The 144,179-nt window shown below is 44.6% G+C and overlaps 1 protein-coding gene across 1 annotated transcript; it reads right to left on the reverse strand.

Moving 5' to 3' along the window:
* Positions 1-23,635: 23,635 nt before the first annotated feature.
* Slc22a15 (solute carrier family 22, member 15) lies at positions 23,636-83,614 on the reverse strand. The gene is given in 12 exon segments (NM_001107707.2): positions 23,636-25,192; positions 25,493-25,681; positions 27,118-27,190; positions 28,673-28,793; positions 40,335-40,420; positions 42,869-43,009; positions 44,417-44,632; positions 48,084-48,213; positions 55,730-55,894; positions 56,576-56,708; positions 72,381-72,593; positions 83,216-83,614. Coding segments are annotated over 12 exon segments (1,647 nt in total). The 5' UTR covers positions 83,303-83,614; the 3' UTR covers positions 23,636-25,099.
* Between the last annotated feature and the right edge of the window lie 60,565 nt (positions 83,615-144,179).

The following is a 144,179-nucleotide window of genomic DNA, read 5'->3' on the forward strand; positions in this document are numbered from 1 at the left end:
ACGAACCATGACGAATCTGTCTGATTGCTTACCTACAGAGACCAACATGAGGATATAATGGGGATAAAAGTTTCCCGTCACAGATTTATGCAAATTTGGCCATTTGATCCTTGGCAAACAATAAACAAAACAAAACCCACTGAAGAAAAGACATTTCAACAGGTGGTATGATCAACAGAAGGGGTGAGCGATGGGCGGCGTGAGCAATGGATCCACCACAGGACAGGAAGTCAGTCTTTTTTGAAAGACAGATTGGACATGGCTCACAGACCTCAGTGAAAAACATAAACCCGAAAGCCTGTGGAAGGAAAGGCAGGGTAAGCCTTGTGACTTTAGCTAAACAAAGATTTCTCATATGACAATCCAATAGTGCTGGCATCATTCATTGTCAAAGGGACACGATGCCCAACAGGTGTGTGTATACGGGGAAAAAAATCTCAGGAGAATTACTTCTATTGTTTAACCAGCCCAGCCTGTGGTGTTCTACAGCAGCCCAGGAAGAGTGGAGCTCTCTGTGGAAGAACTCACTTGTGTTTGACAGAGCTAGCCAAAAGTATCTTAGGGGCTCCACCCACCAACCCATCAATCATCAGCTGCCCCAAACACAGACTCCAATCTTTCAGTCAGCATCTCTGGATACTTTGTGTCTGACTCTTCCCTCCTTGACCCTAGGTTGGCCTCACCTGCACTAGGGAAGCATTCTGCCACTGAGCTCTGCCCTGCCCGCCGCCGGGGTATCTTACTTTTTTGAAACAGGTTTCTGCTACTTTCCACAAGCATCAGAGGGCAGCTTTGTCTTCTCTCTTTGATCGTAGGAAACTGGCTGTTACCACCGGACTCCCAGAGGGCCTCTTGCCCTCTATCATCCCTCTTCAGAAGACTTAGTAAGTACTCTGTAAATAAGACTCCTGAAGTCCGGTGCTCGGAGTTCCTGAATGGAGGGATCAGCGATGGTACAGGAAGGGGCAAGTGCATCTCCAGGACTTGCATATTGAAGCTCATCCATCAGCTGCATGCTCTCCAGTATCCTGATGCTGAGGAAGTATGGAACCCTGAAGAGCTGGACACTACTAGGAGGTCATTGTCTTGGGGAACGCTGACTGTCCTTGGCTGGATTTATGACATTCTCATACATCTTGGGTTGGTGTCCATGAGTGAGTTTTTTACAGAAGAGCAAGTCTGGCTTTTCTCCATACTTTGGCTTTGTGCCCCACCTTGCAACTGTCATGATGTTATCTGTCATAGAGTCCCCAATCAAAAGATAAGGCCAAAAATAAGGGACCAATATGTTCTGGAACCTCCAGAACCAGAATTTAACAACTATTCTTAAAAATTATCCAGCATTGAGAATTTTGTTTCAGCAGCTTAAAAATGGACTATTCTAGTATCCTAATTAAGAACGTACTAAAATGAAACTTTCTTCCACGTTTCCCTTGGGACTTCGGGAAACTAAGGCGGTCTACAATAGGTACCCAGGAATATGCTGGGTTCTTCCCAGGAGAGATAACAACCTCTTAAAGTAGGGTTGGGGGCCTCCCTTTCTGCTCTCACCTCCACCACTCAGAGAGCACTGTGCTTGTCATTAGCATGTGAGTGAAAAGGTCAAGGGCCAAGGAAAGTGTGGCTCTCCCAACAGGCTTATCAGAGTATGTGCTGTACAGCAATGCTAAGAAAATAAGACTTGACCTTTGGGCAGGGGCTCCTTTAATAAACATGGTCAAGGTCAGCCCATCTACACAAAGAACAATGGCGGGACGGATGAAGAGAGATGATGGATGATCTCCAGCCTTGATGATTAAGCTACTCATAAAAGATAACCAGGACTGGGTCTAACGGCAGGTGCTAATTGGGATAGCTGCTTCCCAAGTGGCTCTACTTCCTGAACTTCCTGTAAAATAATCTGCAAGGTTTCTTGGCCCAGGTCTGGTCTCAGTGCCTATACTTCTTAGGGGTCATAGGTGAATCAAGGAGAGACTGGGACAAGCTGGTCCCCAGAAGTGTGGGATTCTTGTACTGTCCTCATAGAACTCTCACATCACGAAAGGAGGCATGACACTCATGCCCTAGTCAGTGAAAGGCTATCAACAAAGTCCTACTAACAAATGATGTGTAGGCTGTTTTCATCTTCTCTAATGCAGCATCCATCATAGTCACTTCCCGGTGCATTTCCCCTATCGCCATGGCAACCTTCATCCATCATAGGCAACTAGTACAACAGTATCCATCAGAAGGAAAGCGGAGGCCCCTTATCTTCAGCTCACGTGGTTATTTCAAATAATGACCTTGTCTCTCGGTGAATTCTGATCATATTATAACCCCGCATAGCCAGCTGCGAACACTTGGTAAGGCTACAAGGACATCTGGGCTTTTGGCATGAAGGACTGATCAGATTTTAGTTTCCTTTTTAATGACCAATTAAGGGCAAGATTATATAAAGTCTCAACTTCTGTAGTCAGTCTCCACCATAGTCATTAAATGATACTACAGTAGTCAAAGACAGAGACAATGCTGACTGACACAGGGCAGCCAAAGGCCCCTCCAAATGGAAAGTATGGGAATGGTATACAGCTCAGCCTCGCCTGCAGCTCTGTGCCCAGGCCAGCACATATAACTCCTATGGATTAACTACTTCAAGAAACTTCCACAACCAAATTATCTATTATAACTTCTTCAGGTTAATGGAGATGACCCAGTTAGAGATGCACCCACTGAGGCATGGTTGAAATTACTATGGAGTTATAATAGATTTCCACCATGAGCTGGGGACATAGTAATTCTTCATATAGCTTATAACTCCAAGTTAGGGAAGAGCCCAGATCTCACAGAAACATTATAGTCAAGGCAGACAGAAGAATACATAAATAACACTACTGTCTGTCCTCATGGGTCTACTGACTTGCTTTTATTGTCCTGGTAAGTAGGTTTCACATTTGCCCCTTTAAAACCTTAAGTGAAGTCTCTCAGGGCAGCAGAGGGCATCTGTATTCAGATGTAGGACATTGCTGACACTCTACACTGAACTTGGTGCTTCACAGCACAGCTGTCAACGTGTGAGACAGCGTCTAGTCAAGGCCGAGGCACTCACCTGCAAGGCAGGATGGCGGTGAAATAGAAGTCAAATACACACGTGCTAGACTGTTACTAGCTAGGAACTCACAGAAGAGGCATTTGCATCGAATCATGAGTGGTAGGTGAAACAGTTTAGAAAGAAAAGATGTTCCAGATAAAAGCAGGTTGAAAAAACAAAAGCCAGTGAAGTCAGGGCATCACCCTGGGATGATGAACGAAGACCATCGCGGCCTCACGACTCCCAGACTCAGACAGACATCAGCTGATTCCTCTCATTTCTGTTTCCTAGGTTTTATGTCACAGGGATACATCAAATTAGACGCAGACACATGGCGTGGCATGAATGTAAAGCTCTCTAGGAGAGCAAAAAGGACTGACGAGGGATGGTGTGGGTATGGGGGAGACTATGCTCAAATTACAGCATATACCTGTAGAGAAATGTCTTTATCTGGGCTGCAGAGATGGCTCAAGGTTGAGAGCACTGACTGCTCTTCCAGAGGTCCTGAGTTCAGTTCCCAGCAACCACATGGTGGCTCACAACCATCTGTAATGAGATCTGATGTCCTCTTCTGGTGTGTCTGAAGACAGTAACGGTGTGCTCATACACAAAATAAATAAACTAAAAAGCAACAAAAATAAGAATTGTCCTTACCCAACCTACCACCATGTACAATGAGCATCAATAGGAATCAAAAGGAATTACAAAGATAAAAGGAAAACTACACTAAAAATATAGTGAGAAAGCAGGTAGACCTCGGCAGAATGGATTTTTTAAATAGAAGATTAAAGATGTTTTTCTTTTTATTAATTTATTTTTATTTTATTACTTTTAGTGCCGGGGCTAGAACTCAGGACCTCACACATGTTAGGCAAGTGCTCTTCCACTGGGCTACTTCCCTAGCCCTAAGATATGAAAGACTTTTGACAGTCTGGGGGATTGTTTCCTGAGTAAGGAAAATGAGCTGTGTGTGCTCTGATGTTTACTCGTTGTTTCTTGTTTATTCACTAATTCCATTCGTATTTCAGTATTCAACTCTGCTGTAGCATTGCAACTTAATAATGAAGACTCTTAGTGAAAAGCAGTGTTGTGGCAGGGCCCAGGGGAGTCAAACGGGACTCCAGGTCCTTCGAGGCGTTGTCTGCCAGAACCTTACCTGCTGCGACATCCCCACACTTCCAGGACCAGAACCTCATCTGCTACACCATTTTCATTTTCCCAGACCTGGTTCCTGCCCCTCAGCTCCTGTACTAGTCTTGCCTGGTGAGTTCTTCCAGAGCCACGCCTGCCTAGTCCTGGGCCTAGGCCTGGATGTGCAGCACATGCACTGGCCTTGCCTAATGTAGTTTATAGCCTGTTTTCTCAGTAGATGGACACCAGCACAGAAACCCACAACTACTCAAAAAAATGCAGAGAACAGTTGCCTGCTATGCCTACGGCACAGGGAACTTGGCAGAAGCGGGTGTAGAAAACTTGTAAGAACAGGAAGACCTGAATGACCGCTGTGAGACAAGAATCTTCTGGACATGACAGAGAGGCTGCAATCACGAAATCTCAACACTACGGTCATCTAAAGACAAGCATGACAACACCAACTGGGACATCAATGTGCATGGGGAAATCTCACAAGGCCCTACCCCTATCTGAAGAGCTGCAGGCAACCAAGGCCTGCTTAAAGAAGACTCAGTCTGCTCTATGGTCAAGTCCTCTGATCCATTACACTATCCTTGGTGGTCAGCCTTAAACACATGCGTATGAATAACACCAAACAGACTCAGCAGGCTGTATGTACACACACACACACACACACACACACACACACACATGTACACACACACACTCACACACACGTACACACACTCACACACATGTACACACACATGTACACACACTCACACACATGTACACACACTCACACACATGTACACACACGCTCACACACACGTACACACACACTCACACACATGTACACACACACATGTACACACACATGTACACACACACTCACACACATTTACACACACTCACACACATGTACATACACTCACACACATGTACACACACATGTACACACACACTCACACACATGTACACACACACTCACACACACACGTACACACACTCACACACACGTACACACACACTCACACACACGTACACACACACACTCACACACATGTACACACACATGTACACACACACTCACACACATGTACACACACACACTCACACACACGTACACACACACACAAACACAATTAAAGATGAGTGAGGTCATGAGCTGGAGATGGTTTGGGGAAAGCATGGAAGAGGTATGGGAAGGGGAGAAGGGTATTCTGAGTGAAATTCTTAAAAAGTATTAAAACAAAACAAAACAAAAAAGTGTCATAGACTTGCAGCTGTTTGGTGTCCTCTAACACCTTTTCCTTGAGGGAATTTTTCTAAACAGTTACAAGAAATCGTTTAGTTTCATAGCTGTCCAAATAAATGGGCACTAAGACAAATGACACATTAGCAAAGAGCTTAAAAAGAAAGGTTAGGGGATGGGATATCCACAGAGTCTTTCGTAAGCACCTATCTATTTCTGAACCTAAAAGTCCATGCCCATATGAGTCGAAACTATACCCAAGGCTGAAGAGAGCCAAGGAGGCCCCACATTCTCAATTCTGCTGACCAAAGGCTCTGCACAAGTGGAGTCAGAACTGTCCACAGCCTGGATTCTCTTAAAGACACAGGCCAAACCACCGCGGAATTTCTTGGCAACAACTGGGAACCTTACTATGATTCCTGCTGTCCAATTATTAGTTGGTGAACAATAAAGCTGAGTGACCAGACACTTCCGCGGTCATTCACAGTAAAGGATGATTACAGAAGTCATTCAGAAAAGTCACTAAACAAGCAAGAATAGCCCTCCTAGCAAACAGTAGCAGAAGCAAACATTTTGATAATGGAGACTATAAAACACAAAACTGATGTAATTAGTGGGGCAGACTCAATAAGGAAAAAGGCCTGACTAAGGCATGAAGAAGTCATGTGCCATACTCCATAAGCAGGGAGATGTGGGGATGTCCAGGAAACTCTGTGAGAAACAAAGAATCCACAAGGAGATAAAAGTATAATATGACGGCTGAAGCTTTCTCTGTGACAACACGTGGTAACAATCAAGACCATGGATAAAAGGTGGGAGGGAAGAGCTTTCACACAAACAGGAAGTCAGCGAGACTACTCTCAGGTGCAGCATCGGACTTCAGAAGGCACCCAGGTGTACACCTCTCTGGAAACTGCACTCCAGTTCACACTGGGGAAATCGAGACGACCTATTTATAGATGAATGCTGTCTGATCCCTACCTCACAACATATGCGAAACTTCAAGTAGATGAAAGACCAAACGCTGCGACCACAAAACTCAGAAAATGGGAGGCAAGGCTCATGGCTTTGGATTTAACAATGGCTGTGATAGTGAAAACACGGCAGCAAAACAGAACAAAACAAAACAGAACAGAACAGAACAGATAAATAAAACCTAAATCCTCACATCAACAGTGCTGTCAAGAAAGTGAATTGACAGCAAGATGAAAGATGATATCTGAATGTCTGATCCGAAACTGAATTATGCAGTAAACACAGGATCCTGCATCCATCAAGGACAGCCAGCCCCAATTTCAAATGGCCAAAGGGTTTCAAGAGTTATTTCTCCCAAAAAAGACCTAAGAATGGCCAATAAACACATGGAAAGAGGAAGACCATCACTGCTCATAAAGAAATGCAAATCAAAGCCATAGGAAGATGTCACCTCCATCATGATGGCTGGGATTAAAACAGGTTATCAGCTGTCTGTAATTATGATGGCTAGGATTAAAAAATTAGAGGTTATCAGCCATCCTTAAGGACATGGACAGATTAGAACATTTGTGTGTTATTGGTGGGTGGGTGGAATGGTAAAACCCCTGTGGAAACACATAGGTCGACCCTTCCCCTAAATTAAACACAACTACCAGCTAATGTAGCATTTCATTTCTGGGGACACAGTTGAAATCAAAGTAGCGGCTTGAAGGGGTATCCATTTGACCACCTTCACCGCAGCATCGCTGACAGTGGCTAAAAGGTGGGAGCAATCGTGTCTATCAACAGTTGAGTGAATAAATGAAATGTGGTCTATGCCCAAGATGTAATTCTACCAAGCCTAGAAAGGAAACGGGATTCTGACATAGGCTACGGTCTTGAAGAGAGTATGCTAAGGGGAGTTAACCAGTCAGCAAAGGACAAGTACTGTGTGGCTTCTTGTATGTGAGGGCCACAGAGTAGACCTGCAGCTGCCAAGGGCTGTGGGGAGTGAGGACAAGAATTCTGTGATAATGAGTACACGTGTCCAGTTCTGCAACGTGAGGTTTCTGGAGACAGACGGCAATGACTGTTGCGCAAAGGCAGGAATGTGTTTCACGTCACAGAACTGTTGACTTAAAATGGCTGAGATGGTAGATGCCATCTCATCTTTAAAACCAGGATAGGACAAGAGAGATGATGACTGTATTGAGGAAAGGCACAGCCAAGAGGCAAGAGGACCACTGGGGGTGTTCAGACAGGGTGAGTTTCAAGCTAGCCCAGATTATAAACTGAGACCCCATCTCACACAACCAGATCCAAATCCTCGATGAAAACAGCAGAGCGCAAAGGTCAGAGCCTCAAACACCTATAAAGACGCTAAATCTCAGAGCTCTTCATGACTCCTTCAGTTGCTGAGATCTACTGTCCGTAGGGACTACGAAAATGTAAGATTCAAACAAGAGTGTATATGAGACATTACTAACGTGGTGTATCATCACACAGGGGCACATTATTAGAAGCTCAAAGGGTGATGGCAGAAATGCAGTGGAACCAGGAGGCTCACACAGTACCTCTCAGTCCTTAACAGAACAGGAGACAGAAACACCATCAAAATAAAGACAGGGACATTCTTATCAAGTGCCCACCATGATGACAAAGACAACCTTAAAACCTTTAAAAAGTTACACTTGCATGTTAATAAAAAAAAGTAAGAAATAAATGTGTGCTAAATAATCCTGGTAAGGAGAATTAAAAAAGAATAATAAAAAGTCACAGAGACACTCACAGATGTGTTCACTGATCTAAATAAGAATAAAGGAAAAAACAACTGTATACACTCAGGGACCACCACCCCCCCCCACACACACACAGAGTTACGGAGGGTTACTCTGTAAAACCTTGTGGCAATTGACTTAAAACCGGAGTTAAATAGGCGATGTTCCAGAAGGCAATTAAGGAAGGCAGCTCGAAAGCTGCAAGAGCCTCTGTAAGGAAACCATTATAAACTGCACAGCTGTTAGTTTTGTTGCTGCAGAAAATGCTGAGCTTGCTCTTTTTATTCATGGTTCTTTTAAACTTCCAGGAAGTGTATAATTCATGTAAACATGTATGTATTCTGTAACAAAACACCAGAGAAACACAGTAAATATGCCCAAGCTATATCTAAACTCTTTACATGGAGGATCTGTGTTTTTACTGATTTTTTTTTCTCCAGAAAGTATGACAGACAAAATGGTCCCCAAAGGGTTGAAGTAAGTCTCCTGTGTCCTCTCACCCTTATCCTTCTGCCCAAGCTGCTAGAAGCATCCAAAACTTCTGGATCCCTAAGGTCTGAAGGTTAGGATGCTCTTTCTTTTTTGAGATTAAGCACAAGGCCAACCTTTAGGTGAGCTGTCCCGCTGAGCTCTCAGCTCTAGCCCAGGATGGCTCATCTTATTTACTGTGTCACTCTGCTTCATGCCTCAGAATGAATTCCCATGAAACCAAGAAGTAAAACATGGTAATGGAACTAGGGGAAAGAGAGGAGCTCATATATGCACCAGGGACTTCTGTGGTCAGTGCCTCAAACTTCTGATAAAAACTGAAAACTTCAACAGTCGTCCAGCAGTGGCACTCGCCTTTAATCTCAGCATTCAGGAGGCCAAGGCAAGCAGATCTCTGTGAGTTCAAGGCCAGCCTGGTCTACAGAGTGAGTGAGCCCAGGACAGCCAGGGCTATATAGAGACCCTGTATCAAAAAACCAAACGCAAAACCAAACAAACAAAAGCATAAAACTTCAAAATTAGGAACCATACATTTGAAGAAATAATCTTCAAAAGAAAAAATAGAAATGTTTAATAAACGTTTAAAGAGCCATATTTCTAGGCGTCAATAATGTGCAAAGTACATCCTAACAATAAGGCAGTCCCTTAAGGTAGCCCCTTATCCACCCGACAGACACCTCCACCACAACTGATAATTTGACAGACTGGGGAAAATTTCCCAGTGTTCAAGAGATCGTGAAAATTCCGACTTCATATAGCCTTTCACAAATAGTTTAGAAAAAGACAATTTACTACTAAAAAGTTTTCACAAGAAATGTCACAAAGGCGTTGGAGTGACTATCTCTAGCTAGTAAGGTTTTACTGAATTTTTCTTTGTTTTGCTGGGACAGGATCTCTCCTTTAGCTGAGAGATGGATGGTTTTAAACCACAGTGGGTCACACAACCCCACAGGGGTCATGTGTCAGATGTCCTACATAGCAAATGTTTGCCTTGTGCTTCCTAACAGCAGCAAAATTGGTTATGAAGGAGCAATGAAAATAATTTTATGGCTGGGGTCACCACAACGCGAAGAACTCTTCTAAAGAGCTGCAGCATTAGGAAGGTTGAAAACAACTGCTTCGAACTCTCCAAGTATCCCAGGCTGGCCTTGAACTGGCCACCTGCCTGCCTCAGCCTCTCCAGAGGTAGGATTAGGTATTTATACCACCACGCCTCACTCGCGCTTTCAATGTTAGCTTTTCTTGTATCACCCAACATTATAACCAACAATTAATCATTTTAAGAAAAAAAAAGATTATAAATGACAGAACCCAGTACTCCAAGCCTTGAGTGTGCTCAGAGACCACAGAAAGCAGAAAGGGAAAAAGCACATAGGAGAGCTAGAAGGAGAGAGTGCGTATGCGAACTAGCTGTGGCAGCCTGCCAAAAAAACCCTCAACATGGCCGGCCTGCTCATCAACTCTAAAACTGTACACATGGCATGCAAGAGAATTTGTCTGCTGCTCACCTAGGGCTACTCCCTTGGGCTACTGCAACTTGAGCAAGGGCAACAGCCCTCTTCCCAGGCACACTTGAAAGCCAGGAGAACCTTTACCTTCTTCCCCTCTGCAGAGCAGGCCTCAGCCAGGACGCCTGATCTCCTTCCACTGGACATGTACTCATGCGCACGCGCGCGCGCGCGCGCGCGCGCGCGCACACACACACACACACACAGAGGGGGAGAGAGAGAGAGAGAGAGAGAGAGAGAGAGAGAGAGAGAGAGAGAGAGAGAGAGAGAGAGAACACATGCGAGCCCTCAGTATGAGCTCATCCCTCACTGGCCACCAGTACCTTCACGGGTCAGTAGTCCTTTGCAGGAGGAAGTGTGTTTTGTGTAACTCTCCACCCTTCCCATCAGAGGCAGCAGCAGGCAGGCCCAAGATTCCTCAGAAAAGTGGAAGGGGCAGTCAGCTCGCCCCAGGGGGCAGGTGGTTTTGCAGACATTCCTTCCCAGAAAATAACAGGTCTTCCAGGACCACGAGGAAAAGGGAAATGACCTCATAAATGTCACATGTGCTCAGTCGCATTATCAGCTGGCAAATGAATAGCTCTAATCAAAGTAGGAGGCCAATGTAGATGAAAAACAAAAAACACCAAAGCTTCCTTTTAAGACTGCTGGGGCTTCTTGACCCCCGGACTGTCATCCAGACACACCCTATCTTATTTTATTGAAGATAACCAGCAGCTGCTAGATTCATCTCAGCATCCTCACCAACTGCCACTGGAGGCATGAAACGAAAGAGATATTAAAAAACCATCGCTTTAAAAACTATGTGTCATGGCTGGGCAGTGGTGGTGCCCATCTTTAGTCCCAGCACTTGGGAGACAGAGGCAGGCAGATCTCTGAGTTCAAATCCTTAAAAAGAATCCTTGACAGATCCTGAGTGCCACACCTTATGGTAGGCCCTACTATGTGAGATATTTAAAATCATCAGAGCAGATTCACAACTTAAAGGCAATTAATGTTTCCTGTTGCAGGTGAGGAAAAGGCTGATACCACCCCAGTCTAAAGCCATTATGTTTCCAAGTTCGGTTACTAACACTAAAGCATCTTTAGAGAGTATTTTTGAACTATTCCAAGGCCAAACAGATACTGACCACAAAATATATGGATGCCCTGTGCAATGAGAGAAAAACGTTGATGGCATCTGGCAGGCCTGATTGTCTTCCCTGGACAATCTATGTGGGCTACTATATGTGCTGATGAGAGGAGAGACATTTCTAAGAGGAAATGGTCCCACCACACTCCGTACTCACGTTTCTTCTCCATAGCTGGGGGTTTAGTCAGGATTAAAGTGCTGGGGAAGGGGTCATTAGAAGTTATAGATTTCTTCACAATTCTAGCCAAAATTTCTAACACCTCATTTCTCAATCTATTCACCCTCCTCAGGAAGCAAATGTTGCTATTATTAGTTCATTGTTCAGACTGGGGGATCTGAGGTCTTCCTTTCCTGCAGCTCCTTTTGAAGTCTTCCCATTTCCTAACCACACAAATCCCAGTCAGGACGAGGACTGGGAAGGGTCACAGCTTGGGATGCCTGTCTCATCGTGTTTTGACTGTCTCAAGGCCACTACAGAATCTTAGTCCTCACATTTCTTGAGTGGACCCAAGCGCACTGCAGGTTAGCAGTGTTCCCAGAGTGATTAATAAGAGTAACCCCTAGAGACACCCCAAAAGTCAGCCATGGTGGTAACAATGTCTTGCTCTCCACGGCCTGTTAATGAAGGCTCAGACTCCTGACTGGTCATGTAAGTGAATATATAAATGTCTTCCTCCACTGAGTTAGTACCGGAGAGAAAAAAAGCCTTCAGGCTTCCCGAGAACATGAGAATCCTTAACCGATCTGAATCCTACATGCTAGCTCGGTTCAGCAGCCTCCTGTTCTAAGCTCGAGGAATGAGGTGAAGATGTTGCTAACAGTCTCTCAAACAGCATTGTTCCTGCTTGGAATCTCTCACTTCCTCGGGAGGTGGAAGGGGCAAGTACTGTGTGAACCTTGTCATCCCCCAAGTAGGTCTAGACTCAGCACTGCCACCCATAGCTGTGACCCTCGGAAGGTCACTGTCCCTGGTCTCCAGTTTTCACCCACCTGACAGTTTTAGGAACCCCGAATCGTCTTAACCTGGCAGCGTGATGTTGGAACCCTTTGGACAGTAGTGTGTTGACGGGTCTCTTCACTAAACAAGCCCAAAGAAAGGTGAGTTCAGGGGAAAAACAAGTACATATTATCGGCCAGTCCGCACCCGTTCCAATGAGACCTGGGATACAGCGGATGATTGAGAAGTCACTGATTAATACGATTCTTCCTCAGGTACTAGAAATACTTGGATCTTCTCGTCATTTATACAAGTCCATACATGAGTAAGCTTCCAGCTTCGCAAGGCAGGCTGGAACGCTTTGAAAGGAGACAAGGTGTACGATCCCTGAACCCCTTACTGCTCACATGACAGCATCATGCGATGCCAGCCAGCTGCGTATACTGACCATTCCCTTCTCTGGGTTACGGGTTCTACTTATCCCTCGTGATCTAAACCGTGCCCTTTGCCCTCCCTCCCTCCCTCCCACTAGTTTTCCCTTCCAGCTCGCCCTAGGGCTGCTGCTGCACCAGGCCCCACCTTACCAGCCAGGTCAGCTGACTTTGGATCCAGCCCTTCCCTGCCCTGCAGACAGTACTGGGAGCATAAATTCCTTCCCCGTGAAAGTGAGTCTATGAAACTGGCTCTTCGAAAATCTTGCAGAGTCAGCAGTGTAGAGTTCCACAGCATAGCACAGGGGAATCTGGACGCAACTGTTGTCTCAAGGATGTTCTGGGACCCATTTACTAAGGGGCCTTTTTTTTCTTGAGGCGTGTCTAGATGAGAAATAAACACAAGGGCTTGTCAAGTGTCCCCTCAGGTCACATTTCCAGCTGTTTTCATTCTTCTGACTAAAGTTATTTGTATTTAAGTTAACCCATGAAAGCCAGTTTTTGAGTCCTAACAAAGAAATCTAAACACCGATTTAACAGGGGTGGTTTTTAAAAATGTATTTGTCTTCAAATGCCTGGAAAATCTATCACAATTTTTACAAATATTTTGCAAAAAGTAAATTGACCAAACGGACAGCATTCCTGAACTTCTACTGTGTTATTTTTATTAGAAATACAAGCATTACAACATTGATGACTAGATCCAAAATTCCTCCAAAGAACACCTTCACAGTGCAGCGATGGCCTCTGAGAACAGGGAGAAGGTCAGTTAAACACACACTTGGACACATGCACATCTATCACATGCACCATGCATACAACCACACATACAACATTCCCACTTCCCAAACATCACATGTACACCACATAGACCACATACACATATACACATATATTATACACACACATTCACACACACACCACACATATACAAAACACATTTACAGACACATATCCACTATACATGTCCCATATACATATCATGCACACCATACACATACACAACATACCCCCCCACACACCACACACACCATACACACCACGCATACAGATACTGTAGGCAAACACATATACACATACTTCATCTCCACAGAGCCTATGGGCTAGTAATGACATCGTTCTTTTAAGTTACACAGTAGCACTAGCATAGAAAAGTCTATGCTGCCTTAAGAGAACCTAAGAATCAGGGAACAACAAAACTGATCTTCCTAAGACAACCGCTGAGCGTTAGGGAGACAAGGGGAGAGGGCAAGGGCTAGTATGGGGCTAGTTCAGTGGTAGAGTGGGTTCAAGCCCCAGCACCACACAACAAAAAAAGTACAGCAAATGAAACTCAGAAATCAAGACTTGTTAGCTACAAAGGTGTCTGTGGGCAGCTCAGCTTATTCTTTCAAACAAGAGCCACACTGGCTCTCAGTGGGGACCATGACTTACCCACATAGGTGAGACGATCAATACACAGAGATTATGGCTGTCATCCATGGTCTCTGTCTGCCTTCTCTGGCCAATTAATCATCCCATTGATTTGCAATATGTTGAGCTACTAGATCAATAATAGTTGATATGCAGATTCTGTCTGCTTGATATCTTAATGACACATACTTCAAATGGTGGTAGGCTGAAGTCATTCACATTCCAGTCCCCAGAAGCTGCCTGTTCTTTTATTGTAAGAGATACTTTTGTGCTGTGTTTAGGGTTAAGGCCTTTAGATGGGAAGATTAGATTGAATTCTTGGGCCGGATCATTACACGGGAGCCAGTTTTTGAGGGAGGGAGGAGATCAGAGGGAGAAACGGTCTCTGCAGTGATTGGGAGTGATGTCATCAGAGCCAAGGAATAGGGAAGGAAGCAACTTTTCAACAGAGAATCTGGAAACAGTCCTGCGGACAGACATCTTCATTTTGAAGGCTCATTTTGTATTTTGACCTGCCAAACCATCATGTCTGAACACAGTGCTAATTAGCTCCAGTATTAACAGGAAATGGATGCCACCCCCACCCTCTGCCCACATACACCTCCACATCAAGCCTGAAAACTACTCAGCCCTTGGAAGTCAACTTTATGGGCAAGTGACTTGAATTTATCTACTGGGTCTTTTCTGCAACACCCTCTACACAAGCAAACAACTTTCCCTCCTCTCCTCCTTGACTACAGTATCTACTTCCGGTGACTATAATCGTAGCACTGATTTCCGGAATAATGAGAACAGTATTTGAAGAAACACTGCTGCTGCTCTGCCATTTCTCCTCCTGGGGAACTTCAAAGTTGGTATTCTGTTCTAAGTGTTGCAACAGAAGAAGCATGTTATGGACATACCAATCTATTTGGGGTCACTGTTTTGATAGTTTGTATTCTCAAGAAAGTGGGGGTAGTATGTGAGGCTTTAAAGCATATTTTTACTGTATTAGTCAGGGTTCTCTAGAGTCACAGAACTTATGGGTAGTTTCTATATCTAAGGGAATTTGCTGATGACTTACAGTCTGTAGTCCAACTTCCCGACAATGGTCTGCAGCAGCTGTGAATTGAGGTCCAAGGATCTAGCAGTGGCTCAGTCCCACAAGGCAGGCAGGCGAAAAAGAGAGACGGCTTCCTTTTTCCAATGTCCTTATGCAGGTCTCCAACAGAAGGTGTAGCCCATATTAAAGGTGTGGACCATCATGCCTAGATCTGGGACTTGCTTTGTCCCAGATGATCTTGAACGCCGAGATCTCCTTGCCTTAGTCTCCTGGGATTCATAGATCTCCATGTCAAGATCCAGGTCAGAAACTTGTACCTCCCAGCCTCGAGATCAGGAAAATAGGTAAGCCTTCCAATTCTGGATTGTGGTTCATTCCAGATACAGTCAAGTTGGCAAACAGGAATAGCCACTACAATCCATCCCTTGTCAACTTGACCAAATATCTCATGTCCACATGAAATAATAACAAGGCCTAAGATGATATAACTATTCCCCATACAATCGAAAACACATTTGTAAATTTACAATGGTGCAATGTCCCTTGGGAACATTCTTTTAGTATGGAAACTTAAATGTCAATTGATGTTAAAGAAATTGGAAGAAAGGCAAATGTGTACTCTTTGGATGGTGGTTTATCCCTGGGAGCTCTGGTTGGTTGGCATTGTTGATCTTATGGGGTTGCAAACCCCTTCAGCTCCTTCAATCCTTTCTCTAACTCCTCCAATGGGGACCCTGTTCACAGTTCAATGGTTGGCTGCTAGCATCTGCCTCTGTATTTGTCAGACTCTGGCAGAACCTCTCAGGAGACACCTATATCAGGCTCCTGTCAGCATGCACTTTTTGGCATCTATAATATTGTTTGGGTTTGGTGTCTGTATATGGGATGAATCCCCAGGTAGGGCAGTCTCTCGATGACCTTTCCTTCAGTCTCTGCTCCACACTTTGTCTCTGTATTTCCTTTAGACAGGTGTCATTTTGGGTTAAAAATTTGGAGATGAGTGGGTTGTCCCATCCCCCAACTGGGGGCCTTGCCTAACCTCTGGATATTTCCTCCCGTGATTATTTTGTTCCCCATTTTAAGATGGAATGAAGCATCCCCATTTGTTCTTCCTTCTTCTTGAGCTTCACGTGGTCTGTGGATTGTATCCTGTGTATTCAGAGTTTTGGGCTAATATCCACTTATCAGTGAGTGCATATAATGTGTGTTCTTTTGTGATTGAGTAACCTCACTCAGGATGATATTTCCTAGTTCCATCCATTTGCCTAAGAATATCATGAAATCATTGTTTTTGTTGGCTGAGTAGTACTCCATTGTGTAGATGTACCACATTTTCTGTATCCATTCCTCTGTTGGAGGCATCTGGGTTCTTTCCAGCTTTTGGTTATTATAAATAAGGCTGCTATGAACACAGTGGAACATGTGTCCCTGTTATATGTTGTAGCATCTTTTGGGTATATGTCCAGGAGTGGTGTAGCTGGGTCCTCAGGCAGTTCAATGTCCAATTTTCTGAGGAATCGCCAGACTGATTTCCACAGTAGTTGTACCAGTTTGCAATCCCACCAACAATGGAGGAGTGTTCCTCTTTCTCCGCATCCTCATCAGCATCTGCTGTTACCTGAGTTTCTGATCTTAGCTATTCTCACTGGTGTGAGGTGGAATCTCAGGGTTGTTTTGATATGCATTTCCCTGATGACTAAGGATGTTGAACATTTCTTTAGGTGCTTCATGGCTGTTCAATATTCCTCAGCTGAGAATTCTTTGTTTAGCTCTGTATCCCATTTTTAATAAGGTTACTTGATTCTCTGGAGTCTAACTTCTTGAGTTCTTTGTATATATTGGATATTAGCCCTCTATTGGATATAGAAGAAGATCTCAAAGGATGGAAAGACCTCCCATGCTCATGGATTGGCAAGATTAATACAGTAAAAATGGCCATTTTACCAAAAGCAATCTATGGATTCAATGCAATCCCCATTAAAAATTCCAACTCAATTCTTCATTGAATTAGAAAGCAATTTGCAAATTCATTTGGAATAACAAAAAACCCAGGATAGCCAAAACTATCCTCAACAATAAAAGAACTTCTGTGGGAATCACCATCTCTTTTGCACCCTTCATCCATCACCCAGGATGATAATGCCAGGCCTCTGGGAGCTGACATGTGTTGTGTCGCTCCTAATAACTCTTGAGGTGTTTCTGAAATTGGAAGTAAATTTCCTCCAAATCCTGATAACTGGCTAAAATAAGGTGAGAGTAAATCCCTGCCACAAGGTCATTTGGTGTGGTACAGCCATGAGACAAGAAGCCTGCATCTTTGATTTTCAAGGCTGTGGTGACATGGGTCAAACACTTAGCAGGGACCTTTTCTACAAGTGCCCTGTGGCTTCTGCTTCTGAATTTGCAAGCCCTGAGCACGCAGAACAACTATCTGTTGTAGTCAGACAGGAGGCTTCAGAACTGGGACGGGTACAACATGAAAAGTTCCAGGCCGTTCTCATCAGCCTGAGCCTTACTTACAGCACACCAGGAAAACAGCTAAAAACATACACACGCGCATTAGCTACGAATCCTCAAAAGAGCGAACCTGTTTGCATTTTAAAGGGAATCTGAGATGAGATGTAACTGGATAATGTTGCAACTAGAAAAATCAAGCTGTATTACAGAGCAATAGTCATAAAAACTGTATGGTATTGGTACAGAGACAGGCAGGTCAATTAATGGAATAGAATTAAAGACCAAGAAATTAACCCACACATCTATGATCACTTGATCTTTGACAATGGGGCTAAAACCATTCAGTGGAAAAAATACAGCATTTTCAACAAATGGTGCTGGTTCAACTGGCGGTCAGCATGTAGGAGAATGCAAATCAATCCATTCTTATCGCCTTGTACAAAGCTCAAGTTCAAGTTGATCAAAGATCTCCACATAAAACCAGATACACTGAAACTAATAGAAGAGAAAGTGAGGAAGAGCCTCGAACACATGGGCACAGGGAAAAATGTCCTAAACAGAACACCCATGGCTTATGCTCTAAGCTCAACAATGGACAAACGGGACTTCATAAAATTGCAAAACCTCTGTAAGGCAAAGGACACTGTCAATAGGACAAAATGGCAACCAATAGATTGGGAAAAAAATCTTTACTATTTCTAATACCTACACTTTTCTATGGATTATAAGTACTCAAATCATCCACATTTTTCTATGGATGTTAGGCTCTATTTTTAGGAGAAATTTAGGTACCATGTAGCCACACCTGCAGACTTCTTTACGGTGGAAATTAGCATAGGACTTTTGTATTTGTATAATATAATAGTAATTGTTCTGATTGGAAAATATGGCACAAAAAAGAGAGAACTTCATTTAGTAAGTATTCCACTTGCTCTTTTAAAAAGAAATAACTTTATTCTTTGAGAAATTTATATGCCTCCCAGATCTTTATCTCCCCAACTTCATATCCCTCCCACCCCCACACCCACCTTTAAAAAGTTAGTAATGGGCTGGAGAGATGGCTCAGCTGTTAAGAGCACTGACTGCTCTTCCAGAGGTCCTGAGTTCAATTCCCAGCAACCACACGGTGGCTCACAACCATCTGTAATGAGATCTGATGCCCTCTTCTCGTGTGTCTGAAGACAACTATAGTGTACTTATATGTAATAAGTAAATATTTTTTTAAAAGTTAGTAACCCGTGCACTCCAATTTGTGCTATTTGTATAGCACTTCTGAAGAGGTGGTAGGTGGTAGGACATCACTGGAACACGGTTGATCTACCAGGAACCACAGCCTTAAAGAAAACAACTCCCCTCCTCCAGAGTCACTCACTCTTGAGATCTTACCACCTCAATATTTGAAATTTTTTATTCCATCCTGTGCACATGAAATGGAGTATATGCATTCTCTGATTTGTCCATGTACATATATATGTAAATATAAAAACTCATTCTACAACTAATAGTAGCACAACGGGACTTCTTTGAACATGTCTCCATGCATGTATGTGCATTAGGCTGGAAGTATGATAGAAGGGACAGCACATCTTTCTATAGCTGCATGCTCTGACTTACTGAATTGTGAATCATCTCAGAATCCTCACCAGTAATCTTTTCTCTTTAGTGAGGCAGTATGGTGTGGATATGGGTTATTATAGAAGTGTACACACAAATATGTTGTTTGTCACTGTGCAAAACTAGGCCTTACAATGTTACACTAAAACCTGAAGGAAAAATTATTCCATGATTACAGAATATGCATATTTTCCATCCGACTTGCCAAAAATCCAATTGAACAATTTTATGCTTCTATCATGATGTCAGTAATATTTTTCTCCAGTTTCAATATTTGGTAGTCTGACTAATTTTTCTGGAATCTACTTATCTTTTTTGATCAAGATTACAATTCATAATTTTGATATCTTGGAAGTCTGGTTATTTACTGGGTTTTTGTTTTTTATTTTTAAAGAATATCTTAACTAATTTTTTAAAAAAATCTTTACTTTCCCATGTGAATTCCAACATTATTTCATGCCTATGTAAAATGTTACTTTAATTATCATTGGCACTGACTATCAACATCTCTGGTAATACTGCCTGAAAGAAATAAAATGGCTCCACCACTACGAAGCACAGCCATAAAAAGCAGACCTCTACCTAACTTCCATATTTTAAGTTCTGCATTTGATAGGCTGAAGCTAAATTGCTTCAAGAAGCATAGCTGCAAGGGAGTCCAGGCAGTGCACACTTTTAGTTTAAAGCTTTGGCAATACAAGGGAAATGGTGTAATTTCAAGTGGGGTTACAACTTAACAGTTCATAACATTTATTTATGTCACAAATGACAAGAATGAAACAAAATTGTTGAATTATATTTTATGAGAGTTATATACACATTTATTTCATATTTTATGCATATTTATATATCTTTAAGGAGAGAGAATATATGAAAGCATTTCTTAGGCTGAGGAACTGACTCAATGTATAAAGTGCCTACTATGCAAATATGAGGTTCTGTACTAGGGCCCCAAGCAGGATGCAGCAACATGCCTCCGTAGCCCAGTGCTCAGGGGTGGAAGTGGGTGGGTCCTGGAGCCTCACTGGCCAGCTGGTCCAACCAGAATGGTGAACTTTAGATTCAGTGAGAGACTCTGTCTCAAAAAATTATGTGGAGAGAAATAGAGGAAAATTCTCAACATCAACCTCTGGTCTACACTCACAGGAGCCCACAGGCACACATGAATATATACATTTTTAGAAATATTGTGTACCTGGTGTGTGTGTGTGTGTGTGTGTGTGTGTGTGTGTGTGTGTGTGTGTGTGTAAAATGTATGTGTGTGGGCATGTGCATATCACAATGCATGTGTGGAGACCAAAAAGCAAACAAAATTGTTGTGGAGTCTGTTCCTTCCTCCCACTTTTATGTGGGTTCTGGGGACCAAACTAAGGCACCAGGATTGCACTGCAAGTGCCTTTACCCATTGAGCAGTCCTGTTGGTTCCATAACAGTTTTGTTGTCTTTTTTGTTGTTGGTTATTTTTGGTTTTGCCTTTCTTTCTTCCTTCCGTCCTTCCTTCCTTCCTTCCTTCCTTCCTTCCTTTCTTTCATCTTCCTCCTCCTCCTCTTCCTCCTCCTCCTTCTCTTCTTCTTCTTCTTCTTCTTCCTCTTCTTCTTCTTTTTCTTTCTTCTTCTTCTTCCTCTTCTTCTTTTTCTTTCTTCTTCTTCTTCTTCTTCTTCTTCTTCTTCTTCTTCTTCTTCTTCTTCTTCCTCTTCTTCTTCTTTCCTTCTTCTTCTTCTTCTTCTTCTTCTTCTTCTTCTTCTTCTTCTTCCTCTTCTTCTCCTCCTCCTCCTCCTCCTCCTCCTCCTCCTCCTCCTCCTCCTCCTCCTCCTCCTCTTCTTCTTCTTCTTCTTCTTCTTCTTCTTCTTCTTCTTCTTCTTCTTCTTCTTCTTCTTCTTCTTCTTCTTCTTCTTCTTTGAGACAGATTTCTCTGTGTAACAACCCTGGCTGTGCTGAATGGACCTCACTTTGTAGACCAGGCCCCATAAATTTTAATTGTAGATCAGGATCAAGAAAGTCTGAAGACTGCCGTTCCAGGAGATGCAGATACTCTCTGCCACTCACCATATCTACTACATCATCTCTTATTTCACTAAGTAAGTTTTTGTGGAAGTCCTAGGACACATACAGGAATCAATTCTCCACTTCCATTATACGAGTCCCAGGCATTGAACAGAGCTTAAGGCCGGGCCATTTTGCTAGTGTTTCCTGTATTCTTAGTCTGTTGATAGCTTTAATTTGGAATGAGTATTGAATGCTGTGCCCGCTAAAGTGTCATGAATCTTTCTCCTCTGATGTACACCATGCATGGATTTTCCAAAATGTGTCATCTTTGCATTCTTCAACACTGTTCTCCTAGGATTCTCCTGTAAGCCTCTGACTTTTTACAATCCATCTCATACAGAACTCGTGACTTCTAGGTTCTGTATATATCAACGTTGTTACTGTACTCCTAGTGCACTCTATATGAACAAAAGGCCTGTGTTCTGCGATCCTTTATTAAATTCATAAAAGGCAGGCACTAATTCCTGGTTTTATTTAGTTAATAAAATACCCTGATCTTTGTTACCTTTGCAACCTAAGGACCAATCATAAACTATCTGTAGGAAGAAGTCCTACTGAAAAGTGGGATTTCAGTCTCAAACTCTTACCTGACAGTTACTTGAATATGTGTGCAATAAGAGCCTAAAGTGCACTAAACTGGACAGTGCCTGTTCCAGTCACAGCCACGCCAGTAGTGCTCCAGAAACTTTATTCTTCTTGTATTTTGTGTTTATGCTGAGAAATGAAGACTATCTCCCTTGCTACAGAGCAGCCAGGAGACAAGCTGCCATGCTTCAAGGGACGAAGTTTAAACCCAGCATCTGAAACTGAAGCACAGTATCTTTGAACAGATCATGCAGCATGAAGACTACATTAGACCTCTGGGACTGAAACCATGAGTTTTCCTATTGTCTACATTTTTCTTGTCACTTTTAATTTTAATTAAATTAAATTTAATTAATAATTAATTAATTTCTAATTAATTAATTAATAATTAATTAATTTTTAATTAATTTTAATTTTAATTTTATTGTTACATATGTCTATCTATCATACACACACACACACACACACTCACACACACACAATCAACAGGGTCTTACCCTCCATTTCTGGAGGGCACCACGGGCAATGGCAATAGCCTATGATGTTTTGTGGGTCTCTTGGACAACCCTATCTGACAACTCAAGAAAGGTGTTTTCAGCCTCGTGTTGGACTTCCTGTTAGTTATGACTGTTGTCAGCTCAGAGGGGCAGGCAATTCTTATTTAAACTCCACGTGTTTGTTTATATGGTGATTTCCATGTGTTATAGGTATTTTTAGGTAGATACTGTTTCTTTAAAGACACTTTTAATAGACTATCTATACAAGCCAAATATGCTACCTACGAAGTAAGATTTCGGTGGCTTTGTGCCATCAATATTCACTAACAGCCATAGGGAAGAAAATCCATCTTTACAAAGGCAGAGAAATAATTATTAAACCGTGCTTAGAGAACTACCCAGGGAGAAGAAAAATGTAATAATTTATCCAACAAGAGCAGCTGACAGCCAGCCCGGCCTTATTACATGGCACATAATTCACACTGGGTCTCTCCTTCCACCTCTCAGCTGGGAGTTCCCTGGACCTTCACTTACTTAGCCAGCAGCAGCAGGAACTGCAACAGTGGCAGGGAATGATACACGGGAAGACAAGCCACAACTCTGCTTTTTCTGTGCCTAGGCTGATGGATACATTTTCTAACTTCTAATATCAAATTCTCTCTAACGGGTTATTGTAGCTCTTTGTATTCTGATGATAATTGTATCCCTCAAAATGGTTTGCATGAGAGGGTCCACATGTAGCTTCTGGGAGCCTGCCCCCAGTTAATTCTGATTGGTTAAAAAAAGATGCCAGCAGCTAATAGTTGGGAAGAAGGGAAAGAGGGGTTTTAGGTTTCCAGGGCTAGGAGCCTCGAGGAGGAAGAAGAGGAGAGAAGCCAGGCTTGAGAATGCAGGACAGAGAGGCAGAGCCACCATGTAAAGGGGCTGGGAGAGAGCGGCCCAGAGGGCTCTCAATTGGGTCAGGAGCAGCCAAGATGGAGCATAGAAATAAGTAAGTAGTAATTCGGAATCATCAGTGGGAAGTAGACTCTAACAGCAGTTGCCCAGCTATTGTGCTACACAAGGCAATTAAATTATAAAGGCTGTGTGTGTGCGTGCGTGTGTGTGTGTGTATGTGTGTGTGCGTGTATGTGTATGTCTGTGTGTGTGTCTGTGTGTGTGTCTGTGTGTGTGTGCATGTGTGTGTGTGTGTGTGTGTGCATGTCTTTCATTTGGGAACACAAACCATTGAGGCAGGAAGCAATCTTGCATCAGAATATATTGAAAATAATAATCCTACAGGTTATAACACAAAAAGAGAGATCAAACCAATAAAAATTATATAAATTTACTGGTTTATTTTAGACACTTTATTGGACGAGAACCAAGAGTTTCTGGAAGCCCTTTTCTTCCTCTCCTGAGGAGAGCTGACCTCCCTTTCCCGGAGAGGAAAGCAGCAGGACTTCGTACTTCGGAGTGTGGGACAAGATGCTGCCGGGAGTTCCATCATCTTCCTGACAGACACAGGGTCACTATCGGGTCTTCACCACATCCTGGCCGGCCAGGGTTCTCCACAGTGGTAGAAACAGCTCCCCCATGAGCCAGGGCATAAAGGAAAGATGACCTAACAGAGGAGCAGATGGATACAGTAGAAGCCGAGACAACATGGAGGAGTCCAGGAGCATAACTGGAGGCAAGGAATGCAGGCTTGCACAATTTCCAGGAGCATCTACAGAGCACCTTTCCCTCAACATTTGTGTGCTTTCTACTCCCCAGAGATTAGCATACACAGAAATCCTAAACACACAGCCGCTTCCCTGGTCGGGAAGTGACCGATTGACCACACGTGGACTCTGGCTTATATGCCTATTTGAGAGTGTTCAAGTTCTGTGAGAAATAGGTATTAGGTGTGATTTTGATTCATTTGGAAATCCATGGAAGCACTTAATGAAAACTCACCATTTTCTTAAAAGAAAAAAATAACCCACTAGTAGAGGCTGATGTAGTGCAGAGTTCAAACCCTGGTGTGCTGTGCAAATCCCTCATTGCACACTGTTGAGAATCTTCACTCTTAGGTCATTTCACAGGTGCTTAGTGCATCGCGCGCTGACCACCCTCAGTCTGTAGAGTTTCGTTGTTGGCTGGGCATGATTTTCAAATTATTGCTGATGGCTAGAATCTCACAAAGAAAAAACAATTCCCCAACTGCTTCCAAGTGGGAACTGGGAAAATTGCACAACGCAAGTGCCAACGGGAGCTACCATGCCACAGCCAGTCCTCTGATGACGGATAACTGCTCCGCAGATTCTGGAATTCACCAGTGAATGAACTCAGACTAAAGGCACAAGCAGCCCCGGCAACCAATGAGCTGGGAACCAGCCGATGAGCCCAGGGGAAGCTGGGAGCTCTGTACACATCAGCCTGCACCAGAAGATTCCTGGTGGGGAGAAGCAAGTGACAGGGATCCCGTGAAGCTTACTAGGAAGGTGAAATCCCGGGAAGGTCTGGCTAACCCTAGTAAAAGTGTGAGCAGTTTCGCACACCAGCTCTTAGGTCCCGAGGAAGGGAAGCAGCATGAGACACAAGGTGGATCTGAGCTGTGCAGCCAGAGGCACGGTGCTGGGCTCAGCCTCAGTCCTGACAACGACTCTCCATGCAGCAAGTTCTCCCTTGTGGAATCTGTCCTCCAACCGCCTCTCCTGTCTGGAAAGCATCAGTGTGGGCTGAGCAGTCTCTGGTGCTGAAGCTGAACGAGGCACTAAGAATGATGGGGCTTTGCTTCTGGGCAGGAATTCGGGCTCTTCACTTGATCATCTGTGTCTCCTCATTTGCATCATAGAACTCTTCCTCCTCTTCCTCACTCTCGCTCCCCAAGCTGCTGGCCTTGCCCAGGGGCTGCAATGGCAAAGGAGATCTTGTAGAAGCCGTAAAATGTGCAAAATGACATCACGACAGGTCCAAATGAGAATTACCACCCAGGCACTCAAAGAGTGATTTCACTGTTGTTTTGAGACAGGGGCCCAGGCAGACCAAGTCAGCCTTCAATCTGCTAAGGAGCTGAGATCAACCTCAGAACTTCCTGCCTCCACCTCCCAAGTGCTGGATTTACAGGGGTGCACCACAACTCCCAGTCTTAGATCGTTCTGAGGATCAAAGCCCAGGGCACCTAGATGGTTACAGCATATGTCTGTTTACCTGTGGAGGATCCAAGGTCTGTAGAGACAGCGCTTCCTCCCCTAACCGCCGATATGAGTACATTTGAAGATCAGAGAATGTCTCCAGCAAAGGACTGTTCAGAGTCTCTGGCAAGAGCAGGCTCAGGAGGCCTGAGGTCAGGCCTGTGGCTCCAAACACGATGAAGGGCAGGGACCACTGCACGTCCTTCTGTGGAGACAAAAGCCAAACAAATCTATCAGCCCCTCAGCAGGTGACATCAACAGTCCTGTGACCAAGAACTGCCAGGTTTGCTGTATGGTCAGCCCCTTCTCACAAGAACACCACACACTGCGTTTTCTTTGCTCTGAGACAACCATCCAGGAAACGGGTATACAGAGTGAGCCAAAGCCTTGGACCAACCGTGTGAGGCAAGGCATGGCCATGGTCACCTGTGAGCCTGACAGGCTCACATCAGCAGAGCTCCTAGGAACTCTCAAGTCCGGCTTCCACCTGAGGGCAGAGTCTGCTCCACACTGGTCTTCACATTCTCTTCATATGAACTATGGACTATCTACTGCTAATAAACTTTGCAGTGGTCAGATGTGTTGTCATGACATCATTGAGAGTCCTAAGATCAAAAGAACAGAAATCCAAAGAAAAAGGTCTGTGGCACACAGAGTTTGTTAACTATTTGAGTTGAATGTGGTGCTACCAGGAATTGCTTCAGAGATTCACAGGGAATTCTCAGAGAAAGTCGATGATTTCTTTCAATGCACAGGCTCCCGACCACAGTGAGCTGGCTCTAGCGTTTAGAATATTTCTTTTCAAGATCCTCTAGAAAAGTCCTTAAAGGCAGTGTTGAAACCATAGTAGAAGTAATAACATAATGATATTTTATTATATAATAAGATACCTCATGACATAATACTCTAAAGACTATTTCAGGATTTTTAACTGTGTACATGTGTGTGCACGGATGTGCTGGTGCCCACGGCAGTGATGGAGGCCCTGAAGTTATAGGAGGTCAAGGGCTGCCTGACACAGTTCCAGGGATCAAACTTGGTTTCTTTGAAACAACAGGTGTGTTCTAAACCATCGAGCCTTCTCTTCAGTCTCCTTTATAAACGTTCTAGGATTTGGTGTTTTTGTTGGTGTACATGTGGAAATGTCCCGGACCCTTCCAGAGGACAATGAATAATGAAGGGCCATACTGACCCTCAGAATACAATATCATGGCTGCCACACGTCATGACAGCTCAAGGTCTCATGCCTGATTTTATAATTGTCTACCAGTTAAGACATCTATGGTCCCTTACAGCGACTATGGAGGGTTACATGCAGTAATATGTGCAAAGTACTTAGCATAGAACCCAGTACTCCATAGATCATACACATTAGTTGACTTCTGAGTGTTGATGGGAGGGGGAATGCTGGCATCACCAAACCCTCCAATGAGTCCAGGTGAACAAAACGTCAGATGCACCAGGGGTGAATGCCCCAGTCCATCCACCCTGACAGAGTACGGCGCTCTGTGTCAGAAAGGCACAAGCTTGGCATTTGTGTAGCCACTCTTGGCCGAAATCACTCATTATCTCTTTCTACACAAAGCACAAATGGTCGCCAAAGCAGAGGACCAAGAACAGAGACAGGAGGTACAAACCAACCAGAGAGGGGACGAAGGGAGCAATGATCCCACCGACTCGGGAGAACATGGAGCACGTTCCGAGGCCAACGTTTCTAGAAGGCAGGAGAGAAACCAAGTTAATTAAATAAATACAATCATTAAGTCTCAGGGGGACAACTTTAATACTGGGTAGGAAGACTATTCCGAATCCAACATAGTAAATTCCTAAGGAGAAGGTACAGTGCCCCATTAGACCTTTCTATGAGGCCAAGGAGTTCTGAAATGACATCACCCTGTGCCACAGCACTGGACACATGAGGCTTTTCATCACTTGAATGTGACTCATGAGGATAAGGAAAGGAACTTTTATTTTAAGAACAAGGTCTTGCTATGCTGGCCCTGGCTGGTCTTGAACTGTGCCAATCCTCTTGTCTTCCCCCCAAGTTCTTCAAACTGAAGATATGGGCCATCATACTCAGCAGTGACAGACTTTTAAAAAATGTATTTATTTTTATGTATATGAATGCTTTGACTATATGTATGTGCATCATGGCCATGCCTGGGACTGCTGCAGTTAGAAAGGTGTTGGATCCCCTGGGGCTGAATTTTCAGGTAGTTGTGAGCTGCTATGTGGGTGATGGGGATTGAGTCTGGGTCATCTTCAAGAGCAGTCAGTGCTCTTAACCATCTCCAGTGTCTGTAATTTTAATTAATTTAAGTCTCATGAGGATAGCAATAGCCGTATGGGTCAGAAGATGAACAGATTGAGCATCTGAGTGTGTCTCATGGAAGGAGTGAGCTTTAGTTCTTCTGTCAGTTAAGAGAGCTACAACCAAGGTTTTGTGAGCCAAAATCTTTGACTTTTTTAAAAACTCAGCTAAGTGTTAAAAGCCAGGCATGTTAATAGAAATGATGTGTGCACACTGTCAGGTAACCCAGAACAACAAGCCAGGGAACAGAGAATGGCGCCGTTTCCAGATAGGCTAGCCCTCCACTTCTGCCTCAGCCTTTCTGTTGGCATGGGAAGGCGTTCCTGTGTGTGTGGATGGACGGTGTGGCACCCATGTTGCAGAAACAAGGATGAGGAGACACCAGCAGAGCAAGCTGTTTCTGGGAAAAGACTTCAACAGGTGGAAAGCACTCGGAGGCCTCCTGCTTGAAGAAACAGAGGTTTTCCAAATGCTCTTTAGGGAGACTGGCATAGGACTGGCACAGGGAGGACCAGCCCAGGGCACAGGAAGCAGAGCTGAGGCTGCAGCCCCATCCTGAATCTGGGTTTGCCCTTGTCCTCATGAAGGGCTATTAGGATTGAAGATGTTCTTTCTTATATAAGTCTCCACTCACTTCCCCTCTAAAACAACTGACTCTCAGAAACTGTAAGCAAGCCTCCACGTAAATGCTTTCTTTCATAAGAGTTGTCTTGGTTGTGGTATCGCTCACAGCAATAGAACAGTGCCTAAGACAATGGGAGATTGAATGCTCTCATGAGCGACACATGCCCACGCAAAGGCAGGGAAGGCCATCTCCGTCCACAGCAGCACCGTTAACAAAGCTGGACGGCATGAATGGGGTACGGCAGCAGGAGAGAGCCTTACCGGATGACAGTGGGGTACAGCTCAGAGGTGTAGATGTAAACAATGTTGAAGGCAGCGCTGATGGTCAGCTTTCCCAGCAGGGACAAGGAATGGCTGTTGACCACGGCAAACACACCTGTGTCTGAGGAGCAGAGACAACACGAGTGAAGTCTACGGGCTTTGTGGACCATTCAAAACCAAATGCTCAAAATACCAAAGTGTTCCACTGTGGTGAGAGATAGGCCCATGACATTTTTGAAAGAAGATATGACGATGTTCTGAAGAGAACAAAAGGTGAAAGAAATTTGGAAAAAAACTTGTTTTTTCTCCATTTCTTGCTTGGGTTATTAACTGATAATTAGATTTGAATTTCTTATTCTGTTTAAATAAAATATAAATGCATTCTAGTTTCACATTCTTAGTAAAATAGTATCCGGTGGTTCTTTCTTTTATTTTCTGGGTCTCTATAGTTGTTATCTGTCTCCAGTGAATCTCTTCCTTCAAAAATCCACACACCTCTGCCTTCTAAATAGCAACTTTCTCCTTGTGAGGAGAAAACAGGTCTCAAGCTTTCTGTGCCTCCTACAGTTACCATCAGCCTTGCCACTGATCTTCCTCTCCAACTCCCAGCACCCAGCTGACTCCCTGCCTCTCCTCAAAGTCCCCAAGGGCCAGCAGCACTGTCCCAATCTCAGATGTAATTGCCTCTCTTAGTGACACTTATGCCAAGCAGAAGACCTTGTCCCCTCCTTGGGACCACACAGCTCATGAGCCCCTCTTCCCTTAATATCTCAGTGATGCTGCTCCTCCCGCTGCTCCTCCGTATAACTGCTGCCTCTTCCTCCCAGCCCACCGACCAGCATGCCTCGGGCGCTCTCTTGTTACCCACTTTCCGTCTTGTTTGCAAGAGTGTATTTCAAGGTATTCTATGCTAAGGTTGGTGTCCTATTTATTCCTGTCTGACCCAGAATTCCCTGTGGGATAGGGCACACCGCTGATTACTAAGTATCTACTGAACTAAGAGGCACTGGGACTCTAGCTGGCATGAACGTGGTGGGAAGAGTCTGTGTTCATGCTACCTCAATTGCCAGTGAGGAGGGCATATCCCATCCCCAGTCCAAAACCATGTTCGTCTACTTTAACATGGTGTCAGGAGACCATGAACAGGCATCTTAAACATCTAGGATGACATTCAGTGCTGCCAAGATATTTGGGGATGACCATGGCTGCTGGTTTAAGTGATATATATATATTTAAGCTACAAGGTCTCTCTAGAAAGAGTCCATGCCTCCCAGCATTTGCTCCAAGGCATGTTTCTAGGACCCTGATCTCACTTCCTCTACTAACAATTTAACTAGATTATTCACTTCACCATTTCAACCAATAATTAGGATATGTGAGCCTCTCCACTATTTTCTAGAAAACTGAATCAGGAAAAAGTATTGAGTAGCAGGGATGAAAACAAAACTATTTGTGTAAACTGAAGTTTCCTCAAAACCAAACGATCGAGACACCTACGCTGAAGACTCTAGGCATTCCTGAAGAGTTAGAATGATGTGGATCATAGTTCTGCCATCAGGCTTTCTTAGCGCCCCCTGCCCCGCCCCTGTGCTTGATCTATCAAAGTGTCTACTATAAAACAAAGCCCTTGGAAATGTGCCACGTCTTCCACCAACTCCAAGGACAGGACTACAACCAGAGAGCATCTGAAGCCCACAACACAACTGTTGTTTGGATAAGTTTGTTCCAACCCATCCGCCTGCAGCACCCCACAAACGCAATTGGTGGGGACATGTTTATGACGTCTCTCATTCTGTGGCTAGCAGATGCTTCCTTATCAGAACATGTTATCCCGGGCACCCTGGATCTATATAGGGTCCTTCACACAATCGGTACTATTTGGCTCAAGAATAAAATATCTCTTCTTTCTCTTGAGGCGTGTTGCCTTTTAACTACAAATGGCTTTTGGTAGCGGTGGATTTCCCTCACGCCCTGCCCTGTGCACAGTGGCATCTTTCAAAACCACAGGAAGGCACCCTACATCTTTACTAACAGGAGAGACGATTGCCATCTGGAAATTTAAATTCACGTGGAGGACACAGAGACAATCATCTAACCTCCAGCCGAGTCTAAAGCTGCAAGAGGATTCCCCCGTGAGGAGGAGGACACCTCCAGCAGTAGCTCATTTGGGGAGGCTGGCTCTGGCCACAGGCCAAAGCTAGTCCATCTGCTGCTTGAACCTTCTCTCCTCTGCTCCTGCCAACACACCTGCAGTCACTTCTTCAGGGGGAACCCACTTCTCCATCCCCTAAGATGGCTTATGTCAATAGCAGACAGCTTTCTTTGTTAAGGTTCCTGCTTGTGCAGCTGCTGGGCTGCGGGCTGTGTTCCAGAAGACTCTGCCGCCACTGAGCCAGTCCCCTGCCTTCCTGACCTACATTCCTAAGTCATTCCCAATGAACGGTCAAAGCGTTGTTTGGGGAAGAAGGCAAAGTGATTTAGAGGGGAAGTTAAAATGGAATTACAGTTTTTAAGATGTGGGTTTGCACACTTGTTTCTTTCCATGTACTAGACTCCACGAGGTCATAACTTAGCTCCCACAATGCGGCTTTGGAGGACAGAGTTTCCAGGACTTTCAGGAACCCTTTGGAGCCATCAGAACAAACGTCTCTTTTGTCCATTTATTACTGAGTTGTAAAACTCCATTCTTTATTTCGAATCAATCTTTCGCCATGCATATATATTTTACAGATATTTTCTCCTAGTCTGTTCTTTACTTCTTTCTGTTAAGGGTGTTTTGTTTTAAGGGACTTGTGTTTCCTCTGCTGCTCACGTTGGCCCTGAACTCCTAGCTCAAGCAATAAACTGTTGGTTCCAAATAGCAAACTTCAGTCACTGTTCTTTTACAGAATGATAATCATAAGCCAATCTGTTTTATTTTGCTGTTTGTAAGACAGACATGGTTACAGGTAGCCCAGGCTGTCCTTGAACTTGCTGTGTACCCAAGGATGACCTTGAACTCTTGTGGTGGTCTCTCCTCCTCCTGAGTGCTTTTCTAAAATTCAATCCCTTCCCCTGATCTATCCTATCAAATATCGCACTATCTGGATTCCTATAACTGCGGTAAGTTAAACATGATAAATTCTACAACTTTGTTTTTCTTGATAGAAATTATCTTGGCTAGTCTAGAATCCTTTGAATAGTCATATTTGCACAAATTTATTCTATCAGTAAACGAATACTCCTGGGCATTTGATAGCTAAATCGGTTTGGTAAGAGACGAAGGCTTAAAGGGCTTGGTGATCTCCTTATTTGTGAATATTACTATTGCTAATTCAATTATTTAGCCCTCTCTAGTTCCTCCTTTCATGGTTTTATGTCATGCTTTATACATGCTATGGAAATTTTACCTCTAAAACTTTAAAAATTTTTATTACTAGTGCCATTGTTAATTGCATAGTAGATTATTTGCTAATGATATATAGAAATAAAATTGTGCATCCATGATTCTGGCAGGCTTACTTAATTCTATTATTTAGTGTTTAAATGTGTGTGTGTGTGTAGTGGTGTGTGTGTGTGTGTGTGTAGTGGTGTGTGTGTGTGTGTGTGTGTGGAGTGGTGTGTGTGAGTATGTGTGAGTGTGTGTGTAGAGTGGTGTGTGTGTAGTATGTGTGAGTGTGTGTGGAGTGGTGTGTGTGTATGTGTGTGAGTCTGTGTGTGAGTGTGTGAGTGTGTGTGTGTATGTGTGGAGTGGTGTATGTGTGTGAGTGTGTGTGTGTGCGTGTGGAGTGGTGTGTGAGTGTGTGTGAGTGTGTGTGTGGAGTGGTGTGTGTGTGTGTAAGTGTGTGTGTGGAGTGGTGTGTGTGTATGTGTGTGTATGTGTTGTGTGTGTGTATGGAGTGGAATGTGTGCTGTAGTTAGAGCAGATCTCTGTGGGTTTGGTTCTCTCCTTTCACCATGTGTGTCCAGGGCTGAACTCAGGTCAACAGGCTTATTTCCCTCTGTCTCGGCTTCAGTCCCTTCCCTTTCTTTTCATGGTTACACTGCATTCACTGGTTTGTTTCTGACCATGTTCCATAGAGAATGGCATCCTGATGACAGCGATTATTCACCCTTTCAGTGGTAAATGCAGCATTTGCTAGAGGTTTTCCCTTGATCCAATCTGTCAGGTTAAGGAAATTCTCTTGTGCTTCCAGCTGCTAATATTCTTTCTTTTATTGGATATTTTATGCATTTACATTTCAAATGTTATCCCCTTTCCCAGTTTCCCCTCCATAACCCCCTATCCCATCCCCCTCCCACTGCTTCCATGAAGATGCTCCCACTCCCACCCACCCACTCCTACCTCACCCCCTGGCATTCCCCTACACTGGGGCATCAAGCCTTCACAGGACCAAGGGCCTCCCCTATTGATGCCAGACAATGCCATCCTCTGCTACATATGCAGCTGGAGCCATGGGTCCCCCCATGTGTATTCTTTGGTTGGTGGTTTAATCCCTGGGAGCTCTGGGGGGGGGGTCTGGTTGGTTGATATTGTCGTTCTTACTGTGGGGTTGCAAACCCCTTCAGCTCCTTCAGTCTTTTCTCTAGCTCCTTCATTGGGGTCCCTTTGTTCAGTCTGATGGTTAGCTGCAAGCATCTTCATCTGTATCAGTAGGGCTCTGGCAGAGCCTCTCAGGAGACAGCCATATCAGGCTCCTGTCAGTAAGCACTTGTTGGCATCAGCAATAGTGACTGGGTTTGGTGGCTGCATGTGGGATGGATTCCCCAGGTGGGGCAGTCTCTGGATGACCTTTCCTTCAGTCTCTGCTCCACTCTGTCCCTAATATTTCTTTTAGACAGGAATCATTCTGGGTTAAAAATTTGGAGATGAGTGGGTGGCCCCAACCCCCCAACCAGAGGCCTTGCCTAACCTCTGGATATGGTCTCTACAGGTTCTCCCTCTATTTTGTTGGACCTTTCAGCTACTCTCACCTGTGTTGGGTCCTGGGAGCCTTTTGCTTCCCTGGCATCTGGGACTTGCTGGTGACTACCCCCAGTTCCCCATTCTCCCATTGCTACACACCTCTGTTCAAATTCCTGAACATCTGTATATCATCCCTGTCTCCTCCCATACCTGCTAATATGTGATGTGATTATCAGTAACTTTCGTTTTTTTTCTGGGTTTTAATATGGCGAGTAACACTGTGCTTGTGTTTGTGAGCTAAAGCTTGCTTTTGTCTGACTTAGTCCTCGGAGTAAGTGATGGCCTAATGTTAATTGCTGGGAAATCACATGAATTGGAATTTCTTATTTACATGTTTTATAGCACCCAGGAGCAAAGCCGTTGGTGTTCTCTGTGGGATGTTTCTAACCTCACACTCAGCTGCTCTCCAGCGAAGGGCCGCTTGCTTCCACATAAGCTTTCTGGGTTTGCTTCTCTGCAGACTGGACCTAAATTGGATTTACTAGCATAGGAATATTCTTGATGTTTTCTCATTAATTGCCACAGCTCCTTCAGTGATGGCCCCATTCTCATTTCTGATATTTGTGATCCGTGTCTCCTTATATTTTATTAGTTTAGAGGTTTATTCATTTTAATTGGTCCTAAACAAAAAGTTTGGTTTCCTTGGTTTTCTCTATAATTTTTCTGTTTTCATTCCTTGCTTTTTTCTCTCTTATATTTATCACTTTATTCTTCTGCTTGCCTTCTGTTTCACTGGCGTTCATTTTTTAGAGTTTATCTTCTAGAGACAGCATTGAGATTACCAATCTGTTGAGTGTTGACAATTATATAAATTATATAAATGTTCAAACTAAGCTTTATAAAAGTTTCTACATGAGTTTTGATGGTTATATATTTATGTTTTAACCAAAATATCTTGTAACTTCCCGTGTCATTTGACCTGTGCATCCTTAAAAGAGTGTTGTTTAGTATTTAAATGTTTAGGATTTTTTCCAGATACAGCTATTGATTTCTAGTTTAATTTCGTTCTGGTCAAGCAATACTTTTACAAGTCTTCAGTACTTTTAATTCCCTTTGCTTGTGCTCCTGGCCCATTTGATGGCATCCTACCAGAGGCTCTGTGGCTTTTCAAATGGAAGCCATGTTCCCTGGCACTAGGGTAAGGTGTGTGTGTGAATCGGTTGGGTTGTGCTTGTTCTGTCTCCATTTCCTATTTTTCAATCAATCACTGAACCAGCCATTGCAGGATCAACTGAGTTCTGCACAGGTTTGTTTTGGGGACTCTGAATGCTTTATAAGAGGCACATAGGATCCTCACATGGTCACTAAAAGACATTTGAAATTTTATCAATTTATGAAGCTCTTGGTCATTGTTTCTGCAGATATTTTCCCAAGACCAAAGTTAAAAGTCAAGTCACTTTATATTTCCCCACACTCACTGTGCTCTGTTAGATTTAATTCATTTTTGTTTTAATTTTAAGGTGAACAGTTTTGTTTTTTTAATTTCTAGCTATGACTGAATTCATGGATCTCTTCTTCTGTGCTATCCAGTCTGGTGTTGGTCTCATCTCTCCACTGCTTTCGCATGCTGCGTGCTTCCCCTTGAGCATGTCTTCTTTATGGCTTCATTTTTTTCTGCTCATTCCAAGGATGTTTTTTGCCTATGTGGGCTCACGGGACACAGTATACTAGCTTCTTGGATTGTCTGCTTAAACCCACAGAGCGTAGCCACAGGAGCTGCTTGGATATTCGTCCACTCAGGCACATGGGCCACTGTTGCAGCTGCTGCTTGGCTCTCCTGGCTTTCTGGTCCCATCACTCATGGACCTCAGGGTTGTTTCTGCTGAATTCTCTCCTTGTGAGGAGGATTTCTCCTGCTTATGTGGAAGCCTGGAAATTCTGACTGAAAGCTCTGCGTGACTGTTCCCTGGTGAGGTGGTGGGTGGGCTCCCTTAGTGACTTTGCTCTATGGTGCAGTTCAGTTACTCAGAATCGGTTGATCATGGAGTGTTTGTGTTGAGCATTTTGGCAAATGGCTTTTCACTTAGGCTTCTTCTCTAATGGTTAATGCCCAGCTAAAGGATGCACAAAGGACCTTGGCCTGGGTTCCATTGATGGATCTACTTGCTATTGTCTGATCATTTCCTCTACTCCTATTTGATGGTCCTTTCTACTTCTGTTTTATTGTCCTCCCTACTCCTGTCTGGTGATCCTCCCTTCTCCTGTCTGGTGGTGCTACCAGTTCAAACTCACAATCTTCCCTACTCTTGTCTACTGGTCCTCAGCTCTACTCATGGTCTTTCCCACTCATATCTACTGATTCTACCCGGTCCGATCTCATGATCCTCCCCACTGCTGCCTGGCAGTCCTCCCCACTCACGTCACTCCATCGGACTCTGATCTGTGGTTTCCTTCTGTCCTCACGCGTAACCTCCCTTGCATGCACAGAGCCTGGAGGATCTTTCTGGAGATCTCTGGAGTCTTCCTCTGTGTATTTTACTCCTCTCAATATTGTTTCCCAGCAACATTTAGCCCCCTTAATATCTATTTCTTCTAGCCACCTTAATATCCATTTCTCAATGTTTTTGCCTTAGCAACTTGTAGCCATGCTCAATAACTAGTTCTTTGATTCTTTGATTGACCCTGCACAAAGACCCTCCTGGAGCCTGCCTTTGTTTAGTGTCCTTATCTTGGGGTCATTGCCCTATGCAGCCTGTTGTCCAGTGGATAAATATGAACATTTTAATGTATATTTTATTAGTTTTTTTTAAATATAGGTTTTATATTTTAAAGTGCGGAGATGGCTGCCCTCTTACGATCATGGCTGAAGGCCCAATCACTTGTCAGTTCTCCTGTGGCACTGTTGCTCATTATTTTTGGATCATGAGATTTTAAGCTGTCTGAGGCCAGGAAGCAGGCCTTGGTTACAGGCAGGACCTCGTATTCATAGGTGCTGGAGAAGCCGGGGCAGAGATGGGCAGACGGCTCTGAGGGAGGAGATGTGGCGTGCGGCCACTCCGGGCAGTCAGTGCACATGATCTCCATCCTCACTGTGGCTGGTCTGGCACATGGTCACATCTTCCAGAGAGGACACAGCCGCCACAAGCCTCCCCTGCAGGTCAGGGCCACCCTAAAGTCAGTCTTTTAAACCCACCAGGCCTGCCACTGGAGAGTTGAGAACTGGCTGTGATCACACAGTGTTGTTCATGCTCAGACACCACGGCTTCCCCGTTTGCAATCACGGGCTGTGCTGTGAGTCAGGGGTGAAACGCCAACCCCTCACTCTAAAGCTGGACATGCTAGCTGACCAGCCTGAATTTTAGTTCCCGTATGTGGTGACGCGTAATGACCTTCTGTATGTGGAGAGAATCCAGCACTTAGTCAACACTCCACACGGCAATTTATAATTGTAAGATTAATTAGAACCCTCCTCTGAGCAAGAATACAAACCAAGTAAAATGCCTGCTGACCAGTCTGTTTTAAAAAATGAGTAAGTGGCCCTGTTAACATTCCTAGAGGAGAACACGGGGAGGCTAACCAGGAAGGAAGCTCCTGGAGAGGAAGCTTCTCTATTAGTGTTGAAAGTTTTTGGATTTTGGAACACTTCAGGTTTCAGCTTTTTGGATTAGGGATATTCCACTTATAATTATAAATCACAGGCTGCAAGATATCACACATCTGGTTTTTAATCTTGTTTTCTGGAGATATATTGTCACGGTATTCACAAACGCCCCCAGAAACTGAGAACCACAACCATAGGCAGATGCTAAAAGGAAGCCATGGGTAAAGGGCACCTGAGTTGGCAGAAAGGGGAGAGCGCAGGTGTGGAATGCTTGATGGAGGAAAGCAGGGAAATGAGCAGGAGCACGGTGGAGAAATGAGCAGGAGCACGGTGGAGAATTGAATGGTCTTCAAACTCACATGAGCTGCTAATAGAAACTGCGAAGTCTCTTTCTTAATACACACTTATCAGGACTTTCATAACCTATAGCTTGAAACTCTGAAAAGGGCAGATTGAAAAGAAACCAAGCAAAACATCTTAAAGGGTCAATATGAATAGTTTAAAGAATTTCTTTTACTTTCAGAGAGGATTCCAGAAAGGAGAAGAAGGGTTATGTACAAAAAATAGGCCATCTGTTCTCTGTCGTTAGTGATGAATCAAAGGGGGGAAATGGGCTCAGCCGCAGTGGGAGAGGATCATTCTAGCAGTCATGGTTGTGAAAACCAGACATCATTTACTAAGGGTCATCACAGAATTTCTTCCCTAGGAAATTTTTGCAATTTGTCAGGCTGTCCACTTTTCTAAGCATAACTGCCGTGGTATATTTATTCCCCAAGGCTGTGGAAAACAGTGCTCCACTGTGTCTCAAATGTGTTCATCAAGAGGCACAATCCGCAGAGGGTCCCAGCAGCTCTGAGGACAAATGGGGATAAAGAGGGCTGGCTGATCTGGTCAGGAGATCGCTCACGTGTGTTCATCTTGGGTTTTGTTTTGTTGTTTATAGTAGAGTAAATGTTAAGGAAAAGTCATGCGCAGAGTCCTAGGGGTGGGCTACCTGGATGTGCAAGGAAGCAAGAGGGAAAAAAAGATATCCCTTGGCCCTGCCTTCCATAGTGAGATGAGGCACAGAAAAGGTTTATGGCATAGTCAAAGCTTTGCTCTCTGAGGTGAGGCATAAATATGACAGTCATGGTAGAAAACTGCATCTCCAAAGTTGTCTGCACAAAGCACGCTCTGCTGAGCATAAAGCTACCACAGTTAGAAGCCCGTTATCTCTTGCCTTAGACAAACAAAACGAGAATGCTGGCACTGGTATAGGATAAGAAATGGGCAAGCATCCTGAATTGTCTAGTTTCCATGAGTTGATAAAATCCCTGCCCAGCTGTGGTGCAATCCCAGCCTAAATCGCTATTGAACAAACACACGGTGTGTGATCTGCTCATGGCACGGAAGTTCAGGTGGTGACCGACTGAAGAACAGTACACCGCAGGGTCAGGAAGTGAGTCTGGGCCTCCTGAAGGCTCTGGATAAGACCCTAGAACAACTGAACTCAAGGAGCAGCAGTTTAGCAGAGGGGTGCTTAACATGCAGGCTGCTCTGGGAAACGACCATTTCATGCTTCCCAGAAGCTACCAGAGTATCTCCATGATTCTCAGAGCACGAGAGCAGCGATCGAAATCCCCAAACTCAGCGCAGGGTGTTATTAGCCCGTGTACCCTGGTAGCAAAGCTGGTAGGACCCGCCTCACTGAACACCATGTCTCTGTGCTGGAATAGTCACATCTCCAATGTGCAGGTACCATAAAAGAAGCACAAAAAACAAACAAACAAACAAAAAGCTTAGAAAGCTGCAAATGCCTATGTATCTACAGATTTTCTTCCTCTTTTGTTCTTGAAACGGTGTCTTGCTGTGTAGCACGAGCCTGCCTTCAACTTGCTACACAGCTCAGATCTTACTGTTGGGATCCTACTGCTTCCACCTCCTCTGTGCTGGAATTTCGAGGACACACTGCTATATCCAGCTTCACAGAATTCCTACATGGCTAACATTAATCGGATGGCAAAGAGACATTTATTTCTAGTAGGGTCTCATGTATCTGACCTCAGATTTGTAATATAGCCAAGGATGTCCTTCAACTTCTAATCTTCCTGCCTTCATCTCCAGCATTCTGGGATTTGCCACCGTGATCAGATTTCATGTGGTCCTGGGATTGAACCTAGAGTTTTGTGCAGGCTAGACAAGTGGTCTACCAGCTAAGCTACAGTCCCACTCCAAATATCTTTTGAAGCTGTATTATTTAGTAAAGCTACAGAATTATAAAAGTACCAAAGCTTCCTACAAACACACTTTATTTGAAGTGGGTGAGCGTGTGTGTGTATGTGTGTGTTGTGCGTGTATGTGTGTGTGTGTGTGTGTGAGTGTGTGTGTATGTGTGTGTGTATGTGTGTGTATGTGTGAGTGTGTGAGTGAGTGTGTATGTGTGTGTGAGTGTGTGTGAGTGAGTGTGTGTGAGTGAGTGTGTGTGTGTGAATTTGTGTGTGAGTGTGTGCGTGTGTGTGTGTGTGTGTGTGTGTGTGCACCACAGCATGTGTGGAAGTAAAAGAACAGCTTGTGGGAGCTGTTCTCACCTCCATCATGTAAGTACTTGTTATCAAACTCAGGTCGAAGGCTTTGTGGCTAGGGCCTTTACCAGCTGAGTCATCTCAGCACCCCTAAGTCATGCTTTAAATTGAACAAGAGCATAACCATTGTGATGGACAGTGAGTGTTACTCTTATGGTGTTGCTGTTGTTATTATTATTAACCCTGGGGGAATCATGTGGAGACATTTAGGGGTTCCGAAGCTACCTCTGAGAACCAGTGTCCGACCTCCTGTCTCCAGCCTGGCCAGAGCATTCAGTTTCATTTGCAGCTTGGAAGGAGTGTTTTTCAGTGCAGAATGGGCCTTGGCCTTCCCATTATCAAGTAAACAACTCTAACGTCACCAGTGCTGCATCCCAGACACCCCAGATGGTAGCTTAATAGCCTGAAAGAATTAATAGCACACCTCTGAGCACATTATTCACCAGGAGAATAGTTCAGGCAATGCGAAGAGTCTGGCCCATTATAGCCCGCACAGTTGCTAAGTGATATGCAATCATAGAAATGACGCCTGGCATATGGTAATCCTTTTACTGTATTGAGATTCATTGTAATAAAGTGCTGTTTAGAACCCTCGTGGAAATTTGAAAGGCATACCTTTTTTTTCTGGAAGAAACATCACAATAAGACAGGCCAGTCCTCCAAGGCACAGAAACGCCGCTAGTGTCCGCTTCCGACCAAACCTAGACAATGGGAGGAAATAACATGTCTCTCTAATGAATCTTATAAAGCCATCTTCCTTCTCCTGCAACTTTCCTACTTAAATGTTCTCAATTTAATCTTTTTTTTTTTTTTTTGAGTGGGTGGCAAACGTAGCTGGTCAGGAGACAGAGCGGGATATAAACAAGCATGAAAGGGGATCCACTGGAAGGCAGGATCAGATCCCGTACACAGAGTGTGCAGTGTGGCAGGACTGTTTTAAATGCGTGCCACCTATTACCTCACTCAATCCTGATAACACATGTGTAGGCATGTGCGGTTACACTCTCCATCTTTTAGAGACTCAATCTAATCAAGAGAACAGAGTCCTCTAGTTTGTTTTAGTCTCTGGTTATCCGATTCTTATGGTATTAAAAAAATTAAATACAAGGTTTGTTGGGGCTTTTTTGTTTGTTTGTTTTTGTCTCAAACCTTTGGAAATATAAACAGGAAAAGAAAATCCTTGCTAGTGGTTTCAATTAGAGTAAAATGTACTGTATGCTTCAATTTTCAATTAAGAGGACCAGGCTTAGAACAAAGAGGTGACATTGATCTCCACTCTCAAGCAACAGGCCAGCAACAGGCCAGGGCCTCTGCTAGGAACTTCAGTATCTACGTGTAATTCTGATAATTTGTCAGGGTAAGACTAAGGTTTTAGGCTAAGTACAAATGGAAGCTTAGTGCAGGAACTTGCTGAAGTCAGAAAGCTAGCAATGTGGCTCAGACTAGAAGGAAACCCAGGTCTGCTTGATCCAAAGGCACTGAACTTCTCCCCTGCAGATTGCAGCCCCGCCTTGAGGCAGTAGCTGCTGGAAAACAGGAAAGGTCTGGCGTCTTCTTGACAGCGATTTTCCAGGTTATTTTTAACAGGTAGCATGCAATGGCTTTTGAGTGGCATCGACCATGATAGGCAAGCCTGGGGCATAGGCTACCCTCACAAAAGCTTCCTGGTGATGCTGGAAGTGGCCATCAGAGGCGCACACAGGAACCTGTAGCTGCAAAAGAGGAGGACCTGCCCTTCCAGGGATGCTGCTGAGTATGCTGGCTGGCCTGCTTCTGGGACCATGGTGAGAGGGAGAGATGGGCACCAGCAGAGGACTCAGGCCAGTCATCTGCAACGCTCTCTGGGAGGACAGCTTCCAACTGAGCAGAGACCTGCATTTGGCTCTCAGCTGAAGCACGCTGTCAGGAGGGCAGGTAAGTCAGGGGTGGGGCTATAATGGGGGTTGCAGCTCATGGCCCGAAGCTTTTGATAGCTTTTCCCTTCAGCTCACTAGTCCATCTCTTTTTTCAACATTGACCTTTCTACTTTTATTGGATTATTTTTTATTTACATTTCAAATGTTATTCCCTTTCCCGGTTTCCCCTCCAGAAACCCACTATTGCATTCCCTCTCCCCCTGCTTCTATGAGGGTGCTCCCCCTCCCACCCACCCACTCCCTCCCACCTCCCCACCCTGACATTCCCCTACACTGGGGCATCCAGCCTTGACAGGACCGAGACTAGCCCACCTCTTACTCAGCAATGTTTTACTCTTTTGCTTTTAAAAACAGAAATAAACAAGAGCCTGGGAGAGGTTGGCCCGGCACCTAGCATTTGTCTGCTGGCCCTTCTCTTCATCTCGTCACATACATATTTTCCTCGGCACTCTAGATAGCACTGTTTCTCTGACTTCTGGGTATAATTTGAAAGCATGGCATTATCTCTGTCTCCCCTCTGCCCAGATCCAGCCTGCCTGCCCCATTATTTTTCTTTCAAACTCTAATAAAATTGTCTTCAAGCTTCCTTCTAAGTCTGTTCGAAACTTTTTTCATTAACGAGGCTAAATAACCATTAAAGGACTCCTGGTTTCCTAATCAATAGTAGAGTGCTAGGCAGAGCGATAGTTTGGGTTGAAATGATAATGTCTAGACAATGAGAAATGTCACAACTCACCTGGCCCCTCAGTCATGACGTAACAGAGGGGCTAAGCAGACAAAGATGCTGACCTCTATAAAATAACTCTTGGAATTTCACTCCCTTGCTCACAAGCAACAAAAGCAGGGTATACTCTGCCCCATCCTAGTAGGTCTTAGGAGGTAGGGAGTCTTTCTAGTTCTGTCAGGTTTTGTCTTAAAAGAACGTGCAAATTCTGAGTTGATGGGGTTCTATTTACATGGAGCCACCCACCACGTTGCTCATGCTACGAAGCTGCATTGACTACTCAATGACTATGACTGTAAGCCTGCGTAAGCGTTCATATACACAAAACTCAAGAAATACTACAATGAAAGGTGAGCTGAGCTGCACTTAGCCTGAGAAGAACTCTGATGGACAGCGTTGGGCATACACTGTCAGGCCATGGAGCAAAGCAATTAGGTATGTGCATACATATGGAAGATTACGTATACTCTAACACACACCTCTGTGTGTGCCTTGTCATCCATACTCACCATCTTTGGTTAATCAGGTAGATGCAGAGAGGGTAGGATGGAATCTCTATGAGGCCAGATAAAGCCAGGTTGGCATAAATGCTCCCCCCTAGGTCACCCGCACTCAAGGTAAGACCGTAGTACACCAAGCTGCACACAAACCTATATCGGAGATCAAAGGACTGAGAGGTGAGAGAAAAGTTCATAGGGCAGAAACAAAATTTTTTCCAGGAGAGATTAAACAGTACCATTCAATATACTACCCTCTGCTTCAAGTAACGAGCTTTACTCCCCCACTGAACTTCCTATCTTAATCTAAACATCTATCCTATTAAGAAACAAAAGCATAATAGGGCTTTGGGAGTGATTTATGTCTATGTATTTGATAAAGCAATAGATGTATAGTTCCTGCTTGAGAGAAGACATTGTTCCTGCCTCCTGAAGCGTTTCTGCACTGCCATGAAAACAATGGCCCTGTTCTTACTTCATTGGGTCCAGCAATCTAGGGACTATGGCCTGTGGCCTTGTGATATTACCAGAAGGGCGGGACAGAGCCTTCTATGGGGGAAATCCAACAGGTGGTGGCTAGAGAGTGGCCTGAACCCTCAGGTGGGTCATCTGCAGGCCACCAAGCCTGGCCCTCCATCCCCCCTAGAACCCTAGTCACTTCCAATCCAAGGTCTTCAGCAGTCACACAAACTACAGAGAGCAGAGTAGAGAAGAAAAGGTCAGGGTCACAGCAGAGCAGGACCTCCTGAGAAGAGCAATGGGGAGGGAGGCTCTTGAGAGACAAACTCATTTCTGCACACCGTCACTGAGATTCACACTTAGGAAGCGCCTCCCAGCCCTGGTATTGTGCTGGACACATGCCTGTCTCTTGTGGTGGGGGATGATGTGCTCCAAATAAGACTGAAGAACTCAGAGGCACATCAGTGATTAGCAAGCTGCTATATTAAAAATCACAACACAGAATAGCTGGTTCTAACAACCTGAGCTTGGCCTTCACTGGTGTATGAACACAGCTAGTAAACCACAAGTTCCTACCCAAGCAATAGATTACCTGGGATTTCCAACTTCCACTAGCTGTTCATCTGCTGCACATCACAATGGCCAATGCTTGCTAAACATTTGCTTCTATTTTGTTTTCCCTAGAAAAAGCCTGATATGTTGTGGTTGCATTGGGGTCGCATGCCAAAGGGAATATTTTGCTCTTCCCTCTACCAAAACCATAGAAGTGGGCTGAGTGTCCTAGGCTATGAACGACAGGCCATGGTGGGCTATAATATCGCTCAAAGACAGAGCAGTAGAGCATTTGACCTGACATGTATAATGCCCTTCACTTCCTTCTATCATACACGCATACAAACACACATGCACATAGGCACACGTGCTCGCTTACGTGTAAGCTCTAAAGGGAGATGCTTCCTCCAAAGCAGCTGATGGACATGTGACAAGCAAACTCACAGCAGTGTCATACTGACAAGGTGGCTGCAGGTAACCCTAACAAACAGGTTATCAAGAGACCTTTAGCATTCAAACGGGAGATCCCATAACACCTCTCGGAATTACCAGATGAACATCAGGATCAGAGTATGTCCTAGGAGGACCCGGTAACGGAACAGATCCAGGAAGCTTCCTGTTTCCCTGTAGCTCCTGTTGGCCGGATGTGTTAGTGAGAACGTGCACTTGAGCTTGCGGTTCCTCTTGGCAATGAGATACAGGGCCTCCTCCGCCTCACTCAGCCGACCCTGGGAGTACAACCAACGAGGTGATTCAGGAATGAATCTGAAAGACACGTCATTAAAGGCTGGATATTCATACAGGTGCACGTGCAGAGGAAGGAGACAAACATCCCCTCTGTAGGTGGCTTCCCTCTCCATGGCTCACTTCCTTCACAAGCATAAAATGACTTACTTCCCCAGTGACACATGAGAGAGAACAAAGGGGCCACTCTGAACACTGTGGTGACGGTAAACGGTGGCTCATTTTTCTCAGTTGGAACTGAGCTTTTCAAACATCGGTTTCAATAAAGGTAAATAGTTTCCATTTCAATAAGTTTCAGTAAGTGAATGGCAAATCTCCAGTACTGGAGGATGCATGTTCCTCACAAAGCCTAGGCCAGGCTCAGCTCGGGATCCCCACTAGATGTTGTTGATAGACAACACAGCAGTGGGTATAGCATAGCTTTATATTTTTCTGATCTCACTGGGTAGAACAGGCTGGCCTCAGAGTTGCTCCAAAGTCCAGAATAACTCTGAACTCAAGACCCCCCGTAGTGCTGGGATTTAGGCTTGTTCCACCATGCCTAAACATCTAGGTTCTTAAGTTCTGGAAAAATCTAACATTGAGATAGACTTTTTATCAAAAAGAACCTTTCAAGGGTGTTGTAACATAATGACATGGTTAGGAGGAAGCATTATTTTATGATTACACAGAAGCATGAAACGGTAGAACAGCTCTTTGTCACTTCTGAATGCTCACTGCTTCGAATCATCCAACACAGCAGCTTAGAGAGTAGGGAGGCTTTCATGTCTGTCACACCAGGCCTGCAAAGAGTAAATGGCTAACATCCAGTCACAGAGCAACGGGCATTTCCCATCACAGCCACAAGGTGTCCAACTACTCTGGGCTAGGCCAGTTCAAAAACGTAGGTACCATATAGATTTTTGCTTCAACATTCTGCTTTAGGAGGCCTCCCCAAAGATGTGGAAGAATGGAAGCCTTTTAAAAATTATAGTGTGTGTGTGTGTGTGTGTGTGTGTGTGTGTGTGTGTGTGTGTGTGTGTGTTTATAGGTTGTGTTCTTAGAGGCCAGAGGAGGATGTCAGCTCCTCTAATCTATCCACTCTTTGCCTTATTCCTTTGAGGCACGGTATCTCACTGAACCTGGAACTAGGCTGGTAGCCAGTAATTTTCCTTGGGTTACCGGGGCATGTGGCCACACTCAGTTTTTTAACATGGGTACGAGGATTCAACCTTAAGTCTTTAAGTTTGCAAAGCAAGCATTCTTCCCTACTGAACTGTCTTTCAAGACTGGACGCTTTCATTACTAAACACAACATTGAAATACTTGTTTAAAAAAAGTCCAATCTTATATTTCTGCCTTAAGTCAAATTTTGATGAATGTAATAGGTTTTTTGTTTGTTTGTTTGTTTGTTTTCAAATTCCTGCTACTCCTTAGTAAGGATGGCAAGAGCAACAAGCACTACAGGATCTGGAAGTGTAGCAGACAAACGTTCTGTCAGAAACCACTGAGTGAACATTTCCACTCTGTACTGGGCAGGATAATGGGTGCTGTGAGGAAAGATGTCGGGACAAAAAGGAGATTTTATAGAACTTCCCCAATGGGGACAAAGACACTCATGTACAAACCTGGACTGTCAATCAAAGCCATTTATAATGTCTTCTGAAAATCCTTTAGACACTTCCCTGTTGGCATTTAACTACTGATGTTGACTAATGTAAATAACCAAGCCAACGGTGTTCTGTTGGAGGCTGCATCTTCCAATGATCAAGCTTGACCCACCGACCCAGATGCGTGTAACAGCGCTACTATGTACACTATCTGATTGAGTCTCCGTGTAAACGAAAGGAACTGTTAGGGGACAGCCACCCTGCCTATGCAGAGAAAGCAGATAAGGAGAATTTAAACTGGGCAGAGTTAGAAGGAACGAGAAAGAACCAGCAGGAAGTGGATCAAAATCCTGACGTGATTTTCGGTTATTAATTTTTGGTTGTTAACGGCAGCCATGCACTCCCGGGCCTCTTTGTGTTTTTAGAATGATTAATTAGTGAAAAAACAAAACAAACAAAACCCTCCATCCATGATGCCACCAACCACACTGAAGATGAATTTGGGAGTGTGGATGCTTCTAGAAGTTTTACATCCCTTTCTCTCCATTGTTCATGCCCTGCTGTCCTTTTTCAGGTAGGACAGTTCATCATCTAGCACTAGGCAGTAACTAACTCAGACTGCAGACTCAGGGAAAACAAAAGCACACAATGGCTCACAGCATGCATTGAATTTGTCCTGCTATTGAAGGAGGGAGAAGAGCCAGGCTAGGTGTAGAGGTATGAGCTTTGTTAAATATTTTAAAAGAAAACTCATTTATTCACCAATGCGTGCATGACTACTTATTAACTCAATGTACCATATGAAGCACAGCTTTATTACTTTTAAAAATGTACAATGTGCAAACTGTAAAGTGCTATTATTTCCCTTTATAATAAAATCACCTCGGTTGGGGATTTAGCTCAGTGGTAGAGCGCTTGCCTAGGAGGCGCAAGGCCCTGGGTTCGGTCCCCAGCTCCGGAAAAAAAAAATCACCTCACTGAAGTTCATATAACTCAATCCTTTAATTTTTTTTTTACTACAGTTAACTATTCTGCTGCATTTGTTTCTGCATTTAACTCTTCTTTTGTTTTCAAAAACACATAGAAGCAAATTTCAGTTCAGATCTCACCAAATCTCAACTTAGAAACAATAAACAGTTACGAAGTAACAGAGCCACTGACACTGAGACACTGCCACGGGTCTGTCTCACTGTATGCCGCAGAAGAAACCCCAGACACCATTGGATGAAGTCTTCGTTTACACAAAAGATTTTAGTCGGATACCTTAGAGAAGATACAGCTTTCATTCAACACATTAAAGCTTGCTGAAGGGGGCTGAGCTTAGTGGCTTACCACCCTAATGTGTCACTTGGGTGATTGTTTGTGGAGTCCACCCTGACCTGGGAATTATTTTTTGTATTGCTCTAAGTGCTCCTGTAGACCTTGTAGACTCTGTACTTGAAGAACCTGAAATGAGACTCCAGTGCAAGATGGACAGATGTTACTACATGGTCAGCACTTACACTTGGCTCCATAGTATCAGACCTCAGTCTCGAACCTAGTCCATGGTGAGATCCAGCTTGAAGATCTTTAAGCTTAAGGCACCGAGTTAAAAAAATAAGAAGAAAAAGAAAAGGAGGAAAAAGGAAAGAAATTTCCAATAGCCCGAAGGCCAGATACTGTTTACTGAGAAATTAAACTTGAGATACCTGTATTCTGAACTAATTAACTAGCATCTCTCTCTTCAAGGAGCTGGCAAAAATTGAATGTTTGCAGTTTAGCTCTTCCCAGAATTCACTGCAGGCAAGCTCCTGGAAGACGCAATGCTGCTTGCTTGCCTGCTCACATCTTCCAAGATATTCTGGTTTATGGAACAAAAATCCCAAGGAGAAAAGACTACTTACAAAGACAAGAGAAAGACTACTGTTCCCTGAAGGTTGACCAGAATGGCTAGAGTCCTCCAGGAGCGGATGAAGTATCCTAACAGGGCGTATTGTGCGATGCCAACGGCAAAGAAGAGACCGCCAATCGATCCTAAAGCAGGGAAAAGAGAATTGTCACTGGAGAGGACCACTCACGGCACCCTTTCCAAACTGACCAGTGTGCGTGTCCTCCTTGTGAAACATTGGTCCTGCCCTCCTAAGTGTGAGAGGCAGAAGAGGGGGAAAGACTGCATAGCACCAGCTTCTAATGCTATAACACCAAGAAGGGGCAGAAATCTGTGAAGACGGAGGGAGGGCAGCTGAAAGCCTGTTCCCTGTGTGCACAAGACGGAAGTTCAAGGCTTTAGTCAAGCTTTCTGTACTGGGTGTGGCAGTGACTTCTGTCTACACTTGGGGCTGAGGCTGGAGATACTGTGGGGGTGATGTGGCTTTTGGGCCATGCAGTTCCTGCAATGCTGCTCTTAATCTTCTTAAAAGGTTGAATTCTGTTTTTATTTACTGTTCTGTGTGTCTCTGTGTGTGGGCTTGCGTGTGCCACAGTGCACTTGAGGAAGTCGGAAGACGACCTGTGGTAGCTGGTTCCTTCCTTCCACCACGTGGGTTCCATAGATCAAACTCCGATAGGCTTGTCAGAGAGGGTCTGAAGGCACGGAGCCGTCTTCCAGCCCCTGACTCTTAATCTTTATTACAGAGGCTATTCATGAAAATAGTATCTCGAGCCCCCCCGCCCCACCTCCTTTTCTCTACTCAATTTATCACCATCAGACGTATGACTACTTACGTTTTCCTGTTTCTCACCTGCCTCTCCCAAGTAGGAACACAATCTGTTTGAAGCACGGGTTTTTGTGAAACACTAATGGGAAAATATCAGCCACAGAACTGTGACGAAGCCTGTGGTTTTTTTTTTTTTTTTAAATAAGTGTTGAGATAAAGATTAAATGTGCCAGCTTGCCTGATGCTCTTGCAAATTCTGTACCTCTGGCACACTTTCTGTAACTGCTATTGTCGCTGTGGGCAGGTTATTGAGTTTTGTTGAGAATAATCTACTGTGTGTGATGTTTTATGAAACAGGTACCATTATTAACTGCACCCTGAAGCAAGAAAGTAGCTTGTGGGTTACGGGAGGTCTCAACACAGCACGTTGGATATGACAAAGTCAGGCATGCACAGGGTCCACCGGCACTCTGAGCCCTTCCCATCTCCTTTCCCATCTCTATGGAAAGGCAAGGTGTTTTATTGTTTTCTGGGACAGGACTCTGTTCCGTAGCTCTGGATGTGCTGGAATTCACTCTGTAGACCAGGCTGGCCTTGTGCTCACAGAGATCTGAGTTCCTCTGCTTCCGAGAAGCTGGGATTAAAGGTGCCTGGCAGGAAAGGCAGTTTTTAAATGGGCTTTGCTACTCTTAATTTTTCTATGCTAATCTTATAAACAAATGTTTTCTTTGATGTTTGTTCATAACTTATTACTTTATGACAAAACATGATGACTTGTGTATTGTTTGCCCTGGTTAAGGAAAGAGCCAAAGGGGTGTGTGTGCATGCGTGTGTATATGTGTGTGTGTACGTGTGTTTCGTGTGCATGCACGTGTGTGTGTACGTGTGTATGTGCGCATGTGCATGCCTCTGTGTGTGTGTATGAGTATATGTGTGTGTATGAGTGTATGTGTGCGTTTGCATGTGTGCGTGTGCGTGTGTGTGGGTTCAGCATTCTGAAAACAGGATTCAGCAAGTGAGGGAATAGACACAATATGGAGTCCCCTGGAAATTTAAGACAATCAATAGCTATTTGCAGATTCATTATAGTACATCAAATAGCCCCTGGCTGGCTTCCAAGGATAGGGCTTCTTTCTCTGTCACTCAGTATTCACCCATCGCCACACAGTCAGGGGACAGTATTAGCTAGTTTCAGAGGAATCAAATCTAAACCCCGATTCTTCCAAATACTAAAGGAGTGGTTCTCAATCTGTGGGTTATGACCCCTTTGGGAGTCAAATGACCCTTTCACAGGGGTCACATATCAGTTATCCTGCATATTAGATATTTACAATATGATTCATAACTAGCAAATTACAGCTAAGAAGCAGCAACAAAAATATTTCTATGGTGGAGGGGGTCACCAAACACTGGTCTTAAAAGGCAGTGCTCATTATTAACAGCTTCCAAAACTAAATGCTTGCTATGCAAGTGTTATATTTGTGATCTTGCTACTTTTCTCCTCACAGTGATGGGGCATCTGACAGGAATCAATTTACGGGTGGAAGGGTTTATTTTGGCTTACACTCAGAGGGCTGGAGTCGGTCATGGTGGAGAAGCACAGCAGGGAGAGGGTCTGGGCGGATCAGGGAGCATTGGAGAGAAGAATGCTGGCGCTCATTCATCTCTTGTTCTTTTCTGCTTTCCTCAGTCTGCACTCTTAGCCCACAGGATGGGGCCGCCTCCTTCAGGGTGGGTCTTCCCTGTTCATCGTCTCTGGACACTCTACCTCAGGCATGCTCCAAAGCGAGCTCACTAAAGTGTTTCCTAATACAGTCAAGGGGAGTCGGAGTGAACTACCACAGCCCCCTATTTCAGTCTGGGTTTGGGTTTGTACTCTTCTCTACTTATCAGGGTCAGGGCAGGGAAGACATACGGACACCTCTGGTTATGAGTATCCATGACAGAAGATTTTCTGCCTTCCCTTCCTTTCTAATTCCAAGAACCTCTCAACCACACTGAACTGGAGGACTGATTCTATCTTATTACTCCTGTTGTCCAACTTGGGACTACCAATCACGGTTCCCTTCACTGTAAGAGTAACTCTTCCTGGACCAATCAGAACTTGCCATTTCAAGTACTATTTGGGTCTCATCTCTGACTGAGAAGGTTTTCAGACAGGATGGAGAACAGAGATGAGGCACCCAGCTTCCAGGTTTCAGAAGTCTCCTTGGCCTGGCTGCACTTTTGTGAGATGCTGAGCGAGTGGGTTCCTTACCCATCCGCTCTCTTTAGAGTTGAGCCTTTCTCACCATCAAATGGATGTGGTGGACCAGGGAGATGATCCAAAGGTATGCTGCAGCTCGGTGGAAAATCATAGCCGAGGCTTCCAGCTTACACACTGTGATGACAGTAGCAGGCGGAGGTCCAGACAATAATGCCAATTGTAGGAGGAAAGAAGGTAGTGTTGAGTCTGATGGGCTAATAGACGGCCACCTAAGGTCCAGCAAGGAGCCACACATACATACCTGCAAATGACAGCAGGCCCAAGGAAAAGGGCTGCAGACCTGACATGACTCAAACCATTGAAAATTCGAGGATTCCAAGACCATTCATCATTCCAGTCCTGGAATACCATGTGCGGTCTGCTTAATGCTTCCGTGCCTCAGGGTCTTGTGCTTTTATTCCTGTTGTTTTCCATTTATTTCTTACACAAGTCCCTACTCAGTTAGAACCTGCCTATATGTTGGCAGGTTAGACAATATCTAGTTCTGACTTTATTTTGTAAATGCCCCAGTCCCAGACCCTGGAGCCACCCTTGGGCCTGTGTCCCCACCTCTGCTGGTCCCTCTTCAGGTCGTGGCCATCTAAATCTAACTCAGTTTTCCCTCCTCCCTCTCTGCTGCAGCTCCCACCTAGCCTGAACCATCACTGGGCTCACAGAGCCAACTACCCAGCTTCTTGAAAAGACCCTCAGTTTTTATTTTCTCTTCTCTACATCAATCTTTCTGGAGGAGGTCCCACCGTAACTTTATGTAACATAGGCCCCGTGGCCTTCATCTGCATTTTGAATAAAAATCCAAATTGTTCATGCAGCTCACTTTGGGCCAGGCACATGTGGCCCATCCCCTCCTTATTCCTCTGTCCCTCACCCCTTCCTTTATCTTTTCCAACTGCACCACAGTAGGGCCTCAGACCTTGGTCACCACAGTAGGACCTCAGACCTTGGTCACCATAGTAGGACCTCAGACCTTGGTCACCACAGTAGGACCTCAGACCTTGGTCACCACAGTAGGACCTCAGACCTTGGTCACCACAGTAGGACCTCAGACCTTGGTCACCACAGTAGGACCTCAGACCTTGGTCACCACAGTAGGACCTCAGACCTTGGTCACCATAGTAGGACCTCAGACCTTGGTCACCACAGTAGGACCTCAGACCTTGGTCACCATAGTAGGACCTCAGACCTTGGTCACCATAGTAGGACCTCAGACCTTGGTCACCATAGTAGGACCTCAGGCTTTAGTCACCACAATAGGACCTCAGGCCTTGGTCCTTTCCATTCCAACTGCAGTTATTTCGTTTACTGAATTGCATGTGCTCAGGTTTTCCTATTTATTCAAATCTTAAATCAAACACCTATCCTGAGGTTTTCTCAAACCAGCCTGTTTAACTACTCTGGAAACTATCTGGCCCATCACAGTGCTTAATTTTTCTCATTGTCCTTAGAATTCTCTGAAGTTGCTTATTTTCTCAGCTTCCCCTAATTAAAAGATAATCTTCAGGACAGCAAGCTTCTGAAGTTGGTAGGACCGACAGTCCTGCCAGCGATGGCCCTAACTGACCACATCAACGACCCATGGCACAGTAGCGCTAATGAACAGAAGTGACATGCATGCCCTAGCTGTAACCAGCTTCTCACTCACCAATCTTCAGGCCTGCTCAGCAAGCAGGAAACCATGCCTGGCACTAGAAACTCAGTGTTAGAACACATGGCTGTTGGAGGAGTGGCTACGACCAGTAATTTACTTAAACAGCACGATTGATAACAGTAATGTACACCCATTTGTCCTTAGGTTGACATGGAAGTGTAGTGTTCATCCCTCATCAAGGACACGTGATTGCAGGAGACACAAGTACAGAGAAACACATCTAGCCAGGTGCAGACTTGTGGAACCTCGTCCCAGTGGACACATCTACAAAACATTCCTTCAGCTAAGGCTCAGGGGACAACGCAGAAGAGGGGGTGGAGAGACTGTAAGAGCCAGAGGGTGGGGGCTTCTGTGACAGCGTGTCTCCTAGGAATGTTAGGAGTCACTCCCATACAGTCTCACCAACAGGACTGCTGCCCAGAGGTGAGCTGAGCAATGACAGTATCAGTGGATATGACAAAACGGAGAGGGAACAGCCCACGAGGTCTCAACCTTGCACAAAGAACTATGGGTAACTGAGACAAGCTGGGAAGGAAGGGAGAGGAGGTCCTCCCTAGGGAAGAGTGCACCAAGTGCTGTCAAATGGTCAGCCCTGAAAACACACATGTAAGTAACCTATGGACTGATGAGGTTATGGTTAGGAATATATGAATATGTATAAACATTTACATATATGTATACAATAACAATAATGAGAGCATGAATCTGAAGAGCGGTGGGGAGGGAGAAAGAGGAGGGTTTGGAGGGAGGTAAGGCAAGGGAGAAATGTAATTATGATCTCAAAAAAGTTGTTAAAATTAGTAAGTTAGTTCTAAAGAGTAGAAATGGCATTCTCTCATAATTTTATTATTTAGATACATTTTATCAACTATAAAGCGAATTTTGTTCTCATATTGGTTCAAAAATATTGTTTGCACCAAATGACTGTCAAGTAAATAAAAGGTTTTTAAAAAAAAAGAATCTCCAAGGGGCTGGGGATTTAGCTCAGTGGTAGAGCGCTTACCTAGGAAGCGCAAGGCCCTGGGTTCGGTCCCCAGCTCCGAAAAAAAGAACCAAAAAAAAAAAAAAAAAGAATCTCCAAAAGTTATCAGTACATATTAATAATCTAAAAGGTAGGAGTTTAGTTATAGGCACTCTCCTAAGGTGATATTTGAAGTCACATAGTGTTTGTGTGGGCATGTGTGCCTGTGTGTCTGGTGTGCATGTGTGCCTGTGTGTCTGGTGTGTGTGTGTGTGTGTGTGTGTGCCTGTGTATCTGGTGTATGTGTGTGTGTGTGTATGTGTGTGTGTGTGCCTGTGTGTCTGGTGTATGTGTGTGTGTGTGTGTATGTGTGTGTGTATGGTATATGCATGTGTGTGTGGTGTATGCATGCGTGTGTGTGCATGTGTGTGGCAGGTGCCTGTGCCTGTTCATGTGGAGACCAGAGGCTCACATCTTCCTCTATTGCTCTCCACATTATGATTTGAAACAGGGTCTGTCACTGAACCAGAACCTTGCCACTTCCTCAGCAGAGGTGACAGACACACACTGTCATGTCTAGCTTCTTATATGAATGCTGGGAAATCTGAAACTAGCAAACATTTTACCCACTGAGCCATATCCTCGGCCCCCAGCCTTTATGCTGGTTACTTTTATGTCAATGTAACACAAGCTAGAGCCACTTTGAAAAGGCAATCTCAGCTAAGAAATGTCCCCACAGGTCTGGACTATTGGCAAGCTTGAGCGTATTTCATTGATTGATGAGTGATGGGCAGTGACACCCCGGGGCTCGTGGTCTTGGGCTCTGTAAGCTAATGGCTTGTAAGCCAATGCACAGCACTCCTCCCTGGTCTCTGCATGCAGGTTCCTGCCTTCAGTTTCTGCCCTCATTCCCAGATGGCAGGCTACAAGAGTAAAGTGAAATAAACCTTTTCCTCCTCAACTTGATTTTAGTCACAGTGTTTCATCAGAGCAACAGCAACCCTACCTAAGACAGCCTAGTGAGATGGCTCAGTGGATAAAGGTGTTTGCTGCCAAGCCCGATGACCTGAGTTCAATCCCCAGGTACCACATGATGGAAGGAGAGAACCGACTCTTGCAAGTTTTTCTCTGAGCATGAGCATGTGGGCACGCATGCTTGCACACACGTGTGTGTGAATGCATATACAACAAAAAATTAAAAAAACGTAAAAATTTTAAATAATTCTTTTTACTGTATATGTGGTCTTGAGAGGATGTGGAAATTATTAGAAATAACACAAAGTGTGATCTCAATGTAGAAATTTAGCATCAGTAAGAAATACTACAATGATGCCCTCTACTGACCAGAGAGAACAGTAAGGATGAGGAAAACCACGAAACAGGAGTCATTAGGAGGAGGTAAGGGGCCTCAGGAGTTCTGAGTTTCCTGGCCTTGCCCTGTTTCCCAGGGTAAGGGAGAAAGTGATGAATGCTGTTCTAAGTGAATGGGCCACTTGCCACAGTCATCTGCACACAGGTCGTGAGGTGGCCACCTGTCTGTGAGGCAGGCCCAGGGAAGGCTCACCAGGGAATATGACATCACCATGTCTGACACCTTGAAGCACACACCGGAGAAAGCATGTGACACAGGCTGAGCATCCCGAATTCGAAAACCTCCAACCCCAAATGTTCTAAAATCGGAAACAGTTTGAAAGTTAACACAATTCAAGTGTAAAAAATAATCCATGCCTTACCTGGACATGATGGTTTGAACCCAAAATAGAGACAGGGAAAATGCCACATAGCGTCACCCCCAGGTTATGCGCATAAAGCAGCTATGAAATGTAAATGCATTTTGTGCTTCGAATTGGGTCACATCTCCAAGGCATTTCATTATGCACACACATGTGGAGTCTGGAACACGTCGGGTCCCCAGCATTAGGGCAGGGAATACTTAAGCTGTAGATACGAAGTGCCTCAAGTCTAAGTGTTTTCTGCCCTCAAACCACTCACACCCAGAGCTGCACGAAGTGAGGCAGTACCTGCAAGTGCCCAGTAGGCGGCGCCCACGCACTCATTTAGCAAGACAAAGGCCACCAGGGACATCCCGCCATTCATCATGCCCACCAAGAAGCGAGTTACTGCGAAGAATTCGTATGAGGGGGAAAATCCATTTGCAATGGCAAATAAGATGTCAAGAGCAAAACCTGGGAAGAGAGGAACAATATTCAATGACCCAGAAGCAAAACAGCATTTGAGGACAGTAATAAATTATATTCGCCAGTTTGTAAAATAAGCCTTTGTAAGCTTAAATGTCCTGAGATATGTTTTTATTTTTATTTTTTCTACCAATTTGCATTGAAAATGATGAAGAAATACCGAGGCTTGCTTTCTTTGTTTTACAATTTCTGTCAATCACGCACTGTTTTCGGTTATTTGTAATAATGCTAGAAATTGAAAATCCTCGCTCCCATTCGGCCTGTCAAGACGGCTATGCCAGGTCCTACAGAGCTCATTTGAAATAAATCAACACAGAAAAATACAGGGAAATGGAAGGGAAGGCTGTAGCAATCCTTCACTGCTCTCTTTAGAAGCAGGGCAGAGATTACAATGGGGGGGGGGGCGGCAGTGCAGAAAGCACTGTCAGGAAAAAAAAATGTCTTTAACCAAAATATCTGGTCTTAGCCAGGTGAGCTCATTCCAGAAAACCACTTGGCCAGAGTCAGCGCTAGCGCGGTGTGGCCTCTCGCCAATGTAATAAACAGAAGCTCTCTGTCCACCTGCGAACTCACAGAGAACGTTAGGGAAATAACCTCCCTTTGTATTTTCATAAGAGTCTTAGGAAAATAAAGCCTCTCATTCGGTGTATGCACATGGTGACAGATTACCTGTGAGATAGACTTTTTTCCTCCCGAAGCGATCTGAAAGCTGACCAAAGGAGATTACGCCAACAAACACCCCACTGAAGAAAAAGGAGCTGGCTGCGCTGACTTTGTAAGACCGGTTGGCAATTAAGAACCACTAGAAGAAAGCAGAAAGAAAGAAACAGAAGGGGGACAGTTTAGGCCACAGACAGCAACATATGCAGTGAACTAAATTAGTCTAGTATGCAGCCCAGACCGGGACACCTCACTGCATCAACCACTATTAGCCAGCATCTGGTATAATATTCATCTTAGACAACATCCAAGGAGACAGCTTCAGAAACAGTGGGAACCATAGCTGCTGTGGTACATTTCCAGAGTATTCTTCATCCACTTCTAACAGAACTGGACGCAGCATATCTGATTGCTGACTATGGCTTAATCCTCAGTCCTTGGCAGTTTGTGGAGAGGAGACATCTTGCTCTACTTCTGTTTTTCTGATGCCTGCACATCACGTGGCACATAGGTAGTGATCAGTACTTCTTTCATTTAACAGATTAGTAGTGTGTTTAAAATTCCTGGAATACAATCCTTAAAAAAATTAAAAATGGGAAGGAGGGCGCCAAAGAGATGGCTCAGGGGTTAAAGAGCGCTTGGCTATTCTTCCAGAGGACCCAGGTTTGATTCCCAGCACCCACATGGCAGCTGACAGCTGTTGGTAGCCCCGTTCCAGGAGATCCAATTCTGTCTTCTAGGTTCTGAGGGCACAGCCCAGACATAGGTGCAGGAAAAACAGTACATGCTATACTCATAGACAATGGAATATTATTCAACCTGTAAAGCTAACACAGTCGGATTCATGCTGCAACCCAGATAAACTTTGAAGACATTGTGGTAAATGAAACAAACCAGGCACGAAGGAATAAATACTGCATGAAGCTAGTTACATGAGGTACCTGTAAGAGGAAGTAGCTTCGCAGAGACAGACAGAATAGTGGTTACAGGAACTACAGGAGGAGGAGCAAGAGAGCCGCCATTTAAAGGGAACAGACTCTCCATGCAGAATGATGAAAACCTTCTAGAAATGGACAGCAGTGGTGGCTGCAGAATAGTGTGAATATACGTAAGGCCACAGAATTATACCCTTAACATTAAACTGACCAGCTTCGTGCCGTGCACATTCACCACAGTAGAAATCCACAGAGTACGATTATCTCCTGTAGGACGATTATGAGGTCAGATTCTGATTAGCATCATTTCCTGACAGCCTGTCTAATGATGGTTAGTAGTAGAGACCAGTAAAGTATGTCACAGAGACAGTAACCTCGTAGGATACAAAGATATTCATATTTCATCTTCCCAGCGCCCTCGCAGAGCCATCCAAGAGCCCTTCTCATTGGGAACTCTCAAGGTGGCACCTTTCAGGGCTGCCTATCCCTGTTTATTATGTTACCCCTTCTCCAGGCTCTGACGCTACTCATTAGGGCCCCCAAGTACACCTAGTCTCTCTCTTTGCTCTGTATCTCCTATGAGCCTGGACTGATGGCGGTCTTGACAAGCCAGTCCTAAGGCTGTATATTATGTGTCAGGATGTCATATAGACTCATGGAGAGCGCTCTGGCATTTGGAGAAGAGTCTTGTTCTGTGAAAAGTTAATTTATTTTGGATACACTGGTAGTTCTGAGGAAGAATGTTCAGCTCAGGAGGAATGACTATGGCGACATATTCTGAAGTGGAAAAATGAGACGTTAGATGCTATGCCGCCCTAGAGATGGATGCTCAGCATCCACCACGGGGTCAGCCCTGCTCCTGTGACAGACGAACAGGACCAAATGGAATTGTTTTTAAGTATAATTACCTCCTAATTCAGACACTTGTTATAACATCATTGCTCAGTGTTTGTGTTTGCACGCTTTTAAGACCTGGCTTGCAACTCTAGCCTTCTCTCCTCTGTTCTTTAGGGTTTTCCGATCCGTGTCCACAGTGAGGATACTTGGGTGGACTCTGAGCTGGGTCTGTTAATCAGGAAGAAATGAGTGTTCTGTTGACTGTATTTTCCAAATTTCTCATATCCACTAAAAAGGCTACAGAGCTGTCCCTCAGCAACTGAAGAGCTGTCAACTTGGACAATGATTTTAGGGAGAAATGGCCCAAGGGACAGTTAGCCAGCGAGTTCCAAATCCTGATTCTCAGGCTGCCAGTTCCAAGTGTCAAAGTGATTTCTACTAATCTTTCTTCAAGTCAATGTTGGTTAGGCTAATGCACCCTCCCACTTCTCCTGGAATTCATTCAAGGATGACCAGAAAAACCGAAAGGCAGATAGATTTTCCCAATGCTAATGGGAGAACGGCTAGTTAGAAGATGGGGTAGCTCCCTAGCAGAGTTTCATAAACGAAGAGTGGCTGAGGCAGGCCATCAGCTGGCTGACAGATTTCCACACCCCTGACCTGATGCTGTTTAACATGTTTTGTTTTCAATTTTCTAAAGAGTCATTTACATTCTTATTCCTTAGCTACATGTGATCGAAAGGGTTTAACTTTGTCCAAACTCGACTAAGGTAAAGTAAGACAGGCTCCCTGTGGGTTGGAAGACTAGATCAGTTGCTAGCTTGTTTTCTCACCCTGTGGTTGCTATTTAGTGCCAGGATAAAAATCTAAACCAGGAAGTCACCAGGACACAAGAAAATAAATTATAACAGATGACTCGAATGTCAGAGAATGTCAAGAAACATTTTAATGAGTTTTGAGATTTTAAAAATAAAAATGTATGTCATTCAAGATCTTATTGGCCAGAGATTATTAAAGTGGCTACTCTCTTATTTTTTGTTAATGGCAGGCCAAATTCTAAAGCAATTAGAATGAATGTTCCCTTATAGTCATTCATTTCAAATTAAAGAATAGCTTGCAAATCCAAAATGTAAGAGTCCCACTTTCTCTCCATGTATATTAATTGGAAAGAAAGACGTATAAAGACAAATACTTCTATCCCCTCATGTTGACCTGACTAAGCAGTCTACATACATCTGATATCTAAACCCATGAGCATTTGCTGTGTTTATTTCAAAATAGACTGGAAGGGCCCCGTGTCAAAACTAGATAGCATAGTTCACTCGGCTACAGAAATAGGCCTGAGAGGAAGTCAGGCACAGTGCAGGCCAGAACCAAGAGCAGATGCCTCTACCATAAAGGATGAAAGGAATATAAATACGGCCAACACAGGCGCGGGCCCAGCACCAGGTGCTCAGCAAAGCCTTCCAGCTCTCAGAGAGGAGCAGAGGTGATGAGAATGAAGGTGGACTTCCTCTTGGCTGGGTATCAGTGACACATTTGGGAGAGGGTTTTGTTCAGTCTTCAAGCTTGCTTGTTTACAGGCTGAGGATAGAGGGGATGTCCCAGTAAGGCACTGAAGTCTGGGAACAGAGAGGGCAAATCTACCCTGGTCACAATACAAGTGTGGGACGAAGATGGCAAGCTGACCGTGAGGCCCAAGATGGAAAATTCCCCCTCCCTCTGCATGCATGTTAATAGGAAAGGAAGACTATGAAGGCAAATATTTTTACCCCAAATGTTCAGCAAGGCAGGCTGGCCTGAACGGAAAGGGGCAGGGAGGGCTTCTAGAACAGAACAGATTCAAGTTAGGCATGGAGACCTGGTGTTCACAGAGTCTGAGTCCAGGAACAGGAATTACTACTGAATGGACCACACCAATCAAACACAGAGAAAAGCTTGCAGATGAGTTTTAAAGGAAGTCGTAAAATGTGTCTTCAGCACGTCTTGAGTGCACCAAACCTTATGCTTTATGGAGATGTCAAGTCAACTCAATCATTTTTCTGACATGGCAGATATATGATCATCTAGGGAAAAAAAAAACCCAGCGTTCTTCCCTAAAATGGACTCCATGCTCAGGCATAATTCTAAAAGCAAAGTTAGCAGCCAAAGTAATGAGAAACACAGACATCAAAGAGCTGTCAACCAGGCAGGCTGCACACTTTACAGCTAGATAATTAGCCAACCGACTTCTCCACATTCTTTCCTCCTGTCCCCACAGCCACCCTTCGCACAGAAATGACAACATACCGGGGAAAGAGTTTCTAATTTTAGCCCTCGGCATGTGTTCTAGTCAGGAAACATGCAGGAAAATCAGCTATCGGAAGGAAATGAGGAATTAGTAGATCTTGTAACTTAAAGCAGTGATTCTCAACCTTCCTAAATGCTGTGACCCTTTAATACAGTTCTTCCTGCTATGGTGACCCAACATAAATTTACTTCTCTTGCTATTTCATAACTGGAATTTTGCTACTCTTATAAATTATAATGTATATCTGTGTTTTCAGATGTATCTGTGTTTTCCGATGGTCTTGGGTAACCCCTGTGAAAGAGTTATTCAACCCCTAAAGGGTCATGACCCTCAGATTGAGAACCACTGACTTAGAGAAACAGACTACAGTATTACTGGGAGGTAAGAAGTGTGTGTGAGAGAGTGTGTGTGTGAGAGAGAGAGAGAGTGTGTGTGTGTGTGTGTGTGTGTGTGTGTGTGTGTGTGTGTGTTAAATACAAATGCCCAATAAAGTTTCTGGTTTTAGACTGGGGTTGTATCACCCACCTGCAGTCTGTGTGCCGTACACAGGTCCCCACATGACACCAGGTGTCATTATTTTCCTTCCACACTGCATAGCTCATGGTCACCCCTTCCTCCCTGACTGCCCCAGCCCACAGACCCTGCAGCGCATGCTCCTCAGGTGAGCATAAGTACTAGAGGGGCAGGAAGGACCTCTAGTACTGCTAGCATTGAGAACTGCGGTGTGCACAGCCTGACTCTTAGCAGCTCAGGAATGCCACAGGCCTGCCTGCTTCATGTTCCCCTCATGGCCTAAATGGCCCACTCTCTTCCACTTTTATCTTCCCAGTTTATGGTGACATTTTTTGGAACAGTAGTTGAGAGCTGTAGTCTCGAACACAGGCCCCTCTTTTCAGAAGGATCTGTACCTGGGAAGCAAGTTGTGATGAACAGTAGGCTTTTATGAGCATTAAGTCATTTCCCTCCTCCACGGAGGCCTGGCCCTCTCTTGTTGTTCTTGTTTTGGCCCAGAGCAGGTAATGACTGCATCACCCACCCAAGAGTGATACATGACACACAGCCTGCCTTGCAGGAGCTCCAGGGAGGGCATGGCATCGCTTTCAAAGGGAAGCAAACATTTTGATTTGCGCCACAAAGTTCCTTTAGGGAACTGACCTTTCTTTGTACGTTGCTAGGCCCCTGCCTCCCCCTCCCCCAGCCTCCCCATCACCGAACTCCTGTTCATCTTCTGTAACATACGTCCACACCGCAGTCTGACCCCTCTCAGCAGAACTGGCCCTCTCTTCTCCCTGCCATATTTTCTTCTGCATCATGCAGACCCAGCCACGTGCTCCCTTGTTTCTCTCACACAATGCCCTGAGCGTCCTGAGGGCACACTTGAAACCCACGTGCTAATCTCACAGTGCCTGCCAACACTAATCACTCACTCGCTGAATTATGTATGTAAGAGTGGATGTTATATGGTCTTACAGGCATCTTCACAAACAGAGGACTTGTGTTTCTGGGTCTGGCTGACCTTGAACCAGAGGTGCTCCTTCTGCCTCCACCCTCTGACTGCTGGGACTCTAGCACAGTCCATGCATCTTGGCATCATGACGTCCAGCCTTGCATTTTGAGTTTACTAGTATACAGAAACTAGCTAACTGGCCACCTTGCCTTCAGAGCCACTGAGGGGGCATTTGGAGTTTGAGGGGCTGTCTTCTTTCTATAGTCAATCTGACATCCAGACTACTTTGTTTTACGTTTATCTCGTGTTCATTAATGCACGAGTATTTCTACTGAGAACAATACCCATCATCATAGGAAGAGCAGTGCCATGGGTGGGCGCACGGTGGATCAGTGAATCAGTGACTCAGCGAGCCCTGGCACCCCTCCCCTGCGGCTGAATCTCCTCTGGAAGATGGACTTGTACTGGGCCCCAGTATACTTCACAAGTACCACCTCAGCTTTCCAAGAGATGGGGGCAGACCATGGCAGTCTACAAAGGAAGACAAAGCAGCTCCCTGGCTGTTATGGCCACCTAAACACAGGCAAACAAGACTGGCCCATGCCCACCCATCCAGCACCCTGCACCTGGAAGACACACTTTGGGAAAACCAAGTTATAACAACTACTTCCACACCCAGATTCCTAGCTCATGGATATTCCAAGACTGCTGAGCTGGAACAAACAGCAGTTTTCTAACACCCCAAGGAACGACCTTGAGGGCCCTACAGGACCTCGAGTGGTTACTCATAGCAATTCCACACAAACATCATCACCAACCTCTTTGCCCTTGTCTTCTCCATAAAAATTACAAATGGCTTTGTGCAGGCAAACCTCACTCCGGGAGCAGATCAGGTAATGAGAGCTCCCGAGAGTGGGGCGTACTTGGACCGGGCATCTCCAGAGCAGTTTCATGGTGATTAACTAACTTGCTTCATTCCCATGTAGTTGTCATTCTGAATCACCACTTAATGGGTGAAGTGTGCAGGCGAGAACAATCCGTAGCACAGGCGTAAGGAAGCAAGACATTAAAAAAAATTAGTCCCCACAGCAATTAATTGCAGTGAATTTTTCAAATAGTTTTAATACTCTGCCTTTTGACCCCGGGGTCTGGCTTGGGGAAAAAATATATTAATCTCAAGATAATAGTCAGTCAACCTCGGCTCTTCAATATCCACAATGATATTAAAGATTCCAACCCTGTGCTTTTTGGTTGCAAACATTAATTAAGCATGATAATTGTGTGTCTCCATGATATTTGGTATTTTCTGTAGGAGTTGGAGCTCAGGGAATAATTTGAATATAGCAGACAGCAATTTGCTACATAAACCCACCCCAATGGCCATTAGCTTGTTTGAGAATAGTCAAGACTGCTAGATTAGAGGATTTTTTAAAAATTAAATACCGTGTTAATCACGTAACGTTTTATTCACCCTTCCTAAACCCTCCATAGAACAGCTCTTCAAAATCAAGCACAATAATATGTTGGTAGAAGCTATAAACTGTGGATTTTAACACAATATCCTAGACTGTGGTGTTCTGTCAGCACTATCTTGGTATCTCTGTAGACAGGTAAAGAGGATTTCATATTATATTTTATTTGGGTTTATTTAATAGGCTGGGGGATGTGTGCCCCACCAGGCATTTGTCAAGGTCAGAGGACAATCAGCTGGTCTTCTCAGTCTTGTGTTGGGCAGGCATCAAGCTCAGGTCCTCATCTCATCTTTGGTCCAGGGTGGCTTCAAACTCATAATTCTCTACCCCTTGAATTCTGGGGTTGCAGGCATGTTCCACCGTGTCCAGTTTTTTTTTCATTCAATGCCTCTGCGGTGTTTTCTGTAGTGTTGGGAAGCATGTTCCCTCATGTGGGTTAACCATGAAGCAGGACAAAGCCTGACCTCTCCCACTGTGCTGTACAGGCGTGTGTGTGCAAGACAGCTACCCAGGCTCCCCGCATGTCCAGAACAAACACCCTAAGCCATATCTCCTCAGAAAAGGCAAGTGTGGAGCACTGTTCATAGACAGTTGCTTCCTTGCCTGCCTGCTCTGTGCCTCCGTAGATCACAGGAGTCAGTGAACAGGCTCCTTCCTTAACTATGAGGACACATTGAACAAGTTCCCTGGCCACTCCAAGAGTGCATTATTCTTGGTTCTCTATTTTCCCAAAGGCACTTTTGGGCAGGTGAGTGACCGTGGGAAGGTATTTCTTTTATTCAGTCTTCTGTCTGACATGTGCCCCACACAGTCTCTCCATAGTCATTTTGTTGAGTGCACTGTCACCAAACTGCCTGACCGTATTGTCATTCCTCGCTTCTTGCCACTTCAGTGAAGTTAATACACAGCTCAGGAGAGTGGTCATATTTTCCAAACAAGGGTTTCTAGAACTAGTAAAGGCAGAGCTCAGCTTAGACCTCTCTTCAAGGATGACAGCCAAGTTCCTACTGTTAGATATGGTAGGGCTGGCTCAATAGCCTCGGCAGTTAAAAATGCATACTTTCTTTGTTGGGATTGGACTGGATTCCCATACATATTGGGTAGCTCAAAATTGCCTGTAACTCCAGCTCCAGGGGTTCCAATGCCTTTGGCCTCTGCAGGGACCTGCACTCCTGCACACATACACTAGATATGCTTACACCTAGATATCAAAAAATAAAACATCTTAAATATGACCCTCTACTTAGGACATTCTTTAAAACTAAGCTTTATATGGAAAAGTGTTTGGAAGTCACTATGTAATGGAAAGAATATGGAGTCACTGGATCCCAGGACAGCAGCTTATCTGGGATATGGTTTAAGGCTAACCCCTTGCCATCTGTCAAACTTACTTTTTGTATTGCTGTGATAAGATACCACAACCAAGGTAGCTTAAAAAGAGACAAAGTTTAGTGAGGATTTACAGTGTCAGAAGCTGAGTTCAGTTCATGACCACCATGGTGGGGAGGAGCACATCCATAAGCAAGCAGAAGAGCATTAGGCCAGTAGCTGAGAGTTCACACCATGACTATCAGGTAGGAAGCAGAGAGAGCTAACTTGGAATGGCACCTGCATTTGAAACCTTAAAGCCCATCCTCCAGGGGCATGCCTCTCCAATAAGGTCACATCTCCTAATCCTTCCAAAGCAGTTCCATGAACAGGGACCAAGCATCCAGATATATATGCCTAAAGGGGCCATTCTAATTCCACTGTTGATTTACACAATAGGGCTATTGGGCTATGAAAAGCCAGTGGTATATGAAGCTCAAGAAGATGTCAGAACAAAATGTGGATGCTTCAGTCCTTCTTAGGAGAGTGAACAAAATACTCATGGGAGAACTACAGGGACAAAGAGTGGAGCAGAGACTGAAGGAGAGTCCATCTAGAGATTGCCCCACCTGGGGATCCATCCCATATGTAGCCACCAAAACCAGTCACTATTGTTGATATCAAGAAATGCTTGTTACTAGAGCCTGATATGGATGTCTCCTGAGAGGCTCTACCAGAACCTTACTGATACAGATGAGGATGCTTGTAGCTAACCTTTGGACTGAGTACAGGGACCCCAATGGAGGAGTCAGAGAAAGGACTGAAGGAGTTGAAGGTGTTTGCAACCCCATAGGAAGAACAACAATATCAATCAACTAGACCTCCCAGAGCTCCTAGAGACTAAACCACAAACCAAAGAGTTCACAGGGAGGGACCCATGACTCCTGCTGCATATGTAGCAGAGGATAGCATTGTCTGGCATCAATAGGAGGAGAAGTCCTTGGTCCTGTGAAGGCTTGTTTCCCTGGTGTAGGGGAATGCCAGGGTGGTGAGGTGGGATGGGTAGGTGGGGAGGGGGAGCATCCTCATATAAGCATGGGGAGGGGGAATGGAAGAGGGGGGAACAGGAAAAGGATAATATTTGAAATGTAAATACATAAAATATCCAATAAAAATGCAAAAGAGGCCTGTGGTAGATAGCCTGACCCATGATCTCTGAAAGGCAGTCACACTGTCTGCCTCTCCATCTTCTCTTCTACCCATGAAACCTTCGGTAGGTTCATCTTTCCTCCTACGAACCTGGAGCACAGAATGAACAGTCTGTGAATAGCTGAGGGGCCTGGGAGGGTAATGGATTTCAGTCCCAGTAGTAGACAGTGTTGTCACCTGTACTACTTTGTGAACAACGCAGACAGGTCATGGCTATCCTTGCAAAGCATCATGGACCTACTCAGTCTGAGGCAACTGGTTAAGAGTTGAGATGCTCCACAGATAATCATGATTCCAGCCATCCTGGAGAGGGGCTACACATCTACATTTCCCAACAGTGCAGCAGACCAGTCTTCTTTCACCTCAGGTCTAAACACACTAGAGGGATGCTGGAGGGGAGGGCTCACTCTATGCAGGGTAATTTGCTCCCTGTAATGCTCTCTGAGGGTGGAATATTGATGCTCAGGTAGGAAAGGAACATAGCATGTGCCTTTATGACCCAGAGAGAAAGTCATTACAAACCTATAGTCAAGATGAGTAGTAGCCTATAGGCTCAGATGTGGGCATCTAAGTAGTACTAGTGAGAATGAAAGAGAGGTAGACAAGGACGGCAGGAAGAGAGAGACAGGAACAGAGAGGAAGAGAGGATGAGAGACAGAAACAGAGAAGCATATAAAGAGGACAGAAAATTAGGGTCTCAGTATGTAACTCTGGCTGGCCTGGAACTCACTATGTATACCAGGCTTACCTTGAACTCCTAGCCACTATCTACCTGCCTCTGCCTCCTCAATACTGGGACTAAAGGAATGCACCATTCTGCCCGGCAAGTCAGAGAACTTACAACATGAAAGCTTTATGTGGAAGGGAAATAGGGAGTTCAGCTCAGAGAATGCAATGGGGGAGAGCACTGGAGTCAGCATGACAGAGACAGGAGGAGAAGTAGTAAGGGGAGGGGAGGAGGAAGGAGCCAACACAGGCGCAGACTGACAGACAGATGGTGAGAGAGAATGTGACTCACAGATACACTCCAGTGGGACGGATACAGGTAGTGTGAACACAAGGCGTATCTGAGCCCTTGGGTTATGTGCTCCGAGGGATGCTCTGGCTGGAGAAGCCACTTAATTCCATTTCTCCTTCACCAGCCACCTCTGTCTCTGTGGAGGGAGCTCTCTGAGCTCCCACTTGGTAACTCCCACTTCTGTCTATCCTCAGTCAGTCATGAAGCACTGTTTGCTGTGAGCCTCCAGAGTATCAGCACAGGACATGGTGAGACAGATGGCCTAGTCCTGCTGCCCTGAAGTGTAGGGTCTAATAGCTCTCCCTCCTACTGTGGAGGCAATCATGAGGCAAGTAGTAGTCGCTCAATGAACACTGGTTAGTAAAGGTGTTCTTCCAGTCATAGAGTATTAATTTCACTCAGTTCTACCACAATAGGTTGTGTGCCTGCAGTGCTGAAGCACAGTGTTGCTCTATTACCTAAATTAAAAGTATTTAATGGATGCAGTGGGACAGTCTACACAAGTATCATCGAGGCCTAGTTTTCACTGGCCTATAATTCCAACTGATTGGAAGGCTGAAGCAGTAACCAGCCTGGAGTAGACTGAGTTCAAGAATGGGCAGGGAAATCTAGTAAGATCCTGGCTCAAAATAAAAAGTAAAAGGAAAGATATTAGGACAGCTGTGGTACAACACTTGCTTATCATATTCAAGGCCCTAGGTTCAATCCCCAGTACCACAAGAAAATCAAACAAGAAAGGGTTGCTGCTGGTGAACTGAATGGGATTCAGAACACGCAGATTAGCTCAGTGTATTTTGACAGTGATCCCTTTACTTTGTAGGCAGCAGCTTCTGAGATAAGCAGTGTGGTCTGTACTCTTTACCTACTGGGGTGACCCCATTTCAGTCCTGAACTCTCTGAACTCTGGAATCATCTCTTATCTCATGAGTTCAGGGTACCCCTGGGAAAGAGTCAGTACTCAAGCCTGCAAGAAAGTTTACTGAGAGCTTCTCTGCTGGTGATAATTTGGTTGAGAAGTGTTTCCATGTGCAGCAGGCTTTGGCCTAAGACTCACTTGCATTATAGTATAATGGACTTGTTAAAGAATAGATCTATAGCTCTCACCCACCTCATCATCCTGGGGGAGACTAAATGGGACCAGGCTTTCCTCAAAAGACGACCAATACCACAGCTTGGACATGGAGCTGAAAGATAACCTGTGATGTATTAGGCCAAAGACACAGAGAGACAGACAGACAGCCTCTCTCTCTCTCTCTCTCTCTCTCTCTCTCTCTCTCTCTCTCTCTCCTCTTCTTCTTCCTCTCCCCAACTCGTGTGTGTGTGTGTGTGTGTGTGTGTGTGTGTGTGTATGTGTGTCAGGGGCGGAGCGCTTAAACCCAGGCCCTTGTGCATGTTAGCCAAGAGTTCTACTATTGGGCCACATCCCTACCCCTCAACAAAGGTGTCTCAAGTACTTTTAAAAATCAAAATCACCTGGGAGGATGTCTACTTTCTAAGGGCAGAGGCACGAGACAAGGACAAGGTAGACACCGTTTTCCTGCTCTCCCCCAAACGCTGCTGAAAATTACACATGAAGCAAACACAAGGTGACTCTGCAAAGTAGAAAAGAATCCATCTAGGGACCCTAGATTTCAAGAAATGACACAGTGGAGTGCTCACCTGTTTTCTCCAGCTTCATATTCAAGACTAGATGTTGGAGAAACCAGCATGTCAAAAATGAGACAGACAGAAGGACCCAAGCTTCCATAAAGGTACTGGCTGAGTGCTCAGTAAGCAGCACCAAGTACTGTTAAGAGTGTTAGTGTCCCTGTAAGTACCCAGTAGTGCTTCTTTTTCTTCCACATATACTAAGCTGGTTAGGACGATGCTGTCAGAATTTCCCTGGAGCTCCAGACTTCCAGAGAAGCGCTCACTGATGGACACCCAGCCAGACCAGCATCGTGGCAACCCTACTGCTCAGAACATTCCAGGTAGAAAGAACTGCAACCACAATGGATGTAGAAGCTGTGACCCTTCCAGAGGCCTTGTTCAAGTGGTGACCAATCACAATCACAGCTGCTTAGAGAGACTCTGCTTGAGCCACGGCAAGCCTCAGGGAACCCTGCTCGACCTGCAGACGTTCTTACTCAGGCTTGTGATTGGGGAAGCTAGAAACCATCCTGCAACAAAGCTGTGCCTGCAATAGATGCAGTAGACTCATACACAGGCTCCAGGCAACTCCTAATAAGAAAAGGTGCCCCAAATATTTATACAGACAAAATTATTATGTGCAGCCTTAGTATGTGCAAGTGGAAAAGAAACAAAGTAATATGATAATTTGGAAAACAGTCAAGCAAGAAGAATTAACCCAGTCCATCCCAAGCTTATTAGCAGCTAAAATAATACAATGATACGATCCTAGTCTAGTCAGTCAGCAGATTATGCTGAGCAAGGAGGTGGGGGGGGGGGTGCAAACCACGAAAGTCTCCAGCACTAAGACCTTTATACAATTCTTCAAAATGGCATCCCCTAAACATGGAAGTTTAGGAGAAAGTATCTGTGCTTAGGAGGAACTATGAAAGGGTGAGCCATGGAGAGAAGCAGGACTGCTCTAAAGGCAGCAAGAGACGTCACAGCAATGTCAGCATTTAGCTGCCATCAGCGGAGATGTCATAGAATGGTTCGGGGAGATGTTATTGATGGGGAGACAGGGCAAAGGGTAATATGAAATTTTTCTGTATTATTTCTTGTGACTGCATGTAAATTCACAGTTATTTTCAATTAAATTTCAAATTAAAAATAAAAGGGCACTGCATTGGTAAACTGGGGGATAATTTAGGTAGTAACATAATTAAGGGCTGTAATAATCTATAAATCACTAGAGAGAGATCTACACAGACATACTTTTGATAGATATATAGATCAAATATACAGACACATGGGGAAAAGAAAAGGATGCCAGCTTACAGAAGGAAGCAGGCTCCAGGCCTGTCGTGTGGAGGTGTGCTGAATTCAGAAATAACTGTTTGGCCACTATGAACATCCTCTATATGGGATCACACAAGAATCATGCCTGGCCACTGAGCTGTGCATGGAGCTCTGATAACCAACAGTGATTATAATCTGAAAGTCAGTCCCCATAGACTTCGTATTTCTAAAAAATGAAACAGAAACTGTACAAGGAGTGGGGGAACTCAGATGATTCCTGTAAGACATGATGTCAATGTCATTAAAGCAGAGATAAGTGGCCTGAGACAGGATACATCGAGCTAACCCAACATAAGCAACATTTCCGTTTTTAAAAGGGAGGTGAAGTGGGAATTTCTGGTTTTATTAGAGATTCGGTTGTGTCGTGTGATGTTTTCTGGAAACTGTCTTATGGGAGGATGTTTTGCTGAGGTAGACATGAGAAAGGATGCTTTGCGAGAACAGACAGGAGGTGTTTTTCTGGAAGCTGTCTGGTGAAAGGGCTTGTGATGTTTTGCTGAAGTGGACAGCTGAGAGAGCACGTGATGTTTGGGAAGAGAATAAGTATAACCCAACAGACGGTGGACGGTACTCTGGCATTGGTTGCCTTTGCTGGTCTTCGTTAGGCTTTCCTTGTTGATCTTCACTTGTTGCGACTTCCTAAAGGGAAATGCACCAAACAGCTTCTGGTGATATTCCGGCAGCTTCTCGTGGCTTCTGCGGACTCATGGCAATCAGCAGAGCTCTGAGGTTTCTCCCGGATCAAGCCGCTGCTACTGATTCATGGACTGGACTGTCACTGCAGATCTGTGCTAGTGGGCTGGACTGCTCACAATGAAGATTGGAATCGCCCCAAAGAACTATTTCTAAGCAGTCCACTTCTCTCTTGATCTGTTAGCCATCTTCCTCCCATAACTTTGTCTGGTGGGCTATAAGGGAGGTTGAAGCATTTAAGATCCCTCACTAAAGTAGGTTTTGAAAAATCTAAGCCTACAGGGAAGAATGGATTGTTGAAAAACAGACTCACAAAAGCAAGGAAGGTGAAAGGTCACAAGACCCTGAGCAGCTCTGGACAACTAATCGTCATAGAGCATCCTGGATTAGATTTGACATACTTTGAAGAGAAAACAATCCTGTTGTGGGAGGTACTAACCACGTGACACAACCGGATGAGGCTGGAACACTAATTCTAGCGAGGTGTCTATCTGTTAAGTTGGTAACTGAGGTATAGTTGATAATCCTCTCTCTTAAACTGATGGTCATAATTCTCTTTGTGAGAGAATGTTACTGTTCTCAGGAAACCCTGTAATACTTAGTCTGAAAACACTGGTGTGTACAACTTTAAAATGGCTGAAAGCCACAGACAGCAACAGTGTTGCAGAAGCAACAGATGAAACCACAGGATTGAAGGGCTGGCCTTTTTCCATCCCCATTGTTTAAATCAGTTAGTTTCCATCACTCCTCCCCTCCCTCAGTGAAGACAGAACGTAGGGCCTCTTATGTGATAGGCAAGTATAGTACCTCTGAGCTCTAGTTTCAGCTCTGCCAGTTTAAAATTATTCATAAAGAAGGACAAAAATATTAGGCTACTGCTGCCAGTCAAAAGAACTTTAGAGATGTGCACCCCAGTCTGGATGCAGACAGGGTGTTCTTTCTTGGAATGAGAATAAAGAGCACAGGGTTCCAAGTTAAGACAAATCTAGGTTCAAATACCAACACTGTCATTATGAGTTAGGCTTGACCTCGGAATCTCAGTTTCTCCATCAGTCAAATGAAGAAAACAGCCAACCTCCACTCCAGAAAACAGCCTATCCCCACTCCAGAAAACAGTCTGTCCCCAGCCTAGAAAATTACTCTGAATGAATAAAACAAACCTATAAAGTACCACAATGTCTGGTCTGGAGCTAACAATCAGTGATGCTACTTGTCTCATTAACAGGCTAGCGGTGGGCGGTTGGTTACCGCTGTTGCTGCTGGACCAGAGACATACAAAGACAATCAAAGCCTGCTTTCTTAATGCTGCCCTCAGTAGATGGTTCTCAGCTGCTTCGTCTCTGGTTGGCTCTGCGGCATCAGAGTCTCTTGGTCAGCAGTGGCCCCACAGAGCAGGATTTCCTGCTTACACTGGGGAAAGGATCTGTACTTTATCCTGTGCAGCCAAGGAGTCCTGCATCTCCATATAGCACGGGGCTGAGACATAAACTCTGGGGGTTTCAGATAGGCCACTTGCACGCTTTTGCTTTAGTCAGCTAACGTGGCTTTTAGTTCACTTTGTAAAGGGCTCTCCGGACAACATAGGCTCTTTCAGAGTTGATGCCTTTTGTCACCTGGCTGGTTTGGTGGCCTGCTTACCTCAGAGGCGATAGAGGTGAAGCTGTTGCTGAAATGCACGTGCTTGTGGATCTCACTGCCATTGGCGGTCAGAAGCCAGTCCCCAAAGGCCTGGCCTTTGCCCGAAGACTGGTTGCTGTGGCTCTGGTTGGGCAGGAGCTCCGCCATGTCCCAGTGGTATGCTGGTGTAGCTCCAATTAGTGCAATGAGGATGGCTTCCGTGGCCACATAAAGCTGGAAGTAAATACACAGAATCAAAGGCTGCAAACGGGCATGAACCTACAACACTGGGGAAGCCTGCACATCTTGAAAGACACAGGGATTGGGCCAGGGGCGAAGCTCAGCTGGTTGGGTGCTGGCCTAGCATTGCACAAACCATGCACATTGCCTCACTTCCACCTTCCCAGCACTTAGGAAGTGGAGGCAGAAGGAGCTGTAGTCCAAGGTCATCCTCAGTTACACAGCGGGTTCAAGAAAGCTTGAAATACCGGCTAGACTTACTCAAGAAGACGAAGAAGAGACAGCAAAGAAGAGAGAAGCGGGGAAAGGGCTGGAGAGATGGCTCAGCAGTCAGGAGCCCTGGCTCTTCTTCCAGGGGGCCCACATGGCAGCTCACATCCATCCATAACTCTAGTTCCAGGGGAGCCAATACTCATGGGCACCAGGCATGCGGGTAGTACACATAAGTTCATGCAGTCAAAAACACGAACACACGTCAAGTAAAAATAAAGAATCAAAGAAGAAGCAGAAGAGAAAGAAGAGAAGAGGAGGGAGAGGAAGAGGGAGAAGAGAAGGAGGTTGTCTGTAGGTGGTGGTTCTTCCTTCTGTGCTGTGTTTTGTTTTGTTTGGGCTACAGAAATAGACCCCATCAGAAGCCACGAAGAAAGAAAAATGAAAAAGCATCCCATGTTATGAGAGGGCCATCATCAGGGCACTCACAGAGCACTCTGAGCTTCCTTAGACAGTTTTCCTTCCGTATCTGCAGTGTGTCTGATGCTGTGGGCTTTGTGTGATATTGTCCAACACTGGCGTAAGGCCCGCGTCGCTGGCTCTGGTTGGAACGATTGATGTCCCAGTTATTTCCTTCTCAGCACAGGGTTTTCAGCTCAAACAATCTGTTACCGGGAGCCTGGAGGCTCTTAGCTTAGGATTCATGATCTAAAGGCATTGTTTTAAAATGTGGCATGCAATTCCTAAGACTTAAAAGGGTTCAAAATCTCAGGCATATTCAGATTGCAACTTGTCGCTGTGTTTAATCTTTGTTTACTCTAACCATAACTGTCCACTAACAAAGAAAAATCGCAGCACCGATTCATATGCCATCTGCTGATCGCTCTAGATCTCGCGGCTTTCGTGGTTGGGTTTATGGGGTGCTGAGCCCTATCAGACTTTACTGATATGGACATCTGTTTGTGTTAGCTCTTGCTGTTGGATGATTATTTGAGATTTCAAATTCACTAAGAAAATATGTAATTAGCCTGCAGGTTAAGAAGGTCTTATTTCAAGGAAATAAGATCCCTGTTGACTTTGAACTTGGTCTTAAAAATAAACTAAGTGTCTAAAAGCTATAAAGCATGTGATTTCTGTCATTGTGTGGCCATGAGTCCCCTTGCCATAACGGCTGACGAGGCACAAGAAGACAGGGAGTTTGTCAGAAGATTTCTCTTCTGACCACCGAGAACTCTAGCTGAGGGCACCTTCCACACCATTCTGTGGCGCATTTTCAGCTAATCGGATAAATAGAAGGGCCAACAGCACGGTCATCTACACAGCAGTGGTACATGATAGAATTAGTTATGGAAGAGAAAAAAGTCATGACATTTTGTGCATTTTCTCAGGAGCTAATGCAGAACTTGGGTTGTGATTTCTTCCCTCTTGGTAAGGCTGAGGGGCACAAGACAGTACCAATCTATTCTGAGTCTACATACTGTGGACCTTCTGGACAAAGGTACCATGGGTCCATATGCTGCAAGATTTCCTGTGAGGTGCAAAGGAAAATCTGTTCCTAGGCTTGCGTACTTCCTGGACCTTATTTGCATGCTATTAAGGACATTTTAGAAGAGGAGGCAATTCAGCTTATAAAAATAAAAACCTTAATAATCACAAGAACAAATAGATTACACATCTAGCAGTAGCTATAATTACGAAACCACTTTCATCCACTTAGTAACTGCCCCTCTGATTACAATCTGCTGAAATTTAATTGATGGGTATAAAGAAATGAAAATCATGGGCCCAGGGAATGCAGGAGATGACTCAAAGCACAGCCTTTCATCAGGCAAAACAAACCAGCCACGTTCCCTCTCTAACTGTGCCCCTTTCTACTTCTGTGCATTCTGCTCCTTTCCCTGGAGGCCCCATCTCCTGTCAGCCACGTTAGAATGCTCTCATTCTCTGACAGTCCGCTTCATTTACCTGCTTCCTTACCAACTCAGCTTCCTCTCCAATGGCCCAGAAGTTTTGCTCATGCATATTTGTTATGTCTGATTCATCTTTAGGCTTCCAAAGTAGATAACCACACTCAACAAGGGGATGAGCAAATGACAGAGAAGGACAGTAACAACGGCACATGTTTCTATGATGTTAGTTATGTGCCTTCCCTAGTCCAGGTTCTGTGAATATATGTTAGCACATAATGGTTTTATCTGGATTGTTCTGGGACAAGCAATATTCCAGATAAAAGAGGAGATGCTCTGAAAGGTCCTCTCATTTGAGTTGTGCCTCGTTATGACGGTCACACTGTTCTTGGTATATACTACAATTTGGGGAGGACAGATCAAGATGAATGGGTGCTATTGCAGCACTTTCTTCATAGAGATCGATGGAATCTAGGTAATCAGCATTGAGAAACCGTGCGAGCTCCCTGCATCCCTAATAGCACTCGCTCTTCATCCTCTCTGCCCTCCTCCCACCTCACACAATGTCCTCTTGGCCCCTCTATGAACAAGCATGAGTGTGCATGATGTGATATACACACACATTCAAGGCCCTTAATGTATGTGTTCATCATTTTATGTGAACAGAGATACTAACGGATGGAGCTCTTCTATGCAGTGCCAGCCCAGGTCATCCTTGGTTTTGTTACTCGTCAGGGACACACAGTAGCAGATAGGAGCCATGCTGCGTAATAAACATTACACGGGGCACCATGAGATTAGGCCAGGGGTGAGGTTCAAAGCCCACGAAAGGCTGGTCTTCCATCCCAGAGACACACCCGGCAGTTACAGGTCATACGAAGTCAGAGGTGACACAACCAACCGTGGGGTGTACCACCCACACAGAACACGGAGGTGCTTACCCTTGGTTTGCCATTTTTGACTGTGACACAGTTCACATCCTCCTCTATCCCCCAAAGCGCCAAAGTGGCCTCTCATTCTTTACCACCACTCTGCCATTACCATGTAGGCACTCGCTCACCCACATTTTTGCCTAATGAAATCACACCTATCAGCAGATGGGCTTCAAAGCCACAATGAGAAACCACCATCTACGCTCTTTCTGTGCGGGACTAACGACATTGTAGATAAATCATAATCTCCTCTGGCTCTAGCTCCGGGGAAGAACAAGTACCCCAGATGGCTGCATTCCCCTCCCCCACCCCATCCCCACCCGCCCCCCAGTGTAATTAAAATTACAAAAATGACTCAAGGGTATTGAAAATTTGTTTCCAAAAGTGGAGGTTTCTAAAGTAATTTTATAGACACACCATTATGGGCTTTCATGATGTGTCTGGGGAAACCATCACAACCCTGCACTGTGAAGTCATGGGTGTATGCCTGATGTTTACTTTGTGAGTTGGAACAAGATACAGAGCAATTAAAAATCATTCCAGGTTTCCTGTAACAGCAAAACCAAGATGAGAGTGGGGCCACCTAATTCTATGGACAGATCGTTTTCAGGGGAACATAAAGAACAAAAGTCAAAGTTGATTTCATTGCTGCCATTGCTATTAGTCCTTTATGCGTTTAGGACTCAGTTGTTTAACTGGTCAACAAGAAACACTGTGTGGGTAAGACCTTAGTCATGGAAGCAAGACCACATGTCCAGTGTCTGGAGCATAGAACACTCTTAGTTATTGAGTGAGTGTCTTGCTGATAAGGATGTCTTTGAGGGGTTTTAAATGTGGACCTCACACATTCTAAATGACTGGCACCTCTCTTCTCCGCTCTAATCCATCTATGCTGTATCACCAGCTCAGTTTCCTGAAACTCCTCTACAAACTCTTCTGGTCAAAACATACCAATGGGTGCAGGATTCTCACTAGTCTGCACTCAAGCTTTCTGCATTGGCTTATGCACCATGACTTCCCACGCTCGGCTACTCTAAACCTACTAACTTCTTGCAGTACAGCTGGGTGTTAATGTACACCTCTGTCTAGTGCACTCCCAACTAACTAGCCTCTCCAGAGGGTCCAGTGGAAAAATGCTTTACTGAACAGCAAGTCTGTACAGTACTATGGGAATGGTATGCACCAGGGCTTCCCAAACTTTCATAGGCAGATCCTGGATAAGGGGTGCAGACTGGGACTGCTTCTCACCAGCTCCAAAATAGATTCTGGGCTATGTGTTCACTCATTTGTTTGAATGTAGTGTATGTGTGTATGTGTCTTGGTGAATGTATGCCACATGGTGTGTGTGTGTGCCTAGGTGTCAGTGGAGACCAGAAAATGGTGTGGGATCCTCTGGAGCTGGCTATGGGTGTTTGTAATCTCCCTGATAGGGTCCTGGGAACCAAACTCAGGTCAGCACCTTTAGAGACATCACACTATGGAGTGTGGAAGAAACTGAGTTAGCTCTATTCTATTTTCATAGAACACTAAGAAGTGTGCTCTCTGCCCTCCCTCCTTTGACTGGGCTATTGCTTTTGTTAAGAATTCCTCTCCCGAGCTTTACCACACCCACCTCTCTGCACTTATTCCAGTATGACATATACAACATTTCCCTGGAAGATCAGCAAGGACTCAACTCTTGAGCCATCTCTCCAGCCCCAGCCAACGCACAGGGAAGCAGAGATACGAGGTATTCTCCGCTTCTGTGATGGCGTTTGTCCATCTAAAGTTACCTTCATGTCTCTCTCTAAACCTAAGCTTCCAGTTCAGCTGCTCATCCTTCTGAAGGCTTCAGCAAACCCCGACCTCCTTCCTTCCTTTCCAAGGCATTGGTTGGGTGCATTTTTCACTGGGGGAAATGGTACTTGGCATAACCACATGCATTGAGTTAAACTCTAACTTTCCAAAGAGCTGTGAAGGAAGACACATTCATGTGTCATCTAAGCCCTCTTTGTACCACTATGATGATAGCACATCCTATATATGTTTAAACTGATTCCTTCCACAATGGTATGGCAGAAAAATAACCCAACCCAACAATTTTGGGCCAGGCATGGTGGTGCATGCCTTTAATCACAACACTTAGGGAGCAGAGGCAGAAGGATCTCTGAGTTTGAGACCAGTCAAGGCTACACAGTGAGACCTTCTCTTAAAAATAAGCACACAAACAAATAGACTCAAACAAATGAGACAATGATTCTGGTGTCTCATTTTTTAGTCCCACTACTTATTAAGATTCTGGAGAATTCTTTTATCAGTACCTATATTTCTCCTTCAAGTCAAATGAAGTTTACAAGCACACAGAGAGGCTGTTCAGGAAAAAGTATATGTCCTACCGTGTAAGTGCAGAGAGGCTGCTGAGGTGTGAGTTGAAGTTTAAGGGATGGAATTCTTAACAAAAGCAATAACCAGTCAGAGGAGGTCAAGCAGAAAGTACACTTCTTAGGGTTCTATGAAAATACCCTAGAGCTAACTCAGTTTCTTCCAAACTCTGCCATGCGATGTCCCTAGAAGTGCTTTATTTTCTATATGCTTTTATTCACTAGTTTCTTCTAGACCAATTCAATTTCTAAAATTTTGTCATATTTGTATCTATTGCTTGGGGTAGGGTATGGACATCAGAGGATAAGTTGTGGGACAATCTGGTTCTCTCTTACCATGTGGGTCCAAGGAATTGAACTCAGGTCTTCAGGCTTGGCACCAGACACCGTACTTGGCTGAGCTAGCTCACCAGCCCTCAATTCAGTTCTTTTGTGCATAAGTCAACATAAAAGTACAATCTGTTATCAATACAGCTATCCTTTGGCAGGTGGAAGTAACAAAGAGACACACAACATTACAAACTCACGTGTTGCCTGGGATATTCTTGTCTAAGATGACCTCCAAAACATATTCTAGGCAAGATCTGCTTTTGGTTTTGTGCTCAAAAGGTTGGGGTAGGTGCTTTTGTGCTCCACACTCCCTGTCAGTACTGGCTAGCTCAGGCGAAGCGATACAGCTGCTGGGCCTGCAACTGCTCCTTCGTCTGGGACTGCCTTCACATGCTCTGACTTCTTGCACCTTTAAGTCTATGCTCAGAGGCATCATTTTCACTGAGGATGCAGGCAGTGAGAATGACACAGATTCCGGTCAGTTTTGATACGCCTCCAACCATATCGTCCCTTCCCAACAGCCTGCCCCGCCAAGTCTGAGCCCCAATATCACACAGCAGCTCCTATATCAATGTGTGTTCAGATCTTAAAAGCACAATGTTCATTAGTTACAGACATCTATCTCACATCCTAGGTGCTATCTGCCCTGCCTTACAAGCTAAACTATAACACAGTCTTAAGCAAATATGGAAAAAATATTAGTAGCATTCAACCTGAATGTAAGTACATGTGTGTTTGTGAATTATTCTTTACATTGCTTGAAGTGATTTAAAATTATAAACAAATTTTAAAAGAAAATTAATAAAAAATTACAGTGAAATAAAGCAGCGTCATAAGGTCATGTTTTCTCTCTGTGCTTCAGAAGGGGAGTGTCAATCAACAGGCAAGAGATGGGGTCCAGAAAAAGAAGAGCCCAGCATCACAGCGTGTGGGTTCTGAACTGAAAACAGGAAACTGATAAGCAACCTAAGGTATAGTTACACATCAAAGATTATACGTGGCAGCTGTTGAAATTAAAATAGGAGTTGTTGATCTGTGACTCTTGTAACAGGCCCCCAACCTTAGCACAACTGACACCATATTGAAAGTACCATTCTGACCTTAGAACCCAGGATGTAGGCACTTACACCTGCCAAGACCTAATCCATCAAAGACCTAGCTCATAGTTCCAGGATCCAGGAACATCCCTAAATGCACTAACCTTGCCTTTTGGCTTCTGTAGTTTGGCTTCTTGCTAACCAAAGTGTATCTATTAGGATGTGGTATTTGGGCATTATAGAGAAAGGACAGCAAGGCTTGGGACTGCATGATTTGGGCAAGATCTCTGTGCAGCTGTTGGCTGGCAATACAGATTTTCTAATGGGCTTTGAGAGTGTTTGTGTGTGTTCTCTGGTGGAGTTACTTCTCAGTACCAGCAAGGCATCTAAACATCGCCAAGAGACAAAACCAAGCAAGAATATGTGTTTCTGCAAAAGAGCTATGTGTGCATTTAATAAAATATTGGAAGGCTACACACCAAAATGTGACCCTAGTATACACTCTAAAGAACTTTTTTATTTTCTTTCCTTTTTTCACAATGTCTCTTTCTTTCCCTACAATCACCAAATATAATCTGTGGCATGCCTACAGTTCTCGAGAATGCAGACCTTGGTTTGCTTGAGCTTTAGTCAAGGAACCAGAGGAAAATTACCAACCTGTGTGCCTTTTGGTTTGATTACCTCTTGGTCATAAAACACCTTCAAACTGTGGTGAGAAACAGTCCAATGTTCTAAAAACCTCAAGGTCTATGAATTACGCCAACTATTACTACTAAGTTGGTTGGCAACTTTAGGAAAACTTTTCAGCTGGAATCCAAAGGAATAACTATAAATGCTTCCTTAACAAATGCATTCAGTCTATGCTGGACTCATATTCATGTTGATCAGATAAAGTATAAATGTTAAAGACTAAAAGTGCTATCTACATTTGCAAAACAAATTTTCACCACAAGCCATCTCCAATGGTCTTTTGCATAAACTCAGCAGTGATAGGGTGGCAGGACCCTGTACTTTCCACTAGGTTCACTTTATCTGCCTCCCTTTGTAATGGCTTCTTTTGTGCTCCTTGAAAGGTGACACCTGCTCTGTCAGAGCACTGTCAAAGAGAGAGCTGGGGGTGGCCTTTCCTTGGGATCTAAATGCTGAGGTCACAGCAAACTAGATGCTTTCCGACCCACACTACACTTCTCGAGATAGTCTGAACCCAAAGGGAGTCCTCTATATTTCCCCTTGTACCTTGACGGCCTCCTCAAGAGGAACTATCTAGAAGACTCACAACTTTATCTGTGTTACATGAATCCACAGTCCAAGGCAACCATTGTTCCTGAGAGCATACTGGGGGAAGTGTGGCCCACGGTCCCACCCACTTAAACTGGTGCAGGGATAGGTAAAAAGTTGATTATAACCCTCAGGGGGCCTGTGACAGCTATCCTTAGGTGTCAACTTGACTACATCTGGGCTGGGACTAACACACATGTGGCTGAGTACATCAGTGAGGATGGCTTGCTTGTTTTATAAAATTGAATTAAATTAAATTAAACAGGAAGAGCCTCTTTAAATCTGTATCTTTTGAAGTGAGAAGATACATCTTTAATCTGAGCCACATGAGCTAAAGGACATGAAAGAAGGGAAGCTTTAGATTTTTGCCTGCTTGTTCTTGCTGGCAAGTTCATTTCTTCACTAGCATAAGAGCCCGTTTCTTTGAGATTCTCCTAACCAGCTGAGACATCCAGCCTCGTGAACTAAGTAACTATAGGATTCTTGGACCTTCTGTTGGTATAGAGCCATTGTTGGACTAGCTGAGCCACAGTCTTTAAGCCATTATAATAATAATGATGATGGTGGTGGTGATGATGATGATAGTGATGATGATGATAGTGATGATGATGTATAATGAAATATATATATTTCATTCTATAAGTTCTGTTCCTCTAGAGAACCCTGACTAATACAAGTCTCAACCAAGCTCTAAGCCCAGGAGCAGCATAAAACTTATTCCAACTTGTAGAGCACTCTGGCGACTAGTCATTATGTTTTGGAGTGACCGTTAGAAAGCTCTTACTAGATAAAAAACCAAGTCCTCTTTTTGGCTGAACTCCCTAGACAAGAACAGTTCTCTTCATGGCTGAACCCTTCTGTGGAATGGGCTGGACTTAGACTACGATACAGTAAGGTCTTTGATAATGCTTATGATGTGACCCTCATCCCTTGTCTACAGCAAGCCCCTCAGAAGAGCCAGCTATCCTTTCAGTCACATCACATCATAAAGTAGTCTTCCTGTGGATCTCAGGTGGAGGAAGGGACAGGTATGGCCCACACCTACAAGATAAACATTCATCCACTTGAAAACCTGGCAAATAGTGACCATAAATCAACCAATGGTTGCTGAGCAAAAAGAGCTTGGAATTCTTCCTAAACAATGAACTAGGTCGGCCATTAATATAAGCAGGGGAGGAGTGGGAATGAGGTGTAGGTCAGCAGTAAAGCTCTCCTATAAAAACCACAAGGCCCTGGATCTCCTGCTGGCAGTGGGAGAAGAAAAGCCCAGGAAAATTAACAGGTCCTGACCCAGAATACTCATCTTTTCAGTGCCACCATCAAAAACATTTTATTCTAAGTTGGCAGCCACCTGGCTAAGCAAGTAAAAAGGTGCTAACATAGGAAGTGGAGAGTGGAGTGGTGGCCAGAAGGGATTGCCAAGAAAGGGAATATATACTTGGGAGTCCTGGTTAGGCAGAATATTGTCAAAGAAACCAATATACGCGAAGACCAGACATTGCAGTTACATTTTTATTTCTCTATACTAATTCTTATTCTGCTAAGAGAAGGGTTTCCAAGTATCACCACTTGAACCACTCTTCTGCCTGGTGCTGAAGTCAATTGAACTTTTGAAGATTTTGATGGGGATAGAGAATCAGTAGATCAAGTTGTACCTTACTGACTCTCTTGCTGTTGCAGCATCACCCCGATGTTGAAGCACCTTCTGGGCTCTGGTTATAACCATGTCCAGCCAGTACTTCCCTTGGAATAAGACCTGAACTACTTAGCTTAGCTGTCAGCTTGCCTCATCACAAACCACTTCATCCCAAGAATGCAAGCATCCTGAGCAGGGAGCGAGCTTCATTTTCTGGCCCAGGTAGGGATCAAACCTAGAGCCTAGCACATTCTTTACCACTGATTTACTTCCCAGGGACTTTCTGAGCCGCTCAGGCTGACTTTGAATTTGCCTGGAAGAAGAACCATCCTTTTCCTGCCTCAGCTTCCATTGTGCTATGATTACAAGAGTGAATCTCTTGAAGAGCCCAAGGCCCCCTAGAATCAAGAGTTTCAGGTTGAGGTGTGCAAAAAGGTTCTGAGAATTCTATACAATGAACCACATTATGTGAATGGTATCATTTCCCTAGACCAATGCTGGCCTCAGAGCTTTATAACCCAGTAGAACTTTAACCAGAGGGAAATAAATTCCGGTGTATGTGAAAGCCCCCTTAATAGGAAGTCCTCTCAATCTCAGAGAGGGCTGAAGGAGGCCGTCCTAGACTGGATCTTTTGTGGGCAGGTTGTCCATGTTGTCTCTGTCTTAGACTGTAAGGTGTTAGAGCCAACGGGTTAGGGTGCCGACTCCTTTTGATTTTTGCAGCGATCCCAGGTAATGGTTTTCATCTCTCAACTAGCCCTGGCGGTGAAGTGTCAGTGCCAGGCTCCGGGTGACAGCCTGGGAGAGCTCAGTGGCTGGCCCGCCACCGCGCGGCGCCCAACCCCTCCCGCCCTGCGCTCTCGCGCCACACCTGGGGCCAGGCTGAGCTGAGAGCGCCCGGGGGCCGCGGGGAGCCGGGGACTCACCTGCAGCAGCACGGCCAGCAGGAAGCACAAGTACATCTGATAGAGGCCCATCTCGCCCACCGCCTGGAACGCCTCCTCCACCTCCATGGCGGGCTCGCGCCTGAAGACCCGGCCGCCACCGCGACGGAGGACCTGGCTGCGCGGTGGCTGAAGATCGAGCAACAGAGAGACAGAGGACTGGGCCGGGAGAGGACGGAGGGCCGAGCGGCGGGGACGGGAAGGGAGGACCAGGCGGACCGCGGCCGAGGCGAGGACAGAGGACTGGGCCCAGCCGGGGGTGGAGGACCGGGCGGGGCTGCGGCCCAGGAGCAGACCTGGTCCCGGGGCGCGGCGGAGATGCGCGACTGGTCGCCCCAGCGCGGCCTCCCCGCTTCCTGTCAGAAGTGACAGGAATTTTTGGCGAGCGGTTGGCTGGCGCGCGGAAGGGAAAGAGGAAGTGGGTGCGGCGCGGGCGGCCACGGCGACTCACGGGAGGGGCGGGCAGCTCCACGCCGCGTCCCGCGGGGTTCGCCCCTTCGCACAAAGCGGTGGAATGCTGGGGCGCTGAGAGCTCTAGAGCCTTCGGAGGAGAGGGCCAGAAGCATCAGTCCCCTTCCTCCTTTGTCCTGCTTTAGATACAGGGTCAGATGTATGCTCCGCGCCTCGAGACACCCAGTTAGAGAAGTGCCCGCAAGGCCCACGGACAAGGAACAAAGGCAGGGGGTCATGGTGGCCAAGGTCTGCCAATGGAGTTTGGCAAAGGGCTGGAGAGTTGTGGAGACAGATTACTAGTGTTAGTCCTCTCATGACCCCGCTCTTAATCCTGTTTTGTTTTTAAACTATTCCAAGTATCTAAACCAGTGGGTGAGGACCAAAGACCCTTTCACAAGGGTCCTATATCAGATATCTTGCGCATCAGATATTTACAATACGATTCATAACAGTAGCAAAATTACAGTTATGAAGTAGCAAAAATAATTTCATGGTTAAGGGGGTCACCACAACATGAGGAACTGTGTTAAAGGGTCACAGCATTAGGAAGGTTGAGAACCATTGATCTAAACTATCGCTCAGCTTACCTTTTTTTCCTCTTGGTATGAGAATAGCATGACAAAAGAAACTTAGGGGAGAAGGAATTTATTTGGCTCACAATTCCTCTTAGAGCCCATCATTGCTGGTAAGTCGAGACACCAGAAACATAAGCAGCTAGTAACATGACATCCACAGCGAAGAGCAGCGGGCAGTGAACGGATGGATATGCACACCAGCGATCAGCTAGTTCCCTCCCTCATTCATTCAGCCTAGGCTCCAATCCATGAAATGGCCTCGCCCATGTTCAGGGTGGGCCTTCCTAACTCAACCCAGTTTTGAAAAACAAAACAAAACAAAACAAAAACAAAACAAAACAAAACAAAACAAAAAAACAAGAACAAAAACAAAACCCTCAGAAGCATGTCCAGGGCCAACTTAATCTATACTGTTCCTCACTGAACTGAATGAGTAGGAACTACCTTCCCAGAGGAGGCTGGTCCCCCCCCCCCCCCACTTCCCGGAGCTGGGGACCGAACCCAGGGCCAACGCTCTACCACTGAGCTAAATCCCCAACCCGCTGGGTTTTGATCATTAAAATGAACCACCCTCTGAATATAACGCAGAGCATAACGGATGGCCAGGAGGTCCCCTTGTCTGGCAAGCATCCTTGTACTCCCACGTTTCCGATTAATTATGCCTGCTGTTTATAACTGCCCTTTAGTGGTCATCTACCTAATTATTGTAACAAAATGATAAAAGGTTGAATATGGGAGGGTTGGAAGTGGGGAGTGTAGAAGCCGCATAAGATGCACTGGAAGTGCGTAAGCCAGTGGTACCAGCAGCCACAGAGGCTGCACAGACCTTCGATTCCAGCATCCGGGAAGCAGAGGCTAGGCTGGTCTACAGAGTGAGATTCAGGGCAGCCAGGACAATGAAGAAAAAGCAAAACAGCAGCAAAACTTTCCTTTAACCATATGGGTCTAGCTTTCTTGGCAGGCAGTGCTCTCTGTGAGAAGAGGGAGAAGGAGGGAGGAGAGGGGTCACATGGCTTTGCTTCTTCTTATAAAACTTTTACTATTTTGTTTTCTAAAAATGTTTCAATTTTTATTTACCACTGGGGAATAAACTTGCTCATTTTGCCGTTTGAATCATGATCTTGCTGTATTTACACCCCACTTTTCATTATTTTTATTATGATGTACTTTATTTAGTGTGTGTTACATTATTATTGATTAGATGATTCATTATTTGTTTTGCACTTTCCCCACATTTTTTTCTAACCAGGAAATATTTGAATATAAAATTGTAGTTCGAAGACTTTGAATTTTTCCTATATTTTGTTTAGCTTTGTTACTTTGTAATTCTTTTGCTAGCTAGATAGCTTCAGTGTTTAGCTTGTTTGCTTTCAAGTCCCTCCCTACCCATCTTTGATTTATTTGAGATAAGGACTTCTGTAGCCCAAGTTGACTTCAAACTTGTTACATAGCCAGGGCTATCCTTACACTCCTGATCCTCCTGCCTTTGTCTTCTAAAGGCCGGAGAGAGAATGCCAGCCTACTACACTTTGCTACAACTCTCCTTTGTAAAGAGTAGTTATATGAAAGGGTCTACAATTTTCTAAGTACTATTTTGCCCTTATTTACAAGTTCTCCTAGGCAATATTTTGATTTAAAATACTTCATGGCATTGCAATTTGTTCTTTAACCAATAAGTTATATTTTTGAACATTCTTTTTAACTTTCCAGTTAAAAGCTGTGCCTTTAGAATATTTTTTAATTTGTTATTTATTTGAATGTTTTGTGGACAAAGGCAATATTAAATCCTGGAACTGTCTGACTTTTCTTGGGACCTAGGATCTTTGTACTACAGTGTATTCATTGTTTTAAAAAAAAACAAAACAAAAACAAAAAAACAAAACACCATATGTGTTGAAAATAACACATGGTTTCCATTTGTTGGGTTCGGAACATTCTGTAAGTTAGTACATAAAACTTGTGATCAATATGCTATGAACATAGTGGAGCATGTATCTTTGTTATATGTTGGGGCATCTTTTGGGTATATGCCCAGGAGTGGTATAGCTGGGTCCTCAGGTAGTGCAATGTCCAATTTTCTGAAGAACCTCCAGACTGATTTCCAGAGTGGTTGTACCAGCTTGCAATCCAACCAACAGTGGAGGAGTATAACTCTTTCTCCACATTCTCGCCAGCATCTGTCCTCACCTGAGTTTTTGATCTTAACCACTCTGACTGGTGTGAGGTGGAATCTCAGGGTTGTTTTGATTTGCATTTCCTTGATGACTAAGGATATTGAACATTTCTTTAGATACTGCTCAGACATTTGATATTCCTCAGCTGAGAATTCTTTGTTTAGCTCTGTATCTCATTTTTTAATAGGATTATTTGGCTCTCTGGAGTCTAACTTTTTGAGTTCTTTGTATATATTGGATATTAGCCCTCTATTAGATGTAGGATTGGTAAAGATCTTTTCCAAATCTGTTGGTTGCTGTTTTGTCCTAATGACAGTGCCCTTTGCCTTACAGAAGCTTTGCAGCTTTATGAGGTCCCATTTGTCGATTCTTGATCTTAGAGCATAAGCCATTGATAGTTTGTTCAGGAAATTTTCCCCAGTGCCCATGTGTTTGAGGCTTTCCCACTTTCCTGTTCTATTAATTTGAGTGTATCTGGTTTGATGTGGAGGTCCTTGATCCACTTGGACTTAAGCTTTGTTCAGGGTGATAAGAATGGGTCAATTTGCATTCTTCTACATGCTGACCTCCAGTTGAACCAGCACCATTTGTTGAAGATTCTATCTTTCTTCCAGGAGGACATTTTCAATTCATCTTGATATTCTCTTGTTGAGGTTTAGTCTGTTGCTATGTATGGTTATGCTAAATACTGGCCCTAGCTGCCTCAGGGAAAGGAGATCCTCAGAACATCAAGTGATGCTATGTAACCTTGTCCCCCAAGTTATCCCTATTGGTCAATTAAAAAGCCTATGGCCTATGGCTTACTCAGGAAATAGGAGGTGGGACATTTGGAAGGAGAAAGAATTCCGAGATAGAGCCAGGTGGAAAATGTGGGGAAGAAGTGAGGAGACAGACACATGGTCTGAGTACAGGTAACCAGCCATGTAGTAGATGTAGATTAAAATAAATGTGTTATCTTAAGTTGTATTTAGTCAGAGAAGAGCCTAGCTATATGGTCAAGATGTTTTAATGGACAGGTGGTGCATCCATCCAATACACAAGGTATTCTCTCTCCAGTCTCTCTCTTTCCATTCAACCTGACAGTCTGCTGATTGTTCCTTTGCTTTGTCTTCTTGGTTTGTTTTTGTTTTGTTGAGTTGCTTTTGAGACAGTCTTCCTATTTAATCCTTGGTGACCTGAAACTTGATATCCTTGAACTCACAGGAGTTCACCTGCCTCTGCCTCTGCCTCTGCCTCTGCCCCTCTCCCCTGCCCCTCTGCCTACCGAGTACTGGGATTAAAGACCTATACCACTACACTAGACATTTTAGTAGAAGAATAAATCTCTATTTGTGATGAATTGTATAATCAAAGTTATTTCTGCCTCTTGTTCTGTTCTTCTTTTAACTCCTCGGTCATCTGTTGGGTCGTTACATTTATTTTTAAAGATAAGGTCTCACTATGTACCCCTGGCTGGCCTGGAACTCACTTTGTAGACCAGGGTGGATGTCAGTTCAGAGACACACCTTCCATTGTCTCCCAAGTGCTAGGATTTAATCTATTTCTTTAAATCCATCTTCTTTTGCTACTCTGGGAACCTTGGATCCCTTCGTTATTAGTGTTATGTAAGTCACACATACATTTTTTAACACCTACATAACTGTGCTTTTCCACAATGTTTATATCTATTCATTCTACATAGAATCTATGTGTGTGTCCTCTTTGCAAACTGATTAAGAATACTGTATCTGAGAGAACTCAGGGGGACACAAAGATGTCACCTTCTGGAAATGTTTATAAATGATTGTCAGCTTGACAAGTTTTAAGTTACCTAGGAGACAGCCTTCTGGAGACATCTGGGAAGGTATTTCAGGAAGCAGAGCACAGTCAAGCAACAGTTTCCCTCTCTCAGCTTTCTGAGTGCCTAGCCCAGGGACTCGAGGTTCATGTGAAGAGTTTTGATTAGAAAAATTCAGAACATTTTTTATTGCTAAGAATAATTATGTTTAATATAGAAATAAGAAGGCAAAAATAGGTCTGTTTGTCATGGCAGCAAACTGGGAGGCTACGGGTCAGCTTACAGCTGTTATGTGTGTGTGGAAAGTGGCAAAGGATTTCTTAACAGGAAAGATGGCTGCGGTTGTGTTGCTCTGTGGGGTATCAATTTACTTGGTGCCAAGTCTCGCACTAGCACCCTGGCACTCCTGTCCTGTATGCAGCCATTTTTGCTAAGAAAAGGCTGTGGGGCCATCTTGCCTCCCTTCAGCTCCCTTCAGTTCCCTCATCTGTGCTCTGGTTGTACAAACTCTAACAAGTCTTCAGCCCGTTTTGGACCAAAGAGACATGTTTTTAATTTTTTTCTTTTTTTCCTTTTTGAAGACAGGGTTTCTCTGTGTAGTAGTCAGAGTCTGTCCTGGAACTCACCTTGTAGACCAGACTGGCCTCAACCTTAGTTTCTCCTGCCTCTGTCTCCCAAGTGCTGTGATTAAAGGCGTGTGCCCATATACCCAGCAATGTGCATTTAACTTTAAACCCCTTTCTTTGATCATGAAGTGTTTAAGTGAAAAATTAAAATTAACATTATATATAACGTATAGTTAAATTGATAAATTGTTAAGCAGGTGAACTCTTGAATCTTATGCTCAAAAGCAGAAGTATTTTCAGTTAACCAAAACTTGTTCTATATAGTCAGTTCCTGCTTTTAATCATATATGTATATATATACATATATATGTATATATATATATATATATATATATATATATATATGGTACACACAGGTCAGAAGAAATGATCTTCTGACAACAGACAATGCTGGATACTGTCCTACAGGTAAGGGGATTGAGATATTGTTCTAAATTGGAGAGATCCTATTTACATAATCTGATTTGGCAGCAGCGAGGTGGAAAACACACTTAAGACCAGTGGAAAAGCGAAAGCAAGACCCAGAGAGAACCTAAACCCAAAGGACAACAGATGGAGAAACAAAGTCCCATCTAAAGTAAAATCAGCTAAAATTGATAGAGATTATATTTTGCAAATAGAATCAGGATGAAACCAGGATTTGCTTCCAAATTCAGGCCTGAAAGCCAGATTAAAATAGTGGAGGAGCTGTTAACTGAGGCAGGGTCCCAAAGTATGGAGGTTTGTGGTAGAGGGTCTGTGCCAGAACGGTGGGGCCAACATTGGTCTTTTAAATGACTATTGTCCCTTTAAGATCCTGCCCTCCCCCCTTAACCTAGCCAGACCCCTGCTGGGTTTCCATGCCCTAATTTACTATGAGTAGCAGAGCTTCTGAGCATGCTCTCTAGAAAGAGCCAGGCTAATTAAAGCTCTCCTGAGGTTCAAGGTATTGCATCTGTGGCTCTCAGCAATGGCTTCCATTTGAGCACATATTTCCCTCATCTGACCCCCACCCCCACCTCATTTTGTTTTTCCTTAAGTCCTTTTTTAACCATAATTTTATAATATCTGTGTCTTTATTTATAAATCAGGAACAGTACACATTGCTTTTTTAATAATTAAAATATTAGAATAATGTTTAGAATACAGTGTCTATCAAATGCCCTTTGAAAGCATACCTATTTAAAAAAAAAAACAAAAGATCAACTTTGAAGCCCACGTCATCCATCACCATCTTCTTCAGTGGTGAACCTGTGTCCCTGAGCTCTGCCCTGTCTTTTGTTTCATTGGTAATTTGGTGTCCCACATGGCTACTGAAATTTGGTGGGTGAGAGATTAGTGAACAGAAAAGTGTTCTACACCAGCTACATATACCCAGGGGCACAACTGTCTGTCTGTCTGCCCGCCCATCTGTCTGTCTGTCTCTCACCATCTGAAGAATATTTTCCTCTGCAAAACCTTCATTCACACTGAGAGGACACGGCATTGTGTGGGTGGCACAGCAATTTACCTTGATAAAGACATCTGTTGTACACATACCTGTGTCAACAGTACATGGATAAGAAACTTACAGCATATATGGTCGGAATGCACAGGTCACAGGGGAGCCAATAGTATTTCCAGGATGCATCTCAAGGAGGAAAGGGCAAGAAAACAAAGGAAAAATAAAGTGTTCCCTGTGAGATAGATGGGTGGGTGCCTCTGTCATCTAGGCTTCTGAAGCGACAACCTTTATTCAAAAACCGTTGTGAGGGTGGTGAAAAACATTAAACGGACCTCCAAGTAATGTGGAGCAATTGGCTATTTCTGTAGCCAATTTCTGTAGCCTTAGCAGTAAAGTGTAAACAGAGCTAGGCTGAGATTCAGGAGGTTAAAGGAGAGAAGTGTGAGGGGAATTAGCCATTAATTATGCTTGAATTTAGATAGTAGAGTGTTTTGCTTGCTAAGAGTCTAATTTTACATGTAGTCCAAGAGGCACGAAGCCTAGATAATAGGCCATTCATTTAATTCAACAGAGTCATCCCCGAGTGCCCGTCTTTAATGAAAATGTCAGTGGTGCTGCTGTTCCTGTTTTTGCTGCTGCTGTTTCTTGCATCGAAGAGCTCTATTATAGTAGGGAACAAGGCTAAAATGTTGAATTTGGTGTGCTCATGGGCTCAATAAACCGAGGTTATGATTCAATTGGATGGATCAAAATTTATTCTTTGTAGAAGCAAATGCCCCCCAGATTCCCAGTATTTATGTATGGAGATTTATGAAATTGTTCCAAACCAGTGCAGCTGGTGGTGGTGTACAAGGGCGAAAATAACCCACGTATCTCTGAGCTGATCTCCATGGGTTTATAAGTCACCAACAGCAGTGTTAATTGATCGTGGGAAACAAAGTTCTGTAGACTTCAGAGAATGGAGTTTGATATGCACGGTCTACTTGGGCTCAGAAATACGGTGTCATGATTCTGAGAATCTCCCACATTTTACATCCAATGCTGTTGCTGATTTCTGGCTCAGTAAAGAGTTGGTCTGCTCTAGTGCTAACATCGGTGTTCAAAGAAGAAAAGTCCTTTCCTTGCTGGGCTCTCTTAGACACCTGGGGAAGACCTCTCCTTCCTGACAGCACTGAATGGGATAGCAGGGTAAGAGCAAGGAGGAGGAAGAGGAAGTTGTAGCACAGGAGAACCATAGACTTGTTCTGTTATCTGAACATGAAATCAACCCCAGTCAAAACAGCAGCTCCAGCAGATCAGAGAGGAGGACAGTGCCCATTAAATCTTCGCTGTAACCTAACAGCTTTTCCCTAGGGTTGTCTGCCAGAGGAAGCATACAGCAGGATCTTCTCTCCCTGAGGTGAAAGTTCACGAAGAGAATTTACATGATTTTCAGAACCAAATTAATCCTTAATTTACTGTCATACAGCTATTTGAGCCAAAAGATCATATTGCGTTTTAAACAATTTAAACTCATGGTCTTTCTCAGTCTTCATTTACATAAGAAGGGTGACTTACTCTCAGCCAAATGGAGCAAATCAAATCCTCCGGTAATTTCTCTCTTCCAACCAAAGACTTTGGGTATTCTCATTTTCCAGTCCTACAGATAATCTGCCATGGCTAAGACTTTTTTTTTTAATTGAAATTTTTTTCACACTGTGTATTTTGATCCTTTTCCCCTCCCCAAATTCCTTCCAGATTTTTCCCACCTTTCTCTCTCTCTCTCTCTCTCTCTCTCTCTCTCTCTCTCTCTCTCTCTCTCTCTCTCTCTCTCCCCTCTCTCATATATATGTATATCCTAGAAGAAATTTGAATATTTTCTTGACTTTTTAAACTTTTTATTAACTGTGAATTTCACATCATGAACCATAATCCTATTCGTCTCCCTGTGCCTTATCTCCCCTCCCCCCCAACCCTACAGCCACCCCCAGCCAAGGAAAATAAAAATAAACAAAAACCAACAAAAAGCAAACAAACAGAAAGACCCCCATCAAAAGAAAACCCATTGCATTGTGGAAGCTGTAGTGTGTCACAGTGTGCCACACAGTGTACCCTTTTGTCCACACATCTTTCTTGCAAATGTTCCTTACGATGAGTCAGTGGTCTGGTTCCAGGCCTCTGGCTTCTGCTACACCATCAATACTGGATCCTCACTGAGACTCCTCTCAGAGATCCTGTTGTTAGCTTGTTTCAAGGAGATCCTGCAGGTTTGTATTTGCAGGACTGCGCCCTAGCTTCCACACCAGGCTCATCCAATGCCACAGCCAACAAGAGAACACACACACACACACACACACACACACACACACACACACACACACTCTTCCACTCTCATGCCTTCAGATCCAGGTCACCTACACCTTCTTCACAAGGGCCAGGTCTACTGTGCTGCCCAGGCAAGTTGTGTCAGGCAAGTTGTGTCCTGCTCTTCGGAATTCTGTACCCAGTGAGGGGAGGGGCCAGCTCTCATGACCTCAGGACCAGCTCTCCCTCCTCCAGCTGGTGATGGGAAGGAGTGGGGATGGAATCTCTCCTGGGTCCATGCCACTACATGGCCAATAAGGAATGGGTCCAGCACCCTGCCTAGCTCTCTCATATACTTGCCCTAGGTCCAGCAAGGGTTGGGGCCAGCTTTCCTGAGTGCTGCAGCCAGTGAGGGGACAGGCCAGCTTTGCACAGCCCTTGGATATCGACAGGGTACCAGGCGGCAGGCCAGACCAAGGATGTCTGCACGGCCTTTGGTGATAATGTGGAGTATGGACATTGATATCAACACAGATTCCTGTTGCTGCATGGCCACAGACCCAGACATGGCCCTTAGCAGCAGCATAGGGGCCATGGCCTCAGGTGATAGGGTAGGCTGCTCTCACCAGGCTGTTCCTGTCTACCCTCATGTCTCCAGATCCACCTGCCTTCAAACTGCTCTAACCATTTGGCTTCTGTGGTGCTTTGGATAGGTATGCCCCCCATAAACTTATGTGTGTAAATGTTTGGCCAATAGGGAGTGGCATTGTTAGAAGGTGTGGCCTTGTTGGAGTAGATGTGGCCTTCTTGAAGGAAGTGTGTTTTTGTAAGGGCAGGCTTTGAGGTATATATGCTCAGGTATATGCTATGCCCAGGGTGGTACACAGTCTCCTTCTTGCTCCCTTCAAATCAAGATGTAGAACTCTCAGCTCCTTCTCTAGCACCAGTCTGCCTGCCTGAGCCATTATCCCTATCAAGAAAATAATGAACAAACCTCTAAACCTGTAAGCCAACCCCAATTAAATGATTTATTTTATAAAAGTTTCCGGGGTTGGGGATTTAGCTCAGTGGTAGAGCGCTTAAGGCCCTGAGTTTGGTCCCCAGCTCTGAAAAAAAAGAAAAAAGAAAAAAAAAAGTTTCCATGGAGTCCCTTCACAGCAGTGAAACCCAAACTAAGACAGCGTTTCCTTTTTGCCCATCTCTCCACTACACACTTGACATCATGGTGGCCCCCACTGTGGGCAGGCCATGAGGCAGGCGTGGCCTCTGGGTGTCTTCAAATGTTTGCTCAACCCAAAGATTCCACAGGAAATAAATTCCTGACCAAAGTTAAACACAGTAAGTAAAACTGTAATTCAACACAGAGTCATCCAGTCTCAGGGCTGAACCTCCACCTCAACCAACTAGAGAGATTGGCAGGGAGGTCAACGATGAGGAGTCAACACCAGGACCTGTCCAGTCAGCAGTGGGTCTCCATTCTGAAGGTCCTGGGTTAGGATGCAGCTCTGGGAGTCACAGTGACTCACGTGTGGTCAGTTTTCTCAAAGGAAGAGGGCACAGGCCCACTGGCAGTCACATCTGTTACTGGCTCTATTGATGGACAGTGTAACTCACCATTTCCCAAGGAACAAGAACAGCAACCCAGGTACCTTCAAGGCTCCCCTTCTGCCTCCCTTCGTAGCACACGAAACACTCGGCCTCTTTCCATCTTCCATCTTTCCATCACCCATTTGCTGCTTTCTCCCCCATCACTCCCTCACCTGCTTATTCAGTACTTCTTCTCTCTCTTTTTCAAACAAAAAATACATACACTGACCCCATGAAAACGGAAATCAAACAGGCAAAAGACCAAAATTTCAAAAGAAAAAGAAGAAAAAAGGAGTCCAAACAAAGCAAAATAAGACAGTCTACAAAATACCATTGAGTTTGTTTTGCGTTGGCCAACTACTCGTGGGTGTGAAGTTTGCCCTGGGGTGTGATAACCAGAGAAACTCCGCTGGATAAAGGATTTTCCTTTGCCAGTAGGTATCATCCACTTCCCTCTGTCAGTGCTGGGACCCCATCTGTCTTGAACCTATAGGCCTTGAGGGTGCTGCTGGAGTCTCTGAGCTCATATGTGCACAGTCCTGTGGTGTCTGGAATACACTGTTCCCTTGGAGTCAACCATCACCTCTGGTTCTTCAAATCTTCCTGCCTCCTCTTCTGCATAGATCCCTAAGTCTTAAGGGGTGGGCTTTAATGAAGACAGCACACTTGGGATCGAGTGCTCAAAGTCTCTCACTCTCTGCACAGTGTCCAGTTGTGAAGCTCTGGGTTAATTCCCGTCTAGTGCAAGAAGAAGTTTCTCTAATAAGGTCTGAGACAGGCACTATTCTATAAGCATGTCAGCAGGAACATTTTATTATCATGTTTCTATAATGGAATAATAGTATTAGCTTTTCCTCTAGGCTCGTCACCTATCTAGTCTTGGGTTCAGAGGGTAACTTGTGAGCATCAGTTCTCTTCCTTCCTTTCATGGATTCCCGGGATTAAATCCAGTTGGTCAGGCATGGAGACATGCATCCTCACCAGCTAAGTCTCATGGGCCAGGAAGAACATCATACTTTTAAGCAATCACTGAGTCTAACCCCATAGTACATACAAATATAAGTCTGGGGCCTGGGAGATGGCTCATTAATTAAAGACCTTGTCATGAAAGCATAAAGGACCTGAGTTTGGATCCCCAGCACCCACATAAAGGCCTCATATAGCAGTTTAATGCCAGCAGGGAAGAGGGGCACACACATGTATGAGAACCCTTACACTTACATACATCCCACATACAGGGCTAAGGCTAAATGGAGGTAAAATAAGATGTGCAGGATGGCTAGTGAGCATACGGAAAGTCACACACCAAAGCAATGACTGTAACTAACTTTTCAAAAGTGTGTGTTCCCACCCATGTATACCTTCACAGACTATTCTCAGATATAAGCTGCTGCCCGAGGGCCACTTTCTCTTAGTTTACCTTAGCTTGGTAGCCTTGTGTTCTGGTTTCTCTGTCGGAAGAATCGATGTTTTGTGTCTCCAGTTCCACAATGATTTTAGGGTTCAGCCAAAGGCAAAAGTAAGAACTTTGCCATATCTCCTAGGTTAGAAGCCCTAGCTGGGCTCATACACTAGTTCAACAATGCAACCATAGACACAAGCGCACACAGAGTGCTTGTCTATTGTGTTTGGAGCCAGAGAATGGAATTGTGTTTGTTAGCCCATAGAAGGTTATTTCTTATGCAATGGCCATTCTGCCTCTGACTAAAAAGATGCTCCACTTTAGGATATGCTTGCTATAATTCAGGGTGTGGTTAGTTACAGTTCCCATCTCCTCAAATGCTCTACAATCCACTAAATGCTACTCATTCTCTTTGGCTTACTGTGTGTAGTACTTTTTGCAAGCAAAGTAGTCAGTGTTTCTACAGGAGGCACTTGTAACCTTTCAGATGTTTGATGAACTTGGTGCTGGGCTGTTAATGATACATTCTTAGCCTCTCTGTTCAGTGGCCTGCCCTTTTGCTACTGTCAGTGTCCTGGGGACCATCTTTCTCTTCCTCTGTGCCATCCTTCCACGGTGGATACATTGTCTGTTGAAGATGAAACAACAACTAAGTTGGGAGGGGGAGGATAAGGAAGGTGATACTTTAGCAACAAAATGACTGTGGCATAAAACAAATGTGTGGCAATGATAGCTAGAGATCATTGAAGTGAGTCATTGGTTATTACCTTTTATTTTTCTCTGGGCCCTTTTGAGCTGCATTTCTAAGGCAAAAAGAAATGCGGTCTGTTGGAAGGAGATGGTTGTCTCTTAAAACAACATAAATGGAGAGATATTGGCTCCATGTTCATTTCGTTTTTAATTTGTTAGATATTAAGATGCAAGCTGATAACTAAGCATCACTTAAGCAGAGAGGTTTTTCCCGTAATGAAGTGTTTTGCACAGGGGGAGGACAGTCTGAGAGAGGCAGTCTGTTTGTTGTCAAGTGTAGAAGGGCAAGATGAATTCATCCCCAGAGCTCTTTGCTGGCCCTGCCAACAGGTGCCCAGCTGGCACTGGATATAAGAATGACAGCTTGACGCACTCAACTGAGACCCGCGTTTCCATTTTCCTTCAACCAGGGAGTAGCTAAGAACATGACCTCTAATTCCCCTACTGCATTGAGGACATATAGAAGTAAATGAGCTTCCGGTTAAAGGCTCCAAAGAGGAATGTCTCCAGTAATTTTGATTTTTTAAGTTTAGCTGCAGAACAGGCTGGGAGTCCCTCATCGGAACTCACTGGGACCAGAAGTGTTTCAGAATCTTTGATTGTTCTCGGATTCAGGAATATATGCATACACGATGAGATGCTTTGGGAAGGGACCCAAAACTGAACGTGATGTCTCTCTGTATTTTATATATACCTCACACACAGCCTGGTGCTTATTTTATAATATGCTTACTTTCTTTTCAGCAGCCTGCCTTAGAAGGTCAGGTGTAGGATTAGCCATTGGTGATGCCCAGGCTGAAGACGTTCTGCATTTTGCAGCAATTGGAGAGGCTCTTCCTGTAGTGATGATACCTTGTGAACTAAATTAACTCGTGGATCCCGAGTCCTTGACCATGTGAACAAATTTTTAAAAAGCTGACAGTCTGGGAGATTTCAAATTGGGAAATGTAATTTTAGTATCAAGGTCAGGCTTTCTATATTTTTTAATGAGACCCATGTTCCGGGATGCACTCCAAAGACAATGGAGAGAAGGATTGTCCCTTCTCTGTGAACTCCAATTTATTTAATTTGACCTAAACCCAACATTGCTGTCATAGGCTCACATACTTGTAATTCAAATTAGCCTTTGAACATGAACATTTTCTTTCTAATTGATAGTTCTCTTTTTATTTTAAGTATCTCTTATATCCCATTAAAGTTCCCAGAGGATCATGTAAAACAAGAAAGAGCTGGTAAGATGGCTCAGAGGGTAAAGGTGCTGCCAGCATATGCCTGACAGCCTGAGTTTAATCTCTAAGACTCACATAAAGGTGAAAGGAGAGAACCAACTCCATAAAATTTCCCTCTGATCTTCAAGCACATGGATTATGGAGCATGCATGCACAAGCATGCACACACACACACACACACACACACACACACACACACACACTAAAGAAAATAAAAAATTAGGTTGGATATGGTGGTGCACACCATTAATCCTAGCACCCAGGAGGCAGAGGCAGATCTCTGAGAGTTCCAGGCTAACCTGCTCTACATAGCAACTTCCAGGCCAGCCAGAGCTATAATCTGAGATCTTGACCCAAATAAATAAATAAATAAATAAATAAATAAATAAATAAATGCAATTTAAATCGGTGGAAAGATGAGACACTATGATTAGCAGTTGAGAGAGCCTGCATAGCGTGGGTGTGTCAGGGAAGAGGGACCAATTAGGTAGGGGGCCTTAATGCTGCTGTAGAGAACGCTGGACAGAGGGGGCTCCTAGAGCCCAGCCCAAGGCTCTGGGGTACAGACCAGAAGTCTTACAAGCTCTGGAAAACAAGAGGAGCAGAAGTGTGTTTACACTTCTCTCACAATCGCAGCTACTCCACACGTGTCATTTTAAACATGTATATTGGGCTGGAGAGATGGCTCAGCAGTTAAGAGCTCTGACTGCTCTTCCAGAGGTCCTGAGTTCAATTCCCAGCATCCACATGGTGACTTCCAGCCACCTATAATGGGATCTGATGCCCTCTTCTGGTGTGTCTGAAGACAGCTACAATGTACTTATAGATAATAAATAAATAAATCTCTTTAAAAAATGTATATGATATGTTTCTCTAGGTAATTCTTAAAAACACAAAACATCAAAACACAAAATTGCCTGCAGTAAAATATCTATAGAAAAGAGGGTGTAGGCTGGCACCCCCCCCCTCTGCTTATATTTCTTTCTTTGTGCCTGTCATTTCTTATTATATTTGTGTTTTCATTTAAATATACGCCTTGTTTCAGGATTTTTATTGTACATTAGAAACATTTTTTGCAGATGATGGTGGCACACACCTTTACTTTTTAACTTTTTTTATTGGATATTTTATGTATTTACATTTCAAATGTTATCCCCTTTCTTGGTTCCCCCCCTCTCTCCCTTCTCCCCTTCCCCTGCCTCTCCCACCCACCCACCCACTCCCACCTCAACACCCTGGCATTCCTCTACACTGGGGAAACGAGCCTTCACAGGACCAAGGGCTTCTCCTCCCACTGATGTCAGAAAATGCCATCTTCTGCTACATATGCAGCTGGACCCAGGGGTCCCTCCATGTGTACTTTGGTAGGTGGTTTAGTCCCAGGGAGCTCTGGGGGGGGGGTTGGTTGGTTGATGCTGTTGTTCTTCCTATGGGCTTGTCCATGTATATTTTGTTTGTTTGTTTCTTTGAGATGCAGCTTCACTCGGCAGGCAGGCTGGCCCCAAACTAGCAATCATCCTGTTTGAGCCTCCTGAATTCTGGGAATGATTCCATGATGTCTAAATATATGGAACATTTCTTCACACACTGGCTGTTTGTGTTCCTTCTGCTGCTAGTGTCTGTTCAGATCACTTGCCCATATTTGATTGGCCTTGTTTTGTTGGTAAGGCTTTCTATATTCGGGATACACAAGCACCACTTCCGAGGAGCCTCTTCTGTCTTGGCACCTCCCACAGTCCTTGTTTTGTCCCTATGTCCTTTATTAATCAGCAAATGAGGTAAGACTGAGTCTATGACATCCTCTGTTCTGTTCCATGGTGCCTAAGGCATAACTCATGCATATGCTGAATAACGGAATTAATCTTTGCAATAAACCAGAACTGATAGTTTTACTAATTATCCGTTATACAAAAAAAAAATAGCTGGAAAAAATAAATTGGAGAGTTTTGGATGTGATAGTGGTTTGGTACATGAATCATAGGAGTAAGTTTGAAGTTGAACTTGGTTAGTGTTCACTACAAAAGGCCCAGGCACTGAGAGAGGGGATGGGAGAGAGGACAGGTTTGGAGAATAGGGTAAAAAATAAGAGAATGTGAGGGAGCAAATGCCACACAGGGTATTAATACCCTTTCACCCGTGTTCCCTGAAGAATTGAGACACTTCTATATTCTATGTTTGAAGTCTGAAAATTTTTATACATTTGAAGCAAAAAACTATTATATATTAAAGTGAATTTAGCCAAGCCAGTGTGTCTCCATATCATTCTTTTATTGCTGATACCTGGGGACCTAGCCTTTAACACACAGTCCTTCGGGGGACAGTCAACATACGAAAGGGAGCAAGGTCCCAGCAATGTGCAAACTCTGCCTGAAAGAACCTTCAAGCGCCAACCAGTTAAGCTGTAAGGGCAGGGCTGACTGGGCCCTGGGAGCTCGTCTGCCAATTACACAGTGGGTGCTGGAGAAGCGGTGTGAGCACTGCTCTGCTGGGGTCTGGTCTTATTTTGACTCATCTCTCATCACTATCTTCCTGATTTTCATTTTTGGAATCTGGATGCACACTGTGTCTATCCCACTGTAGCACCTTATCGCGATGCTGGGAAAGTTAAGGCCTTAGAGACTCTTGGGGACTGAGTGGATTTTGCAATGTGAGAGGCCAGACATGAGCTTTGGAGACCAGGGACAGAATGCTACACTTTGATGCCCCAAAGATTCACGGTAAAGACTTGATGCCCACAGTGGTATGGCAGGGAGGCCTTGGAATGTTCAGAAGGTAGAAAGGTGGGGGACGGACTTTCAAAGGGAACTGCGAGACGCCCACACATTCCACTTTCTCTTTTGCTTTCTGACTATGAGGCAAATAGCATCATTTCACCATTTGCCCCTGCTGTGGCCTCTGGTATCCCAACTAGAGACCTCCCAAAACAGTGAATCTGCTTGATCATGGTCCTGAGCCCCTAAAACTGTGACCAAAACAAACCCTTAATTGTCTCAGGAATTTTGTTAGGGTCTGAGAAAGCAATGTGCTTTCCTAACTTCCTGGGATCTCCGATCGCACTGTGGCTTTCTGCCTGGGGTTCCATGTGTTGCTCAGGGTCTGTGGCACGGCTGTGAGCCTGCACTCTACTCCCTCGCCTCTCCTCTTTTTTTTTTTTTGTGAAGTTTTCCTGCAGAAGAATTTGTGAAATCATAAATAGTTGCATACTGCATGCCTGCAAGACCAACACCAGCTGTCTGAAGCCAAGGTCTGCCACTGGTGCTGCTGTTTCAGGGCTTAAACCACAGCTGCAGTAAGAGACTGGGTAATATAAATATCCCAGAGAAATGGTTCCTGAGGCGGCCCTGGGTATGCAGGGCATCAGGGGGGCTCTTTTATGAAAGGGTTCTATCCTAGCAAGTCTCTGAAACAAGGACTGGGGATGAATCACGGCATGTGAGAGACTCTGGTGTAATCTCCAATACAGGAGGAGGAGGAGGAAGAGGAAGAAGAAGAAGAAAGAGGAGGAGGAGGAGGAGGAGGAGGAGGAGGAGGAGGAGGAGGAGGAGGAGAAGAAGAAGAAGAAGAAGAAGAAGAAGAAGAAGAAGAAGAAGAAGAAGAAGAAGAAGAAGAAGAAGAAGAAGAAGAAGAAGAAGAAGAAGAAGAAGAAGAAACAATAAGGCCTTTGGAACCAATTAGCATTGTTGTTCTTTGGGCCTGTGTGGATGGGATGGCCTTGGAGAGTTTCTTGATGGACTCCGGCATCTGTCCTACTGTCCCCACTGAGGATCACTTGCCTGCTCGTCATCCCTTCTTAACACTTGTATCTTTCTTGGACACATCTTTATATATGCTCTGCTTTTGTTCAAGGGTCAAGTTTTAAAACCTTTCCACTTGGCTACTTTCTGATCCAAATTTCCACTGTGAAACTGACTAAAAAGCAACCAATAATGCTCCTGCTGTAGCCCATACCCCTAGCCTCTGTCTCCCTCAGAGTACCAGAGTTTCAAGGTATTGTGGTTTGAATTTGAACTCTCCCCTTATAGACTCATAGAACATGTTACTTGGTCCCCAGCTGGTAGTTCTATTTTTAGGAGGCTCTGGAAAATTTAGGAGGTTGGATCTAGTTAAAGAGAAGAGTTTGCCGGGGATAAGTTCTTGGGGGTACATTATCCCTGGCTACTTCCTATTTTTCTCTGCTTCCTGTCTTTCATGATGTGAATAACTGTTCTCTGCCACAGACTCCTACTGCCAAGACATTCTGCTCAACTGTATGGGGCAAATAGATTGGACCATGAACCACACGAAGCCTTCTTTCCTTAAGTTGTTTCTATGTGGTGTTCTCTTAGTTCTACTGTTCTGATGAAACATTATGACCAAAAGCAACTTGAGGAGAAAAGGGTTTATTCTGCTTACCCTTCCAGGTCATACTCTACCACCAAGGGAAGTCAGGGAGGAACCTAGAGGCAGGAGCTGATGCAGAAACATGGAGGGATGCTGCTTACTGGCTTGCTCTCCATGGCTTGCTCAGCCTGCTCTTTTAGAGCAGACTTCGGATGGAATAGATTCATCCAAATCCTGCCAGCAAGAAAAAAGACAGGTAGCACTGAGCTTTCCTCAGATTCTCTATAATCTGGGCCACATCCAGTGTGCTTCCCACTCTGGGGAAGACTTCCTCCTCGGTTTGTCATTTAGAGACCTGAGCTCAGGCATTCTTTTAGTTAATTCCAGTGCTGTCACAAGGACTTTGCAAAGGGTCCCATCTTATCTCTCAAAAGTTTCACTGTTTTCCAGAAGTCTCATCCAAAAGACCAATTTTTATCATATGTCCCCTTGGAAGACAGTTACCATCTAAACTACAACAAATCCTCTTCCGGTTTCCAGTGGCTGCTGTCATCCCTTGGCTCCTGTTACTTTACTCCTGTTTCTACTCGGGTGGTCATGTGACCTTCTCTTCCTCTATAAAACTGTAATCACACCTCTCTCTCTCTCTCTCTCTCTCTCTCTCTCTCTCTCTCTCTCTCACTCTCTCACTTTTCCATACATTTAAGATCCATTCACATAGCCTGGATTATCCCATATCAAGATGATATCCCTTTACCAGGATCCTTAATAGATCACACCCACAAAAGCCGATGGTAATACTCTTGGGTTCCAGAGCTTAGGGAAATGGTTACATGGGAGACCCATCACCTATCCTATTTCAAACTTGAGCTTTCAGAGTGCCTTCTTAATGTTTCTTTTTTTAAATAGAGGCTCATTTTGTGCTCTTTATAATTGGATTGTGTCTCGTTCTCTGGTTCTCCAAACTGTTTTCATAAGAGAGAGTGCACTGTGAGCTGTCAAAACAACTTCAGCTTTGTTTTGTCTCTTTTGTTTTCAGTGAAATCAGCTTCAATAAATCTCTCTCTAACTAATGATCTGCTTGCGAGTCCTCACAAAACAAAGCTTCCAGAGATTCCTGGTTGGCAAAGCAGGGAGCAACAGCCTTCGGTTCTAGCAGACCTAGTGCCCCCCCCACCCCCGAGCGCCCAGATGAAGATGGGATCTACAACAGGGAGCTACTGCTTCTTTGCTCATCTCTACAGAAGCAGTACTGGAAAATCAGCCCAGCGCTTTCACTCAGGCTGTTACATGTTAACCCCGAGGCCCTGCTACACTATGCATCTCTGGGTTAAAGTCAGGTCGTTATTTCATTTTCTCCGTGTGTATGAGTGTGTGCTAGCATGGATGTCTGTGCACCATGTGTGTGGAGCAGCAGGGGCTGGAACAGGGTGTTAGATCCTTTGGACCTGGAGTTAAAGGCAGTTATGAGTCACATGTGGGTTCTGAGACTTGAATCCCAGTCCTCTTGAAGAGCAACAACTGCTCTTACCCAACAAGCCATCTCTCTTGCTCCAAAGTCAAGTTATTCTTTAAGGAAATGAGGTAATGATGGCTCATAGGAGTTATGCAAGCTGCTCTCCTGTACCAACTTCTCCCATGCGTAGATGGACATGACCCCGCATGGGATTCTGAAAGCCTTGTTTTGTTAGTGAGTCAGGGGACTTTGGCCAGTTAATTGACATTCCTCGAGCCTCGGGGTACTCATTAAGAAAATGACGAAGTTGGAGTTCATCAGCGGCTTTCTAACAGTAAGTAGTGAATGCGTTTTCTAAACAAACAAAACTTAGCAGAGAATCCAAATGAGTCAAACAGACCAAGGTGAAGCTGCTCTATGCTGAAAGGACAGGGGCTATGTGGATGGAGACACAGGGGAGCAAAGTGGGCCCATGGACCACCACTTCCCCTTCTCACCTGAGGAAAACGTGAAAGCTTAGACACACTCTGTCACAGCTTTGAGAATTAAACAGCCCAATCTGTGCCCATCTCCATTGTTCTCAGACGTGAGGCTGGCTCAGAACTCTCAAAGGCTCTTAGTTCTCTTTCTATTGCTTTGATAAAATATCCTGACAAAATCAACTTAAGGAAGAAAGGGTTTTTTTTGGCCAACATTCAAGGTCGAGTCTCATCAGGCAGTAGGAACTAGAAGCAGCTGGTCATGTCACATCCACAGTCAAGAAGCAGAGAGGGATGAATGCCTGCTGTAGTTCAGCCCCCCTCACCTTTCATACGACACTCCCACAGTGGGAGGGTCTTCCAGGCTCAATACAATCAAGATAGTCCCCTACAAGCATGCCCAGAGGCCCATTTCTCCAGAGATTCCGGATCCTGTCAAGTTGACAATCAACACTAACCATCATCGACTAAACGTGCTTCCTTTGGCACTCCACTATGCTACCCCATTCCAGAAGAATACTTTACTTTTGCTATTTTGGGGAGAATCTATTTTCAGGTCTCAGATATCTGCACAAGTCCTTGAAAACCTTCTGAGGTAGAGAGTAGAATAAGCAGGCTGGGAAAGGTGCTTCAATGCTATGTCGCCATGGCCCAGTTCTACACATTCCAGAGATTAAACATGACACGGCAAAACGGCTAGTGTGCACAGTCTTCCATGTCCTTCCTGTAACTTCTCTTCAGTCCCAAATCACCTCATCTATCAGCTAGGATATCCAGGCATCCAAGTGGAGAAACTAAGACGATGAATAAATAAATGGAGGGGATGTAAAATTTTCAGTAGAACTGAAGCTCGATCTGATAGTCAGTTATTGATCAACAACTTGACCAGATTTTGAATCAACATGAGCGAGTCTGGGAGGGCGTTTCCAGAGAGGTTTAACTGAGGAGGAAGAACCAGCCATCCATCGGACAAGTCCCGAGTCAATAGAAAGGGAAAAAGGAGGAACCAAGCTGAGCACAAGCATTCATCTCTCTCTGCTCCCTGGATACAAGGTGTCTAGCTAACTCATGCTCCTGTCCCCAGAACCTTTCTGCGGTGATGAACTGTATGTATCCTTAAAGCCAGCTGTCACATAGTCCTGTCTCTATGACCTCCTTTCCATGATAAACTGTATCTCCTAAAACCTTGACCCAAAATAAACCTTCTTTCCTTAACTTGCCTCCGTTATTTTGTCCCTGGGATAAGAAATCAGCTAATAAACAAAATAAAAATAATACTAAAATACTTGATACAGACCTGAGCTTTCCGGGTATGTTGCTATTGACATGTCATGTCTGACACCAATGCTCTTACCAACTGAATGTCTGGACCCTTTGCTCTACCCAGATAGAAACAGTAGGGAGGTAAAGAGAAGCTCTGCTATTTGCAAATGCTGCTGCTATTGGGGGGGGGGGGCACATCCCTGGGAGCAGTAGCATCCGACAAGTGAGATCAAGGGCAAACAGGACTTAGCGTTATGGCTTCCATGGAGACCTTGGGTAGATGAACTCTTAGTTCTGTGGTACTGGTGGAGTCAGGGAATCAGGATGCCTTAGCCCTTGGCAGCAGCTGGCACTGCAGTGTCTCAGCAAACCCAGGTATCAGGATTCTTTAGTTTGTTGTCAGCGGTCAAAGTTACAGCTCCTGGGCCTGGGCTGCCTGAGACCTTTAGCTCTAAAAGCATGGCAGGTTTGGAATTCTTCCAGTTACCTGGGCCTGCTGTTCCTCTTCATTGGCTCCTCTGGCCTTTGCCCTCACTATCCTGGTTGCTGCCATGGCTACTGCCCAGCACTGTTCACCTGGCTATGGTTACAGCCACAGTTAAAGGAGCTTCTCCTAGGGAAGCTTCCACTTGTGTCCTGCTGCTGCAGTTTCTGCCACTGTCAGCTGCCAGTCCTGGGGTTCTGCCTTTGTGGTAGCCGGTTGTTATGCTGAGTTTGCAGCTTAGCGTCTGCAACTGACAAGTATCTGGCCACCTCTGCCGTTACTACACCTCAACATCAATCTGCTGGGCCGTGACTGCCATTCTGTCACCTCTGTTCCACTGTCTCTGCTTCTTTTTTCCTTCAGGTTCTCAACTCAGCTCACACTCCTGAAAACAGACAGAAAAGGCCACTTGAGCCCTTTATGTGGCTTAGTCTTGCCACATTGGAGAGGCAGCACAGGAGTGGTGGTGCAACTGGCTATGTGATCCAAACAGCTTGATTATGTAATCAGAGGAGCGAGGGCTGTGTTAGACACAGCAAACCTCCAGTAAAATTGAAGGTTGGTTCACAGCGCCGCTCCGTTAGCACTGGCTTTGTGGGTCATGAAGGGTGCTCTATCTCTGGTGCAGAGAGAAAAGGATGCAGGGTCATCTAGAGTTCAAGGTCTGTGGCATCCCACTGTCTGTCTCGGACTGTTTGAAACAGTCCCAGCTGAGACGGTGCCTTCAGACGGTGACACAATCAGCTGTGAATGTGTAGTTTCCTCAAGGCATCTGTGGAGCGCACAAAACCACGGGCGCTGGCAGAGGAACAATCTGGCCAGTTGTTTGGCTGACAATCCTTTTGTTTAAGGCAGTGAGGCCAGCAAGGGGAGAGTCCAACAGTTATGGAGTCACTTTGCTTCATCTCCCATTATATTACCTTTGCTTATTTACAAAAAGAAAGAAAGAAAGAAAAAGAAAAGAAAAAAGAACATCACAAAGTGCTTACAATACAGACTTAAGGAATTCATCACCCACACTAATAGTAATTTTAGCAGATGTTAACAGTGCTTTGACAATGCCCCCAGAGAAATGTAGTTCCTCCTCATCTGTCTTAATTTACTATGAAGAAAAATATACACGCCTAATTGTGGGGAAAGTGGTATAAACACTGAACCGAAATTTTGTTTTTTATAATGTACTTGATGATACTTCTAATCACAAGTTTAGACAACATTTCATTTTGTGGCACTACCCTAGAATGAAATATTTCTATTTGTGTTCATAGAACAATATTACTCATTTTATTAATATTTACTAATTTTACTAAGTTTGTGATGATTTCTGGTTTGTGTGTGCCTGTATTCTCACATGCATATTTGTGTGTTCATGTGTATAGGTGCATGTGTCCACACTGTACACATGTATGTACACATATTTATGCTTGCATGCAGAAGCCAGAGGATAACTTTAAGTATCCATTCTCAGGTACCATCCGCTCTTCCCTGGTGTCAAGGTCTCTGGCTTGGAACTCAGCAAGTAGGATAGGCTGTCTCTCTAGCAAGTGCCAGGGATCCCCTTGAAGGCTACTTCCCCCAGAGCATTTGCTGTTTGAATATCATAACTAAGTCATGAGAGTCAAGGTCTCCTATTCTGATGAGAGAGTTGCATTTATTCCCTGAGTTTCATCCCAAGGATGTCAATTAAGAGATCGATGAACTGGCCAAACCATCAAAATAATCAGTAAGAAACAAAGTCAAGACAGAAAAAATTAGCAATAAGAAATAGTTTTAATGACTTAGAGAAACCACAATAAGGATGGTCCCATAGGCACATATATTTGAAGATTTTGTCCCCGGATGGTAGAACTGTTTGAGAAAGATTAGGAGGTGTGGCCTTGGTGGAATTGATATGTCACAGGGACGGGCTTTGAGGCTTCACAAACTTCTGATCATTCCCTAGTGCTCTCTGCCTTCTGAATGTGTTGGAGATGCTCTCTCTTAGCTATTCCTGCCCTCATGCTTTCCCTCCACCGCCACAGACTCTACTCCCCTGAAACTGAAAGCCCAATGAAATTCTCTTTTATAAGTTGTCTAGGACACGGTCAAGATAATGTCATAGCTTTCTGCCATGCGGGTTACATTTCTCCACTTTCTGTTTTAGATTCTCAATCTTGAGGTAGACTCTGCCTATACCTGAAATATACTAAAAAAGGTAAGTAGAGCCCACGGATGGGACACATTTAGTTAGTGCTAGGTAGACAAGGAAAAGAATTATTGGTCATAACTTCTTGGCTTTTGACTACTTTTAAAGGGCTAACCTTTTGCCTCATTTCCTACTATTCTTTAAAGTCCCTATTTGACAGTTGAGGCACTGGGCCATATCTGAAACAGGTTTTCAATTGCTCAGTGCTGCTCTTTTCTTCCTTGATTTTCTTTCTTTCTTTTTCTTTTTCCCCCCAGTCTTAAGTTTTGATTGGATGTAAGACACTGGGTGTAGAAGAACAGTGGATATTGAGATATAAAGCATATCTGTCCACAAGTAGGCAGGTATCTTTTTCTAACAAGTTATCCACACAAAGGGATAAACTAATCTAGTCAGACTTGAGCTGAGTCTCCTCCCTTTAGTACAAGGCAAGATTTCTGTTCAATCCTGAAAACCCAAACAAGTGCGATTAACTGAGAGAAGATTCTCCCATCATTCAACATATCTAGCAAGTGCTGTTGATCTAAAATATACATTTTGACATATTTGGTTTATTTTAAATCAAATTTAAATCAATATCAACAATGACAAAAAAAAGTAACAGAAAAAGCCATTAAAAGGATGGGATACACATTCACGTGGGCAAACCTTGGAAGAAGGTGGCAGAACAGCTACAAGAACATAAAGACAGGTTCTTTATTCTTCCTTTCCACAACTGAAAAGTTAAGTTACTGCTTTTCGCCAGTCACATCACCCAAAATTAAAACATCTGAATAGGTGAATTACTGACAGTGGGGACACAAGAACACAGGCTTAGGTGTGAATTGTGTTCCGGGTGCTGGTGTTTTGTGAAATTACTACAAGTGTCTCTAGTTAGAGTCTTACATAGAAGCATCACCAACCCCATATCGGTCTCTCAGTAAATGCATTTTTAGTGAAAATATGAAGGTATCCATCGACTCAGCCCTGCATCGAGAGGATTGAAGGAATGAAGTTGTTTTCAAGGAATATGTTTGATGATGCCAGACATCAAAGTACTGTGGTGTGCCCAGCCGTCTGTAAGGGCCTCCCATGTACTAACACAGGCACCCTCAGATTGCTGCATGGCATCTTTTACCCAGAAAGCACTGTCCGGTTGAGCTGAGGAGCCCTCAAGCAATAAGTCAGAGCTGTGTTTGAACTCAAGCACCTGGCTCCTGCAGCGCTCTCGGAACCGCATGACTGCAGGTCGCCTTCTGTACTAGGATGCTTGTGCACACCTACCCCATGGTGTGTCCATTCACCCCAGCTCTGGCAGGCCTGTGTTGCTGACCTTCTCCTTTGTCAAAAGTCAGCCTTCCTCCTCATCCTCCAGTGCACAGGAGCAACCCAACACTTTCCTCCACCATGCAAGAGTCTCTCACAGCTTCTGCAGGTCCCAGGTGAGAATCTAGGCTTCTTTTTCCTAGTCAGCCTGAGACACATTTTCAAATGCTTTGAAGTGATACTGTGGTGCCCTGCTTGAGATCTCTCTCCTCTGGGCCACAGGCACATCTGGCCTTACCTGCATCTTTTGGAGATGACCACACAAACATTAACAGACTGTGATGCAGTCGTCTTTCAGAGATTACTTGCACATGTAGAGCAATGGTCCCTAACTGGAAGGACCCCAAATGACCCAGCCTTTTTACGTATCTATTCTCTCTTGTAGTGCTGCTTACTACCTAGGCAGGTGGGGAAAATTAGAATACACAGCTAGGTAGAATTGTACGCAATGAAGCCACCAGGTCCTAGACCCATGGGCTTGGTGGATATGTTTCCAAATTTAAATGTGAACATCCGTGAACTCATCCCTGAACACTCTGTGGCCTTGGTTGTTCTAGGTCATCCTAGTTCACCTGCATGGCTTCCCTGGGAGACAGGAACACAAATCTTTTGCAGACATTGGAAGACACTTGAAAACGCCAGGAAGTGGAGCCTTCCAGAGATGAAATAGTTAAAAGAACTGCCGAGCTGGAATTCAGCTCCAAGTCTTTCAGCTTGACTACCTCAAAATCTTCCATCCTTCTTTTTTTTCCTTCTGATTTCCACATTCTAAACTGCCAGTTAATTAACCTTTATTTAAAGGTACATTTATATATTTAATCCCCCCCCCCCCAAGCAAGTTACCTATAATTTGAAATACTCTCTTACTTTAGAATATTCAGGGGCTTGCAAGACTAATTAGAAAGTGGAAATTTCCTACAAGGGAAACACATTTCTGTAACAGGAAGCAGAATCTACCTCCTTTCAGTCCCATTTACAGCAGCCCAGCTGCCCCTTTATGGAAGACTCTCATCTCCTTGGAGCAGAACAAACACTTTCCTATAGGTACTATGCACTAAGCACCATCCTGGACCCTTCTCAGGTGGGACTTTGCCCAGCGAATTCATTCACTTTATCCTGCAAGTAGGAATGAACTGTCAGCCAGCCTTACAGATGACAAAATGAAATTCAGAGAACTCAGGGTATTTCTCCTCAAATACCTTGAACTCAAGGCATTTGAACTCAAGTTGCATAGGCAGCCTACCACAGTCTTTGCTAACCCACATCTGTGTTGGGCCAGAATAGTTAAGTGCCCTCAGAGGAGGGGTTGGAAGCAGGAGAGAGGCAAGGGAACGTTCTCTGTGGCAGGGTACAGTGTGAAGAACAGAACTGTGTAAGCCGAGCCCATCTGTAGAGCCTCTATTAACTCTTCTGCATTACAGGGTCAGTGTTGTGGGACAGAAGGGGAGATAACCCATGGCACCCTTCACCCACCACACCCTTCACCCACACTGCACCACCTGTTTCCACACCTCTTGCCTCCCTGGCCTTGCTTTTTTTTCTGTGAGAGATTCCTGTGTAGAGGACGGTGGGAGTCATTAGCTAAGCTACAGGAAGATGGCTGCCTACTCCGCCTTTTCTTTCTGGCTCTGGCTTGGAATTTTAGAAGGAGGACCCAGCGTGCATTTGGAACACCTTAGATTTATGTTTTGAACCAGCAAATATGTATATATTATTATGGCACATAATATACATATTATATTATTTATAATACATATTATTTATATTTGATATTTATATAAATAATACATATTAAAATATGTTTTACAGGAAAGTTCATGAGATGTTTGCATATAATAATGGAATTGTAAAAGAAAAAGGAGGCTCTTTGTCTCTGCTTTGGCATTTACAGAGTAAAAGCTGCTCTCAGTTCTGTCTTCATCCACAGAGGGGAGCAAAGAGGTTATAAAAGCCTGGGTTTTAACATGAAATAATCATGCTCTGCCCTTTAGCGCCTGCATTTGTCTGTGGCCTGTCCAGAGGGCGTCTGCATCGCGGTCTCCATTTTACAGAGTACACATGAGCTTTCCTGGGATGCTCCAGTGTTGGCATCACAGGCTCCTTCCCTTCAGTCTCACCTTTGGCTTCACTGAGAGCATTCTCAGTGTCCCAGCATCCCAGTGCCCAGTTCCCTTCCATAAGAGCTCTCTGTAGGACGCAGCTTTCAGAGAGAGGCTGCTTAAGCCACAGCCCCCTCTAGGTCGATGGCCCAGGCAAGTCGTTCATTGGATGTTCATTGCATATCCATTACGGCAATTAGTGGGAAACATGTGTGCCCCAGGTACAAGGTCTAGATCGAGGTGGGTGCTGCTCTTAGGGAGGCCTGGAGGTACACAGCCCAGTAAATGATCCCAGTGCAGGCCAGGGGCAGCTTGGTTGAAATGTGTGTATTGCCTGGAACCACTCTTTAAAGGTAACCCCCAGCTCTTGGGCCCGTGACTTTACATTTAAAAATGATCAATATCTTTATGGCCCTTCCACAGCAGAATCCTCTGGATAGACTCCAAGATCGATGCCTTTGATACCAACTTCCACAGTGGTGAAGAGCAGTGTGCAGACTTTATAGAGTACAATCCACGGCCTTAATTGATGCTAGCAAATGTAAGGGGGAACGTTAAGCTGGTTTGTTGGAAAAACTCCAGGCCTTTGCAGGAGGCTGGTAAGCTCCGTGGGCGTGTTCACCTCTAGAGCACAGGCAAGTCGCACTAAAGGACTTGTCCCACTACCTGGTCCATGTTAAGAATTCAATAAGTGACCAGGGAGACGGCTGAGAGGGAAAGAGGAGTTGCTTTGTAAGGGTGCCAATCTGAGTCCAAGTGCCCAGCGCTCGCATAAAAAGCTGGTTGTGGCTTTGTGTGTCTGTAACTCGAGCACTCGGGAGTAGGGAAAGCAAATCCCAAGAGCTCACTGACTGCTCAGCCTAGCTGCCAGCTGAGCTTCTGATCTAGTGAGGAAGACTGACTCAAGGCAACAAAATGGAGGTGACAGAGGAAAACCAATGCCCTACTCTACCCTTTGTATATGTATGTGTGTGATATACACTTACACACCCATACACACGCCCCATCACACACAGATGCACACACACACACACACCACATCACCAACAACACTAAAACCATCATCATCACAAAAAACAACTGTGAAAATGCTCCTTCTCTCTGTGCCCATGTCCCTGATCATAGTTGAGGAGTTTTAGGCTTGAATATAACCAAGAGGATGGTATTTAAATGAACTGGTAGAGATTTGGGGTTCTGTAAACACTAGCAGGACCCCTGGGTCCCTCCTGCTCCTCTCTTGCTTCCCAGGAGCTGAGAACCAGAGCTCAGACAATCTAAGGGAGTTACTGCTGCTGCTGCTTATCCCAGCAGCTCACACCCTGTCGAGCACTAGCCCAGCACAGCACCTGATGCTATACCACAGGGAACTGCTGTTGGTTCTTTTCCTCACTCATGGCTTCCAGCTGATGTGGCAGCCATCTTGGCACCATGAGGGAAGACACTGCCCAGCAGTGGAAGGCAGAGGTGGTTAGAAAGAGCCTCTAGACTGCCTTCCTCCAATTCCTCATTTAAATTTGTTAGACTTTAAGTCATTTCCATTTGTTTTAGATGTATGTATGTATGTATGTATGTATGTATGTATGCATGTATTTTTAAGTATTGTGCCCTTTTCTGCATATAGGTCTGTGTACCATAGGTATGCAGTGCCCATGGTGGTCAGAAGAGGGTGTCAGATATTATAAACCTGGAATTATAGACGGTAGTGAGCTGCCATGTGGGTGCTGGGAATTGAACCTGTATTTGTTTGGAGGAGCAGCCAATGCTCATAATCTCTATGCTAAGGATTGAATTCCAGGTCTCATGTTGTGCTAAGCCATGGAGCCCCTCAGCTAGATAAAGTACCCCCTTCCTCCACAATGAATTGCTGGTTTCACTAGACCCAGGCACTCTGACCTATTTGCTTTCAGTTGGTTCTATTTGAAGTTTGGTCCCTAGAATTGTCTAAGAGATGAGGCCTAATGGAAATCAGGCCACTGGAGGTGTGCCCTTGGAGGGAACACTGATACTCTAGTCTAGAGAGAAAGACAAAAAAAATGAGAGAAAATGAGGCATAGAGGTTGAGGCTTGCTTGTGCTAAAGCCGGATGCTTCCTGGACATAGTCATTGCCTGTTGGCTCTAAGACAGCTTCACTGGTGCTGGGCCCCAAGATCCAAGTCCTCTGGACCATGGATATAACCAATTTTTATTCACCTGGGAAATAACTTTACATTCAATGATAACCTCACTTTTGCCATTTCATTTTATATTTTTAGGTTTTATTTTTGTATTTTATATTCGAGGTTGAATGCAGGACTTCATTCATGCTACGGACCTACTCTACTATTTTATTTATTAAAAGTTAGAGTAAACATTACATCTAAATGTATATGCAATGTATAGTCTGTGCACTATTATATAACCACGTGTGTGTGAACTAGAGCCAAGATTTAGTTATGTACAGATGTTAAGTCTAGGTGTTACTTGGTCTTCTCTGGCCTGCACAACACTGTACCAAAACAAAAGGCCGCAGATGGGTGTCCTTCACAACAGAAATGCATCTCTCCCAGCTCAGAAGACTGGGGCGTTCAGGATCAAAGGGGCTGACTGTTCCATCCAGGTAGGGGCTCTCTTCCCAGCTTGCAGAAAGCCGTCTGCAGATGGCCTTTCTTGGTGTTTATGCTTAGGTGCACAGACAGGGACACAGACCATGTTCTGCTGTCTCATCTTCAATGGCATTAATTCCACAAAACCAGAGCCTGGCTCTCATGAAATCATCTGGTCCTAATTCCCTTAATGGCCCCATCTCCAACATTTGATCACAATGGTGCCTGGGGTCTCTCCCACTGAATTTTGGGGTGGTGGGTTAAGTTTTAACATTCAATCCATACTAAGTATGTTTTTAATAATATGTATAAGTATTAAAAATCCCATTTTCTCAAATTAAGGGCAAACATCCCTCCTACTGTGTGCCTACTTTGAGCACCTACTATGTGCTAAGTATATGCTTTCTCAGGGTCTGAGTCTTCAGGTTCCAAGGTCCTGCACCTCGTGTAAAATAAAAACCCTTACCAGCTTTCCTCTTTCTCATTATCACCTATGTTTCAATTTCTTTCTTCCTTCCTTCCTTCCTTCCTTCCTTCCTTCCTTCCTTCCTTCCTTTCTTTTTCTTTCTTTCTCTTTCTCTCTTTCTCTCATGCTTGCCTAGTGAAGAGATTCCCCATGGGGGCTTAAATACTTTTCTTCTTAGATTTCCACTTTTCCTCTGACTGTGGCCAAGCAAGCAGTCCTCTCTCTGCACCCACGCTTCCCAGTGTGACTCCCTGAGCCTTGGCTTTGCAATTAGTTTGCACATCTCACAGGAGAGGCCTCTGTGCCCACAGGTGCTATATTTGGCGGTTGAGTGCTTAATAATTAATTGCTCAGATTTGCGATTCTTCTCCTCTCATGAATTCTAGATGGCATCTAATTTACTTATAGGGTTGATTTGGATTTTTAAATGGCTATCCTTTAAAAACCTAAAACCAAACAAAGCCCATATCCGAAAACTCACGTCTATGCAGTGTTAAAAATTGTGTTTAAAACAGTTTTCCACCCTACTGTCCTGTTAGAATCAGCATGGGAAACCGTGGCTACTGGAGACAAGAAAGGATTCTTCTGCCCATGGTTAGAACTCTGTTTCCCAGGAGCTGGCTGGCCTCCACCACATTCACCAGCGTAGGTTGGTTGTGTATTGGCTTTAGCTGCCTGACTAATAACATCGCCCTTCAGGTTGAGGAATGCAGTTGGTTGCGTTATACTTGGGATCTCCCACATCGCCATGCCTTTGTGCTGTCCATGCTGGGAATTGTTCAGAGGTAACTTGCGGGTGGAAGACACAATAGAAAGCATCAGATTCTCAGCAGTCTAGCCCTGCCCAAACCCCTGGGAGGCCCCTGCGAGTGTAGAACCACCGTGTGCGAGCCCAGGTAGTCTACTCTGCTTTCCTGTTGCTATTCTAGAACATTCTGAACAACAGCAACCTTGTAGAGGAAGAGATTTATTTGGTTTATAGGTGCTGACCTGTCATCAAGGGATCACAAGACAGCAGTTCAAAGCAGCAACCTGGAAACAGGAAACGAAGGGAAACCACGGAGGAACCCTGCTTTCTCCCATTTGCAGAGTTGTCTTTCTTAAGCAGTCCCCGATCCCCCACCCCCACTAGAGGGCACAGCTCACAGTGGGCTGGCCCTCCTGGGTCAATTAGCTGTCAAGAAACGCCCCATGGGCGTGCCTGGAAGATTAAGTCCATCAAGGCATTTCTTCATTTGAGTTTCCCCCTTCCCAGGTGTGTCAAGTTGACAATAAAATTAAACAGGACAGCAGGTGAACCAGCAGAACTGTTCAGAAAATACACAGTCGTAAGAAATATTAAATAATTGGGTTTAGTCTCTCTATATTTGGGGACCTTATGTTATGGTGTGAATATTTTCAATTAAAGTGCAGGTTTCCTGTACTGTCCACATGTGTGAGGCCTGCTCACATTTAACCAGCATTTACTAGCATCCCCTCCCAGAGATAGCATGGCGACAAGACTGAACAACACCTTCATCCATTCAACCAGAGCAGGAAGACCTGCTGATGGATCCTAAACGGCCCTGCAGCCTGGAGTGGAGGACCGAAGGCTGGGGAAGAAGGAGGACTTTCCGTCTTAGAGTCCTTGTTCACTTAAGGAGTTTCCCAATGTGCAGTTTCCTGGTTTGTAATTCAGACCATGTGAAGGAGGATGATGTGGTCTATTGGTCAGTGACTAGTTTGTGGACATTAGCCTGAGATGCTGTGTACACAATTTCTGCTTATGCAATCCCTCCCATTCGCAGAAGGGCCGCCCTGGCTGATCAAAGTTCAGTTTCACAGCAGAGGCTCAGGTCACAGGAATTCACCAGTTTGGCTAACTAGCACCAATATAATTTCTCCTGAATCTCAGTTGAAGACTGTACATTCAAAGTCGATTTCATAAGTATTTGGGGGTTTCATTGATTTGTTTCGTTTCATTTTGCCTGTGGGGGAATGCACTTTCACTGGTAACAGCTAATTTCTTAGATATTTCTGGTTGGTTGGTACCAGCAACTGAGCGCAACACGTCTTGAACATTGGCAGACAAGTATATACTACCAGTGAGCTTCGATGAACTGAAGTCTTCAACCTCCATGAACTAAATTCTTGAAGTCCTGAACAGCCAGGGTTCTGCGGGAATAATTTTCTAAAATAGATTACTTTTTTCAGAAGATGAAAGGATAGAGTAAGTTATTACATTAGCTAAGTTAAAGTACTTCTTAAAACACACTGGTCACCAGGCCTCGATCCCCAGATCCTCTCCCCTCACCACTACATACCACTGTGTGTGTGTGTGTGTGTGTGTGTGTGTGTGTGCATAACATGTGTACAAAATATATATGTATGCATAAACATACATATATGTATTTTTATATGTGCTACTAGAGAGGAAATTACAGAATGAGACTTAAAGGAAACAAGATAGATATTGAGTTTGGTAACTTTTTTTGTACTTTAATGATTTTAATGATCACAAGTCACTATGTCACCTCATTGTGCCCAACCTCCAATACATTCTACACCCAGAAGAACCGATGCCTTGAGACAAAAGCAGTGCGGACCAGCGAAATGGCTGCATAGACACCTAGAGGTGTTCCAAGAGTCTCAGATAGGAAGATCAGTGTATTAAGCCTGGACTCACTCACTAAACCCTATCTGAGTTAAAGTACACGAGTGTATGGGAAACAAGGGGAGCCATCTAGAAAACAGTCCTTAAAGCATGGTTTTAATTAGCTGAGTAAGGAGACTAATTAATATGCAAATGAGGAGCTTACCAATATTAATCATCTGTTTTACTAGGCTGCTTTTTACTAAAGAGTTTCTAACGAGTTTGCAAATTAAGTTTCTTTGACATTAAAAATCAGCTAAATGCTTGTCTGAGAATAATCTCTCCTAACTCAAGGGTGGGAAGGGGGGATTTTTTTCCCCCTTTTTTTGGATGGAAAACAGCCGTGTTGAAAAACCAATTCCCATGTTGGCAAGCATGGTGTGAGAGTTCTGCATCAACCCTTTCCAGGCTCTAATTGAAACCATTTCGGCAGGAGAGACACCAAAAAGCAGTTGGAAAGGAGACAAATGGGAGCGAAAGGGATTTAAAGACACACGAACTGGAGAGCTGCATCACGAAATTCACAAGTCAGTGGGCTCCATGTCACAAGCCCAAAGAGGTTACAAGTATGCTTTGAATCCCCCTTCACGACCCTTAGCATACACATGAGATTCTGCTTTCCCGGATGTGCTGGAAACGGTTAGATCTGACAGGAGTGACTTCGGGAGTAGGATGGATCAGCAGCTGCCAGAGGCCTCTTGACCTTCAGGGTTCATTTGCATTCTATCTGGAAAGGTGCACAGGCTCAATTCAATTACCTCAGTTGTGCACAGTCCTAGTCAACTCCATCATCAATCTAGTGGGCCATTAAGACAAAACAGCACAAATACACACACTGCTTTGAGGGCCTATATCCTAGAAGAATGTCAGTAGGGACCTTCAACCAAAGGGCACCAGAGACTTGGTCTTTGCCAATCTTCAGTGTTAGCAACAGAAAGTTGTTCTTTTCTGTTTTCTCTCAAACAATAGTTCTAGTCACTGCTTACTTTTTGGTATTTTGGTTTGTTTGTTCTTTTGTTTGTTTGTTTTGTTTGTTTGTGACACTGTCTCTTTATGTTGCCCTTCCTGGCCTGGAATGCTTTATAGACCAGGCTGGCCTTACACTCACAGAGATCTGTCTGCCTCTGCCTCCTGTGTACTGGGATTGAAGTACCTGGTACCTTCAGAAGCCAGAAAAGGGTGTCATATCCCCTGGAACTGGAGTTACAGATTGTTGTCACGTGGATGCTAAGAATCGAATCCAGGTCTTCTAGAAGAGAAGCCAGTGAGCTATCTCTCCAGCCCCACACAGGTCTTCAAAGAAGCTTGGGAAGGATGCCTTTCCAGTCAGCTCGCACTCTGGAGTTTGCACCTCTCTCCTCCTCCACCTTTTCTGTAGAGTTCTGTGTAGTTGACACAGTTCTGACTTGATGTACTTGTCACTGATATTCTCTTGCACACACACACACACACACACACACACACACACACACACACACCACACGAATAAAAAAATAAAAGTAAGTAAATAAATTCTGACTGACTGATGGGATTGAACCAAAGAGCTCAGCACCTCCCACTCCCATGACATCAGGAAGGGTTAAGAGCACACATGTGTGAAATTCAGTTTAAGGGACTTACATAGGACAAAGAAAATAAAACGGGTCCAGTGAGCCCGCTCTGAACAATAAAATGGATAAGAATCAAGAGAGGCGCATATCTTATAAGATCACTGAAAATGACTTTGAGCCATCCTGTAGAAAGATTCCGGTCTATTCAGACACATGAACGATAGTCTCAGAAATGAGATAGGTTGGAAAACGGCATAGGCTTGCTGATAGTTTGCCTTTTATCACTACTTTTTACAAGTCTAAAGTGGCAAATGACTGGAGAGAATCCCCATCTTTTCCTTGTAGGGAGAGACCTTTCTTCAGGCTGCAGGATCTTTTCAATTGCCACTGTGAGCCAATGGCATTCACCTAGCCACGCCCATTCCAGAGCCCGCCATTTATCTTCAGGTCTTGGATACAGTACTGGCTGGTCTGAAGCCTTACTTCTTTTGTTCAGTGCTGATACTAAATGTCATGGCTGGCAGGAAACATTGTTAAAGTCCAGAGTCATTGAAATTCATGACAAAAAGAAAGCCCTTAATCGGAGGCATGGGCTGGATTTTGCAAAGAAACATTGGCCAGAAAATTAATCCAAAATGTGCTTCACTTTGGGCTTCTGTACAAGCATGTCTTGGCGGCAGGTCTGGATGGAGGTTCAGGGAGCCGCGGGAGTGGAAAATGGAAATGCTTCATCTGCACCTGCCCTTTCTCCAGAGAGTTGGCTCTTCTGCTGTGGTGACACACAGGACCTCCTCACATTCTGACAAAGGCGGTTCCAAGCCACCCAGCCAGGCTTCAGCAGACGGCCCCCCAGTCAGTGAAACCTTCCATACTGCTTTACGAACGACTGTGTAGGGTACTTCTGTGAGATACGGGGGTTCCAGTCGTTTATACAAGAACAGCCATGTCTAATAGTGTGTCCTGCTGGAGACAAAATATATCCTGAAAATCTGCACTCCTTAATGCCATAGCTACTAGCCACCATGGCTATGAAGTACTTAAAATGGGCTGTGCAGTTGTTGTGTTTTTAAATTTAACTTTAATTCATTTTAGCTTAAATGGTTACATGCAACTGGTTCTTACTGTCATAGAAATGCAAACATCCGTCCATTAGGATTTCTGTGAATTTCAGAAAGGAATCCATGATCATCCTATGAGGATAACTCAGAAACACGAACTAACCCTCACCATTTTGACATAGGTGGAATGAATAAGCGTCTGCAACTTTTTATTCCCAGCATTAGGTGGCCTCTCTGCCCACATGTTTTCCACACCCCGGTATCAACTTGAAAGTAAGATAGTTGAAAAGGCTAGGTCTTCCAGCGGGTGCTTTGAACATCAGCAGGTAATTACAGTCAGATTTCTCTCTGTCCTCAATCAGTCTTCTGACTCTCGGCAAAGAGGGATGATGTAATCAGGCCAGGCAAGAGGGAGGAAACAGCCACAGACTCTGCTGCCAACAGAGTAGGGCTTGAAAGTCAGCTATCTCGACCTAGTATGTAAGTTGCCAATTGCTCACTGTGACCCACCCACCCCCGTTCACTCTATGTTTTGTGCACATTCCTAGCCATAGACAAGTAAGACCAACCTTTTTTTATTTTGTTTTAAAAAAAAAAAGCCAAACAAAAGACTCTCAGGATTCAAAAGTGTAGAGTTGGGCATGGTGGCCCACACCTGTAAGTCTACTTAGGAAGTAGAAGCGAGAGGGTCAGGAGTTGTGGGTCATCCTCTGCTACATGTGGAGTTCTAGCCAGCCTTAGGTCTGGGAGACCCTGCTTCAGTATAATCCCAGCCCTCTAGAAATGCAAGGTTCAAGGTCATCCTAGGCTATCTATCTAGTTCATGCCCACTGGGGCTACCTGAGACTCTGGTATAAACGAATGTAAGTAATAATATGACAAGCCCCTGCATAATTTTATATCCTGTTCTTCATTGAATTAAATTTGTCATTTTTGAAAATTATTACCTCAAGTGTCATAAACAGCATGTTCTAGTGAGGAAGACAATCTGCTCTTGAGTACATACATGGTTTATATACGAAGGAGTACAACTAAGATCAATGGTTATTTACACACACACGTACATATATACCTATAAAACATATACACCTGTCAAAAACAAAACAAATGCAAAACCACAAATCCTCCAGAGGTTTTCGTTTTAGGATTTGTGAGATCTCCAAAATTAGCACAGAGTGTCTGGGAGGAAATGACCCTCGTGTCTGCAGCAGAGTTCCCAGTTTGGAAGTTAGCAGAGACTCTGATTCTAAGGGCTGGGGAGTGAGCTCTCCTGAGGTCCCCAATTCTGTGCCCCCCTACAGCACAGACTGCTCTGCACTCATCAGCACGGATGCACCCAACATGCAAGAATATCGATGTTTTAAAATCAAACATTAGGTTGGCGCTAATAGGATGGGTTTAGGAAGGACAGAGATGTGGTGGTTCAGGTAACCAGGAGGGTCAGCCTGAGTCTGGGGTGAGCTGGAGAGGACCACTCCTCTGGGCAAGTTGATGCAACTCCAGGAAAAATTGACCTGCCTGTTTATACAGCTTGTCTTCTTTCACTGGGTTTCTTATTTGAACCAAATGAGATCCTGGGAGAGTTATACTCCAGCACAACCGAAGATGAGCGGAGAAACTGTCGGAGTTCTTGAGTTCTGACCTCAGGCTCTCCTTAATGGCTTCGCATTTCTGTTCTCTCATCCACTGTCCTGTCTCAGAACGTGCAAAGGTCACAGGACATGCCCTCTGTGAACACAGCCCTTAGCTACAATTCTGTCAGACAGAGAGATTTCCAGTCACTGGATTAGCTGGTACTCATTGACCTCTCTTGTCTCCTGGTCACCGGTCGCATACAGACAACAAAGTGATTGTCTGGGATTAGTGGCATGATCTGTGAAGGTGAAATTGAGTGCAACACAAGGTCCCAAGAAAGGCCTCAGATCCAAGCCCTTGACGTCAGTAAGTTCACCTAGTGGTCCACCTTCAGTCAATGCAGCTTTCTGACCCTTTGCCCACTTAGTCTCTCTGTCAGCAACTGGAGGCCCAGTCAAAGGGCAGGGCAGAGAACCCTAGGTCACTAGGTCACCTTGAGAATATTCAAGACAATAAGCAAACCAATAAAATCTCCTAGACAATGAGCATCCTACCTGGATAAGAACTGCAGGATTGATTAGATTCAAACTGTTAACCACCATCCCGTGGTCAGCAGAGGGACATGACAAGGCCTCTCCCTGGAAACAAACCATACAAAAGCAGGGAGAGAACTGGAGGTGAGATGGGTTCAGATGTCTGCTCTTCCATTTACTTAAGATAACGGATGCGAAGTATTCTTTTTTTTTTTTTTCGGAGCTGGGGACCGAACCCAGGGCCTTGCGCTCGCTAGGCAAGCGCTCTACCGCTGAGCTAAATCCCCAACCCCGAAGTATTCTTTTAAAAAGTTATTTACTGGGAATTTTCTCTGCAGTGGGCAAGCAATAAACTCTGTGGTTGTTGTTAAGATCATTTTCTGGTGCTATTTCTTCCCCGTGAATCCTGAGTTGAGGGACTGAGGCTTCTGCCATTTTAATTCCTTTGTTAATGTCTTTATGAATGCAATTAACACTTCATTCACGCTCCTTTGTTTCTGGATCCCATTTGGATGTGGTTTATGCCAGGTCCTGTCTCCCAGGAGACACCCCTGCATCACACAACACTTCATTCAGCTGTGGGGCTGAGTCCTGACAAACCCAATTTCCAGGAGACGTGCGTGTGAGTTGACACCATGCTGCAGCAGTTGTCCTGAAGGGAGCAAATGACTCATTCATTTCCCAGGTGGAACCCACCTCCTCAGAGGAGCACGTTTGTGCAGGAGTGCGCCGTGGTCCGGGAGGAAAGGCTCCAGTCAAGAACTGAAGCCAAGGAAATGCTCAAAGCTGAATGTGCGTCCTAGTTTTAGAAAGAAAAACAAACGAAAACCTCTCAACAGGTTGAAGCAGGAGGATTGCTTGTTTGAGGCCAGTCTTGATCACATAGAGACAGCAGGTCTCAAAACAAAATCAGGGCTGGGGAGATGACTTAGCCTATAAAGTACTTGTTGCCCAAGCATGAGGACCTGAGTTCGGATCCCCAGCACACACATAAAAAGCTGGGTACGGTGGCCAGTGCCTGGAATCCTGGTGCAGGGCAGCAGAGACAGGAGGACCTGTGGAACTTGACGGCCAGCCAGTCTAGAACTGGGGAGCTTCTGACTCAGTGAGAGATGCTGCCTCACAAAATAAGGTAGAGAGTAACTGAGGAAAATAGTGTCAATCTGTGGACCTCTGTCATGCACACACAGGTACACACGCACGCACACACGCACACACACACACACACATACACACACTAAGGTGCAACAGTGCACAAATACATAAACGAATGAATACAAACAACCAACAACTCTGAGAGCCCAGTGTGCATAGGTTGCATAGACTGCTATTGTCTTCAGAAACCTGCAGTGAGCAGCATGTCAGGACACAGTAAAGGGAGACCCCACACATAAGTGACAGGGTCTCCATCCTCTGGGGCTCAGGATTTAGAGAGGTAAGAGGCACTCCATGGCTGTTCCGAGTGAGAAGCAGAGACAGAGCATTGGGAGTTCCACTCTCTGGGGTGGGAGCTGCACGGAAAATGCACTGGAAGACAGGACATGAGTAAAACGGTTTCCCAGGCTGTCCCACTGTGGTGACGAGCCTGAACAGGTGGAGGCAGTAGGAGGAACTGCAGAGAAGCCGGCAGTAGCCACAGTGCAGAGGTGAGAAATGAATAGGGGGTTCGTGGCCATGACAAATTATTTCCCTTTTATATTAAAGTCTCTCCTTCAATTGATGGAATCATTTCTATTTCAAATACCAGTGTGATATTTGCTTAACAGCCGAAGGCGCTGCAGATGAATCTATCTGAATCTTGCTAAGATACTGTGCGTGAGGAGAGGCAGGAAGCCTGGAGGAATAAGAGACAGGGGGGAAGCAGGAAGCATTGCCCATGGGTGGCATCGTGTCTGTTCTTTTAGATGGGTAGATGTTACTTACCTGCAGGCCCGTTTCTGGACTATAGCTTTATTTTTCCTCTCCAGGAGGCTGAAAAAAGAAGAGAATTTTGGATAGCTGTTACCAAGCATGAGAAATTGGAATGAAAAGGAGAAAGACAGGTTGTAGCCTGCTGTCATCTGTGCCTATTGCTAACGCCAAGGGAATAAGTCGAGGACCCTATTTCCAATGCAGTTTTGACTTTATTTAATAGCATGATGGTTGTCTTCCTGTCCTACGGGTACTTCAAATATCTTCCCTTGGTTCCATTTGGCTCTCTGTGCTCAACACCAAGGCCTTTCTCAGATGTCTGTTAGCCAGACCTGGGCTGGGAACCACAACTCATTATAATAGGAACCAAGTGGGTCCCTGCCAAATAGGGATGCCCCTAGGACTTAAAGCCTTGCAAACTACAGTCAAGCCCAGACGCCTTTAGCATTAGGATCATTCCAAGTCAGGAGTAGTTGTGCATTCCTGAAATCCCAGCACGGAGTCAGAGGGGGCAGATTCAGTAGTTCATCCCCAGCAGCAAAGCAGTCTGGGTCTAGCCTGGGCTACAGGAGACCATGTCTCAAACAAGCAATAATGAAGGCCATGTTGGTTATGTCTCATCACATAGCTTCCTGAATTCTTGGCCAAAGAGCAACTCATTTTAACAAGACCTTCGATCCCAATCACAGATTAAAGTATTGGTGATTTTTTTTCATAGTTGTTTCTTTTCATGAAGCAAAGAGTTGTCAACTGTCTGTGTTGGGACTACACAGTAATCTGCTGGAAGACTAGCAGCAGCTCAATTAGAATGGGTAATTCTTAAACACTAGAAGGGGTAAGACAGAGAGGGAATTGTCTCTGTGTCTGGATGGTAGACTCTGAAGTTAAAAAAAATATCTGTGTGTGTGTGTGTGTGTGTGTGTGTGTGCGCGCGCGCGTGCGCACGCGCGCCCACGTGTGTGTGGTATGTGTTGTGTGTGAGTGTGTGGTGCGTTCAGTGTGTGTGTATGTTATGTATGTGTGCGTGTGGTATGTGTATATATGTGTGCATATGGAATATGTATATACGTGTGGTGTGGTGTGTGTGTGTGTGTGTGTGTGTGTGTTGCATGTGTGTTTGGTGTGTGTGTTAACTAAAAACAAGCCTCTCTGTAACCTCTGGCCTGAAGCCACTGGGTAGCTGTGTAAAACCGCACCCAGGATTTGCGTTCTGCCGCTTCTGAGAAAGATGTAAATGTGTAAATATGATGGGAGAGGTTTTATTTTCTCTCCCCTCTCAGGAATGGTCTGACAGCCCCAGGCTGGAGAATGTGTCTCTCCCAAGTACTCTGTCACCCTGGTAACCATGGAGACTGCGACGATCGATTAGATGCCATCTGATCTCAACCTCATAAAAAAAGGCGGCAGATGGCAAGCAGGCCACTAGACCTGTCTCAAGAGAGACGGAGAGGAAGAGAGAAGAGAAGGAAGGAGAGAGAAAGGAGATCTGGGGGCGGGGAGCTCACACAGGGAGAAGGACACAGAAGCAGGCAGTAATGGGAGAAGAGCAGAGAAACACACAGGAACCAAGGAAGTTGGAGCAAAGGGGAGGAGGAGACGTAAACAGGGAAACAAAATTAAAACCCAACTGTGCACCAGGGCTCCCGAGCGAGCTGCAGGGGGAAAATCCTCTAGGGGAGAAACATCAGCCGTCTCCTGACTTCTGCTGCAATGTCGGTCTAAATAGTGATGAGGAACAGCACAGAACCTGGGCCTCCAGGCTTCTCTGAGGGACACACAAGCTTGACCTTGTAGCTCTGGGTGACAGCTAGAACCTGATGTGCCCTTCAAATTCACAAACCTGGCTCTCAGATGAGGCCTTTCAGAGAAATGGGTACTCCAAGCCTGGGTGCACTTTTTCACTCCAGCCGAGCAGTGTTAGAGTCATCCCCTCAAAGGAAAAAGTGACAGGAACCCAAGGTGGAAAGAAAGGAACCATTGAGTCAACGATGGTAATGAGGAGTCTCGGGCTCATCCTGAAGCAATGTAATGTTTAAAGTTAATGAAGGCTTTGTCATTTCTAATGTATCATAATTTATTCAGTGGCATCCTCGTTTCTTCATATCCAGATTGTTACTCAACATAGAAGCAATGATCTTATGATCATTGATCTTGTGTGGAAAGTCTTTGTTGTCTTCTTTCCTTTTCCTTAGGGTAAAAGCACCAGTATTAAGTTAAAGAGGTTGTTTCCTTGAAATTTTAATATTGAGATATAACGAATACAGTAAAGTGAATAAATCTTCAGGCAGCTGAATAATTACACACACACACACACACACACACACACACACACGTATGCTTGCAAACACACAACTACATAAGTACCACCCATGTCAATGCAACAACCATCTGTAGTAGTAGGATGTTTATGCCCTTCCAAGTCATTCTACCCTATGTTCTTGAACTTGGTACAAATGGGGTCATCAATCAAAATGCAGAGAACAAGACAGCATGTGGAGCCCAGCCCCAACTGATATTTCAAGAGCCTAACTCTTATACTCAAGGCTCAGGAAACATCTCAGGAGAGGAGAAAGAATGGGGGAGTCAGAGGAACCGGAAATCTTCCATGAGATTGCATCCCATATGAATGTCAGGGAAGCTACATCCATGAAGTGTCACCAGTGTGGCTGCCTAAACCCAAGAAGGATAGCTAACAGACATACTAACGTGGAGGGGACACATCTCAGGGGGCTTCACCCCTAGACAAAGAACTACAGGTGAGTAAAAATTCTGAGATGAGGAGAAATAACTTTCCTTAAGAAAGAGCACCCCCCAAAGTTGGTTATGCAGTACCAAGTGGTCAGCCTTAAAATAGTATTCATAAAATAGGCAACATTAAATGGGCTGAATAGGTTGTGTTTATCTAGCAACCAATAAGGAAAAGAGGCTATGGAGTTGAGAGAGAACAAGACCGAGTCCGACATGGAAGGGGATGGGGGAGGAAAAGGAAGGGGAAATGATCTAATACTTAAATTTCAAAATGTAAAAGTAATTATTAGTTTTTTTTTTTAAGAAAACAAAGATGTAGATCAACATGTCTGGCTAGATTTTTCTTTTTCTTATGTAAGCAAGGAGTACAACTGTGTATTACCAAGCGTTGAGCTTTTAATGCAGGATAAATGCAGGTCCACTTTCACACTTCCTTTCAAAAGTGTGCCCATTTGAACTCCAACTGTCTAGTGCTTCGAGTGTGCCCTTCCCCTCTTCTCCTGCCAAAAGCAAGTGGGTATTCCAATTCTCAGTCTTCCGCCGTCTACACGATGCCGTGGCACCTGCACGTTTACACCGCTTGATAAGCAAGCGTGACACTAAGCAATTCTTGCCTTCTCTTCTTCTTATTTCTCTTGTAAATTACACATGCATGTCACCATTGTCATGCTTAGTATTAGCTTCAGGATAAGGCAGAGAGACAGAACACGGTCCAAATAGCCCAATTAAACTCACTGGCATGGCGAGGAAGAAACCTGCATCGGCGTTTATGCGCAGAGCGGAGCCACATTGCGTTAGGTCCTGTGTCCTGTATTTCCAAGGAAGTAACACTCGTGAACACATACTGTGATCATGGCATCTCTTTAACCAGCTCACAGTAGCTGTACCTCCATTTAAAATTCACAAGACTTTAAACGAGCACCTACTATTCTGTCTCTTTTTGTGGATTTAGGAGCTGTGGCTCGAGAATACAAAACTATGCTAATACTGTGGCTGGGATTTAACCTCTCAACAGGCTGAAGCAGGAGGATTGCTTGTTCGAGACCAGTCTTAATCACATAGACAGACAGCAGGTCTCAACAAAACAAAAATCAGGGCTGGGGAGATGACTTAGCCTATAAAGTACTTGTTGCCCGAGAATACAAAACTATGCTAATACTGTGGCTGGGATTTAAACCTGAAACACTACTTGTCCAAATTAAAGCTTTTCTCTGTTCTTTAGACAACTGAGATTGGGGTTTAATATGTTTCCTTTTCACAGTTTGCATGTCGAAATCCTCACCTTCAAGCTGCAGGTACGATGGGAAGGCACTGGAAGGTGACGAGCCTCTGCTCTCACAGTATGGGGTTAATATCCTTGTGAAAATTTCCAGCCTCTCCCCCACTGATTTGGTGCCTTTCTAGAGGCTGGCCCTCCCCCTCCCCCTGCCACCCTCCCCCTCTCCCACTGATCTGGCTACCTATCTGGAAGCTGGCTCCTACAACCCCCAACTGATCTATCTGGTGCCTGTCTGGAGGCTGGCCCTCCTCAGAGGATGAATCTGATGCTCACTTGATCTTGAACTCCAAATCCCCAGAACGGTAAGCAACGCTTTCCAGTTGTTTACAGTCTACCTAGTTTATGGTATTTTGTAATCAGAGCCCAAACAGATCAAGACAGATGCTGATCCTCATGGGTATTTCCCCCTTTACAACTCCTAAGAAGGTTTCTGCATTCAAAACCCTATCCCTCCACCCACAACACACCCACATCCCACTGTTCCAGCACCAAACCTCAGAATGATGTCACCAAGATTGAGATGACACAAATTCATCCAATTCATTTTATTCTCTTTAGAAATATTACTTTTGCAATACATTTCAATGTGTTTGATGTGGGTTTTTATAAACTGCAAAAATGACCTGATCGCTCTAGATGGTCATGAGAAAACGAAGTGGATCTAGACGCTTTCTCTCTTAACTGGTTGCTTTTGGCCTCTGACATGCCTCTAATTATAGATACTTAAGAAAAAGCAGATAAAAGTCAGTCTGCTGGGGTTGTGCTTGCCTGCAATCCCAGTATACAGGGGTGGAGGTAGGTGGATAGGAATGCAGGGCCAGCCTATCTCAAAAACCCAGAAGAAGAGAAAGAGGGGAAGAGAATAAAATAAGATTATGTAAAAATTTGCACTTAAAAATATTTAACCCTGGTGGTGCACACCTTTAATCCCAACATTTGGAAGGCAGAGGCAGGCATATCTCTGTGAGTTCAAGGCCAGCCTGGTCTACAGAACAAATTCTAGGACAGCCAGACCTACACAGAGAAACTCTGACTTGGAAAAAATAATTAAACTACAAGCATCACAAAATCCCAAACGAGACAAAAAGTTAACAATGTTTTTTATTGGTGCTTATTTTCCTTGAGAGTCTTGAGTTTTTTTTTTTTTTTTTCCTTTTTGGTCAAGGGGGAAAATCGTCTCTTCGAACACAAATATTCTGTGATTAATGCTGCTAAGAGAATATAAATTGAGTCAGTCTTTCCTGAAACATAGTTAATCAAATTAGTTCTAAATTAGTTGTTTAGAAAAGTATCTATGAACTTCAAAACTTGCTGATGGTATGTATCATCACGCACATGTTTAAGATGATCACCAGCTCTGAGAAGTTTCTATCAAAGTTTTGTAATATACACACTAAAAGTTTCAGAGCATTTGATTCATTTTTGACACTTAGGGCACACTCGTAAGTGTGTTTTAATGTATGGCCCTCGCTGTTAGCTCCATTGTTTTCAGTGTCCTTGGTGGATTCAAATTATTTCCACCACCCACCCCCACCCACGCCCATCCCTGTGTGTGAGGCATGCATTCCTGCTCTTGGGGTAGTCTCTCACTGGCTGACTGGCAGGCAGCAAACCCCAGTGATGCTTCTTTCTCTGTCCCCTCCCCTCTGCCATGCTCAGCTTTTTAATAGGTATTAAGGTTCTGAGCTCAGGTCCTTATGTTTAAGCAGTAAGCACTCTCACCCATTGAGCCATCTTCCAAACCTCTATAACTTTTATTTTTAGGGGATGGGTATTGGTGACCTAACCCAGGTCCCCACATACTCTAAGCACTCACTATGTTGATGAGCTAAGCCTTCACATCCATAGTCCTACTGCTTCTCATGTCCCACCTTTCAATATGAATATTCTTGCCATATCCAAACCAATTTAAACAATTAAAAATATGTTCCTACTGTTCTTGACGGATTAAATTATTCAATAACTGTGATGGTTATTCATCGTTGTCAACTTGACTACATTGGGAATGATCTACTATCCCAGCATGAGGGCCTACTTGGGAGAGGTTTTGCTTGGTTTGAGGTGGGTGAATCCACTTCTAGTCCAGATCTTTGAGGTAAAAAGATACACACCTTTGTGACCTTGAAAGACACATCTTTAATTTAGGCCACACCTTCTGCTGGAAGTCTATTAAGGACTTGAAAGCAGTCAGCTTTTGCTTTTTTCCTGCTTGCACTCACCTTGCCAGTACATCCATTCCTTCACTGGCACTAGAGCCTACTTCTTGAGGATTCCAGTTTATACAGAAGGCCAGTTGAGGCTTTCGGCTTTGTGGACTGAGCAACTACTGGGTTTGTGAGCTTTCCCTTCACAAGTGGCTATTGTTGGATTATTAGATTTTAAGTCATTCCAGTACACACACACACACACACACACACACACACACACACACACACACGCACGCACAACATGGATACATGTGTGTTCATCCTATAAGTTCTGTTACTCTAGAGAACCCTGACTAACAGATTTTGGTACCGGGGACTAGGGCATTGCTATGATAGGCCTGACCATGCTTTTGTTTGGAAGAGTGCAGACTTTGGGATTTTGGATTAGGAAAGCAGTTGAGCATTTTAAGTGGAAATTAATGGGTCATGTTAGTAGGAATTTGGAAGAGAGTGGTGCTGGGAACAATGTAGATTATTATGGACTGGTTCAAGAAGTTTCAGAGGAGAAGAATATTAATAAGAGGCCTAGAGATGTTTCTTGTGATATTCTGATTAAGAATGTAGTGTCCTTGTCCAAACCATCTTCCTGAGACTAAATTGAAGAGTTATGCATTAACAGCTTTGACAGAGTAGATTTCCAAACGGCCAAGTATTGACTGTGTTTTTTGGCTATCGGTGGCTGCTTATGTAGCTCTATAATGAAAAGGGGCAAGCCAGGAGTCAGCACCCCTCCATGGCCTCTGCATCAGCTCCCGCCTCCAGGTTCCTGCCTTGTGTGAGTTCCTGCCTTGACTTCCTTCAGTAATGGATTATGATGTGGAAATGTAAGCCAAATAAACCCTTTCCTCCCCCAACTGCTTGGTCATGATATCTCATCACAGCAATAGAAACCCTAACTAAGACAAGCACCCAAGAGATTACTGCTTATTTACCAGTTTAATTCTCCTAATGATTTCCTGCGTTTACAGGAATCTATTTTCATTATAGTTTACTTCTGGATGTTAAGATAATTTCTGTTGACTTTGTGTTCAAACCCATAAAGATGCTTTTTTAAGTGAAACAAAAAGATACCAATATACCAATGCACCTTCTCATGAACCCCTAAAGAAAAAAACTTTGCTTTAATTATGCATGCTATACGGACTAGGCACCTCTTTAGTTACTAGGATTACAAGAAGTTATAATGGAGTGCTAATGAGATAGGAAGAAACCGGATGCCACTTTTACAATGGCTGAGGAAGCCTTTGCTGAGATTTCTTCCCTCCCCTTCCCTCCCCTTCCCTCCTTTCCTCCCTCTCTCCCTTCCCCCCTCCTTCCCTTTCTTCATGTCCCTGCAGTATTATGAAAGCTAGTTTTCTCAAAGACATTTTTTTTCTGATGCTGGTGCTGGGGATCAAACCCAGGCCCTGGTGTTTGCGAGTGGTGTGCAGACTGAGTGATATCTCCAACTCTGGAAATATTATTCCTGTGGATTCCTTAAGACACAAAGGGCAGCCAGCCCAGCAGGTTTCCTTTAAGTTGAGAGGGGGAGGGAGAGAAGAAAAGTCAGAAAGACTTCTTCCCCTCCCACCTCCAGGTACTTTTGAATAAAGAGGGTGAGGAGGAGGAGGAGGAGGAAGAGAAGGAGGAGGATGATAATGGAAATCCATTCTAGAAGTTACCTTGTCTTCCACAGGTTGGAGCTGGCTCCACTTTCCTCTGTTGAAGTGATGTTTGTACACTGTGTCAAGATGTGTCTCATGGGTCCTTCCTTGCCTGCCTAAGCCACCTTTGATTGGTTAAAATAAAAAGCCTATAGCCTATAGCAAAAGGCAGGATAGTCAGGTGGGAAGCCTGGCAAAGAGAGGAACTCTGGGAAAGAGAGATAACCTGGGAAAGGAGATTCACCGCCCAGACTCTGAGGAAGTGAGCTGTATGAAGCTGGAGACGGCTACCTCACCAGCCACATGGCAGATGTAGAATAGTATAAATGAGTTAATGTAAGTTAAGAACTAGTCTAAATAAGGCCAAAGGCATCGTAAATACATACAAGCCTCCCTGTCATTATTCGGGAACTGCGGCAGGCACAGAAATGACCTACGGATGGTTACGTTACTCCCTGGGAGAGTTCACGCGTCTTGAGTTGTGTATTTTCAAACTGATAAAAGTAATAAGCTAAATTGTATTTACTCATCACTGCAGAGGGTCTTGTTAATACCTTCTGGGTGTGCTAATAGTCCTTTCTGAGAGAAATTATGCAAACAAACAAACTATTAATTAAATCAAGAGCATGTCTACAATATGAACAAGCCGCAGATCTGGAAGGACTTGAGCCACTCAGTGGTCTTTGTCTACAGGGAACACACATGAGGAGCTACTCCTGAAGGCCTCTGTGTACCCCCACGAGAAGGACAACAAAGCCCTTGTGTCTGTTTACCCCTGGGAGATCTCAGAGACCTCACAGCCTCAGGGTAGGGGCCAGGGGAAGTATTTTGGTGCACTAATTGAACTTTCTAGAAAGATGGAGTGAAGGTCTCCGTGACTCACGCAGGATCATGCAGGACTCAGGAAAGCAGTGTGGAATTTTACGAAGACCCTCTGAATTCTTTGTCATTAGAGTTCTTGGGTGATGTAGCCGGTGAGAAACTTCCCCAGAACGAGAGCAGGTTCGCTGTATGAAGAAATCCAAGCCCACACAGCATGGAGTGTGCTTCATCTAAAAGTGTCTGGCTCAGCGTGTCTCCTTGGAGGTCTGCTTGAGGGCCTATGAGTGGACGTGCATAAGGCTGCCTTGCTTGTTGATGCTGGTCGATGTGCTGTGGGCCCGTGGTCCCAGGTGTGCTCCAGTTTCATCGTTGGCTCAGACTGGCCCTGGCTCTCTCTTGCTGCTTTATTGCCCTGGCAATCTCTCTCCATCTCACTGGCTGCTTGCTCTTCCCATTGGGCGACTGTCAGGAACCCAGCTGCGGACAGAGTGGTGTACAATCTCCCTCTTTCTAGTTCTGGGATTTGTCTCTCCCAAGAGTAATCATTGTTTGTCTATTTTTTAACTCCCCTTTCCTCATCTATTCTTTTTTTTTTCTTCCATCCTAAGATTTTTCCCTTTCCTCCTAAAACATCACTGGGTGTTGTACGTGAACTTTGCAAAGTGCATTCCCCTGCAAAAATGCCTGTCTTTTAAAGCCTGAGTAGGGCTCGCAAGCAAAGACTCTATATCAGTCTCGTCCAGCTATGTGTGCAGGTTCCAAAGGCCTCCTCCCCCCTTCTCCCATGGAGAACAATAATCAAATGTCATGGAGAACCATGGAGAATTATGGAGACCGCTGGAGTGAATCCTGAACGCCACCAAAGGCCAGGTGTTGAAGGCCTGGTGGCCAGGCTTTTGGTACCAATGGTAGCTGCTGAACATTTAGTTGGTGGAGTCTATGCAAAGGAAGTAAGGTCATCGTGGGCTCTTGAAGGCTATATTGGGACCCCAGTCTCCCTGGCTCTATCCTTGCTTCCTTGCTTGCCATAGGGTAAACAAGGTCATTCTCTGCTGCATGCCCCCACCATGCAAACCTAAGCTGCCACAGGTCCACAGCATCGGGTTAAACTGTCATGAGCTGCAACTTCTGGACCAAGAATCCCAGACAAGTGCTTTTTCTCACGATGTAGTTCTGGTAGGTCTGGAACTTACTATGTGGACCAGGGTAGCTTTGAACCCACAAAGATCTCTCTGCCTCTCCAGTGCTAGGATTAAAGGTGTGTACCTCTAGACTCAGCTGAAACTTTCCTTTTAAATCCCATTGGGGTTACTGACTTAAGGACTCCTGAGATGCCACCACTGGAAATGCCAGTCTCTTTGGCCTTGTAAGGTATTCCCTAGTTCAAGTGAATACTTCAAAGAGGCCTGGCTCCTTTAAAAGCAGCAAGACTTTCTAAAGCCAGTTCTATGGAGGTGAGGGTGGTAAGGGTTGTGGAGAGAGCAGCTGTCATTCAAGCTCTGAGCAGGAATCAGGTTGGGGAAGGTGGAAGGCAGAAGCAAGAGGGGCGTGTTCTCTAAGCAGAGTCTTACCTTGCACCTTTGCTGAAGATCAGGCCTCCCAAGACTCAGGCAGGGCCACAACTCACCCTGGACCCTGACTGACCTTAGTAGCATTCTTGGATTCTGCAAAACTGTCCCTTAACCCAATGAAAAAAATCCAGTCCTGTTTGTAAGACTCTCTCCTTTCTCTGTTCTCTTCATTGAAAGGTTGTCCCTTGGGATAGAGTCACGTGTCACTGACACAACTCTTCTGCTTGCTGAAGACTTACAAAGGAAATGACAGGGCCAGTCCTTTGTTATCATAGCCACTGCCTTCGGAAAGCAGCCTTTCTTGTCTCCTTTGGTGTGAGCCTTGAAGGACTGATCTATCTCTCCCTGGGAAAAGGGCCTTGTCTTAAGTAGTGCATCTGCAAATGGGGTAATAGAAACTTCTATCTTGTAGAGGTGGGTTTGAAAAATATATTTGTTATTATTATCTTGATTACATATGCTGGAAGGGCTTGGGATGGTCCTTTAGAGTCAGTACAGGGCATATCAATACACTGAATTCCCGGCCCAAAGGAGATTTATTACTGAGAGGGGCAAGGGGGTGGGGAGTGCCTCTGGATTAGGCAAAGGCAGAGAGTAAGGAGCAGCAGCAGCAGCAGCAGCAGCAGCAGCAGCAGCAGCAGCAGCAGCAGCAGCAGGTGTTTTCTGCAGGAGTACATTTTTAAAGAAGAAAAGGAAACGTCCGACTTAGGGTGGGTTGGTAAATCCTGATTGCACAGGTTAGACGATGTAGCCAAGTAATGAACTTTGACTGCTGGACCTTGCTGTTTGGATATTTGAACCTTGGTGATCAGTCTCGGGAACAAGTCAGTGGTCAAACAAGGGAATCAGCCTTGGGGGCTAACTTTAGGAATGTGATCTAATGGGTTTTGGCCAAAGAGAGAGAAGGGTAAGGGGCAGAAACAGGTTTGCCGTGCTGGGGCCTGTTAGAGCTCTTCATAATCATGCGCACATGGGTGTAGGTACCCTCGGAGGAACTGCCGTCTCAGGCAGTTGTGTGCTGTTGGTACTGGCAACTGAACTCGGAGTCCTCTGCAAGAGCCGTGCACCCTCTTAGCCACAGAAGCGTCTCCCTGGCCTCATCTTGTAGAGTTCTTGAAGGACGAATGATAATGTGCTTAAGTATTTGCTAAATGCCTGGCAATCACTCAGCATCCAATAGATGCCAGCCGCTCGGTTTAATACTGGTAGAAAGTCATCAGAGAAGTTAATTCCTAAGAAATATCTTGACAGTCAAGGAAGTCATCTTTCCAACAAGCATGAGCTCTCCCCAGGAAGGATAGCTGGGCAGAGACACATCTGCAGGCCTCACCTGCACACAGGGGTGAGGGACTGAAAGCTCTCTCCCCCAAATCCACTGAGATATATCACTGCATGTCTGGTTTCATACGCAACACCCAAACTGAGTATGGCCTGCTTGGGAGTGGGGAACCTGAAAATTCTCAGCCTTATTAGTGGTTGGCCTATTGCTCTCAGAAATTGGATGCCCCCCTCCCCCAAAGAACCCTAAGTGCGTGTGCACATGTATGTGGAGTGTGGACACACATGCACATGGTATGTTTTCTCTGGTTCTCCTTCCCAGCTCCCGTAGCCTTTCAGTCCGTTTGGGCATAATTATGATTGCTCTGCTGACTTGGTTCTGCCGCTCTCCCGAGTGGAGCAGATGTCGACGGCTCTGAGAGATCTTGTGCTGTTACACAGCAGAACAAAGGAGGATGTCAGGAAGGCTCTTCAGTCTAACAAGAAAACAGAGGAAGGAGACAAAAAGGATAGAGCCCTGGGAGCCCTGCAGACACGCTCTGATTAGATCTTACGCTAACATGATGCCCACTCCGAGTACCAACAGTGATTTAATATGTTTAAATGATAAGGAGGAAAAATGTGTCTTGTGTGTGTGGGAGGGGGAAGAACACAGAATTTCTTCTCTGGCAGGCATGATTAAGATAGTGTGAGTTTCCTTGCAAAATATGCCAGCAGCCCTAGACTGTCATGTGCTGTCTCGAGAATATTTACCTACAGCGCCTGGTGCTGTCTTATTACACTGGGCAGAGCTGGCTTTCTCCACCACGGGGTGCGAGAGAAAGGGGAGCTGTTCAGGTGACTTCTGAGATTCATTGTTTCTTTCCTTACTAGGAAAAAAAAGACTATAATTTTAAGGTATTTTTTATTTGAAGCCATCAGTCTACAAATCTTAATTAACCACATAACAATGATTTTTTAAAAAACAAGGAAAGAAAGAAACTCTAGAAGGTTTGGAAGGGAAAGGAGGTCCTAACTAATCAAAATGGATGAGATAATGCCCACGGATATAGATTATGTAATTTACTGATGCAATATTGTCTTCAGTGTCCAGTGCTGGACCTATTTACTCACTTTCAACTTACAATTATAATTGTTCCTGTTGCAGTGAGCTCCATCAGTGGAAACGACTTAGCAGCCCTGGGATGGGGAAGTTGGATTGGAAGGCTGTCGTATGCAAATGAACCCTGACAAGAGGTATCCAGTAAGGTGACAGGAAGTGAGATGACAGACCACAGGGAGGCGGAGGATTTCTTGCTCTTTCGGGTAGAGGTTCCTTTAATCCTTCCATGCCGGAGGGCTGATCTATAGCAGCCACTTAGGGCTTTTGTTATGTGAGCAAAGCTGAGTGCATACTTGAGACTTCCCTGAGACTAAAGGTTAAACATCCAAGCCAGGCTTGGAGTCCAGAAACTCACGTTCCATCTGGTTTACACTGAGTTGCTGGCCAGCTAGGACTGTTACCCTGTCTACAAACAAACAAGCAAAAACAAACAAACCCAAGTCTGAGCTGGGCATAGTAGCACAGACTTTGAATCCCAGGACTCAGGAGGTAGAAGCAGCCAGATCTTTGTGAGTTCAAGGCCATCCTGGTCTATAGAGTGAGTGACAAGACAGCCAGAGATACATAGTAAGAATCTGTCTTGAAAATAAACAGGGCTGGAGAGATGGCTCAGTGGTTAAGAGCACTGACTGCTCTTCCAGAGGTCCTGAGTTCAATTCCCAGCAACTACATGGTGGCTTACAACCATCTATAGGGGGATCTGATGCCCTCTTTAGGCAGGTGGATGTATATGCAGCAGAGCAACTTGTACATTAAATAAATTAAAAATAAATAAAAAAGAATAAGAAAAACCAGGTTGGGAATTTAGCTCAGTGGTAGAGCGCTTGCCTAGCAAGCGCAAGGTCCTGGGTTTGGTCCCCAGCTCCTAAAAAAAGAAAAGAAAAAAAAAAAAGAAAAGAAAACAAACAAACACGAAGTCTGAAGACAAATTAAAGACCAAAATATCAGAAGTATAAAAGCAAAACTTCACAGAAGAAACAAGCTCTCAAGGTCATGGAAGACACTAGAAACCCTTGGGAATCCACCTGTGTCTGAAAGTGTCTCCGATCTGGACATAGAACCTCAAGGTCCAGGGTCTGGTCCTGAACTGTTCTCAGGATGGCTGTGCTGCAGGTCTCCTAATGCTGGGGCCTCACTCTTTGGAGACATTCTAATCCATTGTTAGAACGCTCTAGTTACTGGAAAACCTGGGTTCAAAGTCCTATGTAGCTTTCCCTTTTATCCCTGGTGCTGCCCATTTCCCAGTGAGGTAGGAGCTAAGCGTGCTACACACAGGACAGAGGTCACAGCACTCTTTCCAGTCGTCTGTGTGAGCATTTATTTACTGATTTATTTTGAGAAAGGTCTCACTATGGAGCCCTGGCTGGCATGGAGCTCACCATGTAGATCAGGCTGGCCTTGAACAAACAGAGATCTACCTCTGTCTCTCCGTTTGCTGGGTCTACAGACTTGCACCATCAAGCTGGGAGGCTCCCTTGGGATCTTCTCCACCTCTCCATTACACCTGAAGCTCCCAGTCGCTAGCGATTCACTTTGAACTTCCAAACCATCTCTATCATTCTCAGCAAGGCTTTGATCAAGCAGCACCTGTCCCATCTGCCATGCATCCCGTCAAATTTCTTGTTTATTTTAACCATGTGTGATCTTGTTGGACCGGATCCACTGTTTCAGTCTATCAGATCTTTTACTGCACTGTGGCTCTACTGGCCAGTGTATTAGCCGGCCTTTCCAGCTTTCTGTCAACCACAAATTTTATCACTGGGCCATCAATGTCTTCATCAAAGACATTAATAAAAATGCTTAATAAGGCGAGACGGAGGCCAGAAGCTGGTGAAGTGAAAGATCCCTTCTGGAGATGGACACTAGTCTATTAACTAACACTTTTCATCCAATCAGTTGCTCATCTATCTGACTTGGCTGCCACTAGTCCCTGTCTGAGGTGTATGTATTGCATCTGGAAGGACCAAGATTCTACCAGTCATTGCATTGCTGCCATCCAAGCACACCAGGTCAATAACACTGGGAAAACCAGTCCAGCAACTTCCTGTCTCCTCCCATACCTGGGACCAACAACAGCAGGCAAACATTCCCAAACTGCCTAAACCTGACCTTTGCTTTAAAATATAAATTTTCCTTGTGTGTGTGTGTGTGTGTGTGTGTGTGTGTGTGTGTGTGTGTGTTGCGGGGCAGGGATTTTGGGGGAGGGTAGCATATGACATCTTCCCCCAAAGCTTCAAAAAAGTTAGGAAAATATCTCCTGTGGCTGGTCCCCTGAACCTGTATAGTTTACTACAGCTTCCTCCCCTGCCCAGAAAGGCAAATACTTTGCATGAAAATCAACAGATCAGCCTATATCATATCCTCTTTATTTTGAGGAAAGGTCAACAACTTAAAACTTACAAAGCACAATGGAGACCTTGCAAGTCGAAAAGATCATAAAACCCAATATCCAGACTCCATTTATACTTTGTACACCTGCTTTAGTCTCCTAGAGTTCTTTAAGAGTGGATGGGAAGGGCTGGAGAGATGCTCAGTGGTTAAGAGAGCTTATTACTCTTGCAAAAGATCTAGATTTGGTTCCCAGCACCTACCTGGTAGCATTGCAATGACTGTCTATAACCTAAGTTCCAGGGGACCCAGCACCCTCTTCTGACCTCCATGGGCTCCTGGTTGCATGAATTACACATTCATACACTCAGATACACACACACACACACACACACACACACACACACACACACACACACACACACTTGAAAAACTGTAAGAAAAAAGAGTGAGGTGTCATGCCTTTAATACTAGCACTTGAGAGACTGGAGTAAGAAGACAGTAAGTTTGAGGTCACCTTGGGCTACATCGAGAAATCTTGACTCAGAAAATATAAGGAAAACCAACCAGCCAAACAACCTAAACCAAACTGCAATAGCAGCTAGAGAGAGAACATACCGTTAGTCTGCCATAAACAGGAAATGACGAAGACTAGACCGGAAATCAGTGTCGTGGAAAACAAAGGACAGAGAAAATCAACACAGCCAAAAATGATCTTAAAAGGAAAATCAATAAAATTGACAATGCCTTTGACTAAGGAAGACATAGGAACCGTGAGCAACCACAGGAAAATCAAAAGTTCCCGACGTGAGAGGTAATGACGGGTCACGGTAAACGCCCCATCTGCTGCTGTTGACAAGGTAAATGAAGTGCCCCGGTCCCTTGAGAAACAGGACTCGTCACAACTGACAAAGACACAGTTAACGCCCTGAATATCTTTAAGGAACTCTTGGGAGGAGGATGGGTTTAGTGGGGAGTTTTATCAGTACTTGGGGAAGAAAGAGAGCACCCATTTTAATCCCCTGGAGAGCAGGGAAGATGCCACCTTTCCAGAAAGTGACAAATTCCTAATGCTGGGACCTGAGGGGCACAGCTTGAGAAAGTACAGCCCAATCCTCTGAATAAAGGAGATGAATGTCCACAGCTAAGGGAAGCTAGCAAAATTATAGCAATGGTTTCATCTCCATCCCATGATAAAAGCTCTCAGCAAACTGGCAAACTAGGAATAGACAGGAACTTCCTCAGTCTGATGAGCAGCATTTGTAAGCAACAACAGCAACAACCAGCCAATGTCTAGCATGATCATGTCTAACATGGTGATGTCTGAGTCTGTGTTGCCACTGGGGACCAGGTCTGGGTCTACTTCAGCCTGGGTTACCATGAAAAGCCATGTAAACATCTGTGGTCTGTGCTGCAGCCAGAAGCCTTGCCCTGTGTTACCACAGAGAACCATGATGGCCCCGTGCAGCCTCAGAGACCCTGTTTGGGGTTTATACTGCCACCAGAGACCATGCTGAGGTCTGTGGCATATGCCAACACGGGAGACCATGTGGAAGTCTGTGGTCTGGGCTGTCTCCGGAACCATATTCCCACTGACTGTAAAGGCAAGGAAGCTACTTCTGCAGTGGTATTGATGACTGTGGACTCACAGTTGAGAAAGAGGGACACAAAAGGCTTCTGTGACAACCATTCCCTGACTTTTGGTACCAGCCAAGACAGAAAACCATCAAAGAGAACTCTTAAAAATTGTGCTAAATATGCTGAAGTGTAGCTCTCTGCAATTCCATAGTTGATGGCTTCTGGTGGGGTGCAGGTGGGGAGGGCTCAGTTTCTTTAAGGAGTTTGACCATGCTCCAATGAGTGTATGAGCCATACGACTTAGACATTATTATTATTACCATTATTATTGAGGGGGAGGAGGGCATAAGATAGGAGGAGCAGACGAGGGAGGGCTGGGAAGGAACTGTGCTTGGGGTTCAGAATGTGAATAGTATTACCTATTAAATGTAAATATTAAATGTAAAAAATCTACTAAAGTATTGTGAAAAGCCAAAGAAGAAAACAAGATAAAAGAAAGGATCAATTCTTCAAGCCCCGAACCACATTGAACTTCTTTTAAAAAAAATCTGTCTGATTTACCCGTCAAGACCCAGGCCACCTAAATCAGCCAAGAATCTAGCTGTTGTAAACAAAGAAAAAAAATATATTGTCTCACATGCTTAATGTATCAAAATAAAGCCAGATATAAAAAAGGGAAAATTTAAATGCACTCAAACTTAAAAAAAAAAGATTAAAATTGTTTAGTGTTCTGGGTGGGGAAGATTTCTAAACTGTTACACATTAGAGGCGGGGGGATGTGAAAAGGGAACAGGGGATACTTTAAAGAAAATGAGGCTTAACGTAAAAATATCAGTATAATATCATTTAGATAGGAAAAAAACAGGGGTAAAGTATCTACTACACATATTTCAGGCAATGGATTTATAGTCTTAATAGCTAAAATAACTTATTCTTTAAAAGCATGACTCATGCTGGACCCCAGAACTCCCAAATACAGTTAGTCTGGCCAGACAGCTTCCTCCGGGGATTCTGTCTCCCCTCTGGATTCTAGAATTACAGCCAGACGACCCACCTTTCCTTTACATGGGTTCTGGGAATCCAAACTTTGAGTCACACTTCTCTGGCCAGCAGTTTATTCACTGCGCCCTCTCTCTGTCCAGATGATCACAGTTTTATTCACGAAGATGTTAAACAAAAAAGAAAAATTACTTCGATGGTAATATAATTTAGTTGATTGAATAAAATCAGTTTATCAAAATGATGGGATTTTTTTTACAGCCTTTAAATCTCAAGCTTTTTCATTTTGTTGTTATTGTTTTCGAGACAGGGCTTCATGTATCCTAGGTTGGCCTTGAACTCACGACGTAACCAAGGATGGCCTTTCGGTTCTAATCCTCCTGTCTGTACCTGAGCAGCTGGGATTACAGACATATGCCACTGTGCATATGCAGCATTGGGGATCAGCCTCTGGACTTCTTTCATTTTAGGCAAGCGCCCTACCAACTGAGCTTTATGCTTTGTTCCTAAAAGTCAAAATATGGAGAATAAATTTAAAAACGTCAAAAGTATCCAAAATGTCAATTAAAAAGGCCACAGAGCTAAATACGTCATGATTTCTTTGTGTAATAAATTAACACACACACACACACACACACACACACACACACACACAGGTCGGGGAGGCAGAGACAGAGATGGGGGATGGAGGTGTGACCGAGCACTCCAGCCCCTAGGGGAGCAGACCTACACTGCCAAGTCTTCTTCCCACGTGAGGCCCATTGGGAGCACTCAGGACCTTCCACACTATCTCTAGCGTCAGAAGGTCCCAAAGCATCCCTCATGACTTCTTCATTCAACACGTGAGAAGGCCAGACTTAGGGAAGAGTCAGGTTCACAGTAGCCTGATTGGCCCGCTTGGGTCCAGACATTCCTTGGTAACCAGGAAGCCCAATCTAAACCAAACAATACAAGGCACAAAGCAGTACTTGTCACAGGCTAAAGGTCTGGGCTGCCTTGTGTGCTCAGTTTCTTAGCCTTAGTAGGAGCTGACCTTCTTCAGAGTTGGGAATCTGAGGAGGGATGAGGTAATGCCTTTCCCTAGTTGTGGGGAGGAACCAGGTAGGGGCAAGGAGGACATGGTGTGGAAGAGCAGTCCGCAGGGGTCCAGATGCTCTGCTCTGCTACACTGGGACCTTGGACAAGTCACTTTCTCTACACATCTTCAATTACGAAAGGGGCATAGTGGCACCTGTCCGGTTTGCTTCCTGGGGTCCAGGGAGGATCACATTTGCTAGGCACACAAGGTGGAATTGCTTTATAATGCAAATCCCAAGGAATGGAATGACTGTATTTCCTATCTGCTGCCTGGTTATTTGATCAGGATTGAAATCTTGTGTGACCTTGTTTTGCATCGGCTGTGTAATTTTGGGGTGGAAGGCAGAACATGCTCACAAATAAAAACACTTCCCTGCTAATCACGAAGCTTGCTGACGGGCCTGTGCCACGTTTAACATGTGATCAGTAAGGCCACATGAAAGTAAACAGACCAGAACAACTGTCTCGTTGAGGAGAAATCGAATCCTGGGGGTCACAGCCCTCTCCCTCACCCTTTCTAAAGCACTGGATCTTAATCATCCCGGAGCCAGATGGTAGCTGGAGGTGGCTGCAGCCAGTAAGGAAAACAGTGGCTGCTCTGTTAACCTAGCGGGCAGTAGAGAACCTGTACCTGTTAGAGATGGTGGATCTAAGCCACATTAAGTAAATGCCGCTGTATACAGAGTCAATGAGACTGCAATTACAGAAAAACCAAAGGGTCCTTAGTGTTGGCTTGGCTGTTATTTCTCCTGTTAAAGCTAAGGCAGGTGATGTGGTTCTAAAATCACTACACTTGATACACTGGAGTCAGGCTGGCTGGATTCAAGCCTTGTCACTCAACTGACTAGGCTAGTGCCTGAGCCCCTGTGTAACTCATCCATGTAACCTTGGACTCTGTTCAAAATCAAAGGTCAGCAATGAGAACAAAGGAGCTGTGTGTAAACTTGGAGTGCAGTGGCCAACACAGAGTGTGCTCTGCAAATGGCCACTAAAACAATCAGTCATTGCCACTCTGGACACTGACTGTTTCCACCAAACTTTTTTTCCTCTCAGTCAGTTGCATTTTTAATAAAGTAGCAAGGGGAAATGCTGTCTTAAAAAAAAAAGTAACACTTACAATCTCTTTCTCTCTTCCTCCTCCCCCCCACCCACCCCAGGCGTGACAGCATATGAGCTAATCTAAAGCTTTTCTCTCAGAGACAGTACATGTCACTTCTCACATCTCATTGGTTAAAGCAAGTCACGTGACCACGTGATTATGCATGGAGTTACAAGCCAACACATTCCAGGGAATTAGGAAAAGCAGGACGTCTGTAGACAGTTCCATTGCCTATGATACATAGCTGATGCCAAGTTGGTGACTGTCGTTCTGAACATTTCATACATTTCACTGAAGCATGTAAAGAGGGTTCACTCATGATAACAAAACATCCAAAAGAGCAAGAAGGTACGTTTAGATTGTACCCAAGTCCCATTCCACTATCTTACTCTGAGTATGGGTGCAAATGGGTGTGTGCATGTGTATGTGTATGCATGTGTGTGATTTGTAGAGGTGTGAGTCCATGTGGAAGCCAGAGTATGACATGAGATGTCTTTCTAAATTGTTTCTCATTATTATTATTATTATTAGTAGTAGTAGTAGTAGTGAAAAGCTCTCAGGGAGAACTTTCCCTCGGGATGGAGACCCTCTAACTCCAAAGACCAGACCGAGACACCACAGGATGCAATCAGCAAGAGGATTTGGTTTATTGTCGGGATACACAGGCACAGGCACCTGCGGGCGCTTCAGTCACTCGGGGGACTGGCGCGCCCCACGGAACCAAGGATGGGCTTTTATAGGATTTTGGGGAGCAGAAGCAAGCATACAGAAGCAGATGCATGGTTACAGGGATATAATTGGTGGATTCTAATATGGCAAGGGTTTAGCCCGGGGGCAAGTTTCCTAGCTACCTTCCTGAAACATAACGGCTGACTCGGCCCCCCAAGGGTTCAGCCCGGGGGCAAGTTTCTTAGCTACCTTCTTGGAACATAACGACTGACTCGGCCCCCCACCAGGGTGTGGGACCTCTCCTGGGGCTTTTTTTCATTGTCAGGTGCTCAACCGAAGTCGTCCTGTTGCCAGGCCTTCAACCAAAC

The sequence above is a fragment of the Rattus norvegicus genome, chromosome 2, assembly GCF_021556685.1.
Source record: "Rattus norvegicus strain SHRSP/BbbUtx chromosome 2, alternate assembly SHRSP_T2T, whole genome shotgun sequence".
NCBI classification, from domain to species: domain Eukaryota; kingdom Metazoa; phylum Chordata; class Mammalia; order Rodentia; family Muridae; genus Rattus; species Rattus norvegicus.